This window comes from Sminthopsis crassicaudata, chromosome 1 (genome assembly GCF_048593235.1).
Source record: "Sminthopsis crassicaudata isolate SCR6 chromosome 1, ASM4859323v1, whole genome shotgun sequence".
Classification (NCBI taxonomy): Eukaryota; Metazoa; Chordata; class Mammalia; order Dasyuromorphia; family Dasyuridae; genus Sminthopsis; species Sminthopsis crassicaudata.
In genome coordinates, this window is record NC_133617.1 from 5,692,325 (window position 1) to 5,834,809 (window position 142,485).

The following is a 142,485-nucleotide window of genomic DNA, read 5'->3' on the forward strand; positions in this document are numbered from 1 at the left end:
AAGCCATTTTGTGAATTTAACAGGAAGAAACTATTTCCACATGGGGAGCTTGCTAGTGTCTTTCCATCCTCAGAGGAGGACAGTTTTCCCTTTCCCTTGACTGAATCTCTACAGACGCCCAATTCCCACCCTGTCTTCCCTTCCACCTCTACCTCCCAATAATGTTTTCCTGAGGTGAAGGTCTGGGCCCCCCAAACAGCAAGAGTGCAGTCCTTTCCGTCTTCGTTGTCTGGCAGGTCCCGATGGACCCTCCGGTACTGGACCCTCTTCAGATCTTCAGAAAGGATGAGAAGAGGATTGGCTGACTCAGGATCCAAACTTATGTCCGTCTGAAAAGTTCAGGAGCACTTCTCTCAAGCATGTGATGGAGCAGGTACTTAAGGAAGGTGACACAAGCTCTGGTTCTTCAAGTAAGAGGAGCTGCTCATTCCTTTCCAAAATGCCTTTCATATCCTGGAGCATTTCCAAAGGCGGCTTGTGCAAAGTCTTCTCTATTTCTGACATCATTTGTTGCAGACTCTGGATCTGTTGGGTCACCTCGTCCATGTTTTCGTGTATTTGGAGGATGCCATCTCTGGATTCCTCCTGCAGCTTTTCCAAGTACTCATATTCTTCATCCCACAAGAACTGGTGAATTTTCTCATACTCAAACATCACTGAGTGTTTCAAAGCATATTCATTCTCCTTGCAGGATGCCTTTTTCCTTCTTACTTTGTCCAACATCATTTCAAACTCCTTTTCTGTTTCTCCTAAGGTAGTTTGCATCTCCTGGAGCTCATCCCTGCACTTCTCAGCAACTGTTTTCAAAGGAAGGACTTTGTGAGCCTTGTGCTGTGGGGCTGATTTGCAAGAATCACAAAGCGGTGTCTGGTCCTCCTCACAGAAGAACTTCTGCGGGTTGCCATGTTGATCACAGGTGGTCAGGCCGATGGTGCTGTGCAGCAAGTGAGGTCGGAGTTGTTTGCCAATGATGGAGAGGTTCTGCAGTTGCCTGTTGGGCACCAAGTCCTGGTCTCTGATGACTCCTCTGCACTCTGGGCACCTCAAGATGTCAGTGGCTCTCTCCCTGCACTGGAGAAGACAATGTGAACAAAAACTGTGGCCACATTGGACAGTCACTGGGTCAGTGAAGTAGCCCAGGCAGATGGAGCAAGTAAGATGTCCCTTGATATCTTCAATTAAGTCTCTGGGATCCATATTCTTCCTTCTTGGATGTTTCTCTCAGGAGCAGATGCTGGCTCTGGCTCTGGCTCTTGAGCTTTGGATAGCCAAAATACCAACAGGGAATTCTGTAGGGCTTTTTATATCCCTACCTCTGCTTAGCCCCTCCCTAGCCTCCATTCCCTAGAGGTGAGAACTCCTTTCTTTGGAGAAGGCTTCTAGCTTCAACACTAGGGCTGAGTTCTCACCTTTCTTCTAATTGTAAAAAACATTATTTCCTCTTAACACTTTGGACTCTCCATATTGGGTCATTTAACAAAAGCCCCTCTCATTTGTAAGTCTCAGGACCCTCACATTTTCTATATTCTGATGTTCTGAGAGATGTTCTGTTCAAGGAGAGCCCTAAAGCACAATCTCTGCCATTTACTTTATCCTTTAGAGCTGAGTATTCTTTTCTTTGGGAAGGCTTCTAGCTTCAGTACTATGGCTGAGTTCTCACCTTTCTTCTAATAGTAGAAAACATTATTTCCTCTTAACACTTTGTATTCTCCAAATTGGGTCATTTAACAGAACTCCCTCTCAGGACCCTCACATTTTCTATATTCTGATGTTCTCACAGAGAAACTGGTAAGGAAAGCACCAAAGCACAATCACTGTCATCAAAGTGGCTCTTTCCATAACCAACACATATATTGCACTTTTTCACTTTCTCATTAGTCCACTGATAGAGATATCTTTTTCTTAATATGAATACTTTTTAAAAAGAGAAACTTCTTTCTCATTCCACTCAGGAAAGGATAGGACTAGCTCTTTCCTTAGAAGCCTGTCACAAAGATATGAGAGCTGACTTGGTGGTGTCTAAAGAAGGCCAGAGTTGTGGAGAAATATGTGTGAAACAAGGCGTTAACTCAGTGGAATTGATGAGATGATGATTCTCCAGTTCACAGATATACTTACCATGGTGATGTAATAGTTCTCTAAGTTCACATATAATATGCTGTAATGATGTAGTTACAATAAGCTATGTAAGGGGCAACAAGGACTGGAAGAGAGCTATTCTATCTTTGACCATCCTCTGGTGGCTCTCCTGCCTTCATCACTTCTCTACCTAAAGACCAAGGCCCATCCAAAGGACCTCCAGAAAGCTCGCCCGAACATTATTGTTAAAGGACAGGTCAATTCTTCAAGAGCTTCCACAGCTGTGGATCATAACATCTGAAAGAGTAGCAGGGCAGTTTTTGCTGACCCTGGTGTGACTGGGAATAAGATAAATTGGAGGCAAGTGGAAGAGGGGAGAGGTTAGTCCACAAGATGGCCTCTCAGTCAGAGAAGTCAGAGATTAGCAATGGCCTCTCAGTCTCCCACAAGAGGAGATCCATTGTGGGTTAGATCTCCAGGAGTCACTATCAGGTGGCTCTGGTGCATTCCAACAGATGTCTATTTTTGCACTTTTCCTTTTTATATTTAAATAAAAATTTTACGTATTTTTATTTTATAGTTATAACTTTTTTGGCAGTTCATATGCATGGGCAATTTTTTACAAAAAATTTGGGGGAACCCAGATGAAAATGAGGTCTAGTGTTGGTCCACGCAGTATTCTGTAAAGGAATTTACAGACTTGAAAACCTAGATTGATAAAAGAGGATTATTATGGGGATTGGAGCTTTGGTTAAAGTCTAGTTAAGGAAATAGGTGAGTATAAAGAGAGGAGGACACTGAAAACATTCCAGTGGGCAGAGAGTCCTTGGGCTCCCAGGTGGGATGCCAGGCATGGTGCTGGCATGTTTACACCTTCTGCAAAGAGAGGATTCCAGTTTGGCTCTTTTATAATAGGGGGGTTTGGCTACAAGCTGAAGGGGATCGAGGGTGCAGTCTCAGGTTGGCTCTTGGCTTGGTTTCAGCCAGGTTTAAAATTTGAAGAGAATTCAGTAGATTTTGTGACTGAGTCACCCCAACAAATAACAAAGATGAAATTGTGCTTGGGGTGGAGTGCCCTCACTGAGGCAGAGTCTAAGAAGGTTTTCTCCTTTAAGGATTTTTGGGATTCCCTCTTCATAACCAGGTAGATAAAATCCTTCTGAATTTTGAATTTGATGTGCAGATTTTGCAATTTCAGTCCCCAATGTGATAAAACTTTGGAATGGAAGTGGAGCATTTTTCTTCTAAAAATAAATTAAAATAATAGCATATTTAATAGAAAAATAATGGAGAAGTATAATGATAAATTCCAATTATAAATTTATAAACATGGCAGGATTTGCCAGATCATTTTCTACTCAGCCTAAATAATAAAAAACTTATTTTGGGATAACATTTTTGTACTCCGTACAAAGAAAATTTTATTGTAATTGAATTCTAAAAATAAAATGCATATCTAACAGTTACATTATCTATCTATCTATCTGTCTATCTATCTATCTATCTATCTATCTGTGTATCTATCTACTTATCTATACATATATATATATGTGTGTGTAGAGATAGGTAGATAGATAGACAGAAAGATAGATATAAATTTAGTTATGATTAACAAATGATGCTGAACAGCCTCACATTTACTCTGTCCAGCAATATGCCACTATTCTAACTTAGATCATTATTTCTCTCTAAGCAAGCAATTCAGTACTGAGTAACCCCAGGGAGAATGACACTGATGCAAACATATTCTCATTCCCTTCTGTCTGGATCTTGTCTCATTTATGTGAAGCTACCATAATTATTTGTGTATCCTTCCAAGACATATATATGTATATATATATATATATATGTGTGTGTATATATATATATATATATATATATATATATATATATATATGTATATATATATATACATATATATATATATATATATATATATTTATTTATTTATCATGCCTCATTCCAAAGATCAGAATCTTGTGTAATTTTATACCAAATTCTACCTCCTATTTAATTCAATTGATTTAGCCAGTCCCCTGGTCTACACATACATTCAAACATTGAACTTTTTTTCCAAAAATACATAACTGGGATAATAACATCTTAATATACTCATAAACTAGGATAAACATTTTTTAAAAAATACTGCTACATTTTACAAAAGCCAAATTCACCTTAATATTTAATTGAGTACTTCCTTGCCTTAAGAAGTAACCAGATATCCTAGGAAAATAGAACTAATAAAATCTATACCATGTCCTAACTAATCTCACTATTTCAGCAGTTTTCCAGATTTGGTGACTACAATTTCAGCTATTAGGAAGATCTGATTCTGCCACAGCAACACTGAATTCAATGTACTATACTTTAAAGTTTGAACTGTATTGAAAATAAGTGAAGTTGTACATATTTTTAAAAGCTGGTTGTATTTTCATCTTTTATTTATTTGTGGGACAAATATTCCGCTGAAAGAGCAGTCATGTTTTATTTTTAATTTATTAAGTTTATGATAGGGAAACTAATTTTGATTCCATCAGTTTAATTCTCATTTGAGGCATAAGACTTTCATATGTAAGAAAGAAGTCTTATAGCTCTAATGGATTATAGCTTCTTTTTGGATCCATAGGTATTAAGTTTCAGAGGTGGGTTTGAACATGTTTTCATGCATTCCACCCCCAAGGCAAATGTATAGACATCTAGTCAAGTTTTCTGAGGCTGTCCATCTAAATAGATAAAATTGAATAAGAATTACTTCATATGCCATATTTGTGTTCAGAAGTTAATTTGCACTGTGAAATCTGTGCCTAGAGTGTAGCTGAGATAAAAGAGACATAATTATATTTGTTGTCCACAATGTCAATGTAATACAACAATGTAATAAAGAGTGCTAGAAAGTATAATTTGTCTATGGGTTCAATATAAAAATATAAGTGCAATTACAAAGGTTATTTTCAAGTTGCATTTTTTTTTTTGTAGATCGTTATAATTTGAGCCTCACAACAACCATTGAATGTAGGTTATGAAGGTGAAGATAATGACGATGAAATTTGCAATCTGCTTTATAGATGTCTCATTTTGTCCTTGCAGCCATCCTGGAGACAAGTGCTATTATGTAAAGAAACTGAAGCAAACAAAGGTTAACTGACTTCCCCAGGATCACATAGATAACAAGTGTCTGAAGCTTGATTTCAATTCAGTTCTCCCTGACGCCAAGTCCAGAAGTTTGCCATTATGTTTGTTAGCTGCCTGAATTATAGGAATTATCAGCATCATGTTGATAGATAAAAAAAAAGAAGATCAGAGAAGTGAAGTGATTTGGCCAGAAATCACCCAGCTCTGCAGTGTTTTAAGTGGATTTTAAAGCCAGATTATCCTGCATTATGATACTTTCCACTGTATAAGATTGTCTTTGTGACTACAAAGGGAATCCTTTGAAGTCTTAAAGAGACCTGGAAATTCTCTTACAAAAATATTTTCATAATAGTGTGTGTGTGTGTGTGTGTGTGTGTGTGTGTGTGTGTGTGTGTGTATGTGTAGAGTTTTATCAGGAATAGGGATCACAGTTGTAGGACATACAAGGTCTGAAAGATGCTTTTATTTTGCTATACAAATATAGATTTCTTCTTTTATCACAGAGTAGTTAAAAATCCTCAACTTATTACACTTCTATTAATCAAATATCAATATATCTGCAGCAAGTTTATTTAAAAGTCAAAGGTGATTTGAAACTTGAAAAGTGTGGAAATATTAGAAAATAACAAATATTCCAAAGTCAAGCAATAAGTTTAATAGACTTGGTATTCCCGTGCACAAAGGTTACATGATGTTCTTATATACTTTTTTGTTAACGTGAAGACATATACTTTTTATAAGTGAAAAGAGAGATATTATTCTGAAAAGAGAAATGTAATTATTTAAGCAATATGTGGCTGAGTTTGGAGTCTTTGGAATATTAAAAAGTATCTTGGACATCTAGGAAATAGCATTAAAGAGATGATTTGTGAACATCTTGTAACAAGCTATAAACAAAGAGTTGAAAGGGCTTTATTAAAAGCAAGTATTGCCATAGTCTTCCATTTGAATTTCTAAAAGAATTAGTACAGGGGGGAGGGGGATTTCAATCAGAAAGAGGCCATAGATACTATTTATTTACCTAGTTTACTATTTTGAACATATTCTCCTATTTTTCTTGAGGATAATTTTCAGAGATGATGGCTAGAGAATATCACTCCTTTTTTTTTAACTACTCTTTTTAACACTTTATACTCTCCAATTTGGGTCATTTAATAAAACCTCCCCTCATTTGTAAGTCTCAGGACCCTCACATTTTATATAATCTGATGTTCTGAGAGATGCTCTGGTCAATGAGAGCCCCAAAGCACAATCTCTGCCTTTACTCCATCCTTTAGAGGTGAGAACACTTTTCTTTGAAGAAGGCTTCTAGCTTCAACCCTAGGGCTGAGTTCTCACCTTTCTTCTAATTGTAGCAAACATTATTTCCTGTTAACACTTTGTACTCTCCATATTGAGTCATTTAACAAAACTCCCTTTCAGGACCCTCACATTTTCTATATTTTGATGTTCTGGGAGAAAACTGGTCAAGGAGATCCCCAAAGCATAATCTCTGCCCTAAAAGTGCCTCTTTCCATAACCAACACATATATTGTATTTTTTCACTTTCTCATTAATCCACTGATAGAGATATCTTTTTTTAATGATGTAATTACAATAAGCTATGTAAGAAGTTTGATAAGGAGTAATTTCTTGTAGAAAAGAGAAGGGCTACCTTTTCATAATACAGGAATGAATGATGAAACATTGTGGAAAGATATTTAAATAATATGAGAAGATAGGGAAGAGAGGAGAACAAGGAGTTCTGACTATATTGTCACCAATTTATATAAAATATATGCCTTTCTTCGTCTATAAGTATAACCAGAGCATTTGAGAGACATAAGAAGTGCAGAGATATAGTTGGGAGTTCTGTTGTTCATGAGTCCCCATCAGTGTGTCTCCATATTATTGTGGATATCAAATAGCCAGGAAAATTAACTTTATGGAAAGTGTTTTTGTTCACATAAAAGAATATTAATATTTGGCACATATATCACTCCCTCAAGTGTCTTTGACAAACCTTCTCATCTGTATAAATAGGTTCCAATATAAAGTAGAGCACCCATATCCCAAAAGGTGTAGTAGTGTTTCTACATAATAGAAATACGAAATACAAAAAATTTTCCATTTGAGGACTTTTCTTTAGTTATTCTGTAACTTTTCTTCCTGGGTATTGAAGAGTCTTGATTCTCTCCTTCCTTAGTGCTTCTCAGGGAGTCCTGAGTTCCAATGATTGCTGCCACTTATCATCATTATCACTACTATTCCCAGGATACTTGTAGAATGTGAAAAAAGTCCAAATCTGGTATTATGGCATCCTGTGGCCAAGAGCAAAAGACAGAAATATTATTTAATGATGAAGAGAAAGAGAGAAATGTATCCTATTTTAGAGACATATCCAGAAAATAAGATTTGAAATACTAAAAAAGACCTTGAAAGTCAGCAGAGGAATGGGCAACACCTTAATTACTTCTCTGAGAGGAAAATAGAGAGGGAAAATTAAATAATTAGATAAAAGGGAGAAAATGGAAGTCATAAGCAAAGCTCTAAATCCAGGATGTGTGGGAGGAAGATAGCTGACTCAAATAGATGAAGGAGATTTCTGAAAATAGAAACAAAAAGTAATTTTATCACTATCTCTTGAGAAAGGTTGTCTCCCTTTCAACAAGCAATCAAGCTAGAAGAGGAGAGTTACAGAAGGAAAATACCAAATTTTATACTCCTACCTTGAGGCTCCCCTACCCCATTGGCCTTCAATTACAGTGACTGGGGGTGTGAAGAGACTGGTTCACAATCTAAACTATCTGAGGTACAAAGAATAAGGAACCAGAAACACAATGCAAAATACATAATCATACAATTGTGATTGCTACATACAAAATCATAAAAGCATTCACAACCTTATTTTGTACAACTACTACTGATGATAACAATAGCAGTTAAGAGATGGAGATTTGGAGTTCCCATTTCTAAGTCAGATGATTTTTGGTAAACGAAATTGAGGCCTTGGGTTTGAACTAATTTTTTCAGGTGACACTGAGAAGATTTCCCATCACATTCAAGGATAAGAGCCTACCATTTGCCAAATGTATTGAGGTAGATATTGAAACTGAGGTGAAGAAAACTGGTAACAAATGAAATACATTAAAATAAATGAAAGGAAAATAACTTGAAGATACTTAAGTTTGTATTTATTTTTGAAAATGTTAAAATTCCATTTGGGTAAAAAATAAAACCAATGGAGGAAAATATAAATTAAATCTCAGAATTCTAATTATAGAGGTGATAAAAACTTAAGAAAATAAAAAAGAATTACAAATTGGGTAAATAAACACCCACCCACAAGTTACTTTTTAGAAGAAACATATTAACAATCCCCCCATCTATAAATAGAATAAAAACAAAGGATTGGAAAATTTACTACACATTAAGTGAATCCGAAGGAAGCAGGAACTGTGGTCATGCCTTAAAAATATCAAGAACAAATGTTGATAACATAAAAAGTATTAAATAGCTAAAGTAAATTACCCTAAAAGAAATATTAGTACATCTGTAAGAATTCAGCAGTGATTATAAAGCAAAGACAGGGAATTTTGTTGTCTCTTGTTCTCTCTGTATTGGAAGAATAGTATAAATCTACAGAAATATTGCTAACCCTTGTAAAAATTGAGAAGCAACAAATGAATTATTTGTTGGCAATGAATTGAATTATTTGTTGACCAAAACAATAAAAATGATAAATTTGTTCATAGATAAGGAAAAAGACGCGAACTTATATGAAGTCTCAACAATGCAATCCTAAACAATGAGGGTCAGAGAAGCAATCAAAGAAGTAATAATTACACAAAAGAAGGTGATGAAAAGTCATGCCATATTTATTGAGATACAGCTAAAGAAGTCTGCTTGGGAAAAGTCATGTGTCTTCAAAGATAGCTTAATAAAATAGGAAAGAGAAGGATTAATTAACTTTATTATCATAAAACCTTAAAAACTCAAGATATAAACAAATATCAAATAACCACAAAAGAGGAGAAATAAAAACTAGAGAAGAAACAAATAAAGGGAAACAAACTAATCTATAGGAATGATAATCAAACTGAAAGCTGATTCTTTGAGGAGAATAAAAAGTTGATTAATATTTTTCCTATTCCATTTCCATTCATTTAGTAGTTTAGCTTTGCTATTTACATGTAAAACAATGATAAACATTGATTTTTAGAACCTTGAGTTCCAAATTTTTCCCTTTCCTCCAAGTTCAACTCTGCTTTCCCAAGCCCAATAATCCAATATAGGATACACATGTGTAGTCACACAAAATATTTCCCCAATAATCATATTGTGAAAGGTAAGATAGACCAAAAAGCCCCTCAAGAAAAGCCAATTAAATAAAAATGCACGTATGTTTTATTCTGTCTTCAGACACCAACAATTCTTTCTTTGGGGATGGACAGCAATTTTCATCCTAAGTCCTTCTTCTTTTTGATTTTTTTCTTCTCTTTTCCAATACAGTTCTAGAATTGGTATTTCTACCTCAAAGTATACGTGTGTCTTTGTAGGCCTTTGAGTATAGTTCCAAGTCACTCTACAGAATGGCTAAATCGAGTCACAGTTCTGCCAATAGAGCATTAATGTTTCATTTTTGCTACATGCTCTCCACCACTTGTCATTTTCCTGTTCTGTCCTATTAGTCAATCTGATAAATATGAGCGAGTACCTCATAATTGTTTTAGTTTGCATTTTTTAATAAATAATGACTTAAAGCATCTTTTCATATGATTATCGATAGCTTAGTCTATGTCATCTGTGGCTGTTCATATTTTTTAATCCTCCGTCCATTGAGGAATGGCTCTGAAATGTATAAATTTGACTCAGTTCTTTAAATATTTGAGACATGACGACTTTATCAGGGAAACGTGTTTCAAAATTTTTTTTCACAATTACTTTGGAAAACAGTATTTCCCTCCAATTTGGATCCCATTTTATTCTATTCTCTGTTTTCATTTATCAGGTAATCTGATGAAAGAATCTTTTTGAATCTACCTCCTCCCCAGTCTGCCCTCCTTTCTATCATTCCCTTTTCTTCTCTTATCCCCTTCTCCAATTTCCTGTAGGATAAGATAGAATTTTATACCCAATTGCATATGTATGTTATTCCCTCTTTGAGCCAGTACTGATGATAGTAAAGTCATTCCCGTGTAGCCATTACTTCCCCCACCATTATAAAAGCTTTTTATTTTCTCTTTTATCTAACATTGACCACAAAGCAAGGTGTTCACAATAGTTACAGAAGAAGAAAATAGTAGTAATGATAATACTTATTATTATTATCAGCAACAATGAACAAAAATTAAATATACTGTCTTTCCTGCTGTTTCAGAATTTCAATGTTGTGTCTGCTCAGCCCCCTTTAGACTGATGTACTGGGCTTGCCCAAGTCTATGCCCTAGTGGATATTCTTAATAATTATCATGGCTCCCCCTAAATGGGAATCTGGGACAGGTACATTAGGAAAGATGAAATAAGGATGACGAAAAGGAGAAGATATGGAAGAAGAGCAGAAGTGAAAGATTCCTTCACAAAAAGGTGCCCAAACCCTCAGTCTAAATATAAACTGGCATAGAGCGTGGCTTCTCTAGGAGTTTTTTGGGAGTCAGTTTTCTTCTTATTCAAGGTTCGTGTGTTCAGTTGAGTGTATGTCACTCCCTGAGTTTCTTCAGCCATGGGGACCTGAAGGAGAAATACAAGAGGGAGCAAACAGTGATGACTTTCAAGTTCTTAATTTATTCATGTCATGAAAGTTTTGATGGCTCATCTGGTAAAATCTATAGATGCTTTCCCATTTTCATACTTTTAGATACCTACTTTTTATATTTCATACTTTTAGATAGGAATGTACTTCAAAGAATTGTAAAGGAAATAAATGATAGGGAACTAGAATTATGAAAGTATTATATAAATATTGCTAATAATTGAAGAGATTCTCATTTTAGAGGCATTGTACTGGAGGAGGAAAAGAACTAAGGAAGATGGAATTAACTCACTTGTAGTTCTCTTGGGACGTTCCTCAGCCACTTGTGCATCTGAGATAGAGGGAAGAATCCATTATTCCTAATCTCTCCCAAGACCAATATTCCCTTCTACCATTTCTATTCCCCCCTCATGCTAAGACTGTGCCCTCTTCCTGACCAGATAACTTACATAGGTTTTCCTCTCTGGATGCCTCAGGATGATGAGGCAAGCAGGTACTCCAAGGAAGGCAAGAGCAACAAAAACAGCTACAGTAGGGAGAAGGGAAGAAATAGCATAAGGAGAGGGAGTTCACTCTGGGAGGTTCTGTCAGCTTCCTCTCCTCACCAGAATCTCTTTACAGTTCAGAGAGTTCATGTTACATGGAAAAGAGTAGGAATATGAAGCAATGGGAAGAGGAGCTGAGTTTCCTTACCTCTGAGGACCGTATCCTTGCAAAGGCCCTGGTGAGAGAGACATGGGAAGAAAAGAAGTAAAGTCAGATCCTCAAAGGAAGAAAAAGAGATCTGGTCCTTATCCATTTCTGTTTTTTCTTCTCTTCCCCAAACTCACCCATAGGGATGGATCCATGGTAGAAGAATGCAAGACATAGAAGGCACAAGAGGAGGAGAAAGGAAACACAGCTGAGGATGATGATGAGGTTGGTATTTGGCTCTGGACAGAAGTTAGGGTGGAAAAAAGAATCACCATAAATAGTTTTGCCAAGGAATGCTCACCCTTCCCACGTAGTTATCACTGACTTTTTTCTCTTATCCCCTCTCCAGCCTCCCATCACCACCATCATAAAAGAGTTTGGGACAAACCCTGTTCAGAGAGAGTTTATCTCTTGGAATCAGAGTCAGATAAACAGAAGCCAGAATAAAGATGCGTGTGTGTGTGTGTGTGTGTGCGTGTGTGTGTGTGTGTGTGTGCGCGCGCGCGCCTGCCAGTGTACCCATGAAAAGGAAGTAAGGAAGAATGACTTACGTCTCAGCTCACACCCTGTGTCTACATTGGCCTGGAAATGAGGACAATGTCAAAGTTTCCACAGACCTTACCCTGAATCTCTAGGCCAGAATCAAGGCCATGTTTTCCTTTCTTTGTAGGGCTGAGAAATGGAATGCTTATTGACATCTCCCCGTCATCCTGCTCTCACCTCTTACCAGAAGCTCCAGGGCATCACTAGGCTTCTTCCAGAGACTTTCATTGGTGCCCAGCTGATAGTTGCAGCTGTAATTGCCAGAGTGCTCTGAGGTCACATGAGTCAAGAAGAACTGTGCCAGACCTTCATGTGTTTCTATGTTAGGCAGTATCATTTCAACTCCCTCCTTGTATAGAACAAACTTAGTAGCCCATGAGGGTCCCCAGCAAAGGATAGTCACATTGGTTCCTGAGACCACCTCTTGTCCAGGTGAGGCTGAGAGGGAAGGCTTGTGGAGGTCATCTGGAAACACAAAGAGAGAGCAGAGAGCCTCTATCCCTTTTCCTCTCCCCTCCCCCCCATCATAGTTGTGATGATGGAGGACGGAAGGGGAGGAAGACTATTGAGACCTCTGAATAATTCCCTGACCATAAGCTCTTGCTTCCATTGACTCTGACCATGCCTTGCCCTAAGTCTGTTTCCCTGGACAGGGAGAGAGGTTAAACCTTAGGTGTTCTTTGGGGCTATCCAGGAATAAAAAGTTAATTTCTCCTTCTCATTTTTGTCCCCTGAGAGAGATGGTGTACCTGAGCAAGTCCATTTTTCCTCTTTTGGTCTCTCTGTTTTAATGACACTCAGTTTTTGTCCCATATCTATTTGTCCCCATCTACTTCCTGATGATGATATGAGCCCCAAACATGTCTTCACAAATTTTCTTGGCTGTCTCTCAATCCTACCTCCCTCCCCTCTATGGAAACATGAACAACCTTTACCTGTCACCCAGATCTCTAGGGCATCACTGGGCTCAGACACCTGGTATGGAGCTATCCTCCTATAGTAGACACAGGTGTAGTTGCCAGCATCCTGGGCTCTCACAGAGAGGAGGGGGAAGTCAGCTGAGGTCCCAGCTGGGCTCTGGCTCTGCAGGGGCTGAGGGCTGCCCACCTTCAGCAGAGTGAATGTCGCTCTCCAGAGTGCTGACCGAGGGGGCTGCCTGCACTGGAGAGTCACATGCTTCCCAGGCTCCACCACCTGGCCTGGGAGGGCTGAGAGGGAAGGCTTGGCCAGAGATCCTGTGAGGGGAACAAGGTGGGGTGGGGAAGAGGAGGATAGAGATCAGGACACCGAAGTCAAGTCCCTGCCTCCCAGTCCCCTGTCCGAGTCTCAGTCTGGTTATTCAGTTGTTTTCAATCACGTCCAATTGTTAGGATCCCCTTTAACGTTTTCTTGGCAAAGATATTGGAGTGCTTTCCCATTTCCCTAACTCATGTTACAGACGAGGACACTGAGACCAACAGAGTGAAATGATGTGTTCTAGATCACAATGGCCTGGAGGTCAGATTCCAAAATAGGAAGATGAGTCTTCCAAACTCCAGGCCCATCTTCTGTCCCTGAGCCATCTTTTGTACATGAGATGTATGAGGAGTGGAGCTAGGTGGAGTTAGCCAGGGTTCTGAGGAGACTGTCAACCTGGAGGGAACTCACCCGGCCTGTGATCTCATGCCTCTGATGACTCCTGGGAGGGAAGATCATGGCCCTGCCCTCCTTCTCTGGGCTATCACAGACAGCCCCAGAGCTCAGCCGAAATTCAGACCCCAGATCAGGGGCCAGCTGTGAGAAAGCAAAGACCTGTCCACAGTCTCTGTCCCTCACTACTTTTATGATCTTGGACAGATCCTTTTCTCCCTCAGGATTTCATTTGTCATGGGAGGATTTTTTCCTTAAGAGCCTCTAAGACCCTTTAAGCTCTGGATTTTGTGACTGTTCCCCTAAACCCCAGCTCAGGTCCCATCTTTAGCTTTTCCTGAATACTTTAGTTCACAAGAGGAATATCTCATGTGTTCCAAGAGCCCTGAGTCAGCTTGCCCCAGGGCAGAGCTGCCTGTTTAGGGATCGTGGCTTTGTCCCTATGTCACCCCTGTTTGGGCAGAGAGCAGGAAGATCATGGTCAGAATCATTCTGGGGCCCCCACAAGCCTCACCTGGCACCACCAGCTCCAGGGCATCACTGGGCTCTGATTCTCTCCCAGAGTCTGTCCTGTAAGCACAGCTATAACTCCCAGTGTCCTCAGGGCTCACAGAGGAGAGGGAGAAGTCAGTCCAGAGATCTGCTCTGGGCTGCTGTTGTAAGGGTTCCTGGGTCCCAGACTCCCACAGAGTGAAAGTCACCTCTTTAAGGGAAGATAGTCTGGGCCTTGAGCACCACAGAGTGATGTTGGTCCCTGGGGTCACCACAAGGTCAGCTTGGGTCCACAGAGTGGGCTTGGGGAGTGGTCCTGAGGGTAAGAGAATGCCAAAGGTCAAGGTCAGATGTCATTTCTAGGCCTCCTCCCTGCACCCCTCCCATTGAAGGTGTGGCAGAAATTTTGCCTTGCTTTTCACTTTCTGGTCTGCAGCCTGCTTGAGCTGGGAACACCTCTATTGTCTTAAGGCCCTAAGGTGAGTCCATATAAAATCAGAGAAGCTTCTAGAATCTCCCCTCTCCCAAATCATCCCTTCAATTATCCTTGGACTTTATGCTGCCCCCACAGCCAACCCTCCTGTGTGGGGAACGATTTGGTGTATTGGAGAATTTTCATTTAGTCACCCATCACAGTCAGCTCCAGGGCATGGCTGGGATATGACCCCTTGTGGGGGGGTGTCTTCCTGTAGTAGATACAGCTGTAGCTCCCACTGTCCTCGGTTCTCACAGATGGAAGTGAGAAAACCGCCTTTCTTCCTGTAAGGTTCTGTAGCTGTAAGGGCTCTAGGCTCTTTTCCTCCAGAAGGACAATACTGTAGCTCTGAGAAGTTGACAGTGATGGCAAGTGGCACCAGAAGTTCACTGTTGTCTTTGGAGATACTCTGGAGCCAGGTAAGACTGAAATGCTGGGTCTAGGAAAGAGTTCTGTGAAATGAGGAAGGAAGTTAGAGACCTGAGCTCTCACTGCCAGCCCCTCACATCATTGTCTGATACAGAGCTGAGAACGGGGAGGTTGGGCTGCGGCTTTCTGGCCATGCTTCTGTGTCCAGTTCTGTCGGCCTGTTAATTGCTCAGTAACTTGGCTCCCAGGTCATCAGACAGACTTTCAAGGGGCTCACAGTCTCAGAGATCACAGGGTTTTGAGCTCAAATGACTCTGTTAAAGAATCCTGCCCATGAGCTTCACACCATGGAAGTGGTAGCCCGAGGTGGGCAAAGTCAGGAATCGGGCCCCAGTCAGCCAGCCAGAACTGGGGGGGGCAGGTGGTGAGCCCTCTCTATCAGATTCCCAATATTAGGCACTTTCTTCCTTCAAAAAACTGCCTTCTAATACAGCCAGATGGACAAAAGCCTGGAGTGCTGGGAATGGCCCCAGTGATAGAGTGGGCAGGAGAGAGAACTGAAGGCAGCATACTTGGCCAGGACGTTGCCACGTGATGGCATCAGGGACCGCATCCTGGGACACCCAGAGTCTGACTTGTGCTTTAAGCATGTATAGGAAAGTGAGGGTGAAGGCAGTAATGTTGTCACAGGTAGAGACTATTGTGTTTGCAAAGGCAAAGTGATGGGAAATGATGGGATGTAAGTGAGTATTCTGTCCAGGCTGGTGGGAATGTAGGGAGGATAGAAGGGAACAATGGGAGACAAAACTGGATAGGAAGGCTGTTGGCAGGTTGGGCCATAGAAAAGCTGTGCACACTTCTCTAAAAGGCTGTTGTGTGTCCTCTGAGGGGGGAGCAACACAGCTCTCAGGGCTGCATCACTAGGGGACACTGAGTGAGTAGGGGAAGATCCCTGGTTTTGGAGCTGGGAGACATGGATTTGAATCCTGAATTTGCCAAAACTTCTGAGTCGCTCAAGTCACTTTACCTCCTCTTCAGGCCTCAGTTTCTCTATATCTAAAATAAAAATCATAGTACAGGTGCTCTCTTCCCCACAGGGTGACTGAGGAGAAAGATTTCAAAATCCAAAATGAGAGGTCACAAGCAATGGTTTTGGTAAACCTTGCAAGTTGTGACTGGTAAGGGGAGGAAGGTAGGAAAAACTGAGGGTTTGCCCCATTTATAACTTGTCTCTTTAGAAAGGGAACTGTGTCTCCCCTTTCAGCTCTTACTCCTTATACTCAAGGATGGTTTTAGCCCCCCCCTCACCTGTCATCACCACCAGGCCCAGGGGGTCACTGAACTCTGACCAAAAGGCCCCCTGCCCAGAGCGGCACCTGTAGCTTCTGGCATCATTGAAGTCATGCACAATCCTGAGCACAAAGTCTGCCCGTGACCACGAGTTATTTCTCTCCTCTCTGAGCTCTCCATCCATCCAGAGCTGGAATCTGTCACTCCCCAGTTGGCCCTGGCACCTGAGGGTCACATCTGCTCCTTGGGGGACCACAGGACTTGGGTCAGCCCAAAGCAAGGGTTTGGGAAGAGTGCCTGTGAAGGAAAAAGGTTCCAGATTTTTTTTTGTGATTTCTCTCATCCCATAAATCTTTCTCCTCTGGACTCTGAAGCTTCTACCCTGTGAGTCAATTTCTGAGTTATCTTGGGACAGAACATGACAAAAGAACAGTGAGATATTGGGGGCAGGACTCACCCATTTGTGTCTTGGCTTCCCATTGTAAGCACAGTCCTATAAGAGAAACTCCGGTCACCAATGGTTCCCTCCATCCCACTCTGACTCCATCCCCACCTCCTGTAAAGCCCCTGAAGTTCTAATTCTGCCTTGGTCAGAATATGAATGAGGAGCCATTTGAACAGAAACTGGGTCCTGCTTCACCCCCAGTGCTTCTGGGTCCTCCTTAGAGTTCTTCCCTGTCCGTCAGGTCAACCGCCCGGGGTCTTGTCACAATATCCCTCCCTGCCCAGGTCTGATCCTGAGACTCACCAAGGGAGATCAGGAAAGTCACTGTGGAGTCCATGGTGGGTCTTGGGTTCTGTCCTGGGCCATGTAGCCTGAACTGTGCAGAGCGGAAAAGGCAGGCCAAATGGAGGCTGGCCCAGGATGTGGTGGCAAGCCCTTCTGCCTCACTCCCCCTTAACCCCGGACCCACAGTTTCCGCTTTTATACTGATGAAAGGGGCCATGGTCCTTCAATGCTGAGATCTGAGGGGATCAGGGTGGCTTATGGTAAATGGAGCCTGGCAAGGAAAGTGATGCATATTTAGGGTTAAAGCCAACTGAAAGGGGTCTGGGGCCTCCACAAATGCGTCATTGTTCCATGAAAGGACCAGCATCCCCCTTACATAGCCTCTCCCTGAAATCCCCAAGATTGGCACAATGGTTTAACACCACAGCCCAGAACTGACCTCAGACCCTTGGTTCAGATGGAGGGTGAGCACATGTTCTATGCATGGTATGACTTCTGTCCCAAGTGTCATTTCCTGCTGTTTTGGTGTGAACCTTGCCATCCACAACACAAGCACAACAATAATGCAATAATGATGTATATCATTTCTATAGCACTTTCATTTTGGCAAATGTTTTACAAATATGTTCTCAACATATTTGAGCAGCCTGGAATGCAGAGTCTATATTGTCCCCATTTTACAAATGAGAAAACTGAGGCACAGAGTTAGTTTTTTGGCCTTAGCTCACACAGCTTGTAATGATCTAAGTTAAGTTTTGACTGCAGCCTTTCCTGATTTCCAGTCAGTTAAAATCAAGAATCGGACAAATAATGTAGGAATCTGTTGCCCTTTATTTCCAGGTAGATAAATGGCTCAGTGACTGCATCTCCTATAGGATGCCGCAGTAGACACACTTTTCAGCCAAGAATTGGCCAGCCTTATTCTTGGCTGCTCTGATTATTCTAGGGTCAGCCATTGCTCCTACCCTGACAATAAAGCCTTGACCAGGACATCTCAGGAGTCAGTCAGGACATCACTGACTCTTCTCACCTGCCTTGCCCATCATTATTCAATACTTTTCTGGCTCACAATTCCATTAGACGGGCCGCATCCCACCTAGACAGGACCCAAATAAAACTCAGTGACCAGTTATGGAGCTTCCACTTTATCATCCCTCCTGTGCAGTTGCTGGAAATGCAATGAGAAAGGACATTGCTTATGGAGGTTATACTTTACTGGTGAACACAAAAATATATTTCAGAATGAGCTTCTAGGCTCTATGGTTTTGCACTACTCTCACTTAAACATGTGTTTACGTACATGTTTCAGTACATGTTTCTACAAGGATCCTGCTCCACAAGCAAAATCAGATCAAAAAGGGAACAATAGGAGAAAGAAAATTAGGTACTAGCAAATAGAAAAAAGTGAAAATGCCATGTTGGGATCCACACTTAGTCCCCTCAGTCATCTCTCTAGTTGCAGATGTCTCTCTCCATCTGAAGACCATTGGAACCCTCCTGAATCATCTCGCTCTTGAAGGAAGCCATGTCCATCAGAATTGTCATTGTGTAATCTTGTTGCTGTATATAAAATTCTCTTGGTTCTACTCACTTCACTTAGCATTGGTTCATATAAGTCTCCCCTGGCCTTTCTGAAATTATCCTGCCGATCATTTTTTATAGAACAATAATATCCCATAACATTTATATACCATATTCAAAAATGGTTCCCATTTGTTAATTTTGTAGGAGTAGGTGTTGAGGATGAGGCAAAGGGAACTGGTAAAAAGTGAAGTGAATTAAATAGATGAAGGTAAAATAACTGAAGATACATAATTCTTTATTTATATTTGAAATGCTTAAATTTATGCAAATTCCATTTGCATAAAATAATAAAATAAATGGAGGAAAATAGAAACCTAAAAGTCAGAATTTTACATGGAAAGATAGTAAAAATTTAAGAAAATTTAAAAAAAGAATTACAGACTGGATAAGCAAACACCCACCCACCATTTGTTCTTTAAAATAAACACATTAAAAAACATAGCCACATCTTTTGCTCTTTTGGAATGAATAATATAAAAAAGAACAACAGCAATGACAACAACAATGGCTATCATTTATATGGCATTTTCCATTTGGTACAGTACTTTATACATTTTGGGTAATTGTCACAAAAATATGGAAGTTAAGTTCTATATCATCCCCAGAGGTTAAATTAGTTGCCTAGATTCATAGAGCTAATTAATATCCAAGGTAAAATATGAACTCATGTCTTTCTGACTCTAAATTAGTTGAAGTCATGAATCTGTCACCAAATATTGTAGAATTTGTTGTATTTCACTTCTAGGTGTTTAAAGGCCTCAGTTACAGCATCTCCTGTAAAACACTACAATACAGCACCTTTTAATCTTAGAATGGACAGCCATAGTAGACAGCAACTGACCTCTCTGTTGGCATTTCCATTAGGCATTGTATCAACCTGAATGTTTTCTCTTGACAAAGATCTCTTGAGAGTCCTTCAGGCCAACATATAATTGAGCTGGGATTCCTATATATTATGACTCAACACTTTTCTGCCTAAAGTCCTCCCTAGATAAGACCCAGGTCATAGGTCTTTATGACCATTTATTAATCCAGGTGCTGTGAATGTAAAGACAAGAGAGACAGAATTGTCCTTATGGAGCGTATACTCTCTTGATGAGGGTAAAAATATATTGAAGTATACTTGTCAGTACAACATGTATATGCAAAATGATTTTTGGGTGGAAGACAGAGCTTCCGATTCCCAAAGGCATAAAGTGAGACTTGGGGAATGTGGGCTGGATATAGGAGGGACTGAATTTGCAATAAATGGATATAGTAGGAGAGAGTCTGCTTCTCAGCAAGAAAGCTTTTTCCTGGGTAACCTCTGAGTGGAGGCCCTGGGCAGCAGTAAATAATCAGCCCTTCACTTCTGTAAAAATATGATTGACTTAATTTTCATTCTTCTTGGAAGGAAAAGGGGGTGACACATGATTGGAGTTTCTGATCCTCTCTGGTGCATAATCAGTGATAATCATTTATGAGACATCCAATGTTGACTACATTTTCTGGTAACTCCTTTGGATAGAAAGTCAGAAAGATGCTTAAGGAGCTTCCAGTTTTTCAAGTCAAAACCTGTACATAGGTGGGTTTTTAGGTCAAATAAGTATAAAACAGCATCACTACAAAATAATGAGTTGAAGGGAGTAGCTAGTGTGAAAGGCATACTTAGCCTTAGTGGCTGAGGATGTGGAAATGTTTTATGCGAATATGGTGTGTGAGTAGAGAGAACCTCTGAGGTAAAGGTCAGGGGAAGTGCATTACAGAATTGACACACAGTCCAAACAATCATATATCTCTCTCCAGACATAAATATAATTGTCTACTCAAACATGTATTTTTTTTTTAATTTGATGATTTGGTTATTTTAGGGAATGGAAAGTTTGAGATATAAACAATATGGTGAGACAGCAACGCCATACACACCTGAAATCCCCCCTCCTATCTAGAGAAGTGATGGTGAAGTTACAGGTTCTGAGAACACTGTTGAAAATGCTGTGGCCTCTTAGATATAGGAACTTCAGCAGAGCAACAAAGAGCGATCTGTGCAGGAGCTGCAGTATGAATTGGCCCGCCACACTTTTCACTGCATGCTTTCCATCCTGGAGATGAAGTCTACCTACCTTAAGAGGTTTTAGTGAATTGGTGGATTTCAGCCAGCCAAGGAAGATCTCTTCCAAGTGTTCTGACAACTCCTGCTGCAACTAAGATCAAGAAAAAGACATTTGGACAAATGGAAAAACCTGTTCCTTCTATAGATCATAATTTTATTTTGTTATTTTATTTTTATTATGTTTATATTTTATTTTATTTTATGTTTTATGTTATTTTATTTTTGTCCTCATCATTTTTACTTCTGATAATTCTTCCCTGTCTTTTCACTCTTCCCAGGATACTGAAGAAGCAATAAACACCCATCTTTCTGGCAAGCTCATATTCAGGAACATGAATGTTTTTTTCCCCTACCACTTGCTTTATGTTTCACATTTGAATTAGTTTAATTGTGACAGATGGTATTGGTAACCTTTGTTTTATTGTTTTGATTCTGGTATTTTTTGTTATTCTTAGGAGGACTTGAAGATGGAGGACCTGGTAAGTAATTTCCTTCCTTCATGGGATTTTTCTGGTTGAGGATTTTGTCATATATGACAGGCTGGTTTCTTTTGATTTTGTAACTATTTGTTATATCTATTATTATATGCCTGAATACAATTATTATAACATGTGAATCTAGACTTTCTTGTGGTTGCTTAGTTTCATTATTATCAATTGTACTTTCCTTCCCCACTTACTTTCATGAATACTGGAAAAGAGTCAGTGCTATTATTAAAATGCATGGTGAAACAGGACAGACTTTACATCACTTGAAGTTATTGGACCTCATGGGTATTGGGTATGTCATCAAGGAGAGACCTAACAACTTATGGGATGTGGGAATAATACTCTCCCACAACAAAGATTCAGTAAATCTTGACAGATTTAGCTTTAGTTCAGTATAACTTGTATGGCCGTAATATAAAGATACAAAACTAGCCCTAAGTCCATGATTTTTACTTATCTGGGAAATGATTTCATTTAATTGAAGGTAAAGACTTTCTAGGTAATACAAAAGTACATTGCAATGTCTCTTATTTTGAGTTTGCCTCTAGGAGTGTACTTCTCCCACCTTTTCCTTTATATATATATATATATATATATATATATATATATATGTATATATATATATATCTCCAGACCATTACCCCTGTAACACCTTTGACTATAGTAAAGTATGTGATTGGATCCACAGCATTGCAATCTGTAGTATAACTGAGGGAAATCTCTTCATTTTGTTAGACCTTGTTTCTACAAGAATTATGCAGAACATGAGCACAAGTTTGTTTCCTTAGCAAGCTACCTGTCTTTGACTGGATTAGACATGTCAACATGTCAACAATTTTGCTAGACAAAATTCAATTTCCATTAAACTTACATGGAGTCCAATAGTCCTTGGTCAATTTTTCTTCTATGGAGATAAGGCCTATCTATGTCTTCCTTCCTTTACAATGGTTTAGAATATGTAGGATTGTTTTATTAACCAGTCAGAGGAAATTATGATGATTCTTCACAAAATTCAACTTATTATAATAGAGACACCATTACCTGACCCAAAAGAACGTTGGTAGAATCTCCCCTCTTGTTTTACTTAGTCTCACTGAAATGAGTTATTCCTCAACCTAGGCACATAGGCTGTTCTTGCTTTAGTTATGATTTTTACTTCTGTGCTATGCATTTACTATTGCCCTAAGTTGTGTGAGAAAATGGAGCTACTGGTATTGTTACACAATTCTTATTCTGATTCTTTAGATATGAGAAACCCTATGGATTTTGTTTATAGATAAGTGATTAACTGGAATTAGGCCAGAGTTATATTAATTCCCCTTAATCAAAATTTGGCATTGATGAGATAAAATAAAAAACATGGCCCAAATGGAGTTGATTTGGTATGGAAATCAAGAGAACCAATCAGATTTTATCTAATGAACACTGACTTTGTGTTGTGCTATTATAGGTGTTCTTCTCCAAGTGTTATTCTGTTATTCCACCATGGGAAACTATATTGTATAAACCATGTACATTTTATATATGCTAGTGCATTCAGTTAATCAAGATCTTTCCATTTTATGAATAGATAACCCTAGAACCTTCTTGTACTGTTCCTAAATTGACCAAAATTCATTCTCTCTATTTCTCAACTTGGGAAATCCCTAATCCTTCCTTTAAAAACCAGATGACCTATTTTTCTTCAAAGTAGAAGTAGGCATTATTCTTTATATATTATAAATGGGGATGAAAAATTGATAACATTACTTATCAATGCTAATGGGACGATATCTATTTTCATTCCCCCCCCACAATTTTAAATCAACCTTCAGTTTGCATTCAATCAAACAACATTTTGGCGAAAGAAGTATTTCTTTTCTGTTACATTGACATGAACTACATGAAGGTTCAAAACTTTTTGCTAAAATCAGGATTTCATAATTTACATCAAATTTGACATCTATAAAATAAACAAGGTATTTAAGTTACCACAATCCAGTAGATTACCAAGTTTTATACCCTGTTTTGTAGCCTGGTTAATTGAGTTTTTATCATTATAATTATGTAGGATTCACAGCTCAGTGAATAGACTAAGTATGGATATGAAATGAAGATGTACTAGTTAGGTGGGATTTGTCTAAGTCTGAGATCCAGAGATTATATACTCTTTAAATTAATATAGCATCAACACCAGATGTCTCTAGGTGGCATTGTATACAGCAGCACTGTATACGTTCCAGGGTTAAGGTATAAAGCACACTTGGACATTTCAGTTTGACATTAACCTTAAATAGTTATTAGCAGTAACAATACCAGAGTTGTAAATGGCAGCGAAGAACAGTAACAATGTACCCATCATAACAAAGTTATAAATAATATAGTTCGTGATGTCCTATTATTGTCACATGCATTCTTCACCAAGATTATCTTAAATTTGCCTCGAGCATGTCTGTCATTCATAGTTACAGGAGACAGTGCTTTGAAGTGAGCCCTTATAGAAAGCACATCTCTAGCAATACCTGGATCTGATTCTTCCTGTGCATGAACTTATTCAATACTGGCCTTCTATATTATTATGTTAAATAATATGTTATAATATTGCATCATAATATAATATTATGTTATAACAACATTAAATTTTTATAATTCATTGGTCTTCTTTGGTTACTTGTTTTCTGTATGAAAAATCTGCTTCACTCTGTATTGTCTTTGCATTTAGTGGAGAATCCAGTGATCAACTGTTTCTGACTGCCCAACTATTAAGTTACTTTTGCTCTGATTGCTTTCTCAGTTGTCATTAGTTACTATCCAGAGCTCCCTGATCAAGTAGACAACATTCAAAATACTATATTCAGTGATGAGTGTGTTCCTAAAGGAAGAATGTGGAGAAACTGGAGAAAATCCACTGAGTAGATAAAAATAAATCTATTGCTAGAAAGGAGCTCAGTGATGATCTATTTCAGACCGCTTATTTTGCAGCTCAGGAAATTCTGGCCCAGGGAACTAATTGATATGCTCAATTTAAAATAAGGGAAGACAATTCCACATAAAGATAGGTAAAACTAATTGGTAATATTCAGCCTGGTAAAAACTGTGAATATGGTGAAACTGGTGAAGCAACATTAATATCTTTATTTTTAAAGATATATTTCTATTAATATGTTTTAATTTATATATGTTCAGAATTTCTTCCAGATATCTGAGACATTTCTTAAGGTTTCTCTGAGGAATTTTTGAATTGATTGTGAGACATGGGAAAAAGTGGGTCTCCTAGCATTGTATGTCCACATCAAAGAAGGCTTTGTGATCTATGCAATAATTTATAAAATATCATAAATGCTAAAATTTAGGAACAACTTCACTCTCTAAGTGTTCACATGGGCTATTTGTACCCAGTCTGTGTAGTAGCTTCTGAGTTCATCTTGGTCTGAACAGACATAGTTAGGACAAACTATGCCTTGAGCCCAACATAGTGATGCCATTTTGGTCCTCTTTAAGAATGAAGGACAACAACCAGTCAATAAAATTGATATATATTAATTCTCAGAGAACTGAAAAAAAAAGCAAAAATGCAAAAGCCAAAAATAAAATGACAATAAAATGGTAATTGGTTGATGTTAGGTTCTTATTAAGTGCTAACGAGATAATGAGATATTGGGTTCTTACTAAGTGCTAAGTCAGTACTTAACAATTCTCTGCTTCTGCCCTTTAAGGGGATTTTTACCCCTTTGAACTTCCGGGGAGGAGCTTACGTGTTTAAGAGGAGCAAGTTCATTGGTTGAAGTATTTTTTCCCAGAAACCCCAAAGTCATTCCCATCTGATCATCCTAGAAGTTTGCTATTACTTCAGTGCATTTCACTTTGCTTGAATTTGTGGTTCCAGGTTTTTCTGAAAACATCCCACTCATCATTTTTTTGTAAAGTTCTGTTGTCTGCAGAGACTGCCAATCGCTCTCTGGGAGAAGATGTGCTGTCTCAACTCAATCTCTCCACCAGATTCTTCTTCCTGACCTAGAGTCAAGACTCCCCCTCCTTGCTCAATGTTGCTTCTTTTATCCTCCCAGAGAATGGGCGTGGAATAACTCAGGGGCTTCTTGTATCTCAAACAGAAGACATAAACCAAAATAAAAAATCACATAGTGAAATTCTAAATAATGAATGAGTCAAAGAACAAATAAAAAAACCAATATTTATATGAAAGAAAAATTAATTTTATTATTTTTTTCTTCTGAAATCTTTCTTTTTTATTAATTTTATAATTATAACATTTTTGACAGTACATATGCATAGGTAATTTTTTACAACATTATCCCTTGTACTCCCTTCTGTTCCGAATTTTTCCCTTCCTTCCCTCTACCCCCTCCCCTAGATGGCAGCCATTACCATACATATTAAATATCTTATAGTATATCCTAGGTACAATAGATATGTGCAGAACAGAATTTTGTTGTTGTTGTTGCAAAGGAAGAATTATATTCAGAAGGTAAAAATAATCTGGGAAGAAAAACAAACAAACAAAAAAAGCTTACAGTTTACACTCATTTCCCAGTGTTCCTTTTCTGGGTGTAGCTGATTCTGTCCATCATTGATCAATTGGAATTGGATTAGCTCTTCTCTATGTTGACGATATCCACTTCCATCAGAATACATCTTCATACAGTATCATTGTTGAAGTGTATAATGATCTCCTAGATGATAGTTCAACACTAAGAAAACAAGCAAAATGATTCTTTGAAAAACGAATAGAAAAGTCCAAAATTATATGATTTATCTCAATAGACATGGAAAAAACTTTGGATAGAGTACAGCACTCATGTGTACTAAAAACTCTACAAAGATTAGGAGTTTTTTTTTTAAATATCATGTAATATCATCTGTAATGAAATGCATATATCATTTACAATGAGGAAACTTTCCTATTAAATGTAAAAATTAAAGATGGATATTTATTCTTCCTAGTTTTATTTGATATAGGTGTGGAATTATTACCAATAGAAAGCATGAAAGAGACCAAAATTAAAGGCATATGTTTAGGCAGAGAGATTATAGAATTGTAAAGTCCGAGCTAGCTTCCTGAAGGGCTCAGAATCAGTCAGAGTCAGGATAAGCAAAATTCTTAGCCCCACATTGGGCGCCAAAATGTAATGTTCTGTTTCTCTAAATTGTAATTCATTCTCTGTGGGCAGATCTCTTGGGTAGCTTCTGGAGCCAGCCTTAGTTTTAATTTCAGTTCAATAATCCCAAAATGCAGCCAGGAGTTAAAGTCCAGATCCTATATTGTGTCTTTCAAAGTCTTGAATATTTTCTTGTGGTCTGGCTAGCTTTAATAGCTCTTGTCAGAATGTCTTCAGCCTGCTTCAGTCTCCAGCTCCCTCTGAATCCAAAGCCTCCAGCCAGCACGAAGGTAAGCAAGGGAATGAATAAGACTCTGCCTCCAAGAGTGTGGGATTGTAGGTTTCCCAGAATTCAATACTAGATGTGAATCTAGTCCATGAGTAGGCTTTTCCTTTCGACTTGTGAATCTGATGGACTTGCGAATCCACTGAATCCTAGCTCTGAATCTCCTTGAGCTTCCCGGAAGTTCTCCTCTTGACTCCAATCTAGACTCCTTCCAGACTGGCTTCCCCACTCAATATTGGCTCCTTATATCCTCCCAGAGAATGGGCTTGTGGGTACTCCAGGGGTTTGTGGGAACTCCTTACAGAATCAATGAATGAGCTCCTTTAAAGATGTTAACTCCTTTAAAGGTGTAAGCTCCTTTAAAGATATAAACTCCTTTTAAAGGTGTGAACTAAGTGCTTTACTTTGTCTCAAGTTCTGGCCCATAATATCTGCAAGAATCCTAACATAGAACTATCTACATGTGCTGATAATATAAGGATTTACTTAAATCCTGGGGAACTAAACAAGATAATTTAAGCAATACTTCATGTTAAAAAAAACTCACAAAACGACTACTTTTCTAAGTAATATCAATACTCAAGAAGCAATAAAAATTGTATCTTTTCAAATAACTCCAAAGCACATGAAGTATCTGGGGATAAACTACCAGTTTTTATATAAAAAAATCATTTAAGATAATTTCAATTACAATACTCTCCTTAAAATATAAAAATATAAATATCTGGAAGAATATTCAGTGCTCATGACTAAACAGTATTAATATGTGCCAAAATAGTGACATTATTTTCAAAGTTGATTAATATTTTTCATGTTAAAGACCTTAACAAAAATAATAAAAATTCTCTGAGAAAAATAAAAAAATTAAATGTTCAATGAAATGGTAAAAAGAAGTAAGAGTGAAGGGAGAATAGTACTTCCAGTCTTTAAATTATGTTATACAGCAGTAAATATAGAATAATCTGCTATTGGTTAAAAATAGAGAAGACTAATAAAAGGGAAATCAGTCAGAGAGACAATGAAAATGATACAAATAGACACTCCCACCTTGCTGATTCCAAGAGAATGGAGCCAACAATTGATCGATATTGCACATATTTTCAGACATCTTTGACATTGAACAGCTATGTTGACTGTTCCTCTTCTTATTCTACTTTTTCTTAAAATACTATTTGTTATATGATATTGTTTTATGGAAAGTACATAAGGAGAGATTCTGTCAAAATCATGGTGATACAAAAACACAGTATAAAAATTTATTTTAAAGATAATTTGAAATTAAGTAAACTGATTTATCTCATGGAAAAGTTCAAAAAAATAAAGTCTAAGAAAACCAACTAATTAGAGAAAGACCACAAGGTGGAGACTACTTGCTATATTTGCAGTCCTTTACTAAGTGATCTTCTATAGTCAAGATCTATTTGTGTCTTTGTGGAAGAAGTCCTGAGAATAAAGATCTGATTAAAATGTATAAGAAGTAATGACATTACATAATCAATTGTGCTCAAATGGCGTGAACATATTTTTATTTTTATTTTTTCCAAAAAATAATTTAATCTACCAAAATAAAAGTTGTTAATCATAGATAATCAAAAATACTAATTAAAGTAACTTAAGTTATACCTCCTTTTTTCCCCAGAATATTAAAATCTATAAGTTAAAAATAAAAGAAAGTCATTGAAAGAGGCCATGGGGAAATGGACAAATGACAAAACTTTATTGTTAGCTATAAAATGAGCAGACATTCTGAAAATCATTTGAAATTAAAATCAATAATCTGGCACATCTTTTAAGTAACAGTGAAAGAGAATAAGGAGCCATATGTATAAAACTATTAATAGAATATTTTTTAATTGGCAAAGATCTGGAAACTGAAACATTAATCATTATTTGGAAAATGGCTGATCAAAAATGACATATGAGTGTATTATGATGTTTTTGGACCAAAAGAAATTAAGTTGCTGAGGACAACATCAAAGTCTCTGTAGACCCTCACACTGTGTCTCTTGGCCAGAACCAAGGCCACATATTTTCTTGTAGGGACTGAGGAATGGAGAGGGTATTGGAACCCTTCCATTTTCTTCTCATTTCACCTAGAAGCATCACTAAGCTTCTAGAGACTTCCATTGGTGCCAGACTGGTACCTATACCTGTAATTGCCAGGTTACATGGGGATCACATAAATCAAGAAGAACTAGGCCCAATCTTCATGAGTTTCCATGCTAGGCGGAATTCCTTCAACTCCCTCCTTGTACAGAACCAAACCTAGTAGTCCCTGAGGCTCCCCAGCATAGGATGGTAACATTGGTCTCTGAGACCTCCTCTAGGCCAAGCCAGACTAAGAGGGAAAGTTTGGGGAATGTATCTGGAAATGAAAATGCAAATTATAAATGCTTAAAGCCCCCTGCACAATTGCGATAGGGGTGGGTGGATGGGGAGCAAAACTACAGAGGTTTGTGAAAAACTCCCCTGACCACCAGCCTGTGCTTCCATTGACTCTTTGACTGTTCATTGCCCAGTCTGTGTCCCTGAACAGGGGTAGATTTTAAACCTCAGATTGGCACTATCCAGAAAAGGATGGTTGTTTCTCCTATCATTTTTATCACTTCGGTTTGGTACAGTATTTGAGCAGGTCCATCTTTGTTCTGTATTTTCTATGGGACGCCCAGTTTTAGTCCCAATTTCTACTTCATTATGCTCAAAGGGCCCCGAAAAATAGATCCTCCCAGATAATTGTGAGGTGCCTTTCAATTCTACTTCTCATCCCTCTATTTTATGCCATAGGTTGAACACACAGATATCTAGGAACTCATTGAACTTCAACATGTGGTATGGAGCCATCCTCTTCCAGTAGACACAGCTGTGGTTGCTAGCCTCCTGACCCATCATGCTCATTCCCATAAGCATCTGCTTCATCATTATCATCATCATTTTCTCCATCTTCTTCATCACCATAACCAGTATAACCACTACCAACACCAGCACCAGCACTTCAACTACTATTTTTTTGGGCCACGATTATCTCAACGACCACTATCATTACTATCAAGGCTCAGATTAGCGCTTTTATCATTAAGAAGTTCTAGAACATGACTGATACCTTGAGCTTTGGTTGCATTTTTTGCCTTTTCTTTATTTCCCTGTAAATACTTTGAAAGTCCTCTTGCAAAAACCCAAAAGGCCTGAGTAAAGATTTCGTTCCAGTGCCTGTAGGCAGCCTCATGAAGAGGATATGTATGAGAACAAGGGAGGGACAGGGCTAGAGAGCCTTGGAGAAGGGGTGAAGGCAGAGCACAAAAGGAGAGAGATATCCATGGCACCCAGATGGGCCTAGCCCCAGAGTCCTTCACTCCTTCCTTCATTCATTCATTCATGCTGGAGGGGGGAGAAAAAATACCCTTTTATTACTTCCCTCTATGGATGTCAGAAAAAGACACAACAATAGCATTTTCGAGTCTGGTCTGTTTACCCATGACTCACCATGCTTGTGCTCCCTGAATTCACCTCTCAAAGCATAGGGACCTGACCACATTTTTTCCTTACTCAATAAGCTCCTGTGAGTCTCTTCTATTCCCAGGATCAAAAAAGTCCCTGTTTAGTACATCCCTTGACCATCTATTCTCTTCCTCTTTTTGATCTTTTCTGTTATTCTGCTGCTCTGCCCTCATCCCCTGATTCATCTTCAGTGGGCCAGGGGGATGGTGCTCCCAGATTGTGCTCCAACCCCTGAATCTGTGCATTTCAATGGTTAGAATATCCTTCCCTCTCACTTCCTCTGGTTTTGTTCACAATTTGTGTTAAGATCAATCTCTGGTGGGAGACCATTCCAGTTATACTAGTGCCTCCTCTCTGAAATGATTAGTCATTTACCATATTTATCTCTTGTAGGCAAATGGATTTTTACATATTCTCTTCTCCATAAGTGTGACCTTCTTCAGGGCAGAGATTGCTTTTGCATTTCTTTTTATTTGCAAGGATTATCCCAGTGTAAAATAGTAAGCCTTTAATAAATGCTTTTAATCTGACAAAATTCCAATGAAGAGTGTAGAGGGCTGGAACTCTGGAGAATATACTTGAAACAAGGTGTTAATTCAGTGGAATTGATGAGATGATGGTTCTCTAATTCACATATATTCTTAGTACTTAGTATGGTGATGGTTCTCTAGTTCACACATATATAGTATACTGTAATAATGTAATTACAATAAGGTATATAAGGGCGAAGAAGAACTGGAAATGAGACATTCTATCTTTGACCATCCTGGTGGCTCTCATGTCTCCTCCACTAAGACCAAGGACTCAGACTGGTCCCAAGATCCTCCAGAAAGCTAGCCCGAACATTACAAGAGGGGGTTTATCTCTTGGAGTAAGAGTGAAATAAAAAGAAGCCAGGATAAAATGTGTGGGTGAAAAGGAAGCAAGTGGGAATTCTTCATGTCTCAGCTCACAGACTGGGTCTCCATTGGCTTGGGGCTAAGAACAATGTCAAAGTCTCTGTACAGTCTTACATTGTCTCTCTTGGGCAGAACCAAGGCCATGCTTTCATTTCCTTGTAGGGATGGGGAATGGAGTGGTTATTGGCACCCTTCTGTTGCCTTTCTTTCACTTCTTACTAGAAGCTCCAGGGTATCACTAGGCTGTTTCCAGAGATTTCTATTGGAACCAAATTCATATCTGTAGTTGTAATTGTCCAAGTGCTTCGGGATCACACAAGTCAAGAAGAACTGGACCATATCATTATGGATTTCCAGGTTGATGCAGGATTTTCTCAACTTCTCTCCTTGTTCAGAACAAACCTGTATGTAGCATATGAATTTTCCCAGCACATGAAGGTCATATTGGTCCCTGAGGTTACCTCTAGGCCAGTCCAGGCTGAGAGGAAAGACTTGGGGAGAGCATATGGAAACCCAAATAGGGATCAAGGTTCGCTTAAGTGTTGTGATGGGGGGTGGATGGAGAGCAAGACTGTAGAGGTCTCTGAGGAACTCCCTGACCATCAGTTCCTGCTTCCATTGATTGTGTCCATTTATTGCCTTTGGTGCAGCACCTGAGATGATCTATAATTCTAACTTTTCCCTTTGCTTCCTAAAGGACATCTCAACTTCTAGTTAATGGTGTTCAAACTAGCCTGAAAAATATGTCCTCCCAGATTTTTCTGGCAGTCTTTCTGTTCTAACTCCCTCCCTCTATTGTATGCTTTGAGAACTTGAACACATCCTCATCTGTCACCCAGATCTCTAGGACCATACTGGGTTCAGACACCTGGTATGCAGCCATCTTCCTACAGTGGACACAACTATAGTTGCCAGTATCCTGGCAGCTCACAGTGAGGAGGGAAGAATTAATTGAAGTCCCAGCTGGTCTCTGGCTCTGCAGGGACTGAGGACTACCCACGTTCTGCAGAGTGAATGTCGCTCTCCAGAGTGCTGAACAAGGGAGCTGCCTGCATTGGAGAGTCACATGCTTCCCAGGCCCCATCACTAGGAATGGTAATGCTGAGAGGGATGGCTTGGGGAGAGATAATCTGAGAGGAAGAACATGTGGTGGGAGTGAGGACACCTGGGTCAAATGACAATGGTTTAATCATTTGATCTGTCTGAGTCTAAGTTTGGTTGCTCAGTTGTTTTTCAATCATGTCCAGTTGTTAGGACCTCATTTAGAGTTTTCTTGGGAAAAATTGTAGAGCTTTGCCATTTTCTTCCAGAGTTCCTTTTAGAGATGAAAAAAAAATGAGACCAACTGAGTTAAATAATAAGTTCAGGCTGTACAGGTAGTAATGATACAGAGGCTAGATTTGAATTCAGAAATATGAGTTTTTCAATTTCCAAGCCCTGCTTCTATCCTTTAAGCTTTGAGTTTCATTTAAGTCCTCTCTACATGAGTTCAACTTGAATATCTCTTGAAACTTTCTAGCTGCAGGTAGCCCTAAATCTAAGGAGACTGTCACATTCAGGGGAGACCACTCAACCTATGGTCTCATACATGTGATGACTCAAAAAATAAAAGATCATGGCCCCTCCTTCCTAAACTGGGCTATCATAGATAGCCCAGAGCTTAGCCTAAAACCAGGGCTTAGGTCATAATTCAGGAGTGAGAAGGCTCAAGCTTGTTTCCAGGCTCTGTCCCTCAGTCTTGTTTTCCTCTCAGTTCTTCATTTGCTCATTGGTAATAAGAGGATTTGAGCCTTAAGAATCTCCAAGGTCCCTCTCAACGTCTAAACTCCAACTCAGCTCCACCATAAGTTTTTACCCAATATTCTAGATCACAACAGAAATATCTTATGTCTTCCTATGCCCCTGATTCAGGATAGATCCAGGGCACAACTGCGTGTGTAGACACCATTCCCTTGTCTTTGTGAAGTCCTTTCTGGCAGAGCACAGAGGGGTTATTCTTAGCCCTATACTGTGTCCCTCATATCCATCATCCAGCACCACCAGCTCTAGGGTATCACTGGACTCTGATTCTCCACCGGAGGATGACCTGCCCTTGTAAGTATGGCTGTAGCTCCCACTGTCTCCTCAGATCTCATGGAAGGGAAGGAGAAGATCCTTCCAGAGATCTGCGGCTATAAGGGTTTCTGAGTCCCAGCCTTCCACAGAGTGAAAATCACTTTTTTAAGACAAGATAGTCTGGGTCTTGAGCACCACAGAGTGATATTAGTCTTTGGGGTTATCACAAGGCCAGATTGGGCCCACAAAGTGTCTTTGGGGAGTTGTCCTAAGAAGAAAGGAGTTCTAGAGTTCAAAGTCTGATGTTATTTCTAGCCCCCAAGAAAGAGCTAGCAGAAATTTTCTCATGAGAATGAGCAGTCCCACCACGAGATAAGCTCATGGAGGGCTGAAGAATTAGTAAAGAAACACAACTTTTATAGATTTTGTTACAAGAGATTACATCATAAGTAAGAGTGCCTTGGGTAAGGGGGAGGCATCTAATTGATTGCTGCTATCCGGAGAGATTGGAATAGAAAGTTTCTATTTCCCAGAAATCACCTGATTTCTAGGAAACAGAAAATCAGGCCTTCAGGTTTTAGATAATCAAGCAGACAATGGTTAAGCTAATAGACTAAATATTGATAAATGTCACCAGCTTAGGTTAAATAAATTTAGGCCTGTAACTAACCAAGGCTAAGTAAATACACCTGCACATATTATATTTATTCAGGTTATGATGAAAATAAAGAAAAAGAATTCACACATTTCCGTAAGTTCTTCATCTTTCCATTCCACACACTTGTAAGGCTCTTTAGCTATAAAACCTCCAGGTTCTTTGCCTCCAGGAGGGCAAAACTGTAGGGTTACCATGATGACATTTGGCTCTAGATGGTCATTCTTCTCCCTGGGGATATCATGGAGCCATGAGGTTGAAATGCTAAGTATGGGGAGTGTTGCTGTGAGAGGAGGAAGCTAGAGACCTTACCTCTCACAACCAGTCCCTCACATTATAGCCTGGAACACAGCTGAAAAGGGAGAGGATAGGCTGAGGGTCCTGGCCAGGTGTCTGGATCCAGTCCTGTAGGCCTGTTTGTTGCTCAGTAATTTGACTCCAAGGGTCAGCAAAAAGATTTTCTAGGCCCAGCAAAGCCATGAATGTACAGAGTCATGGGAGGAGAAGGGACATGGATAGAGGTGATCACCCTCCCCCTCCTCACTCACTCTTCTCACCTACTCCAAGGTACCCAACCTTGGCTCTACAGTTGGGCTGCTGGATTAAGGCAGGATCTTTTTATATTATTATTATAGCTTTTCATTTACAAGATATATGCAGGGGTAATTTTTCAGCATTGATAATTGCAAAACCTTTTATTCCAGTTTTCCCCTTCTTTCTCCCTCCCCCTCCTCCAGATGGCAGGACATGTATATATGTCCATACAGTTATTTTGGTAACAAAAAGAATTGGACTTGAAATAGTTCACACATTTAGCCTGTGAAGAAAATCAGAAATGCAGGTGGACAAAAACAGAGGGACTGGGAATTCTATGTAGTGGTTCACACTCATTTCCCAGAGTTCTTTCTCTGGGTGCAGCTGGTTCAGTTCATTACTGCTCTATTGGAACTGATTTGGTTTATCTCATTGTTGGAGAGGGCCACGTCCATCAGAATTGATCAGCATATAGTATTGTTGTTGAAGTGTATAATGATCTCCTGGTCCTTCTCACTTCCCTCAGCATCAGTTCATGTAAGTCTCTCCAGGTAAGGCAGGATCTTAATGCACCATAATCTGACAAATTCAGTCCTTTCTCTTAGCTTCTGGGTTTGGAAAGCCCTTTGTTCTTAATAATTCCATGAGTGGGTGGGGGTTGAGTGTAGTTAGAGAGAAACCCAGTTTCTGAGGAAAGGCCCTACCCATTTCTCACCCTGTTGTATTGTGCCTGGTTCTTGCTCTGCGAAACCACAGCAGAGCTGGCAGAGGTGTGTATGACCCAGGATAGAGATAGCAGACACCAGTACAGGAGGACAGGGGCTCCCTCTGGAAAGATTTATGAGGAATTATACATTCTCTGGTTCACTTGGCCCCACTCATCATCTATGAGCCATTTCCTACTTCATAATGGGGGAGCCCAAAGATTTAGGGGAGACACCATTCTTGCTACCATAAGGGGATTCACATCCTGGGGATCACAGAGGTTGAACTCAAATGATCCCATTAGAGAATTTTGCTCATGAGCTTCATGCTATGGAAAGGGGAGCTGAGGTCCACTGGAGGTCCAGGACTAGCTCATAGTTGCCCATCCATGACTGGGGTAGGACAGGTGTGTGAGCCCCCTCTCTCACGCTCCTAATCTTAGGCTTTTTCCTCCTTCAGCAGGCTGCCATCTAACACAGTTCAGATGGATAGCAGCCTGGGGCTGCTGGGATGGGTCTCAAAACTAGAGTGGGCTCATGAGAGAGGTAAAGGGCCAAGGGCCAGGTTATTGTCACTTGAGTCCATTAGGGACAGCATCCTTGGGCAGCCAGTGTCTAAGCTAAGGTTCATGCATGTGTAGGAAAGTGAAGTTGAAGGTGGGAAAGGCATCACAGGCAGAGAAACTGTGTAAAGGAAGAATGGTGTGATATGATGGAGGTGGAGGAGGCATCTGTGCAGGCTGAGTGTAATATAGGGAAGACAGAAGGGGACCGTGGGAGACAGAAATGGACAGGCAGAATGTTTTCATCATGGGCCATATGGAAGCAAGGAAAAATTCATCCAGATGTCATTTGTTCAGGAAAAGCTATATGTCCATTCTCCCAAAGATTGCTGGGAATCCTCTAAGGGAGTGGTAATCTGGCTGATTCACCAGGGGACACTAAGCAGATTGGGGAAGACACCTGGATTTGGAGCTGGGGAACATTCTACTCCTGACACTAAAGAACCTTTGGACTTGATCAAGTCAGTTTACCTCTTCTCCAGGCCTCAGTTTCCCATCTCTAAAAGAGAAATTATGGTATCTATGCTCTCTAGGTCACAGCGTTATTCAGGAGAAAGACTTCAACACTCAAAATGTCAGGTTAAGAGCAATAAGTTCCCAGAGCCTTGTGAATTGTGACTGGTAAGAGGAAAAAGGTAGTAACACTTGAAAGTCTGCACCATGTATAAATTGAATCTTTAGAGGGGGATCTGGGGGTCTTCTCTTAGGACTTGATCCTTTCCCCAAGGATAGTTTTATACCAGCTCTCTCTTACCTGTCTCCACCACCAGGGCCAAGGGGTCATTGATCTCTGACCACTGGGGTCCCTGCCCCCGAGCGGCACCTGTAGCTTTCAGCATCTCTGAAGTCATCCACGTTCTTGTGCATAAAATCGGCCAATTGCCCCAAATCGTTTCTCTCTTTCAGTCTTGATGGTTCCCTTCCTCAGTGCATTTCTGTGTGTCCTGGACTTAAAATGATTACAGTCATTTAACATCATGATCACTACTATTCCCAGTATACTGGCAAGATGTGAAAAAAAAGTCAAAATCTATTATTATGGGTCATTTGGCCAAGAATAAGAGACAGAAATATTATTCAATGATAAAGAGAATGAGAAAAATTTATCATATTTTAGAGAAATGTCCAGAAAAGATTTGAAATAATGAAAAAAATAAGTTGAAAGTCAGAAGAGGAATGAATCACACCCTAATTTCTTTTCTGAGAGGAAAAGAGAAAGGAAAAATTAAATAATTAGATAAAAGGAAAAAGGGAAACAATAAGCAAAATTTTAAGATCAGAACAAGAGGTACCCATTTTAAAAAAAATTATATTCTTTTTTTAAAATTTAAATCTTTATTTTTAAAACATATGCACATTTAATTTTTAATTTTCACCCTTGCAAAAGGTTATGCTCTAAATTTTTTTTCTCCCTTCCCTCCCCTCACCCCTTCCTCTAGACCACAAGTAATCCAATATATATTGAACATGGGCAATTCTTCAATATATACATATTTCCATTGAATTATCATGCATGTACTTACCTCACAGAAAGGTGATGAATCAAGATGGAGAAGAAGACATACACTTTGGGACACTTCAAAGTTAAAATTTTTGCATAACATATTTTTAGAAGGTCTTTCTTTTATTTTTCCTTTACAAAGAGCTGGGTTTTTGGGAAATGACAGGTGATAAGAATAAGGTAGAAAAAAAAAAAAACAAAGAGAGAGAGAATAGAAAAATATAAATGCTGTCTCTTTCATTAGACTTTTACCTTCTTGAAGACTGAGAATTTCTTTTTATTTGTAACCTCAGAACATAGCATAGTGCCTGGCATAGATGTTTGTTGACAATTTGAAAATTGATGGTGTGTTGTCACCATTGTCATAGTATATAGTTCTAGAGATAGTAGTTAATCAATGACAAGAAAAACGAGTCAATACAAGAAACCTCAAAAGGATTGCTTTTTTTTTTCAGATGATATGACTACTTAAATTAAATGTTTTAATTAAATGTTAAATTTTTAAAAATTAACAAAATGATTTTGTTAAGTTATAAGACATAAAATCAATTCAAGAAATCTGGAGTATTTTTGTATGTTAACAACAAAGCTCACGAGAGATACAAAAGACTTTTGTATTCATAATTCATATAGAATATATAAATTATCTGAGACTTCCTTTACCAAGACACAAAGGGGAACTAATGGATTTCAACTCTAATTAAAGACAAACTTTAATCATTTAAATAGTGACTTTGCCTGTAATTCTACTGGGAGAGGGAACTTCCATGTGAGGAAATTCCATCTATTAATGTGCTAGGCCATCTCCTGTGCAATTTAAAGTCTAAAAAATTTGACAGAGCATTGAGAGGCTAAAGGATGTGCCTAGAACTGGAGAACTAAGATGTGGTGGAGTGAGATCTGAAAGAAGGTATGGTTGGCTTCATGTCTGCCTTCTCTCATCTGCCTCCTACTGCTTATAAACTTCTCATGATTAAGCCTTTCTAACAGAGCAAAAATATAAAACTGATACTAAATATTAAAACCAATGAATTTATATGCTCTTTTCAATATAAAAATTACTAAATATTTCCTCATAGAATGAAGAGCATATATACATAGAAATATATAATTTATATATGTGTGTGTCTATACATTTATATATACATACATAAGTATACACACACATATCCAGGAGTATAAGTTATGCAAAAACAACAGACATTGTAAAGAAAAGCAACTTTGAAAGTCTTAAATACTCTGAAAAATGCAGTTATCCATATCTGCAGAAGATGTCCCAAGAAGCATGAACTCCAAGTCTTTTTCTTTCTTTCTTTCTTTCTTTCTTTCTTTCTTTCTTTCTTTCTTTCTTTCTTTCTTTCTTTCTTTCTTTCTTTCTTTCTTTCTTTCTTTCTTTCTTTCTTTCTTTCTTTCTTTCTTTCTTTCTTTCTTTCTTTCTTTCTTTCTTTCTTTCTTTCTTTCTTTCTTTCTTTCTTTCTTTCTTTCTTTCTTTCTTTCTTTCTTTCTTTCTTTCTTTCTTTCTTTCTTTCTTTCTTTCTTTCTTTCTTTCTTTCTTTCTTTCTTTCTTTCTTTCTTTCTTTCTTTCTTTCTTTCTTTCTTTCTTTCTTTCTTTCTTTCTTTCTTTCTTTCTTTCTTTCTTTCTTTCTTTCTTTCTTTCTTTCTTTCTTTCTTTCTTTCTTTCTTTCTTTCTTTCTTTCTTTCTTTCTTTCTTTCTTTCTTTCTTTCTTTTTTTCATTTCTTTCTTTCTTTCTTTCTTTTTTTTTTTAGGCTGGGCTTAAGTGACTTGCCCAGAGTCACACAGCTAGGACGCATTAAGTGTCTGAGACCAAATTTAAACTCGGGTCCTCCTGAATTCAGGGCTGGTGCTCTATCCACTGCACCACCTAGCTGCCCCATGGACTCCAAATCTTGACTGAGAAGTCCTGGTTACCAGGATTGTGTGTGTGTGTGTGTGTGTGTGTGTGTGTGTGTGTGTGTGCATCCAACAGCATCATAGAACTCCTGCTCAGGATTATCTCTTGGAATCAGAGTGAGACAAGCAGAAAACTGGATAAAGATGTGAGGGTCAAAATGAAAAAAAAAAAGGAATGGCTCATGTCTCAGCTCACATTCTTGGTCTCCATTAGCCTAGAACTGAGGTCAATGTCAAAGTCTCTATAGACCCTTACATTGTATCTCTTGGCCAGACTAAGGCCATGGCTTTATATTGGTACCCTCCCTTTGTCTTCCTCTCACCTCCTATTAGAAGCTCAGGGAATTACTAGGTTGTTCCCAGGGATATGTATTGGTGTCAAGCTGATGAATAGAGATATAATTTCCAGAGTTCTTGACAGTCACATGAATTAGGAAGAACTGGGCCTGACCTCTATGCTTTCCATACAGAGTGATATTCTATCAACTGCCCCCTTGTACAGAACAATCTTAGTAGTCCATGAAGGTCCCCAGAACTGGAGGGTCACATTGGTTCCTGAGGGCACTTCTAGGCTAGGTAAGGCTGTGAAGGGAGGCTTGAGGAATACATCTGGAAAAACAGAGTCCAGAGATCCTCAAGATCACCTCCACAGTTGCTATGAGCATGGGTGGAGGGGGAGCAAGACTGGAGAGGTCCTGACTATCAATGCCTGTTTCCATTGACTCGTTGCCCAAAGTCTGTTTCCCTGAACAGAAGTAGATATTAAACCTCAGGTATTTTTTAGGGTTATCTAGGTATAGGAAGGCTATTTCTCCTTCCATTCTTGTCCCTTGAGCTTGGTGCAGTACCTGAGCTGGTCCATCCTTCCACTTATGCTCTTCACTTCCTAAGGATCACCCAGTTTTTGTCCCAATCTCTACTTTATGATGATTCAATGAGCCTGAAAAATATATTCTCACAGATTTTCTGGGCTACCATTAAATCCTACTTCCCATCCCTCTACTTTATGCCTTGGGTACTTGAACACACTCTCCCTTTTCACCCAAATCTGTGGGACCTTATTGGGCTTAAACCCCTGGCAGAAAGCCATTTTCTTCTAGAGAAACATCTTTTATTGCCACCATCCTGGGCCATAGTCTTCATTACCATCATCTTCCTTATCATTATCACTATCATCATCATCTCCTTTTTCATAATCACCACCACCACCAACACAAAGATCATCCTCATTATTATACAATCTCAACATTAGAGCTTTTATCATGAGGAGCTTCTAGAATATGGCTAATGTCTTGAGCTTGGGCTGCATTTTTACTTCCACTTCATTTCCCTATAGATACTTTGAAAGCCTCTAGTAAAGAAACAAAAAAGAGGGCCTGAATAAAGTTTTAGTCTCATTGAATTTTGGCAGGTACGGGGGTATATAGGGACAGGGGAGAGATGGGTAGTGAGCCTTGGACAAGGGTTGCATCAGAGACTAAAAGAAGAGAGAGTCATGGAATCCAGATGGGACTAGTTGGGTCTAGTCCAGAGCCTTTCACTCCCTTATATATTTATTCATACTGGAGGGAGGAGCAAAAACATCCTCCCATCCCTTCTTTTAATGAAGGTCTGAAAATACTCATCATCTCTTCATTTGCCACCTGATGCTATGCTAGGATTTTCTGCCACCATCATCTTGATCATGCTCAGGTTCAGGTACTCTCTGACACTGTCCTTTCCTCTTCTTCAGTGTCCTCTTGCTTATCATCTTTTCCATTAATTATAAGTCCCTAGAAGACAGAATAGTTTTTCATTTTTCTTAGTTGCCTCATTAGGGCTTATCACTTAGGATCTCAATAATTATTCATTATATCATAGAGTATCATTTATTGATTCATCCATTCGACAAATGCTTATTATATCCACTATGTGCAAAGCATGTTAAAGCTGTTGATGCAAAAATAAAGCTGAAAAAAATCAACCCCTTCTTTCAGAGTGATTATATTATTTCCAAGAGATTGCATTGTAGATATACAGTTACAAGATGTATATAATGAGCAAATACTAAGTTAACAAAAATTACATAGTCATTTCAAGAGAGAGAAGATGCCTGGAACTGAGGGAGAGGGTAGTAGTACCAGTCAGAGTCTGGAAAGGACTTAGCACCGGAGAAGTTTATCAAAGGAAGCGGATGATTCTAGAAACCAAAACAGATGGTAATCCAGACAGGAGGCAGGGGCACATACTTGAGGAGATACCATTTCCACAGAAACTCAAACATTAGGTAGTCTTCCTTCCTTTTTTGCATCTAGGTTCCTGACCCGGCTGTTTAAGCTTTAGGGCCATTTTGGGACCTCTGTCCTTGGTCCTCCTCTAGTTCTTCCATTCCTTACCCAAGATGAACCCTAGGATTATAAGGACTAGTGTGGCCAGGCCAATGTGTATGAGATTCCCCACAGTATAATCCTTTAGAGCGGAATCTGAGGAAGAAAAGGTTAGAGGCAGTCATTGATTCAAGAATGGAACTTTGATTCAGGAAGTCTTTGAAATGTCCCAGATCCTTGCCTGTTCCATCCTTCTCTCCTGTTAGCTGAGAGTTCCCCACAACTCACTTGAATTCAGCCCTAGACAGCTTGGTTTGGGACAGGATCACACTGAACAAAAATTCTGAGATTGATTTTCTTGCTACCAACCTCCACATTCACATTAGGAAAGTTCCTCATCTTTTGTACTTTCCTTCCCTTTCTCTGATCCCGTGTACTGGGGAACCTGGCACATCATATCTCCAATTTTTATTGCTTCTCTAGAGCAAAGGTCATCCCTGAGATTGAGGGGGAGTGGAGTGCAGAAGTATACAATGAGGACATCTGGGACAGGTGGTGAGACAGGGAAAGAAGAGATAGGTCAATACATCAAGAGATTCTGAAAGGTCAATGTAACTGGAGATGGGGCAGGCTTTGAGCTGGCAAGGAATCAACAGGTGGTGAAAGCATGGCCTCAGAGGAGATTTTAAAAAAGTGAGTGGAATGGCTTGTGAAATGAAGGACAAAATCTGTGCGAGTGAAGTTGTTGAGGAAAAGAGGACTGAGTAGTGATGGTTGAAATTGTTGGGAATGTCAGGAGGGTGCATGCTCCTTTGGGCAAGACACTTGGGGCATGGTTGTTAGGTTCTTACTAAGGGCTAATGAGATAATGAGATATTAGGTTCTTACTAAGTGCTAAGTCGGTTCTTGACAATTCTCTAGTTCCCGCCTTTACTGGAAGTTTTACTTCTATGAATTCAAGATTTGTCCCAGCCTTCCCAGAGGTGAGCGCATAGATATTTTCTTTGAGATGAATCTCCCAATACCAGAAAGGCCTTAGCCTTTCTCTGTGGCCCACTCATGGCCCTGTGTTCCAAAGTAATTCAGTAGATGAAGATATTTATAGGGTCAAGGGATTGGAAGTATTAGTTAATGTGAACAGATGATGAATGAGTTGTGTGAAGTTCTGTCTAAGGTGATAGAAGCCATACTGAAATCCAACCAGAAAATAATCCCATCAAAATGGAGACAGAGTTGACAATTGTCAGATGACTCTAGATATTGGAAGAGCTCACCTTGAGAATCAATTCTCTTCATACTGTGTATGTAGGCCATTTGTTTTATGCGGCAACAGCTGTTGCACAGGGTTGAAGGTGAAATATATGTCCTTGTGGAGAGGTTCATGATACCTGCTGACTGTGAATATTGACAGGTTCCTGAGCTAGGAAATAGGTTCTCCCAGCACATCCTCTGTTTACACTTCTTTCAGACTTCCCAAGGGAAACAGATACTAAACTCCTTCATTGCCGATAAAATTCTGGGAATGTTAGTGCAACCTTAATCTTCATTGCTTCCATGTTGTCATCTCTCAAAGGTGCCCACTTGTCTCCTCTGTGACTACCCTGCCCTGATTCAGGCTCTCATCATCTAGTGGCTAATTACAGCAAAAACCATTTTGAATCTGTCCTGTTTACTCCATGACTCCCCATGCTTAGCGCTCGCTTTATTATCCTGCCAAAGCACAGGGCCCTGACTGCATCTTTACCCTACTCAAACTCTTGTGCCTCCCTTCTACTCCCAGGATTGAAAAGTCCCTGTTTAGTATCAACAACCGCTGTTCCTTTCCTCAGTTTGGTCTCTTCTACTATTTTATTGTCCTGCTTGAACTCTCCCATTTATCCTCACTGATCTCTGGGAGGATGCTCCCAGACGATGCTTCAGTTTCTGTAATTGCTTTCAGTTCCTTGTAAGGGCTGATGAATAGAATGGTTCCTGGTACCTTTGTGTTGGGTTCCTCTCACCTCTTACTAGAAGCTCCAGGGTATTACTAGGGTGTTTCCAGAGACTTTCTTTGGTGCCCAGCTGATAGCTGCAGCTGTAATTGCCAGAGTGCTCGGGAGTCACATGGGTCAAGATGAATCTGCCCTGGTCTTCATGGGTTTCCATGCTGTGCAGGATTCCCTCAACCCCCTCCTTGTACAGAGCAAACCGAGGAATCCATGAGGGTCCCCGGCAAAGGAGGGTCACATTGCTCCCCGAGGCTACCTCTAGACCAGGCCAGGCTGAGAGAGAAGGCTTGGGGAGGGCATCTGGAAACACAAAGAAAGACCCGAGATGCTCAAAATCCTCTCTGCAGTTGTGTTGAGGGGGGTATAAGGAGGGGCAAGATCATAGAGTTCTCTGAAGAATTTCCTGACCAACGATTCCATTGATTCTGACCATTCATTGCTCTGAGTTTCTTTCCCTTAACAGGGGTAGATAGTACACTTCAGATGATCTTTGGGGCTATCTAGGAAAATACAGTTGTTTCTCCTTCCATTCTTGTCCCTTGAGCTTGGTGCAGTTCCTGAGCTGGTCCATTGTTCCAACTTTGTTTTCCACTTCCTAATTGATATCCAGTCCTTATCCCGACCTCTCCTTTCTGCTGTTAAAAGGAGCCCACATTTTCTGGGCTACCTTTCAATCTTAACTTCCATCCCTCTATTTTTTCCCTGGAGAACTTGAAGACATTCTTACCTGTCACCCAGATCTCTAGGGCATCACTGGGCTCCGACACCTGGTGTGGAGCCATTCTTTCAGAGTAGACACAAGTGTAGTTGCCAGCATCCTGGGATCTCACAGAGAGGAGGGGGAAGACAGCTGAGGTCCCAGCTGGGCTCTGGCTCTGCAAGGGCTGAGGGCTGCCCACCTTCAGCAGAGCAAATGTGGCTCTCCAGAGTGCTGACCGAGGGGGCTGCCTGCACTGGAGAGTCACATGCTTCCCAGGCTCCACCACCAGGCCTGGGTGGGCTGAGAGAGAAGGCTTGGGCAGAGATCCTGAGAGGGGAAGAATGGGGGGGGTGTGAGAGGACGCCTGGGTCAAGTCCATGTTCTGACTCTCTGTTCCTATGTGACCATCTGAGACTTCTACCTCCTAACTCAGAACTCACTATCAACTTTTACCTAAGATCCCAGATCAAAACGGAAATATCTCATGCCTTTCAAGGTCCCTGACTCAGGACTGGCCCCAGAACAGATCAGGCCATGTAGGCCCCCTGCCCTTGGCTCTGGGGGCCCCTATTTGTGCAGAGGGCAGAGGGGTCACACTCAGCATTATTCTGGGGTCCCCACACCCCTCACCTGTCACCACCAGCTCCAGGGTCTCACTGGGCACTGATTGTCTATCAGAGCCTGTCCTGTCCTGGTAAGTACATCTGTAGCTCCCAGTGTCCTCAGGTCTGACAGAAGGGAGGGAGAAGTCAGTCCAGAGCTGTGCTGAGTTCTGGTTCTGCAAGGGCTGCCTCGTCCCAATCTTCCACAGAATATATGTCACCTCCTCAGGAGAAGCCAGCTTGGGCCTTGAGCACCAGAGAGTGATGTTGGTCCCTGGGGCTACCACAAGGCCTGGCTGGGCCCACAGGGTGGGTCTGGGTAGTTGTCCTGAGGAGAAAGGGATGCCTGAGGTCAATGTCAGATGTCATTTCTAGACCCCCTCTGCTAACCCCCTGAAAGGGGCAGCAGAAATCTTGTTTCTCATCTGATTCTCTCCCTTAGGTCCTGTCTGACTGGAGAACACCCCCATTATCCTAGGGCCTAAAGTGAGATGGCCAAGACCTTTCTTCCAGCCCTATTCCCACCATCCCTTCAGAATACCCATGATCTTATGCTGTCCCCGGAGCTTTGGGGCCTCTATGTGGGGACATGGAATGGGTACTTAGGGATTCCCAGGACTAGTCACCAAGCACAGTCAGCTCCACGGCTTGGCTGAGAAAGGATGCTCTGTGTGGGGGTGTTTTCAGGTAGTAAATACAGCTGTAGCTCCCAGTGTCCTCAGCTCCCACAGATGGAAGTGAAAATTCAGTCCCGGGCCCTGCAGGGATCTGTAGCAGTAAGGGCTCCAGTCTCTTTGCATCCAGCAGGGCAAAAGTGTAGTCCTGAGAGGGGGACCATTGGGGCATTTGGCACCAGATGGTCACTGCTTTCCCTGGAGATATCAAGGGTCCAGGTGAAGCTCCAATGTTGGGTTTGGAGAAGGTTCCTGGTCAAGGAGGAAAGAAGAAAGTTAATGATCTGATCTCCCCATCCCATGCAACCATTCCATGAAAAGAGCCAAGCAGGCAAAAAGCGTGCTTGATCAGGCCCATTTTACAGTCCTGTAGGCCTGGGGTACTTGGTCCATGGGTTCCTTGGTCACCTTGAGAAAGATGTTCTGGGCTTGAGAAGTCTGTGAATCTATAAAACAATGGAGAAGATGGAACAAGGGGCGGAGCAGGTCCCCCTTTCACACCTGTCCCCCTTCTTACTCCCTTCAAGGGGCCCAACTTTGGTCCTACAGCCAGGCCAGCAGGACCAAGAAAGGACTCTAATACAACCGCACAGACAAATTCAGACTTTTCTCTTAGGTTTTAAGGTTTGAAAATCTCTGGCTTCTCTTCCAAATAACCCCATAACTGTGGGATACACAGAATTTCTAGATTCCCAGGCTCCAATTTCCCCACACTGTGGCATGTCCTTGGCCTATCACTCATTGTCAATACTGCAGTGAAACCAGAGCAGGAGCTGCCAGAGGAGAATGGAGACTCCCTCTGAGTCTGCTTTCCCTGCCCTCATTCATCATCAGTCATTTCCTGCTCAATGAAGGGGGAGCCCTAAAGATTTAAGGAAGGGATCATTCTTGCTACCTGAAGACAGTCATTTTCACAAGGATCACAGAGTTTTTAGCTCAAAAAACCCCATTAGACCATCCGGTCCATTAGAACATAAGCTTCATGTCATGAAGAGGGAAACTGATCTCTAGAAGGCCAGGACTTTCCCATAGTCACCCCACCAACATCGAGGGGGACAGGTGTGTGAATGTTATTTCACAGCCATCAAATCAAGCTCCTCCTCCCTTCATCGGGCTATCTTCTGTCATAGGCCAGATGGACAGTAGCTTGGGGTGCAGAGAAGGACCCAGGGCTAGAGTGGACCCATGAGAATGGTAAAGCCGGCATGCTGGGAAGGACCAGGACATTGCCACTTGATGGCAGCTGGGGCAGCATCCTGGGGCCGCCAGCATCTGAGCTGGGCTTGAAGCATGTATAAGAAAGTGATGAAGGCGAGAAGGGCATTACAGGCAGGGAAAACAGTGTGAGCAAAGGCAGAGAGGTGGGACATGATGGAGATTGGGGGAAGCATCTGTCCGTGCTGATGGGAATGTAAGGAGGACAGCAGGGAACACTGGGAGACAGAACGGGGCTGGTGGGATATTGGCAGTGTGAGCCCAAAGAAGAAAGGAAAAGTTCATCTAGGTAAAGTTTCCTCTGTAAAAGCTGGGTGCCCCTGCTCCCAAAGGTGGCTGTGTATGTCTGAGGGAGGAGCATCCTGGCTTGAATGGCTGAGTCACCAAAGGACCCTGAGCAGATGAGGGGAGATCTGTAGATTTGCTGCTAGGAGACATGGCTCACAATCCTGTCCCTGACACTTAAGATCCCGCTGACCTGCTTGAGTCCCCTTACCTTCTCTCCAGGCCTCAGTTTCCCCATCTCTAAAAGAAAAACCATCACACATGAGCTCTCCTCCTGGCAGAATTATTGAGGGGAAAGATTTCTAAACTTTATAATCTTAACCTCTGAGTGGGTGAGGCAGGTGTTCTCGGAGCCTAGGGAGGTGGTTGGTGAGGGGAGACAGTTATTAAAGACCAATAGTTTTCCCTTTTAATCATTGACTTTCTAGAGACGGATCAGGGGCTCCTCTCCCAGGACTTGCCTTTCCCCAAAGGATGGTTTGAGCACACCTCACCTGTCATCACCATCAGGGCCAGGGGGTCACTGAGCTCTGACCACAAGGGCCCCTGCCCAGAGCGGCACCTGTAGCTCCTGGCATCTGTCCAGTCATTCACACTCCTGAGCACAAAGTCTGTCTGTGACCATGAATCATTTCTCTCCTCTATGAGCTCTCCATCCTTCCAGAGCTGGAATTTGTCACTCCCCAGTCGTCCCTGGCACCTGAGGGTCACATCTGCTCCCTTGGGGACCACGGGACTTGGCAGAGCCCAGAGGGTGGGTCTTGGGAGGATTTCTGAAGAGGAAACAAATTTGATTTTTAGGGATTCCTCTGGAGCCCGTGTTTCTCCTCCACATCCTGAAGTCCCTCCTTTCATCACCCCTTCCATTCCTTGCAACGGCACCTGTTTTCCTCCCTGCTTAACCCAGGAGTGGATTTCTGGGTTGATCTGAGACAAAGACTGAAAGGCGAACATTGTGCTTTTGGGGGCAGGACTCACCCATCTGTGCCCTGACCTCCCAGTGCAGACACAGCCCTGTAAGAGAAGACCAGGTTACAGATGGCTCCCCTCCAGCCCACTCTGACTTCTTCCCCAGCCCTTGCCAACGACCCTGATTCTCTAATTCTGCTTTGATCAAAATATGAAGGGGGATCCCTGTGAGCAGAGACTGGGTCCTGCTCTGCCTCAATGATTCTGACTCCTCTTTAAGTTTCCTCCCTGTCCTTCTGACTCAGTCAGCTAAAGGCCTTGGCAAAATAGTCTCTCTTTTGCCAGGGTTAACCTTGAAGACTCACCTGTGGAGAGCAGCAGAGTGAGGGTGGCGTCCATGGTGGGCCTTCAGCTTTGTCCTAACCTCTACTGTGGAGAGTACCGGAGGCTGCAGGACTGGAGGCTAGTCCAGGATGTTGTGGGCAGCCCTTCTACCTCAGGCCTCCTAAACCCTGGCCCCACAGTTTCCGCTCTCATACAGATGAAAGGGACTATGGTCCTCCAAGGCTTATTTCTGAATGAATTAGAGTGACTACAAGTAGATGAAACCTGGAAAGGACTGTGGACTATGATGGATATTTAATGTTAAAGACAACTGAAGGTGATCTGGGGTCTCTATACACGCATCCCTGTTCTGTGAAAGGAGTAGCATCGGCCATACAAACCCTGACCCTGGAATCACCAGGATTCAGCTCCAACTCCTGACCCCACAGCCCGGGAAGAGTGACTTGGGAGATGGATGGGCACATGTTCCATGGCTGGTAGGACTTCTGGGTGAGTGTCATTTGCTGGTGTTTTAGTATGAACATCATCACCAGCAGCCACCACACCCACAGTGACAACAACAGTGGAATCGTTGTAAAGTACTTTCAGCTTGGCAAATATTTTACATAGGTGTTCTCATTTGAGGCACACAACATGTGAGGTAGCTATCACACCTTCCAGATTTTACAGATGAGATCGCCGATGTAGACAGAGTTAAATTCCCTGCCCAGGGTCATAAAACAAATAAGTATCTATGTCAGATTTGAACTTAGCCTTTCCAGGTTTAATTAATTAAATTTATGAATCAAATAGTAGATAATGCAGGCATTTGTTGCCCTTAATCTCCAAGTATATAAATCCCTCAGTAACTCCATCTCCTGTAGGAGACCAAAATGGCCACACCTTCTAACCGAGGACTGTCCAGCATTCGTGTCGGCCGATCTGCTTGCCCTTTGGTCGGCCGTTATGCATTTGCTTACAATAACTGGTTGACTAGGACATATCAAGAGTCAATCAGAACAGTCGCTGACTGTTCTGGGCTGTCTTGCCCAACATCAGTCAATAATCTGTTGGCACAGAGTCCCATGAGACAGGTGGCATCCTAGCTAGAAAGACCCCAGCTCAAACTCAATGACCATTTATCAAGCTTCTGCCACGTTGCCTGACCTGTGCTAGTTGCTGGGAATTCAACTAGAAAACAGAAATAGATCAGTCCTTATGGAGCTTATACTTTCCTGCAAGGGCAAACATAGATTTTAGTATAAGCACTTGTGCATGATGAATTTGCAGGTTTAGAATCAACTCTCATTTAAATGATTGTTAATGATAGTACATATGTTGAGAGAACATAAAAAAATATGGGAAGTAATGAGCTGGGACACAAAAGGAACTGACGTTAAAGTAATTGGGCATGGCAAAAGAGAGTCTGAAATGCAGACTGTTTTGACCTTGGCAGTGCATGGCTCAGCATACCGGTGAAAGCATTGGGTGCTATTCAGGCAGGCTTTCAGTTCATTTAAAAGTAAGATTCATCAATTTTCATCCCTGTGGCTGGAAATTGGGGATGAGCTCACATTTGTGATTGTAGGTCAGATGGTCCCAGGTTCTGTCTGATGCACAATCAATCCCCAAATCTCTTGGGGATTCAAAGAGAGAAATATTCCATTCTCACAGGTTAGATAGCATGTACATGGGCTGTGTTTATACAGAAGAAAGACACGCAATATTAGTATAAAATAAATATATATCTGTGGGTAAATATATATTTGTCAGGGAGGTAAGGCACTAGTGTACATGCTATTAGGAATGATTTCATTTTCATGATGGTATGTGAGCAGATTCTCCAATGAATGGAGGGTCTCAGTGAGCTAGAGGGGTGGGGGAAGGGCATACAGATGTGACAGATGGCTCAAACAAAGATATATCCATATATAGAAACAGATCTATGTATATAAATACACGCCTCATAGCAGAATATAAATATCCGAGTCAATTTTTCATCTAACGATCTGTGGTTTTAGTAAATGAAAAACTTGAGGTGTGACCAATGTGGTGAGATGACAGTCCCACACATTTCTGAGACCCTCACCTTTATTTCAAGAAGTGTTACAAGCTGAGATCGTGATAGTGCTGCTTTGCCTTGTCTTTATCAGGCCACATCCAAAGTACCTTGGAGTGTGATTCTATGGAATCTGGAATAATGAGGGAAAATCCTGGACAGGGTGATATGAATGATCACCAGTCATCGATCTCCTGGCAAATATATATCAAGTTACTCCATGAATTTGGGGGATTTCCAATTTAGAGGCCCTGCTCTGGATGATTAGAAGAAAATATTGGTAAGTGATTAAGGTGTAGTTCAGCTTCGAGCCTAGAGCCTGCTGGGAAAGGTTAAGGTCAAGGATAAAACAGCTTCCTTCAGGGGGAGGACAGGAGGGGTAACTCACCAGTTTTTCCCTTGATCTTTCCTTGGCCCCTTCTGTATCTTAGGAAGAGGGAGGTTTCCAAGACTGAGAATCCCTTCCACAATCCCCTCCCCTTGACTCATTATCATATCCCTTTCTTGCCCTGATAACTTACATAGTAGTTCCTCTTTGGGGCCCTCCAGCTGCATATGGGTACTCCAAGGGAGATAAGGGCAAGAAAGATGACTGTGATATGGAGAGGAGGATATAGAACGAGGGAAAATATTCCATCTGGGAAGCTTTATGAACATCACCATGTCTTTGATTCAATGTAGAGGTTCCAAGATTATATTGGAAGGAAGAAACAGAGGATTATGGGGAAAAGAGATGAATCTACTTATCTCCTAGGGCTCTCTCCTTGCCCACACCCTGGTGATACACAAGGGAAGGGAAGAAGCAAAATCAGGGAAGATCATAATGAAGAAATTGAAAGTCCCAGTCCCAACCTAATTTTATTCCTTAAGACATAAAAATTTAAGGCTGTTTTACCTATAGAGAGGAATCCTTGGCAGAGGAATGCCATCAAGAGAAGGCAAAGGAGGGAGGAAATGGAGCTGAATCTGATAATTAGGGTATTACTAGAACCTAAACCTAGTGTTTTTGAGGGAGCAGAATCTTCATAAATCACTATTGTTAGACCATCCTCACATTGTATCTATATATTCTTTTCTTATTTCCCTCCAGATATACCCATCTTCACCAGCAATCCAAAGATTAAGGGAAATGCTGCTCAGAGGTGGCTTTTCCCTTGAAATTATATTCAGAAAGCTAGAAACTAGGATAGCATTATGGTTCCCAGGGAAGTATGAGAGAAAGTCTCTCATGCCAAGCCACAATCTTTTTTCTACAGACCTGGAATTGAGGAAAGGGTTAAAATATCAGTAGTGTCTGTTCCCATGTTTCTTGGCTAGAGCAAAGGTCTTGGTTTCTTTTCCTCGTAGGGGATGAGTAAAAAGGTGCCATTGGCACCTTCCAGTGAGTATTATGGGCTTCTGCTTCTTACTTCTAACTGCAGGGGTTCATTGCCTTTTTTTCCAGAGATTTCCCTTGGTGAGTGGCAGCCAAAGTCCTTGAGGATCACCTTTGTCAGAATAGCTGTTCTCCATCTTGAGTGATATCCATGTTCGGAAGAATTTTTTCATCTCCTTCCTTTTAGAGAATAAAGCAATTATTTCTTGAGGGTCCCCATCACAGCAGGGTCATATTGGCCCTGAGATCAATTCTGGGCCAAGTTAGGCTGGGAGGAAAAGCTTGGGAAATGTATATGGAAATCCAAATAGAAGTCAGAGATCCTCAAGTTCAGCTTCACAGTCATAATGTGGGTGGGTGGGTGAAGGTAGCAAGAGTTTTGAGATCTCTGAAAGACACCATCACTTCCTTTGTCATTTTGGTCATTTTTTGACCAAAATCTCCAAACAGAAAAGGCATGATTGTTGAACCTCTGATGTTCTATGGGCCTATCTAGAAACAGGGTCCTTCTGTGACCTTTGAGCTTAGAGCAGTACTTGAGCCGGTCCATCCTTCCACCTTTGTTCAAATCTTCCTTAAAAACCCTCAGCCTTATGGACCTACATTTAATACCATACAGCAAGATGAGATCAAAATGGGTCCATGATTTAGGCATAAAGAATGAGATTATGAATAAATTAGAGGAACTCTTAGACTTGTGGAGGAGGAAGGAATTTGTGACCAAAGAAGAACTAGAGATCATTATTGATCACAAAATAGAAAATTTTGATTATATCAAATTAAAAAGCCTTTCTACAAACAAAACTAATGTAAACAAGATTAAAATGGAAGCAATAAAGTGGGAAAACATTTTTATAGTTAAAGGTTCTGATAAAGGCCTCATTTCCAAAATATATAGAGAATTGACTCTAATTCAGAAGAAATCAAGCCATTCTCCAGTTGATAAATGGTCAAAGGATATGAACAGACAATTTTCAGATGATGAAATTGAAACTATTTCTACTCATATAATCACTATTGATCAGAGAAATGCAAATTAGGACAACTCTGAGATAACACTACCCACCTGTCAATTGGCTAAGATGACAGGAACAAATAATAATGAATGTTGGAGGGAATGTGGGAAAACTGGGACACTGATGTATTGTTGGTGGAATTGTGAAAGAATCCAGCCATTCTGGAGAGCAATTTCAAATTTTGCCCCCCAAATTATCAAACTGTGCCCTTTGATCCAGTGGTGTTACTACTGGGCTTATATTTCAAACAGATACTAAAGAAGGGAAAGGGACCTGTATGTGCCAAAATGTTTGTGGCAACCCTTTTTGTAGTGGCTAGAAACTGGAAAATGAATGGATGTCCATCAATTGGAGAGTGGTGGGGTAAATTGTGCTATATGAATGTTATAGAATATTATTGTTCTATAAGAAATGACCAGCAGCAATAATACAGAGAGGCTTGGAGAGATTTGGAGAGACTTACATAAACTGATGCTGAGTGAAATGAGCAGAACCAGGAGATCATTAGACACTTCAACAACAATACTGTATGAGGATATACTCTGATGGAAGTGGAAATCTTTGACAAAGAGAAGATCTAATTCCATTCCAATTGATCAATGATGAACAGGATCAGCTACACCCAGAGAAGGAACACTGGGAAATGACTGTGGACTACTTACATTTTTGCTTTTCTTCCCAGTTTATTTTTACTTTCTGAATCCAATTCTTCTTGTACAATAAGAGAAATATATAGTTCTGCTCACATATAGTGTATCTGGGATATACTATAACATATTTAACATGCATAAGACTGCCTGCCATCTAGGGAAGGGGTGGAGGGAGGGAAGGAAAAAGTCAGAACAGAAGTGAGTGCAAGGGATAATGTTGTAAAAAATTACCCATGCATATGTTCTATCAATATAAAGTTATAATTTAAAAAAATACCCTCAGTCTTGTTCCAATTTTTATCACACATGGTCAGACCAGCCCAGAATAATGTAATATCTCTACCTTCTTAGCCTGACTTTCAAATTTGAAATACAAATTTCTATTTTATTCCTTAAGTACACAGACATACTCACCTATTATCTAGGTGACCTCACTGGGCTCAAATACCTGGTGGAGAGTCATTCTTCTATAATAGAAACAGCTATAGTTGCCATCCTGGACCCTCACAGAGAGCAGTGAGAAGTCAACCGAGGTCTCAACTGGGATCTGGCTCTGCAGGAGCTGAGGGTTGCCCAGCTTCAGCAGAATAAATGTCACTCTCCAGAGTGCTGATTAGAGAACTTTCTGCACTGAAGAGTTACATGCTTTCCAAGTTCCACCAACAGGCCTGGAAGGTCCAAGAAGGAAGGCTTGGGCAGAAAACCTGTTCTGGGCCATACTTCCAACTTTGTTCAAACCTATCTTAGAAATCCTCAGTCTTTTCCCAATTTCTATCTCATAATGATGAAATCAATCTAGAACAATGTATCTTAAAGGCATTCCTGGCCTGCTTCACAAGCTTGATTCCCATATTTGTCATCTAGATCTCTAAGATTTCACTTGTTTCAAAGATTTGAAAGGAATAGCAAGATTTGAACCTTTCTGGAGTCCTACCAGATTCCTTTTATGACACAGATATGGTGGTTGGTAGCTAAATCAGGTAGGATGAAAACAAGAAAGAAAATTATATACCAAATTCCTTAATGAATATTGATGCCAAAATCTTAAAAAATAGTAGCAATAAGATTACATGAAATCATCCCCAGGGTACTGCACTATGAACAAGTAGAATTTATACTAAGAATGCAGGGCTGGTTCAATATCAGGAAAACTATTAGCACAATCAACTATATCAATAACCAAACTAACAAAAATCATATGATTATCTCAATAGATGCAGAAAAAGCTTTTGATGAAATCCAACACCCAGTCCTATTAAAAACATCCCTGAGGTCAGGGTGATCTGAGGTCAAATCTAACCTCAGACACTTAACACTTCCTAGCTGTGTGATCCTGGGCCAGTCACTTAACTCAATTGCTTTAGCAAAAGAAATTATACTCAATAAATAAAAAAGAAGTTTTAGTTTTGGCAATAAGAGAAGATAAAGAGATTAAAGGAATTAGAGTAAATCATGAGGAAATCAAATTATCACTCTTTGCAGATGATATGATGGTATCCTTAGAGAACCCTAGAGATTCAACTAAAAAAAACTACTAGAAACAATTCAGAACTCTAGTCAATTTGCAGAATACAAAATAAATCCATATAAATGATCAGCATTTTTATATATTACCACCAAAGTCCAGCTGCAAGAGATACAAAAAGAAATTGCATTCAAAATATCTGTCAATAATATAAAATATTTGGGAATCCACCTGCCAAGCAAAAGTCAGAAACTATATAAGCACAACTACAAAACCCTTTTCACACAAATGAAGTCAGATCTAATCAGTTGGGAAAATATCAAGTGCTCATGGGTAGGCCGATTGAATATAATAAACACACTACTTAAATTAATCTACTTTTTTAGTGTCATAATGATCAAAATCCCCCAAAAATTATTTTACAGATCTAAATAAAATAGTAATAAAGTTCATCTGGAAGAACAAAGTCAAGAATTTAAAGGGAATTAATGAAAAAAAATGCTAATGAAAATGGCCTAATTGTGCCAGACCTAAAATTATGTTATAAAAGAGCAGTCATCCAAACCATTTGGTACTGGCTAAGAAATAGAGAAGTCGATCAGTAGAATAGGTTAGGATCACAGGATAAAACAGTGAATGACTACAGCAATCTAGTATTTGACAAACCCAAAGAACTCAGATTTTGGGATAAGAATTCACTATTTGACAAAAACTGCTGGGTAAATTGGAAACTAGTATGGAAGAAATTAGAGTTCGATCCACACCTAACACCACATATCAAGATAAGATCTAAATAGGTTCATGATTTAGATATAAAGAGTGATATTATAAGCAAATTAGAAGAACATAACATAGTTTACCTCTCAGATCTGTGCAGAAGGAAAGAATTTGTGTCCAAAGAAGAACTGGAACTCATAATTGAACACCAAATAGATAATTTTGATTATATTAAGTTAAAAAGGTTTTATACAAACAAAATGAATGCAGACAAAATTAGAAAGGAAGCAATAAACTGGGAAATCATTTTTACATTTAAGAGTTCTGATAAAGGCTTCACTTCTAAAATATATAGTGAATTGACTCAGATTTATAAGAATCCAATTCATTCTCCAGTTGATTAATGGTCAAAAGATATGAACAGACAATTTTCAGATGAAGAAATTAAAACTATTTCTAATCATATGAGAAAGTGTTCCACATCACTATTGAGCAGAGAAATGCAAATTAAGACAACTTTGAGATACCACTACACACATCTCAGAATGGTTAAGATGACAGAAAAAATATAATGATGAATGTTGGATGGGATGTGGGAAAACTGGGACACTAATACATTATTGAGGGAACTGGGAACACATCCAATCATGTGGAGAACAGTTTGGAACTATGCTCTAAAAGTTATCAAACTGCATACCCTTTGACCCAGCAGTGTTTCTATTGGGTCTATATCCCAAAGAGATTTTAAAGGAAGGAAAGGGACCCACATGTGCAAAAATGTTTGCGGCAATACTTTTCATAGGATTTTTGGGAGTGGATGACTATCAATCAGAGAATGGCTGAATAAGTTATGGTATATGAATGTTATGGAATATTATTGTTCTATAAGAAATGGTCATGGAGAGATTTACATGAACTGATGGTAAATGAAATGAGTGGAAGCAGGAGATCATTGTACATAGCATCATCAATATTATATGATGATCAGTTCTGATGGATGTGACTCTTTCTAACAATGATTGATGCCCATTCCAATGATCTTGTAATGAAGAGAACCATCTACACCCAGAGAGAGGACTGTAGAAACTAAATGTGGATCACTAATTTCTCTGTCTTTTTGTTGTTGTTTGCTTGCGTTTTTTTTAACTCAATTATTTTCTTCTTTTTTTTTGATCTGATTTTTCTTGTGCAGCAAGAGAATTGTATAAATATGTTTATCTATATTAGATTTAACATATATTTTAACATGTTTAACATATATTGGATTGCTTGCCATCTAGGGGAGGGGGTGGAGGGAAGAAGAAGAAAATCTGAAACACAAGGCTATGAAAGGGTCAATTTTGTCAAAGTATCTGTGCATCTGTTTTGAAAATAAAAAAAAAAACTTTATTAAAAAGATTTGAACCTTTTCTCTCATGGAAATGATTCAAAGTGGGAATATAATTTAGACAGTTATGTAGGTATAGAAATCCATCTTGTCTAACAGGAAAATAATAGGGGAGGAGTGAATGAGAAGAGAGGGCTGATAAAAGGGTAAGCAGCAGTTAGAAACAACAATCTTTTAAAGATGGTGTGAACAGAGAGAGAAGAACAAAAAAAGAGTAAGAGAGGATGGTGGGAAACACAGTAATCATAACTGTAGATTAAGAATGTGATGAAATCACCAATTAAATCAAAGTGTACAACAAAATGCATCAAATATTAGAATCGTATGGTATATTGTTTACAAGGAACACATTAGAATATACAGTAAAATTTATGGGATGAAACCAAGAAGATGCTTTGGGGAAAATTTACATCTCTGACAGCTTTCATTCACAAAATAAAGAGAAAGAAAGGAGATCTATGATTTGAGCCTGAAGCCAAAATTTTAAATAAAAATTATCCAATTAAATATTTAATTGGACTTCCTGAAAAATCAAAGAAAACATTATTAAAATTGAAAGAATAATATTAAATAAGGAATTTGTTTTGTTTTATTTTATTGTATTTAGTATTTTATTTCCCTCTAATTACATGAAAAATAACTTTTAATATTTTTATATCCACTAAATTAATTTTAAAAATCATAAATCATTTCTTTCACAGTAATGTTATATTATGCACACTGCTTTGAATATATGCTAGAAACATATGGAATATTGATACTCTTTCTCTCTTGTTTCGCCCCCTCAAAAATTATAGCCATAGCAAATAAATATGGTAGCAATAGTTACAGGATGAAAAATTCTTCTTCTCCTCCTTCTTTCTTCTTCTTTCTTCTTCTTCTTCTTCTTGTTCTTCTTCTTCTTCTTCTTCTTCTCATTCTTCTTCTTCTTCTTCATTATTATTATTATTATTATTATTATTATTATTATTATCATTATTATTATTATTACTACTACTACCAACAATGAACAAAAATGAAATGCATTCTCTGCTGGTGCTTCATAATTTCAATATTGTTTTTTTTTAAACTTTGAGGTCCAGATTCTCTTCTCCTCCTTCCTCCTAAACCACCTTTAGACTGGTGTACTCTGTCCAAGTTTATATCCCAGTGGATGTTCCTTATAGCTACCATGGCTCAGTGATGGCAATGGGAGAAAGCACATTAGAGAACACATGAAATGAGGATCAGGGAGAGGAGAAGAGATGGAAGAGGAAAAGTAAAGAATTCCTTTGTGAAAAGTGCCCAAATCCTCAGTCTAAAAATACAGTGTCATAGAACATAGGTTCTATGGGTATCTCCTTGGCATCCTTTTTTTTTCTTATTCAAGGTTCTTAAGTTCAACTGAGTGTACGTCACTTCCTGTGGCTCTTCAGCCATGGCGACCTGAAGGAGAAATATAAGAGGGAGGGAACAGTGAGTGACTTCACAGTGGCAGTTCTTAATCTAGTTCTGTTGTGAAAGCTTTGAAGACTCGTTTGGGAAAGCTATAGATACCTTCTCAGTCTCACACTGTACTAAAAAGAATTATGAAGGAAATAAATGATATTGAAGTATAGTTATGGAAATGTTATTTACATATTCTCACTAATTTAAGAGATACTCATTTTAAAGGCATTATACTGGAAGAGAAGAAATAAGAAAGATCTTTTCCAACCAAACCCTGTTAAAAGTTAGGGTCAAGTTTGAAAGTTTTTCGAGGTAGAAGACAGGATGGAATTAACTTACGAATAGTTGTCCTGGTCTGTCTTCGGCAGCTTCTGAATCTGAGGTGGAGGGAAGATTATATCATTCACAAGCTCCAAGAACAAAGATTTCCTTCTACTATTCCTCCCCCATCCCAGGATCCTGCTCTTTTCCTGACCAGATAACTTACATGGGTTTTCCTCTCTGGGTCCATCAGCATGATGAGGCAGGCAGGTACTCCAAGGAAAGCAAGAGCAACAGCTACAGTAGGGAGAAAGGGAAGAAATAACCTAAGGAGATGGAATTCACTCAGGGAGGTTCTGTCAGCTTCTTCTCCTCACCAGAATCTCTTTCCAGTTCAGAGAGTTCAGGTTACATGGAAAAGAAGGAACCAAGGACAATGGGAAGAAGAGTGGAGTCTCCTTACCTCTGAAGGCTGTATCCTCTCAAAGACCCTGGGAGAGAGACATGGGCACAAAGAAATAAAGTCAGGGAAGACTTCAAAAAAGGAAATGGAGGTCTAGTCCTTATTATTTCTGTTTCATCCTCTCTTCCCCAAACTCACCCACAGGGATGGATCCATGGCAGAGGAATGCAAACAGGAGAAGGCAGAGGAGGAGGAGAAGAAAGGAAACACAGCTGAGGATGATGATCAAGTTGTTACTGGGATCTGAACATGGATTGGGGGCAGAGAAGAATCTTCATAAATAACTGTGCAAAGGAACGCTTACCTTTCCTATATAATTATTACTAAGTTTTTCTCTTATTCCCTCTACAACCTCCCATCACCACTAGCATTCAACAGTTTGGTACAAATCCTATTCAGAGAGGGTTTATCTCTTAGAATCAAAGTGAGTAAACAGAAACCAGAATAAAGATGCATGTTTGTATGTGTGTGTGTGTGAGAGTGTGTGTGTGTGTGTGTGTGTGTGTGTGTGTGTGTGTGTGTGTGTGTGTGTGTAAAGGAATAAGGAAGAATGTCTTATGCCTCAGCTCACACACTGGACATCCATTGGCCTGGAAATGAGGACAGTGTCAAAGTCTAGAGACCTTACCCTCTATCTCTTGGCTAGAACCAAGGCCATGCTTTCCTTTCTTTGTAGGGGCTGAGAAATGAAGTACTTATTGTCATTTTCCCATCATCCTGTTCTCACCTCTCACTAGAAGCTCCAGGGCATCACTAGGCTGCTTCCAGAGACTTTCATTGGTGCCCAGCTGATAGCTGCAGGTGTAATTGCCAGAATGCTCGGGGGTCACATGAGTCAAGGAGAACCTGGCCCTGTCTTCATGGACTTCCATGCTGTGCAGGATTTCTTCAACTCCCTCCTTGTATAGAACAAACCTAGGAATCCATGAAGGCCCCCAGCAAAGGAGGGTCACATTGGTTCCTGAGACCACCTCTTGTCCAGGTGAGGCTGAGAGCGAAGGCTTGGGAAGCTCATCTGGAAATACAAAGAGAGAGAAGAGATGCTCAAGCCTCACCCCCATAGTTGTGATGAGGGAGTGTGGATGGGGAGCAAGACTGTAGAGGTCTGAAGAATTCCCTGACCATCAACTCCAGCTTCCATTAACTCTGACCATTCCTTGCTCTAAGTATATTTCTCTTAATGGGGAGAGATGGTAAACCTTAGGTGTTCTTTGGGGTTATCTAGCTAACAACAAGCAGGTTGTTTCTCCTTCTATTCTTGTCCCCTGAGAGTGGTGCAGTGACTGAGCAGGACCTTTTTTCCTGGACTCTGTATTCTGATACCCAGTCTGTTTTGGCCCAACCTCTACTTCATGATAATAAAATGAGCCCAAAACGATGTCCTCACAGATTTTCTGGATTGCCTTTCAATCATACCTCCCATCCCTCTGTTTTATGCCTTGAGAACATGAATACACTCTCACCTGTCACCCGGAACTCCAGGACCTCACTGCACTCAGACACCTGGTATGGAGCCATCTTCCTATAGTAGACACAAGTGTAGTTGCCAGCATCCTGGGCCCTCACAGAGAGGAGGGGGAAGTAAGCTGAGGTCCCAGCTGGGCTCTGGCTCTGCAGGGGCTGAGGGCTGCCCACCTTCAGCAGAGTGAATGTGGCTCTCCAGAGTGCTGACCGAGGGGGCTGCCTGCACTGGAGAGTCACATGCTTCCCAGGCTCCACCACCAGGCCTGGGAGGGCTGAGAGGGAAGGCTTGGGCAGAGATCCTGTGAGGGAATAATGGGGATGAGAGGAGGCTGGAGGTCAGGACACCTAGGTCAAGTCCCTGCCCTGCCTCCATTTGCTGTGTGACTGGGGCTCACTCATTGGGTCTGTGTCAGTCCACTTTGGTTGTCCAGGTGGTTTTTAATCATGTCCAATGGTAAGGACCCCATTTAGAGTTTTCTTGACAAAGATATTGAGATACTTTGTCATTTTCTTGTCTAGCTCATTTTACAGATAAAGGAGATGAGATCAACAGAATTAACTGAAATGTTCGGGATCACGAATGTAGTAATGGTATGGAAGCCAGACTTGAATTCAGGAAGATGAATCTTCCAAATTCCAAACCCAGCTTCCATCCTTGATCCATGAGCTTCCTTTAAGTCTTTTGTACATGAGATGTTTGACTAGATATCTGGCTGGTGCTAGCCAGGGGTGTAAGGACACTGCCCAACTGGAGGGATTTCACCCAGTCTTTGATCTCATACATCTGATGAATCCCCGGGAATGAAGCTCATGTCCTCTTACTCCTTTCCCTTCTAGTCTGAAACAAAGATCTTGGTCTCAGATTAGAGTCCAGGAGTGAAAAAGCTTAGACTTGTGTCTAAGTTTTGCCCCTCACTTGTTAGGCGACCCTGGACAAGTCCTTTTCTCTCAGGGTCTTGTTTGTTCCTTGGTATTAGGAGGGTTTAGCCTCAAGAACCTCCAAAGTCCCTTTCAGGTCTTAGTCTCTGTGCTTCTTCTCCTGTCTCCCAACTCAGGAACGAATAAGATTTTACCCAAGATTCAAGATCCCAAGAGCTGGCTGTGTAGACACCATGCCCTTGTCCCCATGTGGGCAGAGAGGAGAGGGGTGGTTCTTACCACTCTTTTGGGTACCCAACTTGCTCACCTGGCACCACCAGCTCCAGGGCATCACTGGACACTGATTCTTTACCAGAGGTGGTCCTGTCCTTGTAAGTACAGCTGTAGCTCCCAGTGTCCCTGGGTGTTACCGAGAGGAGGGAGAAGTCAGTCCAGAGATCTGCTGAGGGCTTCTGCTGTAAGGGCTCTCGGGTCCCAGCTTTCCATAGAGTGAAAATCACTTCCTTAAGAGAAGACAGCCTGGGTCTTGAGCACCACAGAGTGCTGCTGGTGCCCGGGGCCATCACAAGGTCAGCTTTGGCCCACAGAGTAGGCTTGGGGAATGGTCCTGAGGAGAAAGGGGTGACAGTTGTCAAGATCCCATGTCATCTCTAGGCACCCTCTTTTTACCACCCAATGCCAGGGATAGCAGAAATTTTGCCCCTGTTCCCACTTTTTTGGCTGGGAACGTCCACATTATCTTGAGGCTCAAAGCTGAATCCATATAGAACAGGCTAGAGCACCAAAGTCTCCCTCCCCCAAACCATCCCTCAATAATCTGTGGATTTTATTCTGTCCCCATAGCTCTATGGGCCCCCCTATGTTGGGGCTGGAATTGGACGCTTAGGGTGTGTCCATCTCTAGTCACCAGACACAGTCAGCTCCAGGGCATGGCTGGGATATGACCCCCTGTAGGGGGGTGTCTTCCTGTAGTAAATACATCTGTAGCTCCCAGTGTCCTCAGCCTTCACCGATGGAAGTGAGAAAACAGCTTGGCTCTGTGCAGGACTTTGCAGCTGCAAGGGCTCCAGGCTCTTTGCCTCCAGGAGGGCAAACATGTAGTCGTGAGAGGATGATGGTGATGGCATTTGGCAGGAGATGGTCACTGTTGTTGCTGAAGATACTGGGAAGCCATGTGAAGGTGAAATGTTGGGTCTGGGGAGGTCTACTGTGAAAGGATGAAGGAAATGAGAGCCTGATCTCTTACCACCAGCCCTTCCCAGCACTGCCTGAAATAGCTTAGCAGGGATAGGGAGGGCTGAAGGTCCCTGACCAAACCTCTGTTTCCAGTCCTGTCTGCAATGGGCCAGAACCCTGTACTTAAAACAAGGATTCTTACCAAGTACTAACAGTGGAATTGATGAGACAATGGTTATCTAGTTTAGCATGGTGCTTAATAGTTCTCTAATTGATTTAATTTTACCACAAATAATGGCTCCCTAATGGTATAATGATTGGCTCACACTCAGTAGGATGAATGGATTTAGCTGTGATAGAGGATATGAGCTGGGACAAACTCAGCCAGGGCGGGACCATCTTTTGTGGTGGCTGGAAATGGAGCCCAAGCCCTGGGACTCAGAGCCAGGTTCATTCCTTCATCTCACAGCACCGTGGAGGCTGGCCTCCTGCACTTCCCCCACGGAGACCAAGGCCGGTCTGAAAGGCTCTCCAGAAAGCTGGCCCGGGCCCCAGGCAAGGAAACTAAATTGTGAAGGAGATAATAAAGGATTTGGACTTTAACACCTGACTCTTCTCGAGGTGATTACTGAAGAGAAGGCTGGTTGCAAAACCCCCAGAAAACCAACCAAGAATGCTACACTGTCACCCATTTCACTGGTTAGTAACATGACTCTCAGGATCATCAGAAAAAATTTCTGAGCCCAGGAAGGCTGTGAAAGTGCAGAGCCAGGGGAAGGGCAGAGTCCTGGACAGAGGAGTCACCCTGCCCCAGCTGCCCCCTTCTCACCTCCTTCAAAGAATCAAGCTCTGGCACAAGAGCCTGGGCTTGCTCCATTAACGAGGGATGCTAATGCAACATCACTGGCAAATTCAGACCTTTTCCTCAGCTTCGGGGTTTGGAAAGCTCTTGGTTTCTAACAATCCCAGGACCATGTGGGGTGGAAGGTGCTTAGAGAGAAATTCAACTTCTCAAGAAGGGCTCTGCCATTTTGCAACACTGTTGCACAATGACTGCTCTTTGCCCTGCTTATCCTTGCCCAGCCCTCCCTGAAGCTAGAGAGGATGTGGCAGAGCTTTGTGCGGCCAGTGGTGGGGAAGATGCTGGTATGGGAGAACGGGGGATCCCTCTGGACTGATGTGTAAGGATCCTGCCCTCCCTCGTCATCTACCAGCCATTTCCTGCTCGGTGACTGGGGGAGCCCAAAGGTGTAGAAAAATCACCATCCCTGCTCTCATCAGAGGCCTCCTAGTCCCAGAGGTCACAAGGTTTTGAGTTCAAGTGACCCCATTATATAATCTTTCCTCTTCATGCCATAAGGGGGAGCTGAGATCTTCAGCGACTAGCCCACTGTTACCCAGCCAGAAGCTGGGGATGCAGGTCTCTGAGCCCCCCTCTCTGGCTCCCACTCTTAGGCTCTTTCCCTCTTCAGCAGGCTCCCTTCAAACACTCGCCAGGTGGATGGCAACATGAAATGCTGGGAAGGGGCCCAATCTTAAGAGTGGGCACAAAAGAGAGGTGAAGCTAGCATGCTGGGAGGGCCAAAGAGCAGGACAGTGCCATTTGTTGCCATCAGGGCGAACAGGAAAGTCAGGGTCTGAGCTGGACTTGAACCATGTGCAGGAAAACGAGTGTGAAGGTGGGAAAGGCATCAGAGGGAAACATCTGTTCAGGGTAATGGGAAGGTAGTGAGGACAGAAGGGAGCGGTGGGAGATAAAACTGAACATGTAGGGTGTTGCTGGGTTGGACCTAGGAGAAGAAAGAAAAAGTTCATCTACATTCCATTTGCTCCGGGAAAGCTGTGTCCCTCTTCTCCCAAAGGCTGCTGGGTATCATCTGAGAAAGGAGTAGTCTGGCTCTCCTGACTGCATCACCAAGGGACTGTGAGCAGGTCGGGGAAGATCCCTGGGATTGGAGCCGGGAGACATGGCTTCTAATCCCCTGACACTAAAGAACCTGCTCACCTACTTAAGTCAGCTTACCTCCTCTCCAAGTCTCACTTTCCCCATTTCTAAAAGAGAATCACGTACACATGTACTCCTCCTCTTAGGGCTATTGAGGAAGATTTCAAAACTCAAAATGTGAGCTTAAGGGCGACAGGTTCCCAGAGCACTGTGAGTTGTGAGAAGCTTTAGCAAAGGAGAAAGGAGAGGAAGATAGTACAGCCTGAGGGTTTGCCCCATTTATTTAAGTTGACTTTCTAGGGAGGAATCTGGGATTCCCATTCCAGGATTGGTTCCTTGCCATCTGGGATGGCTTAATACCAGCACTCCTCACCTGTCACTACAAGGGTCAGGGGGTCACTGAGCTCTGACCACAAGGGCCCCTGCCCAGAGCGGCATTTGTAGCTTCTGGCATCTCTCAAGTCATCTACTTTCCTGAGCACAAAGTCCGCCCGTGACCACGAGTCATTTCTCTCCTCTCTGAGCTCTCCATCCTTCCAGAGCTGGAATCTGTCACTCCCCAGTCGGCCCTGGCACCTGAGGGTCACATCTGCTCCCTTGCGGACCACGGGACTTGGGTCAGCCCAAAGGGCCGGCCTGAAAAGGGCATCTGACAAGGAAAAAAGATTCAAGATTTTTCAGGATTTCTCTCACCCTGTGAATCTTTCACCTGTGGACTCTGAAGTTCCTATCCCGGAGTGGATTTCTGAATTGTTTTGGGACCAGGAGTACAAAAAGAACAATGGGATGTTGGAGGGGGCAGCACTCACCCATCTCTGCCGTAGACTCCCAGTGCAGGCACAGTCCTGTAAGAGAAGCTCAGGTCAGAATATGAAGGAAGAACCATTTGAGCAGACATTGGGGTCCTGTTTCACCCCCAGTACTTCTGTGTCCTCCTTAAGTTTCTTCCCCATCGGTCAGGTGAGCCAGCTCAGAATCTTGTCACAATGTCCTTCCCTACCCTGGTGTGACTCTGGAGACTTACCCATGGAGATCAGGAAAGTTACTGTGGAGTCCATGGTGGATCTTGCGTTCTGTCCTGGGTCAGCCAGCCTCAACTGTGCAGAGCGGAAAAAGGCAGGTCAAAAGGAGGCTGGCCCAGGATGTGGTAGCCAGCCCTGCTGCCTCACGCCTCCTTAACCCAGGCCCCACAGTTTCCACTCTTATACTGATGAAAGGGATGGTCCTTCAAGGCTGAGTTCTGAGGAAATCAGCATGGCTCATGGTAAATGGAGCCTGGCAAGGACTGGAGAAACTGATGCCTCTTTAGTGTCAAAGACAACTGAAAGGGGTCTGGGGCCTCCACAAATGCCTCGCTGTTCCAAGAAAGTACCAGCATTCCCCTTACGTAGCCTTTCCCTGAAATCACCAAGATTGGGCACGAAGGCTTAACACCACAGCCTCAGATCCTGACCTCAGACCCTTGGCTCACAGGGAGGGTGAGCACATGTTCCGTGCATGGTACGACTTCTGTCTCAGTGTCATTTCCTGCTGTCTTGGTGTGAACATCATTATCCACATCATAAGCACAAGAACAAAAACAATATTGATGGATATCATTTCTATAGTGCTTTCATCTTGGCAGATATTTTTCACATATATTCTCATTTGATCTTTACAGCAGCCTGAAAAGTAGACTCTCCATTGTCCCCATTTTACAGATGATCAAACTGAGGCAAAGCTAATGTTTTGGCCTTGGCTCACATAGCTTGTAACGATCTAAGTTAAGTTTTGACCACAGCCTTTCCTGATTTCCAGTCAGTTAAAATCATAAATCAGGCAAATAATGTAGGAATCTGTTTCCCTTTATCTCCAGGCATATAAATGGCTCAGTGACTGCATCTCCTGTAGGATACCATAGTGGGCACACTTTTCAGCCAAGGATTGGCCAGCCTTGGTGTTGGCTGCACCGATTGCTCTATGGTCAGCCATTGCACCTACCCTGATAATAGAGCCTTGACCAGGACATCTCAGGAGTCAGTCAGGACACCACTGACTCTTCTGGCCTGAGTAACACATCATTATTCAATGCTTTTCTGACTCAGAGTTCTAGGAGACAGCATCCTATCTAGACAAGACCCAGCTCAAAATTATTATTATTATTATTATTATTATTATTATTATTATTATTATTATTATTATTTTCTTTGAGGCTGGGGTTAAGTGACTTGCCCAGGGTCACACAGGAAGGAAATGTTAAGTGTCTGAGACCAGATTTGAACTCGGGTCCTGATGAATTCAAGTGAATTCTATTCACTGCGCCACCTAGCTGCCCCCCGACCCAGCTCAAACTTAATGACCAGTTATTAGTCTCCACTTTGTGGCCTGCCCTGCCAGGAATACAAAGAGAAAAAAAGAACATTTCTTATGGAGTTTATACTTTACTGATGAGGAAAAAAATACATTTCAGAAAAGCATTTCTGCAAAAAGAACCTTACAGGATCATCTTCTGTTCTCTTGGGCTGAATATCCTAAACAACAACACCAGCAATGATAATAGCACTGGCTATCATTTCTTTAGCACTTTCCCATTTTGTATAGATTGTACAAACATTTTTTCTCATTTAATCCTCACAACATGGAAGATGGCTTCTCTCTTATCCCCAGAGTTTGTTAGTTGCCTGGATTCACAGACTAATAAATGTCCAAGGACAAATTTGATGTCATATTGTTCTGACTTCATGAAGTCATGAATCTGTCACCAAATCGTGTCCTAATTTGTTGTATCTCATTTCTAGGTATTTAAGGGCCTTAGTTACCGCATCCCTTGTGACACCACAATGTAACAATGGCAGCAGCTTTTAGTCCTGGAATAGCCAGCCAGAGTAAGCAGGCGTTGGCTGCTCTGTTGACATATTCATCAGGCACTGTATCTATTCTGAAAGTTTTCTCTGGAGAAAGAGGAAATGAGAGTCCTTCAGGACAACAAATGGTTGTTCTGCGCTTCCTTTATATCATGATTCAATACTTTTCTGCCTACAGTTCTGCCTAGACAAGACTCTGCTCAAACTTAATGACCATTAATTAATCTCCTATTATGTGATCTTCCCTGAGCTAGTTGCTGAGAATGCAAAGACAAGAAAGAGATAGAATTGTCCTCATGGAGCTTATACTCTACTGATAAGGACAAAAATATATTGAAGGATACTTATCAGTACAAGATATTTATGCAAAATAATTTTAGGGTGGAAGGTAGAGCTGCCTTGAATGGAAACTTGTTAAAAATAGAAGTGGGATTCCAGAGGGCAGAAAGGAAAATTGGGGAGAGTGGGCTGGTCACAGGAGGGACTAAATTTGAAACAGATGGAAATAATAGGAGACAGTCTGATTATCAGAAAGATAACTTTTTCCTGGGTAAGATTGGAATCAAAATTCTGAGTGGAGACCCTGGGTAGTAAATTATTAAGCCTTTACTTTGGTGAAAAGTAAGATTGACTTAAGATTCATTTTTTAAAATTAAACCTTTTTATTTAGAAAGCATATGCATGGATAATTTTTCCAACATTGACCCTTGGAAAACCTTATATTCCAAATTTTCCCCTCCTTACCCCCACCCCTACCTTAGCTGACAGGTAGTCCAATCCATGTTAAATACATCGACATACATGTTAGATTCAATATACGTATACATATTTATACCGTTATCTTGCTGCACAAGAAAAATCAGATTAAGAAGGAAGAAAAAGAAAAACTGAGAAAGAAAACAAAATGCAAGTGAATAACAAAAGAGAGAGTGAGAATGCTGGGTTTGTTCCCGTGATTCTCTCTTTGGGTGTAGATGGTTCTCTTTATCACCATACAGGTGGAACTGGTTTGAATTATCTCAAGGTTAAAGAGAGCCATATCAGTTAGAATTGATCATCATATAATATTGTTGTTGAAGTATATACTCATCTCCTGGCTCTGCTCACTTCACTCAGCATCAGTTCCTGTAAGTCTCTCCAGGCCTTCCCGAAATCATCCTGCTGGTCATTTCTTATAGAACAATAGCATTCCATAGTATTCATGTGCCATAACTTATTCATCCATTCTCCATTTCATGGACATCAGTTTCCACTTTCTTTCCACTACAAAAAGTGTTGCCACAAACACTGTTGTTCATGTGGATCCCTTTTCCTTCTTTAAGATCTCTTTGGGATATAAGCCCAGTAGAAACACTGCTGGATCAGAGGGTAAGCACAGTTTGATAATTTTTGGGGTATAGTTCCAAATTGCTCTCCAGAACGGTTGGATACATTCACAATTCCACCAACAATGAATTATTGTCCCAATTTTCCCACATGCCCTCCAAAATTTGTCATTATCTTTTCCAGAAAAAAAAAAAAAGATTTTCCCAGAGCTTTCACTCTCCCAGGTTAGATAGCATGTACACGGGCTATGTTTATGCAGAATAAATACATGTAGGGTCAATGTAAAGGAAATCTATATCTGTGGGGAAATATGTATTTGAGAAATAAGTTACTAGTGCATACATTGTTGGGAAGGATTTTATTTTCATGATAGCATATAAGCAGATTCTTCAATGAATGGAGGGTCCCTGTGAAGCAAAGTTTGGGAGGGGGAGGGCATTATGGATATGATAGATGGCCCAAAGATATATCCCTATATAGATACAGATCTATGTGTAGGCATACACACATATCACAGTATAGTGAAAATTCCAGAGTCAATTTTTCCTCGAACCCCCTGGTGGTTTTAGTGAATGGGAAGCTTGAGGTGAAAACAATGTGGTGAGACAATAGTACCAAACATTGCTGAGATTGTGATCTTTATTTGAAGAAGACATGTTGCAGACTTAGGTTTTCGATCGTGCTGCTGTTGCTGCTTATATCTGGCCACACCCAAAGTACCTTGGGTAGTGGGGAGTGGGAACTATTGGAAGAATGTGGAAAAATATGGGAAACTCTTGAGCAGTGTGATCTATTCAGATCATTTGATCACTGAACAGAGATCTGCCAAAAAGAAGCACAGGGTGATCTATTCCAATTCTCTCATGTTATAGAAGAGGAAACTCTTGTCCAGTAAATTTTAATGACATGTTCTCTATTAGAAAGTGAAAGATCATTCCCTGTGAGGACTGATAAAAGAACTGTGATGTATTTAGCCCTAATTAGTAAAATACTGGGAGAAATCACTGGGACCTTTATTTTTTAAATAGATTTTATTAATCTTTTTGAAATTTTGCATTCTCTTAATTTCTTCCATTATACTTTTAATAGTTCTTCTTCAAAAAACATCTACCTATAAAACTATAGGGTACAGGAACGTAAACAGTTTAACCTTGTGAAGTCCCTCTTGATTTGTTTTTCCTGGTGACTTTTTTTTTTTTACATTTCTTATAATGTATCTGAAAGCCAAAGTTTCTAATTAGCTCTTTTCTTTTCCTCAAGAATATTTGGAAATCCTCTATTTCTCAGATTATTCTTGTGCTACTCAGGGATTGTAATCGTTTTTGTGGGTTTGGTGATCCTTGGTTCTAATCCTATCTCCATTGCTATTCAAAATTTCTTATTCTGGGGCAGCTAGGTGGTACAGGGGATAGAGTACCTGACTCGAAGTCAGGAGTAACTGAGTTCAAATCTGAACTCAGACACTTAAACACTTCCAACTATGTGACTCTGGGCAAGTCACTTAACTCCAATTACCGCAGGAAAAACAAAACAAAGAGATAAAAAAAATCTTATTCTAAGTCCTCCAATCGCTTAATGTAGAAACAGCTGAATCTTCTTTGATTTTGTCTTCATGATTCTTGAATTGTTAATTTCTGGGAAAGATGCATTAAGGAACAAATTTATTAAGGGTGAAGGAAAGACGAGAAGAAAGGAGAGAATTCCTTTGCAAAAAGGGCCCAAACTTTCAGTTTATATCGGCTTAGAGTGTGGCTTCTGTTGGTGTCTTCTTGGTATCAGTTTTCCTCTTATTCAAGGTTCTTATATTCAGCTGAGTGTAGGTCACTTCCTGTGGATCTTCGGCCATGGAAACCTGAAGGAGAAATAGAAGAGGGAGAGAACAGGGAGGAATTGGGAGCAGATGTTCTTAATCTATTTGTGTGTCATGAAATCTTTGAAGACTCATCTGCCAAAAGCAATAGATGCTTTCCCATTCTCATACTTTTAGATACATGAAATATACTTCATAGAATTATGAAGGAGATAAAGGGTATTGAAATATTGTCATTGAAATGTTATAGAAATATTCACAATAATTTAAGATATCCTCATTTTAGAGGCATTGAATGGCATTCCTGGAGACAGAAGACAGAATGGGGTTAACTCACCCATGGTCCTCTTGTTGTCTCTCCAGTCTCTTCTTCATCTGAAGTGAAGAATAGATTTCATCATTCCCAAGCTCCCAAGACCAGGATTCCCTTCTATTATTCCTCTTCACCCTCTCCCCCTGGGGCCAGGATTCTGTCATCTCCTTCAACAGATAACTTACATGGCCTTTCCTCTCTGGGTGCCTCAGCATGATGGGGCTGGCAAGTATTTGAAGGGAGACAGTAGCAACAAAAACAGCTAGAGTAGGAAGAAAGGGAAGACATGGGATAAGCGGCTGGAGCTCACTCTCAGATTTTCTATTAGCATTTTCCTCTCACCAGAATCTCTGCCTGCTTCAGAGAGTCTGGGTTACATGGGAAAAGAAAAAAGGGCACCATGGGAGGAGGAGCTGAGTTTCCTTACCTTGTACGGATGCATCCCTGCAAAGATCCTGGTGAGATACACATGGGACGAGAAAGAAGCAAAGTCAAGGAAGATCTTAGAGAAAGAAAATTTAAGCCTTACCCATCTCTGTTTCATCCTCTTTCCCCCAAACTTACCCAGTAGTACAAGCAAGAGAAGGCAAAGGAATAGGAACAGAAAGCAAACATAGCTGAGGATGATGATGAGGCTGTTACTTGGCTCTGAAACTAGGTGAGGGGAGAGAGAAGAGTCAACATAAATGACTGTGCTAAGCAATGCTCACACTTCCCCTATAATTGCCAGCGCATTTTCTTTTCTTATCCCCATCTTCCCATCACCACGAACATCCAACAGTTTGTACAAATCACACTGAGGGAGGGTTTATCTCTTGGAATAAGAGTGAGGTAGACAGAAAGCCGAATAACGACGTATTTGTCAAGTAAGACGTCAGGAGGAATGCTTTATGTCCCAGCTCACACACTGGGTCCTCATTAGCCAGGAGGTGAGGACTGGGTGAAAGTCTCTATAGATTCTCACACTGTGTTTCTGGGCAGAAGCAAGGCCAGGCTTTCAGTTCCTTGTAGGGGCTGAGGAATGGAGTGGTTACCAGTACCTTCCTGCTGTGTTCCTCTCACCTCTTACTTCTCTTACTTCTCTTACTAGAAGCTCCAGGGCATCACTCGGCTGCTTCCAGAGACTTTCATTGGTGCCCAGCTGATAGCTGCAGCAGTAATTGCCAGAGTGCTCGGGGGTCACATGGGTGAAGATGAATCTGCCCCCATCTTCATGGGCTTCCATGCTGTGCAGGATTCCCTCAACCCCCTCCTTGTACAGAGCAAACCGAGGAATCCATGAGGGTCCCCGGCAAAGGAGGGTCACATTGCTCCCCGAGGCTACCTCTAGACCAGGCCAGGCTGAGAGAGAAGGCTTGGGGAGTGTATCTGGAAACACAAAGAAAGACCTGAGATGCTCAAGATCCCCTCCACAGCTGTGTGAGGGTGAGCAGAAGGGGGGCAAGATCAAAGAGTTCCCTGAAGAATTTCCTGACCAACCATTCCACTGATTGTGACCATTCATTGCTCTGAGTTTGTTTCCCTGAACAGGGGTAGATAGTACACTCCAGATGGTCTTTGGGGTTATCTAGGAAAATACGGTTGTTTCTCCTTCCATTCTTGTCCCTTTGGTGCAGTTCCTGAGCTGGTCCATTGTTCCAACTTTGTTTTCTACCTTCTAATTGATATCCAGTCCTTATCCCAACCTCTCCTTTGTGCTGTTAAGAGGAGACCACATTTTCTGGGCTACCTTTCCTTTCAATCTTAACTTCCATCCCTCTATTTTTTCCCTGGAGAACTTGAAGACATTCTTACCTGTCACCCAGATCTCTAGGGCATCACTGGGCTCTGACACCTGGTATGGAGCCATTCTTTCAGAGTAGACACAGGTGTAGTTGCCAGCATCCTGGGCCCTCACAGAGAGGAGAGGGAAGACAGCTGAGGTGCCAGCTGGGCTCTGGCTCTGCAAGGGCTGAGGGCTGCCCACCTTCAGCAGAGTGAATGTCGCTCTCCAGAGTGCTGACTGAGGGGGCTGCCTGCACTGGAGAGTCACGTGCTTCCCAGGCTCCACCACCAGGCCTGGGTGGGCTGAGAGAGAAGGCTTGGGCAGAGATCCTGAGAGGGGAAGAATGGGGATAGGGTGTCAGGACGCCTGGGTCAAGTCCATGTTCTGAACTCTCAGTTCCTGTGTGACCATGGCTCATTCACTGGGCCTGAGACTCTGTTATCTTTGTAAAGGGGAGATTATTGCTCTCTGTAAAGGAGGGGGTATGAATAAAAGATGCCCACTATCTTTCTATTCACAGCTAGCTAGCAATCTAAGGACACTGTCACACTGCAGGGACCTCGTCTAGTCTATGATCTCATGCCTCTGATGACGGACAGGCAGGGAGATTGTGGTCTCCTTTTTTTCCTCAGGGGCAACACAGTCAGGCTCAGGGATGAGTCAGGGTGCAAGAGAGAGAAGGCTTGTATCCAAGCTCTGTTCCTCACTTTTCGGTGACCCTGGACAAGTCCTTTTCTCTGTCAGGGCATTATGTGATCATTGGTAAAGGGAGGGTTTGGTCCCTCTAAGCTCTGGGTCTTTGTGCTTCTTCTAATGCCTAACTCAGGATGCATCATGAGCTTTTACAAGATCCCAGATCAAAACAGAAATATCTCATGCCTTTCAAGGTCCCTGACTCAGGACTAGCCCCAGAACAGATCAGGCCGTGTAGGCCCCCTGCCCTGGGCTCTGGGGGCCCCTATTTGTGCAGAGGGCAGAGGGGTCACACTCAGCATTATTCTGGGGTCCCCAAACCCCTCACCTGTCACCACCAGCTCCAGGGTCTCACTGGGCACTGATTCTTCACCAGAGACTCTCCTGTCCCTGTAAGTACATCTGTAGCTCCCAGTGTCCTCAGGTCTGACAGAAGGAAGGGAGAAGTCAGTCCAGAGCTGTGCTGAGTTCCGCTTCTGCAAAGGTTGCCTGGTCCCAGTCTTCCACAGAGTGTATTTCACCTCCTCAGGAGAAGCCAGCCTGGGCCTTGAGCACCAGAGAGTGATGTTGGTCCTTGGGGCCACCACAAGGCCTGGCTGGGCCCACAGGGTGGGTCTGGGTAGTTGTCCTGAGGAGAAAGTGGTGCCCGAGGTCAATGTCAGATGTCATTTCAAGATCCCCTCTGCTAACCCCCTGAAAGGGGGAGCAGAAATCTTGTTTCTGGTCTCACTCTCTCCCTTAGGTCCTGTCTGACTGGAGAACACCCCCATTATCCTGGGGTGTTAGGGTCTTACTAAGTGCTAATGAGATATTAGGTTCTTAGTAAGTGCTAAATCGTTACTTAACAATTCTCTAGTTCTGGTCTTTACTAGGAGTTCAACCCCTTTGAATTCCTCAGGAGGAGCTTACAGGCTTAGGAGGAGCAAGTTCATTGGTTGAAGTAATTTTTCCCAGAAGCCCTTGAGTTATCCCATGCCCATTCTCTGGGAGGATAAAAGAGAGCGGCACTCCAGAGATAGTCTCTGCTCTAGACCAGACTTGAGGCAGCTCTCTGCAGGAAGGGAAGTCACTTCTCTGGACGACAGTTAACGGCAACTGTCTGGAGACAACGGCTCTCTACAGGAAGAAGAATCTGTCCAAAAGATTTGAGTTGACACAGCAGATCTCCTCCCAGAGAGCGATCTGCAGCTTCTGGAGACAACAGAACTTTACATATTGGCGCCCAATGTGGGGCGCCAATAATGTAACATGCTGCTGTCTCCAGAAACTGCCTATTGTTCTCTGGTCCAGAGTAGTGACTTCCCTTCCTGAAGAGAGCAGCCTCAAGTCTGGCCTAGAGTAGAGACTATCTCAGGAGTGCCGCCCTCTTTTATCCTCCCAGAGAATGGGTGTGGGATAACGCAAGGGCTTCTGGGAAAAATTACTTCAACCAATGAACTTGCTCCTCCTAAGCATACAAGCTCCTCCCCAGGAATTCAAAGGGGTTGAATTCCTAGTAAAGACCAGAAATAGAGAATTGTTAAGTACCGATTTAGCACTTACTAAGAAACTAATATCTCATTATCTCATTAGAACTTAGTAAGAACCTAACACTGGGGCCTAAAGCAAGATGGCCCAGAGCTTTCTTCCAGCCCTATTCCCACCATCCTTTCAGAATTCCCTGGATCCTATGCTGTCCCCAGAGCTTTGGGGCCTCTATGTGGGGACATAGAATGGGTACTTAGGGATTCCCATGACTAGTCACCAAGCACAGTCAGCTCCACGGCTTGGCTAAGAAAGGATGCTCTTTGTGGGGGTGTCTTCTTGTAGTAAATACAGCTATAGCTGCCAGTGTCCTCCGTCCCCACAAATGGAAGTGAAAAGTCAGCTCTGGGCCCTGCAGGGATCTGTAGCAGTAAGGGCTCCAGGCTCTTTGCATTCAGCAGGGCAAAATTGTAGTCCTGAGTGGGGGACTGTGCAAACATTTGGCACCAGATGGTCACTGTTTTTCCTGGCAATATCAAAGATCCAGGGGAGGCTCCAATGTTGGGTTTGGGAAGCATTCCTGAGAAAGGAGGAAGGAAGAAAGTTAGAGACCTGATCTCTGCCATCCCATTCAATCATTCCATGAAAACATCCAAGCAGAGAAAAAGGGTGGACTAAGCATGCCTGATCAGGCCCATTTGCACAGTCCTGTAGGCCTGGGGTAGTCGGTACGAGGGCTGCTTGGTCACCTTGAGAAAGATGTTCTAGGCCCAAAAAAGGCTGTGAATCTACAGAACAATGGAGGACAAGGAATAAGGCCCATTCAGACCTTTCTCTTACATTTTAAGGTTTGAAAATCTCTGTCTTCTCTTCCAAATAATTCCATAACTGAGGGATAGATAGATCTTGAGATTCCCCGGCCTCAATTTCCCCACACTATAGCAGGTCCTTGTCCATTGTGCTTACTGCAGTGAAACCAGAGCAGGAGCTGCTAGAGGAGAATGGGGGCTCCTTCTGAGCTCTGCTTTTCCTGCACTCCATCATCTATCAGTAACTTCCTGTTCAGTGAAGGAGCCCCAAAGATTTAGGGAAGGGGTCCTTGCTACCTGAAGACAGTAGCAGTCCCAGGGATCACAGGGTTTGAGCTCTAGCATCCCCATTAGACCATCCAGACCATTAGAACATGAGCTTCATGTCATGAAGGGAGGAACTGAGTTCCAGAAGGCCAGGACTTTCACATAGTCACCCCACCAGCATCTAGGGGGACAGGTGTGTGAAGTTATATCACAGTCACCAAATCTGAGGCTCCTCCTCCCTTTACCAGGCTATCTTCTATCACAAGCCAAATGGACAGTAGCTTGGGGTGCTGAGAAGAGCCCAGTGCTAGAGTGGACCCAAGGGAGAAGTAAAGACGGCATGCTGGGAAGGACCAGGACAGAAGGGCTTTACAGGCAGGGGAAACAAGATGAGCAAAGACAGAGAGATGGGACATGATGGGTGTTGGGGGAAGCATCTGCCCAGGATGAAGGGAATATAAGGAGGACAGAAGGGAACACTGGGAGACAGAACGGGGCTGGTGGGATATTGGCAGTGTGAACCCAAAGAAGAAAGGAAAAGTTCATCTAGGTAAAGTTTCCACTGTAAAAGCTGGGTGCCGCTGCTCCCAAAGGCGGCTGTGTATGCCTCAGGGAGGAGCATCCTGGCTTGAATGGCTGAGTCACCAAGGGACCCTGAGCAGATGAGGGGAGATCCCTGGATTTGCTGCTAGGAGACATGGCTCCTCATCCTGTCCCTGGCACGTAAAATCCCGCTGACCTGCTCGAGTCCCCTTATTTTCTCTCCAAGCCTCAGTTTCCCCATCTCTAAAAGAAAAATCATTATGTGAGCTCTCCTCCTGGCAGAATTATTGAGGGGAAATATTTCTAAACTTTATAATCTTAACCTCAGAGTGGGTGAGGCAGGTGTTCTCAGAGCCTAGGGAGGTGGTTGGTGAGGGGAGACAGTTAATAAAGACTGACAGTTTTCCCTTTTACTCATCAACTCTCTAGAGATGGATCAGGGGCTCCTCTCCCCGGATTTGGGTTTCCCCAAAGGAAGGTTTGATAGCAGCACCCCTCACCTGTCATCACCATCAGGGCCAGGGGGTCACTGAGCTCTGACCACAAGGGCCCCTGCCCAGAGCGGCACCTGTAGCTCCTGGCATCTGTCCAGTCATTCACACTCCTGAGCACAAAGTCCGCCTGTGACCATGAATCATTTCTCTCCTCTCTGAGCTCTCCATCCTTCCAGAGCTGGAATTTGTCACTCCCCAGTCGTCCCTGGCACCTGAGGGTCACATCTGCTCCCTTGGGGACAATAGGACTGGGAACAGCCCAGAGGGTGGGTCTTGGGAGGATTTCTGAAGAGGAAACAAATTTGATTTTTAGGGATTCCTCTGGAGCCAGTGTTTCTCCTCCACATCCTGAAGTCCCTCCTTTCATCACCCCTTCCATTCCTTGCCATGGTGCCTGTTTTCCTCCCTGCTTAACCCAGGAGTGGAGTTCTGGGTTGATCTGAGACAAAGACTGAAAGGCGAACATTGCGCTTTTGGGGCAGGACTCACCCATCTGTGCCCTGACCTCCCAGTGCAGACACAGCCCTGTAAGAGAAGACCAGGTTACAGATGGCTCCCCTCCAGCCCATGCTGACTTCTTCCCCAGCCCTTGCCAACGACCCTGATTCTCTAATTCTGCTTTGATCAAAATATGAAGGGGGATCCCTGTGAGCAGAGACTGGGTCCTTCTTTGCCTCCAAAGATTCTGACTCCTCTTTAGGTTTTCTCCCTGTCCTTCTGACTCAGTCAGCCAAGGGTCTTGGCACAATATCCCTCCCTCGCCAGGCTTAACCTTGGAGACTCACCTATGGAGAGCAGCAAAGTGAGTGTGGAGTCCATGGTGGGCCTTCAGCTCTGTCCTAATCTCTACTGTGGAGAGGACCAGAGGCTGCAGGACTGGAGACTGGTCCAGGATGTGGTGGGCAGCCCTTCTACCTCAGGCCTCCTAAACCCTGGCCCCACAGTTTCCGCTGTCATACAGATGAAAGGGACTATGGTCCTCCAAGGCTTATTTCTGAATGAATTAGAGTGACTACAAGTAGATGAAACCTGGAAAGGATTGTGGAATATGATGGATATTTAATGTTAAAGACAAAAGAAGGTGATCTGTGGCCTTCACACCAAGTCTAATTACCAAGATTGAGCACAAACACTTAAGTCCACAGCTCTGGAAGACTGACTTCCTATCCTTCACTTGGGAGATGCATGGGCACATGTTCCATGGCTGGTAGAACTTCTGGGTAAGTGTCATTTGCTGTCTTAGTATGAACATCATCACCAGCAGCCACCACACCCACAGTGACAACAACAGTGGAATCATTGTAAAGTACTTTCAGCTTGGCAAATATTTTACATAGGTGTTCTCATTTGAGCCCCACAACATGTGAGGTAGCTATCACACCTTCCAGATTTTACAGATAAGATCACTGATGTAGACAGAGTTCAATTCCCTCCCCAGATTCTCTGAGTCTGGTTTGAACTCAGCCTTTCCTGATTCTAATCAATTAAAATCATGAATCAAAATGCAGATGATTTGTTGCCCTTAATCTGCAAGTATATAAATGCCTCGGAAATTCCATCTCCTGGAGGAGGCCAAAATGGTCCCGCCTTCCAATGGAGGACTGTCCAGCACTGGTGTTGGCTGCTCTGCTTGCCCTTTGGTCAGACTTTCTGCATACGCTTATGTTAGCTGGTTGACTAGGACATATCAAGGGTCAATCAGAACAGTCACTGACTGTTCTGGGCTGTCTTGCCCATCATCAGTCAATAATCTGTTGGCACAGAGTCCCATGAGACAGTTGGCATGCTACCTAGAAAGACCCCAGCTCAAACTCAATGACCATTTATCAAGCTTCTGCCATGTTGCCTGACCTGTGCTAATTGCTGGGAATTCAAAGAGCAAAAAGAAATAGATCAATCCTTTTGGAGCTTATTCTTTACTGGCAAGGTCAAAAATAGATTTCAGTATAAGCACTTATGCATGATGAATTTGCAGGTTAAGAGTCCACTCTCGTTTAAATGATTGTTAATGGTAGTTATAGACAAGGCAACCAGCACACTGGACATTTCAGTGAGATATTAAATATTAGGAAAGGAAAGATCATTCCCTTTGAGGACAGGCTAAAAGAAGTGAGATCTATTTAGCCTTTTATTAATAGCCTGGGAGACATCACTGGTTTCTTTATTTTTGAAATACATTTTTTATTAATCTTTTTTGATGTTTTGTCTTTTCAGAATTTCTTCCGTCATTCCTTTTGAACTTCTTCACAGAGCATTTTCTCATAAAACGAATGACATTTTACAGGGAAAAAAGAAACAAATGAAGGGGAAAATGATCAAAGTTAGTCAATCACTCATAGAAGCTTGAAAATACCTTTATTGTTTCAAACTCATGAAGTTCCCCTTTGCAGAAGAGTGAGCTAAGAATGTCTTCTCATTTTTTTACCTTAATAATGTTTGACTTGGGTAATTGAGAAAAAGCGGAAAGTGGTAAGGATTTAATAATTAGTAGAGAAAAATAATCATTTTGATTGAGAAATTCTTGGGATATTATGAATCTTAGAGGAGGAGAAGATAATTTTAAAACTGAAGATAAGATAGAAAGGAATATTCCAAGTCTATAAATGTGACCAGAGAATTTGAGGAATGTAACTTGTGCTCTTATTTTTATAAATTTGATGCCGTTCTCTATATGGTTGAGATATAAAAACTTTATCAGAGAAAATTGCTTTGAAATTTTTCTACTATTATATTTGCAAACAGTATTTTTCTCTAACCTGTATCTCCTGTTTATTCTATTCTTTCTCTCCTTTCCTCTATTCTGCCTTAAAATTGTTTTGTGTCTGACTACCTTTTCCCCAATCTGCCATCCTTTCTATCTTTTTCCCTTCTTCTCTTATTCCCTTCTCCCATTTCCTGTGGATATGGTAGATTTCTATACCCAACTGAGTGTGTGTGTTATTCCCTCTCTGAACCAGTTCTAATGAGAATAAGGTCCAGTCACTCTTTCTTCCTTTCCCACTTTTCTCCTCCACTATAAAAGCTTTTTCCTGTCACTTTTACTTAAGATAATTTCTTTCATTCTGCTGTTTTTGTTTCTCCCAGCTTATTCCTTTCTCAGTCCTTAATTTTATTTTCTCTAGATATCATCTCTTCACATTCAACTAATACTCTCAGCATATACATGTATATCTATATCTATCTATCTATCTATCTATATATATGTAATCTATATCAATATATATCAATATATCTATATCTATATATCTATATCTATATCTATATATCTATCTATATCTATCTATATCTATATCTATATCTATATCTATATCTATATCTATATCTATATCTATATCTACATCTATATCTATATCTATATCTATATCTATATCTATATCTATATCTATATCTATATCTATATCTATATACCCCTGAGTTCAAATCTGGCCTCAGACACTTAACATTTCCTAGCTGTGTAACTCTGGGCAAGTCATTTAACTTCAATTACCCAGGAAACACAAAAGAAACGGACAAACATCATATTCTAAGTCCTCCAATCGCTTAATGTAGAAACAGCTGAATAATCTTTGGTTTTGTCTTCATGATTCTTGAATTGTTAATTTCTGGGAAAGATGCATTAAGGAACAAATTTATTAAGGGTGAGGGAGAGGAAAAGAGATAGAAGAAGAGAAGAAGGGAAAAATTTCCTTTGCAAAAAGTGCCCAAATATTCAGCTTATATTGTCGTTGAGTGTGGTTTCTCTTGGTATGTTCTTGGTATCAGTTTTCCTCTTATTCAAGGTTCTTATGTTCAGCTGAGTGTAGGTCACTTCCTGTGGATCTTCGGCCATGGGAACCTGAAGGAGAAATAGAAGAGGGAGAGAACAGGGAGAAATTAGGAGCAGATGTTCTTAATCTATTTGTGTGTCATGAAATCTTTGAAGACTCATCTGCCAAAAGCAATAGATGCCTTCCCATTCTCATACTTTTAGATACATGAAATATACTTCATAGAATTATGAAGGAGATAAAGGACATTGAAGCACTGTCATTGAGGTGTTATAGAAATATTCACAATAATTTAAGATATCCTCATTTTAGAGGCATTGAATGGCATTCCTGGAGACAGAAGACAGAATAGGGTTAACTCACCCATGGTCCCCTTGTTGTCTCTCCAGTCTCTTCTTCATCTGAAGTGAAGAATAGATTTCATCATTCCCAAGCTCCCAAGACCCGGATTCCCTTCTATTATTCCTCTTCACCCTCTCCCCCTGGGGCCAGGATTCTGTCATCTCCTTCAACAGATAACTTACATGGCCTTTCCTCTCTGGGTGCCTCAGCATGATGGGGCTGGCAAGTATTTGAAGGGAGACAGTAGCAACAAAAACAGCTAGAGTAGGAAGAAAGGGAAGACATGGGATAAGCGGCTGGAGTTCACTCTCAGATTTTCTATTAGCATTTTCCCCTCCTCCCAATCTCTTCCTGCTAAAGAGAGTCTGGGTTACATGGGAAAAGAAAAAAAGGGCACCATGGGAGGAGGAGCTGAGTTTCCTTACCTTGTACGGATGCATCCCTGCAAAGATCCTGGTGAGATACACATGAAAAGAGAAAGAAGCAAGGTCAAGGAAGATCTTAGAGGAAGAAAATTTAAGCCTTACCCATCTCTGTTTCATCCTCTTTCCCCCAAACTTACCCAGTAGTACAAGCAAGAGAAGGCAAAGGAATAGGAACAGAAAGCAAACATAGCTGAGGATGATGATGAGGCTGTTACTTGGCTCTGAAACTAGGTGAGGGGAGAGAGAAGAGTCAACATAAATGACTGTGCTAAGCAATGCTCACACTTCCCCTATAATTGCCACCGCATTTTCTTTTCTTATCCCCATCTTCCCATCACCACGAACATCCAACAGTTTGTACAAATCACACTGAGGGAGGGTTTATCTCTTGGAATAAGAGTGAGGTAGACAGAAACCCGAATAACAACGTATTTGTCAAGTAAGACGTAAGGAGGAATGCTTTATGTCCCAGCTCACACACTGGGTCCTCATTAGCCGGGAAGTGAGGACTGGGTGAAAGTCTCTATAGATTCTCACACTGTGTTTCTGGGCAGAAGCAAGGCCAGGCTTTCAGTTCCTTGTAGGGGCTGAGGAATGGAGTGGTTACCAGTACCTTCCTGCTGTGTTCCTCTCACCTCTTACTTCTCTTACTAGAAGCTCCAGGGCATCACTCGGCTGCTTCCAGAGACTTTCATTGGTGCCCAGCTGATAGCTGCAGCAGTAATTGCCAGAGTGCTCGGGGGTCACATGGGTGAAGATGAATCTGCCCCCATCTTCATGGGCTTCCATGCTGTGCAGGATTCCCTCAACCCCCTCCTTGTACAGAGCAAACCGAGGAATCCATGAGGGTCCCCGGCAAAGGAGGGTCACATTGCTCCCCGAGGCTACCTCTAGACCAGGCCAGGCTGAGAGAGAAGCCTTGGGGAGTGTATCTGGAAACACAAAGAAAGACCCGAGATGCTCAATTCCCCTCCACAGCTGTGTGAGGGTGAGCAGAAGGGGGGCAAGATCAAAGAGTTCTCTGAAGAATTTCCTGACCAACCATTCCACTGATTCTGACCATGCATTGCCCTTAGTCTAGTTCCCTTAACAGGGGTAGATAGTACACTCCAGATGGTCTTTGGGGTTATCTAGGAAAATACGGTTGTTTCTCCTTCCATTCTTGTCCCTTTGGTGCAGTTCCTGAGCTGGTCCATTGTTCCAACTTTGTTTTTCACCTTCTAGATGATATCCAGTCCTTATCCCAACCTCTCCTTTGTGCTGTTAAGAGGAGACCACATTTTCTGGGCTACCTTTCCTTTCAATTTCAACTTCCATCCCTCTATTTTTTCCCTGGAGAATTTGAAGACATTCTTACCTGTCACCCAGATCTCTAGGGCATCACTGGGCTCTGACACCTGGTATGGAGCCATTCTTTCAGAGTAGACACAGGTGTAGTTGCCAGCATCCTGGGCTCTCACAGAGAGGAGGGGGAAGTCAGCTGAGGTCCCAGCTGGGCTCTGGCTCTGCAGGGGCTGAGGGCTGCCCACCTTCAGCAGAGTGAATGTCGCTCTCCAGAGTGCTGACTGAGGGGGCTGCCTGCACTGGAGAGTCACGTGCTTCCCAGGCTCCACCACCTGGCCTGGGTGGGCTGAGAGAGAAGGCTTGGGCAGAGATCCTGAGAGGGGAAGAATGGGGATAGGGTGTCAGGACACCTGGGTCAAGTCCATGTTCTGACTCTCAGTTCCTATGTGACAGTTCTTATTCAACTGGAACTGAGATTCAGTTTTCTTCTCTATAAAGGGGAGATTATTGCTCTCTGTAAAGGAGGGGGTATGAATAAAAGATGCCCACTATCTTTCTATTCACAGCTAGCTAGCAATCTAAGGACACTGTCACACTGCAGGGACCTCACCTAGTCTATGATCTCATGCCTCTGATGACGGACAGGCAGGGAGATCATGATCTTCTTCTCATCAGGGGCTACACAGTCAGGCTCAGGGATGAATCAGGGTCCAAGAGAGAGAAGGCTTATCTCCCGGCTCTGTTCCTCACTTTTAGGTGACCCTGGACAAGTTCCCTGGACAATCATGTAGTCATTGGTAAAGGGAGGGTTTGCTCCCTCTCAGCTCTGGGTCTTTGTGCTGCTTCTCACTCCTAACTCAGGGCACATCATCAGCTTTTACAGGATTCCAGATCACAACAGAAATATTTCATGTGTCACAAGATCCCTGACTCAGGACCGGCCTCAGAACAGATCAGGCCGTGTAGGCCCCCTGCCCTGGGCTCTGTGGGGCCCCTGTCTTGGCAGTGAGCAGAGGGTCACACTCAGCATTATTCTGGGGTCCCCACACCCCTCACCTGTCACCACCAGCTCCAGGGGCTCACTGGATTCTGATTCTTCACCAGAGACTGTCCTGTCCTTGTAAATACATCTGTAGCTCCCAGTGTCCTCAGGTCTGACAGAAGGGAGGGAGAAGTCAGTCCAGAGCTGTGCTGAGTTCTGGTTCTGTAAGGGCTTCTTGGTCCCAGTCTTCCACAGAATATATGTCACCTCCTCAGGAGAAGCCAGCCTGGGCCTTGAGCACCAGAGAGTGATGTTGGTCCCTGGGGCCACCACAAGGCCTGGCTGGGCCCACAGGGTGGGTCTGGGTAGTTGTCCTGAGGAGAAAGGGGTGTTTGAGGTCAATGTCAGATGTCATTTCCAGACCCCTCTGTTAACCCCCTGAAAGGGGCAGCAGAAATCTTGTTTCTTGTCTGATTTCCTCACTTAGATCCTGTCTGAATGGAGAACGCCCCCATTATCATGGGGCCTAAAGTGAGATGGCCCAGACCTTTCTTCCAGCCCTATTCCCACCATCCCTTCAGAATTCCCTGGATCTTATGCTGTCCCCGGAGCTTTGGGGCCTCTATGTGGGGACATGGAATGGGGACTTAGGGATTCCCAGGACTAGTCACCAAGTATAGTCAGCTCCATGGCTGGGCTAAGATGGGATGCTCTGTGTGGGGGTGTTTTCAGGTAGTAAATACAGCTATAGCTCCCACTGTCCTCGGCCCCCACAGATGGAAGTGAAAATTCAGTCCCGGGCCCTGCAGGGATCTGTAGCAGTAAGGGCTCCAGGCTCTTTGCATTCAGCAGGGCAAAATTGTAGTCCTGAGTGGGGGACTGTGCAAACATTTGGCACCAGATGGTCACTGTTTTTCCTGGCAATATCAAGGATCCAGGGGAGGCTCCAATGTTGGGTTTGGGAAGCATTCCTGAGAAAGGAGGGAGGAAGAAAGTTAGAGACCTGATCTCTGCCATCCCATTCAATCATTCCATGAAAACATCCAAACAGAGAAAAAGGGTGGACTAAGCATGCCTGATCAGGCTCATTTGCACAGTCCTGTAGGCCTGCGGGGCTCCTTGGTCACTTTCAGAAAGATGTTCTAGGCCCCAAAAGGCTGTAAATCTACAGAACAATGAAGGACAAGGAATAAGGCAGGGAACAGGTCATTGTTTCATATATGGCCCCTTCTTATTCCCTTCCAGGGGCCCAACTCTAACCCCAAGCCAGCAGGACCAAGGATAGACTCTAATGCAACATGGCTGCCACATTCAGACCTTTCTCTTGCATTTTAAGGTTTGAAAATCTCTTTCTTCTCTTCCAAATAATTCCATCACTGAGTGATAGACAGATCTTGAGATTCCCCGGCCTCAATTTCCCCACACTGCGGCAGGTCCTTGTCCTATCACCCATTGTGCTTTCTGCAGTGAAACCAGAGCAGGAGCTGCTAGAGGAGAATGGGGGCTCCCTCTGAGCTCTCCTTTTCCTGCCCTCCATCATCTATCAGTAACTTCCTGTTCAGTGAAGGAGCCCCAAAGATTTAGGGAAGGTGGCACCCTTGCTACCTGACAATAGTCGCAGTCCCAGGGATCACAGGGTTTGAGCTCTAGCATCCCCATTAGACCATCCCAGACCATTAGAACATGATCTTCATGTCATGAAGGGAGGAACTGAGTTCCAGAAGGCCAGGACTTTCCCATAGTCACCCCACCAGCATCTAGGGGGACAGGTGTGTGAAATTATTTCACAGCCACCAAATCTGAGGCTCCTCCTCCCTTTACCAGGCTATCTTCTATCACAAGCCAAATGGACAGTAGCTTGGGGTGCTGAGAAGAGCCCAGTGCTAGAGTGGACCCAAGGGAGAAGTAAAGACGGCATGCTGGGAAGGACCAGGACAGAAGGGCTTTACAGGCTAGGGCATTGAGGTGGGACATGATGGGTGTTGGGAAAGCATCTGCTGGGGCAGATGAGAATATAAGGAGGACAGCAGGGAACACTGGGAGACAGAACGGGGCTTGTGGGATATTGGCAGTGTGAGCCCAAAGAAGAAAGGAAAAGTTCATCTAGGTAAAGTTTCCACTGTAAAAGCTGGGTGCCCCTGCTCCCAAAGGCGGCTGTGTATGCCTGAGGGAGGAGCATCCTGGCTTGAATGGCTGAGTCACCAAGGGACCCTGAGCAGATGAGGGGAGATCCCTGGATTTGCTGCTAGGAGACATGGCTCCTCATCCTGTCCCTGGCACGTAAGATCCCGCTGACCTGCTCGAGTCCCCTTACCTTCTCTCCAGGCCTCAGTTTCCCCATCTCTAAAAGAAAAATCATTATGTGAGCTCTCCTCCTGGCAGAATTATTGAGGGGAAAGATTTCTAAACTTTATAATCTTAACCTCAGAGTGGGTGAGGCAGGTGTTCTCAGAGCCTAGGCAGGTGGTTGGTGAGGGGAGACAGTTAATAAAGACTGACAGTTTTCCCTTTTACTCATCAACTCTCTAGAGATGGATCAGGGGCTCCTCTCCCCGGATTTGGGTTTCCCCAAAGGAAGGTTTGATACCAGCACCCCTCACCTGTCATCACCATCAGGGCCAGGGGGTCACTGAGCTCTGACCACAAGGGCCCCTGCCCAGAGCGGCACCTGTAGCTCCTGGCATCTGTCCAGTCATTCACACTCCTGAGCACAAAGTCTGCCTGTGACCATGAGTCATTTCTCTCCTCTCTGAGCTCTCCATCCATCCAGAGCTGGAATCTGTCACTCCCCAGTCGGGCCTGGCACCTGAGGGTCACATCTGCTCCCTTGGGGACCACGGGACTTGGCAGAGCCCAGAGGGTGGGTCTTGGGAGGATTTCTGAAGAGGAAACAAATTTGATTTTTAGCGATTCCTCTGGAGCCAGTGTTTCTCCTCCACATCCTGAAGTCCCTCCTTTCATCACCCCTTCCATTCTTTGCAATGGTGCCTGTTTTCCTCTCTGCTTAACCCAGGAGTGGATTTCTGGGTTGATCTGAGACAAAGACTGAAAGGCGAACGTTGCGCTTTTGGGGCAGGACTCACCCATCTGTGCCCTGACCTCCCAGTGCAGACACAGCCCTGTAAGAGAAGACCAGGTTACAGATGGCTCCCCTCCAGCCCATGCTGACTTCTTCCCCAGCCCTTGCCAACGACCCTGATTCTCTAATTCTGCTTTGATCAAAATATGAAGGGGGATCCCTGTGAGCACAGACTGGGTCCTGCTCTGCCTCAATGATTCTGCCTCCTCTTTAGGTTTCCTCCCTGTCCTTCTGACTCAGTCAGCCAAGGGTCTTGGCACAGTATCCCTCCCTCGCCAGGCTTAACCTTGGAGACTTACCTATGGAGAGCAGCAAAGTGAGTGTGGAGTCCATGGTGGGCCTTCAGCTCTGTCCTAATCTCTACTGTGGAGTGGACCGGAGGCTGCAGGACTGGAGGCTAGCCCAGGATGTTGTGGGCAGTCCTTCTACCTCAGGCCTCCTAAACCCTGGCCCCACAGTTTCCGCTCTCATACAGATGAAAGGGACTATGGTCCTCCAAGGCTTATTTCTGAATGAATTAGAGTGACTACAAGTAGATGGAACCTGTAAAGGACTGTGGAATATGATGGGCATTTAGTGTCAAAGACAAAAGGTGATCTGTGGCCTCCACAGGTGCATCTCTGTTCTATGAAAGGAACAACATCCATCTCAAAATGCTGACACTCTAATTACCAAGATTGAGCACAAACTCTTAACTCCACAGCCCTGGAAGACTGCCTTCATAGCCTTCACTTGGGAGATGGATGGGCACATGTTCCATGGCTGGTAGAACTTCTGGGTAAGTGTCATTTGCTGTCTTAGTATGAACATCATCACCAGCAGCCACCACACCCGCAGTGACAACAACAGTGGAATCATTGTAAAGTACTTTCAGCTTGGCAAATATTTTACATACGTGTTCTCATTTGAGCCACACAATGTGTGAGGTAGCTATCACACCTTCCATATTTTACAGATAAGATCACTGATGTAGACAGAGTTCAATTCCCTCCCCAGATTCTCTGAGTCTGGTTTGAACTCAGCCTTTCCTGGTTCTAATCGTTAAAAATCATGAATCAAAATGCAGATGATTTGTTTCCTTTAATCTGCAAGTATATAAATGCCTCGGTAATTCCATCTTCTGTAGGAGGCCAAAATGGTCACGCCTTCCAATGGAGGACTGTCCAGCACTGGTGTTGGCTGCTCTGCTTGCCCTTTGGTCAGCCCTTCTGCATAAGCTTATGTTAGCTGGTTGACTAGGACATATCAAGGGTCAATCAGAACAGTCACTGACTGTTCTGGGCTGTCTTGCCCATCATCAGTCAATAACCTGTTGGCACAGAGTCCCATGAGACAGTTGGCATGCTACCTAGAAAGACCCCAGCTCAAACTCAATGACCATTTATCAAGCTTCTGCCATGTTGCCTGACCTGTGCTAATTGCTGGGAATTCAAAGAGCAAAAAGAAACAGATCAGTCCTTTTGTAGCTTGTTCTTTACTGGCAAGGGCAAAAATAGATTTCAGTATAAGCACTTATGCATGATGAATTTGCAGGTTAAGAGTCCACTCTCATTTAAATGATTGTTAATGGTAGTTATAGACAAGGCAACCAGCACACTGGACATTTCAGTGAGATATTAAATATTAGGAAAGGAAAGATCATTCCCTTTGAGGCCAGGCTAAAAGAAGTGAGATCTATTTAGCCTTTTATTAATGGCCTGGGAGACATCACTGGTTTCTTTATTTTTGAAATACATTTTTTATTAATCTTTTTTGATGTTTTGTCTTTTCAGAATTTCTTCCATCATTCCTTTTGAACTTCTTCACAGAGCATTTTCTCATAAAACGAATGACATTTTACAGGGAAAAAAGAAACAAATGAAGGGGAAAATGATCAAAGTTAGTCAATCATTCATAGAAGCTTGAAAATACCTTTATTGTTTCAAACTCATGAAGTTCCCCTTTGCAGAAGAGTGAGCTAAGAATGTCTTCTCATTTTTTTACCTTAATAATGTTTGACTTGGGTAATTGAGAAAAAGCGGAAAGTGGTAAGGATTTAATAATTAGTAGAGAAAAATAATCATTTTGGTTGAGAAATTCTTGGGATATTATGAATCTTAGAGGAGGAGAAGATAATTTTAAAACTGAAGATAAGATGGAAAGGAATATTCCAAGTCTATAAATGTGACCAGAGAATTTGAGGAATGTAACTTGTGCCGTGTAGTTTGGAGGAAGAAGATTCTACTAACTTTTTTATGAGTCCCTTTCAAGTATATGTATATATGTGTGTGTGTGTGTGTGTGTATATATATATATATATACATATATATATATATGTATATATATATATATATATATATATATATATATATATATGCAGGCTTCAATGTAAAGTAATTTAAGATTAGAGAATACATATCCATGCTAGTTACCAGAAAGATATATGTATATATATATATATATGTATGTATATATATTCATACATATATATATGTTTCTATTTGAGAGATTCACATATAATTCCCTTTATGTATTCTATAATTTTACTTCCTGAATCCTTGAAGAGACCTGATGCTCCCCTTCCTCAGTGCATGCTGAGGAGTCATGGGCTAGTAATGATCACATTCACTTATCATCATGATCACTACTATTCCAAGAACTCTGGTAGAAAGTGAATAAAAATGTCCAAATCTGGTATTATGGGGTCCTGTGACAAAGAGTAAGAGACAGAAATATTACAATATTTTCTCTATTTATTTATTTAATATTTCTCCAGTTACATTCAAAAGACAACGTTCTCAAAATTTGTTTTAAAATTTTTCTAATTCTAAGTTCTTTCCCTTATCTCCACCCACAATTAAGAAAGCACACATGAAGTTAAACAAAACATTTGTATAAAAGTCAAATTGTGGAAGAAAACATAAATCTCCTGACCTAGTCAAAACGAAAAGGCTCTAGAAAAATTAAAATTTAAAAAAAAGAGAGGTAGTGAGAGAAAGAGAGATGCTTCAATCTGTATTCAGACATCATCAGTTCCTTCTCTGAGTATGGATAGGATTTTTCATAAGTCTTTCTGAGTAATCATGAATGATTGTAATGCTATGAATAGCAAAGTCAACTATAGGTGGTCTTCAGAACATTATTAGAAATATGATTAATGATAAAAAGATGAGAAATGTTTATCCTATTTTAGAAAAATGTCTAGAAAATAAGATTTAATTTAATGAAAAAAAAGTTGATAGCAGAAGGATGAGTCACACCCTAATTACTTATTTTAGAGGAAAAGAGGGGAGAAATTAAATAATTAGATAAAAGCAAGGAAGAACAAAAAGAAATAAAACTCTAAAACTAGGACAAGATATTCTCATCTGTTCATTGTACCGGGATAGGTGTGGAAGATAAAGCAAAGGGAACTGGTAAAAAAAAAATGGAATGCATTCAAATAGATCAAGATAATAAAATGGAAGATACACAATTTTGTGTTTATTTTTCATAAGGTTAAATTTGCATTTGGGGAAAATGAATGATAGAGTGGATAAGTAAATCTGCCACCCATGCACAATCTATTCCTTCGGAAAAAAAAACATTAAAAAAAAAAAAGAATGACTTCGTGAATCAAAAAAAAACAACAACAACAACAACAACAACAACAAAAAAAAAAAAAATTAGAAGTTTTTGTTTTGCCATAAGACATATCCAGAAGAAATGTTTGTAACAAAAATATTAAATAGATAATCTACAATAAAATGAAAGAAGTTCATAAGCAACAAATCCATATCAATATTAATATATATTATCCAAAATGTCTTAGCACCGAAATTCCTAAATCCTATTGATCTAATGAAAAGAATCTCTCTTCAGTAACAAAGTAACTTAAGGCAATTTCATTTTCTCTTGTTCTGTCTGTTTTGGGAACATGGAAACGAAAATGAAAGAAAAGAGAAAATATCAACCCCAAAACATTGTTGGAGAAGCTACAGCTAAAATACAAACGGTAATTTCAAAGGAAATTTCAAATTGCACATCATGCAAACATTACCTTGTATCAATCCTAGACGTATGGAAAATTTTTGCAAAACTCAGAACCAGTAAAATGTATTCTTTATAGACCATAACAGTAAAATTGTAAATTGGTTCAGGGTTAGAAAAAGACCCAGATTCACATAAAGTTTTCATCAATGAAATCCTAAATTATGAGGAGTCAAGGAATAAACCAGAGGAGTAATAATTTTATAAATGAAGATGATAAAAAGCCATACCAAAATGTATTGAGATATACCTGAAGCAGTCTGCATGAGAAAAGGCATGTACCTTTAAAGACACCTTAACAAAATAGGAAAGAAAAAGATTAATTAAATGAATATTCATTAAAGATTGAAAATATAAAATCAACTTATATGAAAAGCCATAAATGAAAAGACATAAAAGACGGAAGTGGAACACATAAAGTGGAAACAAAAGGAATCCCAAAAATAATTAATGAAATTTAAAGTTCATTCTTTTAAGGGACAAAATAGGATGAATATTTTTTTTCTCCATTTCTCTTATGTTGTATTTTATTTCCTCAAAGTTACACATAGAGACATTTTAAACATTTCTTTTTAAAACATTGTATTACAAATTGTTTCTTTTCCTTTGACCACAACTCCCCTCACACTGAGAAGCCAAGCAATTGAGCATAAGACACACATGTGCAGTCATGTAAATCATTTCCATAATAGTCATGTTCTAAAAGAAAATAGACCAAAAATGCCCCACAGAAAATAAAGTAAGGAAAAAACGTTCTTTGTTGTCTATTCAGAGACCACGACCTCTTTCTCTGGGGATGGATAGCAAGTTTCGTTATAAATCCTTCAGAGTTGTTTTGTATCACCGTATTGTTGAGAATAGTTGTCCTTCACTTCTGCTCATCTCATTGCTGTTACTTGGTACACTGTACATTTCATGTTGCATCAGCTCTTAGAAGTCTCTGGCAGCATCCTATTTGCCATTTTCTAATAGCACAATAGTATTCCATCAAAATCACATACTTCAATTTATTCAGCCATTCCATAGTTAATGGATATCTCCCTCAATTTCTAATTCTTTATTCCCGGAAAAGATCTAATATAAAAAAATTCCTTTTGTTTTTGTTTTCTCTTTTGAGATACAGACCTAGAAGTGTAATTACTAGCTCAGGGGTATGGATGGTTTGGACACAGTTCCAAATGACTCGATAAAATGGTTGAATCAGTTCACAGCTCTGCCAACAAGTCATTAACATCTCATTTTCCCCCCATGCCCTCTACCACTTGTCTTTTTTCTTTTCTGTCCTATCAGTCAATCTAAGAGATAAGAGGGAGTTCATCAGAATTGTTTTAATTTTCATTTCTCCATTCCATAGTGAGATAGAGCAATTTTTCATATGATTAGTTAGCTTTGATTATGTCATTTGAGCTGTTCATATTTTTGATAAGCTAGTAATTGAGGAATCGCTCTTATTTTTATAAATTTGATACTGTTCTCTATATAGTTGAGATATAAAAACTTTATAAGAGAAAATTGCTTTGAAATTTTTTTACTATTATATTTGCAAACAGTATTTTTCTCTAACCTATATCTCCTGTTTATTCTATTCTTTCTCTCCTTTCCTCTATTCCTCCTTAAAATTGTTTTGTGTCTGACTAACTTTTCCCCAGTCTGCCATCCTTTCTATCTCTTTTCCTTCTTCTCTAATTCCCTTCTTCCATTTCCTGTGGATATGGTAGATTTCTATACCCAACTGAGTGTGTGTGTTATTCCTTCTCTGAACCAGTTCTACTGAGAATAAGGTCCAGTCACTTTTTCTTCCTTTCCCACTTTTCTCCTCCACTATAAAAGCTTTTCCTGTCACTTTTACTTAAGATAATTTCCTTCATTCTACTGTTTTTCTTTCTCCCAGCTTATTCCTTTCTCAGTCCTTAATTTTATTTTCTCTAGATATCATCTCTTCACATTCAACTAATACTCTCAGCATATACGTGTGTATATATATATGTACCTGAGTTCAAATCTGGCCTCAGACACTTAACACTTCCTAGCTGTGTAACTCTGGGCAAGTCACTTAATTCCAATTACCCCAGGAAAAACAAAAGAAACGGACAAACATCATATTCTAAGTCCTCCAATCGCTTAATGTAGAAACAGCTAAATAATCTTTGGTTTTGTCTTCATGATTCTTGAATTGTTAATTTCTGGGAAAGATGCATTAAGGAACAAATTTATTAAGGGTGAGGGAGAGGAAAAGAGATAGAAGAAGAGAAGAAGGGAAAAATTTCCTTTGCAAAAAGTGCCCAAACTTTCAGTTTATATCGGCTTAGAGTGTGGCTTCTGTTGGTGTCTTCTTGGTATCAGTTTTCCTCTTATTCAAGGTTTTTATATTCAGCTGAGTGTAGGTCACTTCCTGTGGATCTTCGGCCATGGGAACCTGAAGGAGAAATAGAAGAGGGAGAGAACAGGGAGGAATTAGGAGCAGATGTTCTTAATCTATTTGTGTGTCATGAAATCTTTGAAGACTCATCTGCCAAAAGCAATAGATGCCTTCCCATTCTCATACTTTTAGATACATGAAATATACTTCATAGAATTATGAAGGAGATAAAGGACATTGAAGCACTGTCATTGAGGTGTTATAGAAATATTCACAATAATTTAAGATATCCTCATTTTAGAGGCATTTAATGGCATTCCTGGAGACAGAAGACAGAATGGGGTTAACTCACCCATGGTCCCCTTGTTGTCTCTCCAGTCTCTTCTTCATCTGAAGTGAAGAATAGATTTCATCATTCCCAAGCTCCCAAGACCCGGATTCCCTTCTATTATTCCTCTTCACCCTCTCCCCCTGGGGCCAGGATTCTGTCATCTCCTTCAACAGATAACTTACATGGCCTTTCCTGTCTGGGTGCCTCAGCATGATGGGGCTGGCAAGTATTTGAAGGGAGACAGTAGCAACAAAAACAGCTAGAGTAGGAAGAAAGGGAAGACATGGGATAAACGGCTGGAGTTCACTCTCAGATTTTCTATTAGCATTTTCCCCTCCTCCGAATCTTTTCCTGCTAAAGAGAGTCTGGGTTACACGGGAAAAGAAAAAAGGGCACCATGGGAGGAGGAGCTGAGTTTCCTTACCTTGTACGGATGCATCCCTGCAAAGATCCTGGTGAGATACACATGAAAAGAGAAAGAAGCAAGGTCAAGGAAGATCTTAGAGGAAGAAAATCTAAGCCTTACCCATCTCTGTTTCATCCTCTTTGCCCCAAACTTACCCAGTAGTACAAGCAAGAGAAGGCAAAGGAATAGGAACAGAAAGCAAACATAGCTGAGGATGATGATGAGGCTGTTACTTGGCTCTGAAACTAGGTGAGGGGAGAGAGAAGAGTCAACATAAATGACTGTGCTAAGCAATGCTCACACTTCCCCTATAATTGCCACCGCATTTTCTTTTCTTATCCCCATCTTCCCATCACCACGAACATCCAACAGTTTGTACAAATCACACTGAGGGAGGGTTTATCTCTTGGAATAAGAGTGAGGTAGACAGAAACCCGAATAAGGACGTATTTGTCAAGTAAGACGTCAGGAGGAATGCTTTATGTCCCAGCTCACACACTGGGTCCTCATTAGCCAGGAGGTGAGGACTGGGTGAAAGTCTCTATAGATTCTCACACTGTGTTTCTGGGCAGAAGCAAGGCCAGGCTTTCAGTTCCTTGTAGGGGCTGAGGAATGGAGTGGTTACCAGTACCTTCCTGCTGAGTTCCTCTCACCTCTTACTTCTCTTACTTCTCTTACTAGAAGCTCCAGTGCATCACTCGGCTGCTTCCAGAGACTTTCATTGGTGCCCAGCTGATAGCTGCAGCAGTAATTGCCAGAGTGCTCGGGGGTCACATGGGTGAAGATGAATCTGCCCCCATCTTCATGGACTTCCATGCTGTGCAGGATTCCCTCAACCCCCTCCTTGTACAGAGCAAACCGAGGAATCCATGAGGGTCCCCGGCAAAGGAGGGTCACATTGCTCCCCGAGGCTACCTCTAGACCAGGCCAGGCTGAGAGAGAAGGCTTGGGGAGTGTATCTGGAAACACAAAGAAAGACCCGAGATGCTCAAGATCCCCTCCACAGCTGTGTGAGGGTGAGCAGAAGGGGGGCAAGATCAAAGAGTTCCCTGAAGAATTTCCTGACCAACCATTCCACTGATTCTGACCATTCATTGCTCTGAGTTTATTTCCCTGAACAGGGATAGATAGTACACTCCAGATGGTCTTTGGGGTTATCTAGGAAAATACGGTTGTTTCTCCTTCCATTCTTGTCCCTTTGGTGCAGTTCCTGAGCTGGTCCATTGTTCCAACTTTGTTTTTCACCTTCTAAATAATATCCAGTCCTTATCCCAACCTCTCCTTTGTGCTGTTAAAAGGAGGCCACATTTTCTGGGCTACCTTTCCTTTCAATTTCAACTTCCATCCCTCTATTTTTTCCCTGGAGAACTTGAAGACATTCTTACCTGTCACCCAGATCTCTAGGGCATCACTGGGCTCTGACCCCTGGTGTGGAGCCATTCTTTCAGAGTAGACACAGGTGTAGTTGCCAGCATCCTGGGCCCTCACAGAGAGGAGAGGGAAGTAAGCTGAGGTGCCAGCTGGGCTCTGGCTCTGCAGGGGCTGAGGGCTGCCCACCTTCAGCAGAGTGAATGTTGCTCTCCAGAGTGCTGACCGAGGGGGCTGCCTGCACTGGAGACTCACGTGCTTCCCAGGCTCCACCACCTGGCCTGGGAGGGCTGAGAGGGAAGGCTTGGGCAGAGATCCTGAGAGGGGAAGAATGGGGGGGGGGTGAGAGGACACCTGGGTCAAGTCCATGTTCTGACTCTCAGTTCCTCTGTGACCCTGGCTCATTCACTGGGCCTATCTGAGACTCAGTTGTCTCCTATGTAAAGGGGAGGTTATCACTCTTTGTAAAGGAGGGGGTATGAATAAAAGATGCCCACTATCTTTCTATTCACAGCTAGCTAGCAATCTAAGGACACTGTCACACGGGAGGGACCTCATCTCGATTTCATGCTTCTGATGACGGACAGGCAGGGAGATCATGATCTTCTTCTCATCAGGGGCAACACAGTCAGCCTCAGGGTGAGAGAAGGTCCAGGAGAGAGAAGGATTGTCTCCAAACTCTGTTCCTCACTTTTAGATGACCCTGCACAAGTCCTTTTCTCTGTCAGGGCATTATGTGATCATTGGCAAAGGGAGGGTTTGTTCCCTCTCAGCTCTGGGTCTTTGTTCCTCTTCTAACTCCTAACTCAGAATGTATCATCACCTTTTACAAGATCCCAGATCACAACAGAAATATCTCATGTCTTACAAGGTCCCTGACTCAGGACTAGCCCCAGAACAGATCAGGCCGTGTAGGCCCCCTGCCCTTGGCTCTGGGGGCCCCTATTTGTGCAGAGGGCAGAGGGGTCACACTCAGCATTATTCTGGGGTCCCCACACCCCTCACCTGTCACCACCAGCTCCAGGGTCTCACTGGGCACTGATTCTCTACCAGAGGCTGTCCTGTCCCTGTAAGTACATCTGTAGCTCCCAGTGTCCTTAGGTCTGACAGAAGGGAGGGAGAAGTCAGTCCAGGGCTGTGCTGAGTTCTGGTTCTGTAAGGGCTGCCTCGTCCCAATCTTCCACAGAATATATGTCACCTCCTCAGGAGAAGCCAGCCTGGGCCTTGAACACCAGAGAGAGATGTTGGTCCCTGGGGCCACCACAAAGCCCGGATGGGCCCACAGAGTGGGTCTGGGTAGTTGTCCTGGGGAGAAAGGGGTGTTTGAGGTCAATGTCAGATGTCCTTTCAAGATCCCCTCTGCTAACCCCCTGAGAGGCCATCAGAAATCTTGTTTCTGGTCTCACTCTCTCCCTTAGGTCCTGTCTGAATGGAGAACACCCCCATTATCCTAGGGCCTAAAGTGAGATGGCCCAGAGGTTTCTTCCAGCCCTATTCCCACCATCCCTTCAGAATACCCATGATCTTATGCTGTCCCCGGAGCTTTGGGGCCTCTATGTGGGGACATGGAATGGGGACTTAGGGATTCCCAGGACTAGTCACCAAGCACAGTCAGCTCCACGGCTTGGCTGAGAAAGGATGCTCTGTGTGGGGGTGTCTTCTTGTAGTAAATACAGCTGTAGCTCCCAGTGTCCTCAGCTCCCACAGATGGAAGTGAAAATTCAGCTCTGGGCCCTGCAGGGATCTGTAGCAGTAAGGGCTCCAGTCTCTTTGCATCCAGCAGGGCAAAAGTGTAGTCCTGAGAGGGGGACCATTGGGGCATTTGGCACCAGATGGTCACTGCTTTCCCTGGAGATATCAAGGGTCCAGGCGAAGCTCCAATGTTGGGTTTGGAGAAGGTTCCTGGTCAAGGGGGAAAGAAGAAAGTTAATGATCTGATCTCCCCATCCCATGCAACCATTCCATGAAAAGAGCCAAGCAGGCAAAAAGCGTGCTTGATCAGGCCCATTTTACAGTCCTGTAGGCCTGGGGTACTTGGTCCATGGGCTCCTTGGTCACCTTGAGAAAGATGTTCTGGGCTTGAGAAGGCTGTGAATCTATAAAACAATGGAAAAGATGGAACAAGGTGGGCGGAGGAGGTCACCCTTTCACACCTGTCCCCCTTCTTACTCCCTTCAAGGGGCCTAACTATTCATACTGCAGTGAAATCAGAGCAGGAGCTGCCAGAGGAGAATGGGGGCTCTTTCTGAGCTGTGCTTTTCCTGCCCTTATTCATCATATATCAGTCATTTCGTACTTAGTGAAGGGGGACCCCCAAAGATCTAGGGAAGGGGTTTCTCTTCCTACCTGAAGACAGTCACTCTCCCAAGGATCACAGATTTTTTAGCTCAAAATACCCCATTAGACCACCCAGCCCATTAGAAAATGAGTTTCATGTCATGAAGAGGGAAACTGAGTTCTAGAAGGCCAGGATTTTCCCATAGTCACCCCACCAGCACCTAGGGGGACAGGTGTGTGAATGTTATTTCACAGCCACCAAATCTGAGGCTCCTCCTCCCTTCCTCAGGCTATCTTCTGTCATAGGCCAGATGGACAGTAGCTTGGGGTGCAGAGAAGGACCCAGGGCTAGAGTGGACCCATGAGAATGGTAAAGCCGGCATGCTGGGAAGGACCAGGACATTGCCACTTGATGGCAGCTGGGGCAGCATCCTGGGGCCGCCAGCGTCTGAGCTGGGCTTGAAGCATGTATAAGAAAGTGATGAAGGTGAGAAGGGCATTACAGGTAGGAGAAACAGTGTGAGCAAAGGCAGAGAGGTGGGACATGATCGGTGTTGGGGGAAGCATCTGTCCGTGCTGATGGGAATGTAAGGAGGTCAGCAGGGAACACTGGGAGACAGAACGGGGCTGGTGGGATATTGGCAGTGTGAGCCCAAAGAAGAAAGGAAAATTTCATCTAGGTAAAGTTTCCTCTGTAAAAGCTGGGTGTCCCTGCTCCCAAAGGCGGCTGTGTATGTCTGAGGGAGGAGCATCCTGGCTTGAATAGCTGAGTCACCAAGGGACCCTGAGCAGATGAGGGGAGATCCCTGGGTTTCCTGCTAGGAGACATGGCTCTTAATCTTGTCCCTGACACTTAAGATCCTGCTGACCTGCTTGAGTCCCCTTACCTTCTCCCCAGCCCTCAGTTTCCCCATCTCTAAAAGAAAAATCATCATGTGTGAGCTCTCCTCCTGGCAGAATTACTGAGGGGAAAGATTTCAAAACCTTATTTATAATAAACTCTGAGTGGGTGAGGCAGGTGTTCTCAGAGCCTAGGGAGGTGGTTAGTGAGGGGAGACAGTTAATAAAGACCAACAGTTTTCCCATTACTCATCAACTCTCTAGAGATGGATCTGGAGCTCCTCTCCTAGACCTAGCCTCCCTTCCCTAAAGGAAGGTTTGATAGCAGCACCCCTCACCTGTCATCACCATCAGGGCCAGGGGGTCACTCAGCTCTGACCACAAGGGCCCCTGCCCAGAGTGGCACCTGTAGCTCCTGGCATCTGTCCAGTCATTCACACTCCTGAGCACAAAGTCCGCCTGTGACCACGAGTCATTTCTCTCCTCTCTGAGCTCTCCATCCTTCCAGAGCTGGAATCTGTCACTCCCAGGCCGTCCCTGGCACCTGAGGGTCACATCTGCTCCCTTGGGGACCACGAGACTTGGGAAAGCCCAGAGGGTTGGTCTTGGAAGGATTTCTGAAGAGGAAATATGATTTTTAGGGATTCCTCTGGAGCCAGTGTTTCTCCTCTACATCCTGAAGTCCCTCCTTTCATCACCCTTTCCATTCCTTGCAATGTCTCCTTTTTTCCTCCCTGATTAACCCGGGAGTGGATTTCTGGGTTGATCTGAGACAAACAGTGAAAAGAGAACATTGTGCTTTTGGGAGCAGGACTCACCCAACTGTGTCCTGACCTCCCAGTGCAGACACAGCCCTGTAAGAGAAGACCAGCTTACAGAAGCCTCCCCTCCAGCCCACACTGACTTCTTCCCCAGACCTTACCAAAGCCCCTGATCCTCTAATTCCATTTTGATCAGAATATGAAGGGGGATCCCTGTGAGCAGTCCTTCCTTGCCCCCAAAGATTCTGACTCCTCTTTAGGTTTCCTCCCTGTCCTTCTGACTCAGTCAGCCAAGGGTCTTGGCACAGTATCCCTCCCTCGCCAGGCTTAACCTTGGAGACTCACCTATGGAGAGCAGGAAAGTGAGTGTGGAGTCCATGGTGGGCCTTCAGCTCTGTCCCAGCCTTGACTGTGGAGAGGACCAAAGGTTGCAGGACTGGAGGCTGGCCCAGCATGTGGTGGCCAACCCTGTTACCTTACACCCTGTAAACTCAAGCCCCACAATTTCCTCTCTTATACTGATCAAAGGGACCATGGTTCTCCAAGGCTTATTTCTGAATAAGAGTGACTTAAATATATGGAACCTGGAAAGGACTGTGGAATATGATGGGCATTTACTGTTAAAGACAAAAGAAGGTGATCTGTGGCCTCCACAGGTGCATCTATGTTCTGTGAAAGGAACAGCATCCATCATAAAAAGTCTGACCCTGTAATCACCAAGATTGAGCACAAACTCTTAACTCCACAGCCCTGGAAGACTGACTTCCTATCCTTCACTTTGGGGTCGGTGAACATATATTCTATGCCTGGTAGGACTTCTGGGTAAGTGTCATTTGCTGTCTTAGTATGAACATCATCACCAGCAGCCACCACACCCACAGTGACAACAACAGTGGAATCATTGTAAAGTACTTTCAGCTTGGCAAATATTTTACATAGGTGTTCTTATTTGAGCTTCAGAATATGTGAGGTAGGTATCACACTATGCAGATTTTACAGATGAGATCGCTGATGTAGACAGAGTTAAATACCCTTCCCAGATTCTCTGAGTCAAGTTTTAATTCAGCAGTTCCTGGTTTCCAATCGATTAAAATCATGAATCAAAATGCAGATCATATAGGCATATATTGCCCTTAATCTCCAAGTATATAAATGTCTCAGTAACTCCATCTGCTATAGGAGGCCAAAATGGCCACACCTTCCAACTGAGGACTTCCTAGCACTGTTGTTGGCTGCTCTGTTTGCCCTTTGGTCAGCCCTTCTGCATCTGCTTACAATAACTGGTTGACTAGGACATATTAAGAGTCAATCAGAACAGTAGATGACTGTTCTGGGCTGTCTTGCCCATCATCAGTCAATAATGTGTTGGCACAAAATCCCACGAGACAGGTGGCATCCTAGCTAGAAAGACCCCAGCTCAAACTCAATGACCATTTATCAAGCTTCTGCCATGTAACTGGACCTGTGCTAGATGCTGGGAATTCAAAGAGAAAATAGAAATAGATCAGTTCTTATGGAGCTTATACTTTCCTGCAAAGGCAAGAATATATTTCAGTACAAGAATTTATCATGATGATTTTGCAGGTTAAGAGTCCACTCTCATTTAAATGATTGTTAATGACAGTTATAGATAAGGCAACTGGCACACTGGAAATTTCAGCGAAATATTAAGTGTTATGACAGGAAAGATCATTCCCTTTGAGGCCAGGTTAAAAGAAGTGAGATCTATTTAGACTGTTTATTAATGGACTGGAAGATATCACTGGTTTCTTTATTTTTGAAATACGTTTTTATTAATCTTTTTTGATGTTTTGCCTTCTCAGAATTTCTACCATCATTCCTTTGGAACTTCTTCATGGAGCATTTTCTCAAAAAATGAATGATATTTTACAGGGGAAAAAAAAGAGAAAATGAAGGGGAAAATGATCAAACTTAGTTAATCACTCATAGAAGCTTGAAAGTACATTTAGTGTTTCAAACTCATGAAGTTCCCCTTTGCAGAAGAGTGAACTATGAGTGTCTTCTCATTTTTTACCTTAATAATACTTGACTTTGATAATTGAGAAAAGGTCAGGATTTAACAATTAGTAAAGAAAGAGAATCAGTTTTGGTTGAGAAATTATTTGGAATCTCAGAGGAGGAGGAGATAATTTTATAACTGAAGGAAAGATAGAAAGGAATATTCCAATCTATAAATGTAACCAGAGAATTTGGGGGATGCAACTAGTGCAGTGTAGTTTGGAGGAAGATGATTCTACTCACATTGTTTATGAGTCCCTTTCAAGTGTGTCTCCATTGTATTAGTGGATATAAAATAATCTGGTAAAGATAATGAACTTTGTGGAAAATGTATTTGTTCAGGTGAAATTGTTAACATATGACTCAAAATATCACCACACCCCACATATCTTTGACAAACCCTCTTATCTGTATACACAGAGTACAAGGGAAAGGAGGTTCTAGATTAGAGAACTCCTATCCCAAAAGGTATAATGCAATTCCCCTTTTTCTGAAATATGCTTTTTCTATTTCCATTTTTCCATTTCCATTTCCATTTCCATTTCTCATATAATTCCCTTTAAGTATTATATACATTTTCTTCCTGGATCATTAAAGAATCATGATGCTCTCCTTTTTTATTTAATAGTTTTTATTTACCAGATATATGCATGGGTAATTTTACAACATTGACAATTGCCAAACCTTTTGTTCTAATTTTTCTTCTCTCCCCCCCCAAGATGGCAGGTTGACCAATACATGTTAAATATGTTAAAGTATTAGTTAAATATAATATGTGTATACATGTCCAAACAGTTGTTTTGTTGTACAAAAAAATCAGACTTTGAAATAGTGTACAATTAGCCTGCGAAGAAAATAAAAAATGCATGTGGACAAAAATAGAGGGATTGGGAATTCTATGTAGTGGTTCATAGTCATCTCCCAGAGTTTTTTCACTGGGTGCAGCAGGCTCAGTTCATTACTGTTCTATTGGAACTGATTTGGTTCATCTCATTGTTGAAGTTGGCCTCATCCATCAGAATTGATCATCATACAGTATTGTTGTTGAAGTTTGTAATGATCTCCTGGTTCTGCTCATTTCACTCAGCATCAGACCATGTAAGTCTCTCCAGGCCTTTCTGAAATCATCCTGTCGGTCATTTCTTACAGAACAGTAATATTCCATAATATTCCATAATATTCATATACCACAATTTATTCAGCCATTCTACAACTGATTGGCATACAAATTAGTTTCTAGTTTCTTGCTACTACAAAGAAGGCTGCTACAAACATCCCTGCACATACAGGTCCCTTCCCCTTCTTTACGATCTCTCTGGGATATAAACCCAGCAGTAATACTGCTGGCTCAAAGGGTATGTACAGTTGGATAAATTTTTGGATGCTCTCTTTCTTCATTGAGTCTCAGAGAATTTGAAGAAGTAGTGATCACTATTACCTGTAATCATGATCACTACTATTCCCAAGACATATCAAAATCAGGTATTATGAGGTCATGTGCCTAAGTGTAAGAGACAATAATATGGCTTTTCTGAATTTGTTTAATACATTTCCACAGGTACATCATAACATTTGTTAAAAAAAATCTGTTTTTAAAATTTTTGAGTTCTAGGTTCTCTCCTCTACTGCCATCTACAATTAAGATACTACAAAATATTCATATAAAAGTCAAGTTGTGAAAGAAAATATAAATATTACACCATAATGAAAATAAAAACTCTCAGGAAAAATAATAGTCATGTTCTAAAAGAAATCACAGAATGAAAAATACCTCAAGAAAATAAATCAAGTAAAATATTGTTTATTCTATTCACTATTCTGAGACCACCAGTTCTTTCTGGTTAGCAATTTTCATCATAAATACTTCAGAGTTGTCTTGTATCATTGTATTGTTGAGAATAGTTAAGTCATTCACATCTGATCATCTTATTATTGTTACTTTATACACAGTACATTTCACTTTGCATCAGTTCATGGAAGTCTTTTCAGGTTTTTCTGACAGCATCCTGCTCATCATTTTCTTATATCACAATAATATTCCATCATAATCACATACCACAATTTTTTCAGCCATTCCACAGTTGATGGACATTCCCTCAATTTTTAAATCTTTGCTCCCAGAAAAGTTCCAATATATAAATATTTGTACATATAAATTCTTCTCTCTTTGTTTTTGTTTTTATCTTTTTAGATATAGACCTAGAAGTGCTATTGCTAGCTCAAAGGGTATGAATGGTTTTCTAGCATAGTTCCAAAACACTCAAAAGGATGGTTGAATCAATTAACAGCTCTGCTGGCAGGGCATTTGTCAAGGTCCAAGCTAGCTCCTCTGAAGGGCTCAGAATAAGTCCTTGCCCCACATTGGGCGCCAAAATGTAAAGGTCCTGTCGTCTCTAAGTTATGATCCTTCTCTGGGAGGAGATCTCTTTTCTGTAAATCCTTTTCCCTGTGAGCAGGTTTCTTGGGAAGTTTCTGGAGCCTCCAGCCAGAGCGAAGGTATGAATCCTCTTCTTCCTGAATCCTGGCTCTGAATTCAAGCTTCCCTGAAGTTTTCCCGGGAAGTCTTGTTCTTATCCCAATCTAGACTGTTTCCTTCCAGACTGCTGTCTAAACTCAATCTCCCAGTCTAGACTGCTCCTTCAGATTCAATGTTGTCTTCTTTTATCCTTACAGAGAATGGAATTGTGAGAACTCCCAGGCACTTGTGGGAACTCCTTCAACCAATGAACTTGCTCCTTTTAAAGGTTGTGTAAACTCCTTTTCAGAACTCCTTTTAAAGGTGTAAACTCCTTTAAATGTGTAAAATCCTTTTCAGAAGTCTAAAGGTGTAAACTTCTAAAGGTGTGAACTCTGAGCTAGAGAATTGTTTAGACAACCTGTGTTATCACCTTGTAATCCTAACAGCCATTAAAATCCAGTTTTGCCATACATCCTCCACCATTTGTCATTTTTGTTTTTTTTGTCCTTTTAGTGAATCTAATCGATTCCTGGGAGTATCTCAGAATTGCTATAATTTGCATTTCTCTAATCAATAGTAAGTTAGAGCATTTTATATGACTAGATAGCTTTGATTATGTCATCTGAAAACTATATATATATATACATATATATATACACACACACATATGTTTTGATCATTTATCAATCGAGGATTGCTCTTATTTTTACAAATTTGGCTATATGTTTGAGACATGAGATCTTTATCAGAGAAACTTGTTTCAATTGTTTTTCATAATTATTTTTTCCAAACAGTATTTTTCTCCAACTATATGTCTTACTTATGTTTATACTATTCTCTCTCTCTTTTCACTCTGTCTATCCTCAAAAGTGTTTTGTATCTGACTAATCTTCCTCAAGTCTGCCTTCCTTTCTATCACTTTCCCTTCTTCTCTTATCCTTTTCTTCCATTTCCTATAAGGTATGGTAGATTTCTATACCCAATTGAGTGTGTGGGTTATTCCTTCTTTGAACCAGTTCTGATGAGAGTAAGGTTCCATCAAACCCTCTCATTTCACCACTGTAAAATCTTTTTCTTGTCTTTTTATGTAAGATCATTTCCCTCATTTTACCTATCTCTTTCATTTCCTTCCAGTTTATTCTTCTCTCAGTCCTTAATTTTATTTTCTTTAGATATCATCCTTTCACACTGAATTAACACCCATATCTTCTATTTATACTGCTAACTGCCCTATTATTGAGAAAGTTACAAGATGAGTTACAAGAATCACCTTCCCATTTACGAATGTAAAGAGTTGAATCTCATTGAGTCCTTGTGATTTACTTTTCCCTTTTAACTTTTTATGCTTCTCTTGCATCTTGTACCTAAAAGTCAAATTTTCTAACAAGTTTTTTCTTTTTCTTAAGCATATTTTGGAATTTTCTATTTCATTGAAGATTCATCCCCCTGATGTATTATACTCACTTTTGCTGGGTAGGTAATTCTTGGTTCTAATCCTTCCTCCATTGCTTTTCAGAATATCTTATTCAAAGCCCTCCAGTCCTTTAAAGTTGAAAGTGCTAAATTGTCTGATTTTGTGTCCATGATACTTGAATTGTTTTTTTTTCTGGCTCCTTGAAGTATTTTCTCTTTTACTTAGGAGCTCTGAATTTTGGTTCTAATGTTCCTTGGAGTTTTCATATTTGGATCTATTTAAGAAGTGATTGGTGGATTCTCATACTTTATTTTTTACCTTCTGTTTCTAGAATATGAGAACAGTTTTCTTAATGGTTTCTTAAAAAACCCAATATCTTTTTATTTATAACAAAATGCAAAGATAGTTTTTAACATTCACCTTTGCCAAACCTTGTGTTTCAAATTTTTCTCCTTTCTCCCCACCCCAGATAGCAAGTAATTCAGTAAATTATTTATTTATTTATATTTTATTATTTATTACAAAATATAACCAATTCTTCTTACCATATTCCCACATTTGTCATGCTGCATGAGAAAAATCACGTCAAAATGGAAAATACGAGAAAGAAAAACCAAAGCGAGCAAAGAGCAATGACAACAAAAAGAGAAAATAAGATGTTGTGATCCAGATTCATTCCTTATAGTTCTCACTCTTAATGGAGTCTATTCATCATAAGTCTATGGAATTGGCCTGGATTATTTCATTGTTGGAAAGAACCAAGTCCATCACAGTTGATCATTACACATTAGGAGACTATGGGAAGAAGAGGTGAGTCTACTTATCTCGTAGGGCTTTATTCTTGCCAAGATCCTGGTGAGACACAAGGGAAGGAAAAAAGAAAAGTTAGATAAGGTTACAAAGTAGAAAATGAAAGTCCCAGTCCTAACCTATTTTTATTTTTTAAGACATGAAATGGTTTAAGGCTGTCTCACCTGTAGGGATGGATCCTTAGGGATTCTTAGGGATACCATAGGAATGACATCAAGAGAAGGCAGAGAAGCAAAAGCATAGAGCTGAGTCTGATAATGATGGTGTCACTGGTACCTGAACCTAGTGTGGTTGAGAGAGAAAAATCTTTATAACTCACTCTCCTTAAACAACCCTCACATTGTACCAGCATTTTCTCCTCTTTTCTCCTTCTAAATCCATCCACCACTATGAGCATTCCAAAGTTTGATGAAAATGCTACTCATCTGGGGATTATTCCTTGAAATTACATTCAGAAACCCAAGAAACCAATTTAGGAACATGGATCACAAGGATGTATGACAGAAGGTCTCACATCCCAGGTTGCAGTCTTTTTTCCTATGGGCCTGGAATGGAGGAAAATGTTAAAATCTCAGTTGTTTCTTTTCCCATGTCTTTTGGCTAGAGTCAAGGTCTTGGTTTAATTTCCTTGTAGGGACTGAGCAAGGGAGTGATCATTGGCAACCTTTAGTGGCTCCTGTGAGTTTCTTTCTCTCACTTCTTAGTGTAAGCTGCAAGAGTCTATTGTCTTTTTATTAGAGAATTCTGTTGGTGTCAAGCTGGTAGTGGCAGCCAGAGTCCTTGGAGGTCACATTAGTCAGAAAGAACTGGGCCCCATCTTGAATAATATCCATGCTTGGCAGGATTATTTTCATCTTCCTCAGGGAGAACAAAGAGACTCCTCCTTGAGAGTCCCCAGCAGAGGAGGATCACATTGGCCCCTGAGACCACTTCTGGGCCAGGCTAGACTGAGAGGGAAAGCTGGGATAATATATCAGGAAATCCAAGCAGAGATCTCAAGACTAACTTCACAATTGTAATGTGGATGAGTGGGTCAGGGGAGCAAGTGCCGAGAGGTTTCTGAAAAGTGCCCTGATCACCCGTTCTCACTTCCTTTTTGGTCATTCCTTAGTCAAAATCTTTGTCATGGAAAAAGCATGCTGTTGAGTCTGAGATGTTCTTTGGGCTCACTTAGAAAGAGGGAATTATTTCTTCCTTCTTTGTCCCTTGAATTAATTGGAGTAGTACTTGACTTTGATTTGAACCTTCCAACTTTGCAGGACAACCAGTCCTTATCCCAACCTCCACTTTATGCTGTTCACAGGAGCCCAAAAATATGTTCTCCCACATTTTATGCCTTTCGATAGTAACTCCATTCCTCCAATTTATGCCTTGAGTGCTTGAACAAAGCCTTACCTGTCACCCAGATTTCTAGGGCATCACTGGGCTCCGACACCTGGTATGGAGCCATTCTTTCATAATAGACACAGGTGTAGTTGCCAGCATCCTGGGCCTTCACAGAGAGGAGGGGAAAGTCAGCTGAGGTGCCAGCTGGGCTCTGGCTCTGCAGGGGCTGAGGGCTGCCCACCTTCAGCAGAGTGAATGTCGCTCTCCAAAGTGCTGACTGAGGGGGCTGCCTGCACTGGAGAGTCACGTGCTTCCCAGGCTCCACCATCAGGTCTGGGAGGGCTGAGAGGGAAGGCTTGGGCAGAGATCCTGTGAGGAGAAGAATGGGAGGCTGGGACTTAGGACACCTGGGTCAAGTCCCTGTTCTGCCTCTCAGTTCCTATGTGATGATTGGGTCCATATGAGACTCGGTTACCTCCTCTGTAAAGAAGGGACACGAAATAGAGCTTTTCTATCTTTCTAGCCACACTTAGATAGGCATTTAAGGAGACTGCTCCACTGAAGGGAACTCAGTCAGACTATGGAATCATGCCTCTGATGACTGACAGGATAGAAAATCACGGCCCTTCACTTCTCATGGGGGCCATCACAGACAGGTCCAGGGCTCAGCCTAAATGCATATCTCTATCAGAGTCTAGGAGAGAGAAGGCTTCGGCTTGTCTCCAGACTCTGTCCCTTCCTTGTCGGGGGACCCTAGACAGTCCTTTCCTCTCTCAGGGTCTCATCTGATCATTAGTAATGGAAGGGTTTGGCACTCTCAGCTCTGGGTCTTTGTTTCTCTTCTAACTCCTAACTCAGGATGTATCATCACCTTTTACAAGATCCCAGGTCACAACAGAAATATCTCATGTCTTACAAGATCCCTGACTCAGGACTGACCCCAGAACAGATCAAGCCGTGTAGGCTCCCTATCCTTGGCTCTGTGGGGCCCCTGTCTGGGCAGAGGGCAGAGGAGTTACACTCAGCATTATTCTGGGGTCCCCACACCCCTCACCTGTCACCACCAGCTCTAGAGCTTCACTGGACTCTGGTTCTCTACCAGAGGCTGTCCTGTCTTTGTAAGTACATCTGTAGCTCCCAGTGTCCTTAGGTCTCACAGAAGAGAGGGAGAAGTCAGTCCAGAGAGCTGCTGAGGTCTGGTTCTGTAAGGGCTCCTGGGTCCCAGTCTTCCACAGACTGAAAGTCACATCTTTAGGAGAAGCCAGCCTGGGCCTCAAACACCAGAGAGTGATGTTGGTCCCTGGGGCCACCACAAGGCCCGGCTGGGCCCACAGAGCAGGTCTGGGTAGTTGTCCTGAGGAGAAAGTGGTGCCCGAGGTCAATGTCAGATGTCATTTCAAGATCCCCTCTGCTAACCCCCTGAGAGGGCCATCAGAAATCTTGTTTCTGGTCTCACTCTCTCCCTTAGGTCCTGTCTGAGTGGAGAACACCCCCATTATCCTGGGGCCTAAAGTGAGATGGCCCAGAGGTTCCTTCCAGCCCTGCTCCAACCATCCCTTCAGAATTCCCTGGATCTCATGTTGTCCCCCTAGCTTTGTGGGCCTCTATGTGGGGACATGCAATGGGTACTTAGGGATTCCCGGGACTAGTCACCAAGCACAGTCAGCTCCACGGCTGGGCTAAGATGGGATGCTCTGTGTGGGGGTGTCTTCTTGTAGTAAATACAGCTGTAGCTCCCAGTGTCCTTGGCCCTCACAGATGGAATTAAGAAATCGGCCCTGGGCCCTGCAGAGATCTGTAGCATTAAGGGCTCCAGGCTCTTTGCATCCAGCAGGGCAAAAGTGTATTCCTCAGTGGAGGACCGTTGGGGCATTTGGCACCAGATGGTCACTGTTTTCCCTGGAGATATCAAGGCGTCAGCAGAGATTTCAATGTTGGGTTTGGGGAACACTCCTGAGAAAGGAGGAAGGAAGAAAGTTAGAGACCTGATCTCTCCCATCCCATTCAATCATTCCATGAAACAGAGCCAAGTAGGGGGAGGGTAGGCTGAGGTTGCCTGGCCAGGCCCATTTGCACAGTCCTCTAAGCCTCTTCATGACTGGACTCTGTCTCACCTTGAGAAAGATGTTCTGGGCCTAGGAAGGCTATAAGTGATGGAGGAGAAATAGAGGTCATCCTCTGTCACAAATTCCCCTCTTCTTACTCTGTTACGATTTTTACAGATGTTTTGGGTCAGATTTAACCTCTGTTTACCTTCATTTCCTCAACTTTAAAGTGGGAACACGGTGAAGATCAAATGAGAGATTATTTGTAAAGTACTTTGCATAGTGCCTGTCACACAGTGGCACTTTTTATTCCCCCCTTTTAGGGGCCCAGATGTGGTCCTATAGCCTAGACCTACTGGATCAGGGAGGACCCTAATGCAAATCACTGGAAAATTCAGAACTTTCTCTTAGATTTTGAGGTTTGCAAAGCTGTATCTTCTCTCCCCATAACTCATGACTGCAGGTGAGACAGATCTTCAGATTCCCAGGGCGGGGTCCTACCCATTTCTCCATACTGGGACAGGTCCCTGTCCTGCCACCCCTTGCTCATTTGGCAGTGAAACCAGAGTAGTAGAGGAGGATGGGTACTTCTAGGCTCTGTGATGAGGAATTATGTTTTCTCTTCTTTTCTTGCCCTTGTTCATCATCTGTCAGTTACTCTCTGCTCAGTGAAGAGGGAGTCTCAAAGATTTAGGGAAGATTTTACCCTTGCTCTCCTGAAGGGATCACAGTGCTTTTAGCTCAACAACCCATTAGCCAGCCCTGTCATTTCACAGGCTTTCAATCTGACTCCTGTTTCACCAGGCTGCTTCTAACACAGGGCAGATGGACAGTAGCTCAGGGTGGTGAGAAAGGCCCCCAAATGAGTAGGTGCGTGAGAGTGGTGAAGGCAGCATGATGGGAGGGCCCGTAGCTAGGACACTGCTACTTCATGTCAGCAGGGATAGCATTCTGGGGCAGCCAGGGCATGTGTAGGAAAGCAATGGATGAAGTTGAAGAGGATATCAAAGGCAGAGGTAACTGTGTGAGCAAAGGCAGAGTGGTGGGACATAATGAGGGGTGATGGGAGACTTTGTCCAGGCTGATGGGAATGTAGGGAGGACAGAAGGGAACAATGCGAGACACATTTTCCAGGTGGGATGTGCTGGTGTGGGCATAGAGAAAAAGGAAAAAGTTCATCTAGGTAAAATTTCCTCTGTAAAAGCTATGTGCCCCTTCTCCCAAAAGCTACTATGTATTTTTGAAAGAACAGCCTGAGCTGTGGGAGCAGGTGGGAGAAGATCTCTGGGTTTCTACTCCTGCCCCTGACACTCAAAAACATTCTGACATGCTCAAGTCGGTTTACTTCCTCTGAAGGCCTCAGTTTCTCCATTTGTAAAAGAAAATCATTATACACATTTACCTTGGAGAATTATTAAAGGAAAAGATTTCAAAACCTTATTTATAAGCTTCAATTGTGAGTGGGCGAGGGAGGTGGTCTCAGAACTTAGAAAGGTATGGTTGATGAGGGAAGGTTTTCCCCGCTATTCATTGATTCTCAACAGATGAATCTGGGGCTCCATTCCCAGGACTGGCCTCCTTCCCCCCAAGGATGGCATTATCCCAACCTCCCTCACCTGTCACCACCAGGGCCAGGGGTTCACTGAGCTCTGACCACAAGGGCCCCTTTCCAGAGCGGCACCTGTAGCTTCTGGCATCTGTCCAGTCATTCGCATTTCTGAGCACAAAGTCCGCCTGTGACCACGGGCCATTTCTCTCCTCTCTGAGCTCTCCATCCTTCCAGAGCTGGAATCTGTCACTCCCAGGTCGTCCCTGGCACCTGAGGGTCACATTTGCTCCTTTGGGGACCACGGGACTTGGGAGAGCCCAGAAGGTAGGTCTTGTGAGGGTTTCTGAAGAGGAAAGAAATGTGATTTCCATAAATGTGTCTGGTCCCAGCATTTCCTTCTCCATATTTTGACGTCCCTCCTTTTATCACTCATCCATTCCTCGCAATGTTGTCTGTTAGCCTTCCCACTTCTCCTAGAGGTGGATGCCTCGGTTAATTTGGGACAAGGAACAAAAAGTAGATAGTGTGATGGTGGGGGCAGGACTCACCCATTTGTGCCACAACCGCCAAATGCAGACACAGCCCTGTAAGAGAAGACCAGGTGACAGATGGCTCCCCTCCAGCTCAAGCTGCCTTTGGCCTCAGTTTTTGCAACAGCCACTGAACCTTCCACTTTGATCAGAATATGAAGGGGGATCCCTGTGAGCAGAGTCTGGGTCCTGCTCTGCCTCAATGATTCTGTCTCCTCTTTAGGTTTCCTCCCTGTCCTTCAGATTCAGCCAGCCAAGGACCTTGTCACAATGCCCATCCTCCCCCAGGCTTAACCTTGGAGAATTAACCTTGGAGACTCACCAATGGAGAGCAGCAAAGTGATTGTGGAGTCCATGGTGAATCTTCAGCTCTGTCCCAGCCTCACCTGTGAGTAGGAGAAAAGGTTGCAGGACTGGAGGCTGGCCCAGGATGTGGTGGCCAGCTCTGCTGCCTTACACCTTAAACTCAGGCCCCACAATTTCCGCTCTTAGGCTGATGAAAGGGACCAGATTCCTTCAAGGCTGAGTTCTTAAAATTTCTTAACATAAATGTAGCCTTGAAAGACCTAGGAAATCTGCTGGATATCTGGTATTGAAGAATCCTGAAGGGGGACCAGGAGATTCCACAAATAGCCGGACATGCCTGGAAAAGACTAGTTCCTTTCCACCCCCAGCATGAAAATGCTCATCTCATCCTGAAAGCACCAAGACTGGGCCCAAAGGCCTTTCTATCACAATTGCCCCAGAAGACTGGCCACAGACTCTTGGCTCAGTTGGTAAGTGAGCACATGTTACATGCATGTAATGACGTCTGACCCAGTCTTATCACTTGCTCCATCTGGAAATTAGCAGGAACAAAAAAGCAACAACAGAAATAAATAATGGTTAATTTTGTATAGCACTTCAGTTTTGCAAAATAATTTATCAATAGTATTTCATATCATCCTCTCAAAAATATCAGGGGTAGGTTCTATGTTCTCCCTCTTTTATACATGAGTAAACTGAGGCAGACAGAGGTGGAGTCACCCAGCTTCTCAAAAAGGAATTTGAATTCTAGTCTTCTGAACCGTAAATCTGCTGAAATAGTGAAGTTTGATCCAGGTACTGTAGTAATTCAGTACAGGGGTGCTCATTTTCAGATAATTAAATGTCCTGGTTCTTGAATCTTCATTAGGCTACCCTAATGGCAGCATCTTTCAGTCCAGGGATAGCCAGTCATAATGCCGTCAATTGCCTTTACGATTTCTTCAGGCATTGTATTTATCTTCCTGAGCTGACTTGATGCAGGAGGTCTCAGGAGCTCTATCAGCACAGCTGATCATTTTCTGCACTTTTGCTCAAGATTGCTCAGTAGATAATTAAATATCTTGGTTCCCGAATCTTTGTTGGGCCACCCTAATGGCAGCATCTTTCAGTCCAGGGATAGCCAGTCATAATGCCGTCAATTGCCTTTACAATTTCTTCAGGCATTGTATTTATCTTCCTCAGCTGACTTGATGCAGGATGCTTCAGGAGCGCATAGTTGACCATTTTCTGCTTCTTGCTCAAGGTCACTTGGTAGTTTACTGGCACAGCCCCACAAGTCAGGCATCCTCTGGCCTAGACAAGACCCAGCTCAAATTCAATGACTATTTATTAAGCTCCTGTTATATGACCTGTCCTATGCTGCATTCTGGGAGTACAAAGACAAGAGAGAAACAGGACTGCCCTCATGGAGCTTACATTATATTGGTGAGCACCAAAATGTAACTCAATGTACATGTCAGTACAAACTGCTTATGCACCATATTTGGACTTAGAGGGCACAGCTTTAACTTTTTTTTCTTTTCTTTCTTTTTTTTTTGAAGCAATTGGGGTTAAGTGACTTGCCCAGAGTCACATAGCCAGGAAGTGTTAAGTGTCTGAAGTCATATTTGAACTCAGGCCCTCCTGACTTAGGGCTGGTGCTCTATCTACTGCATCACCTAGCTGCCACACAGCTTTAATTTTTGATGGAAGTTTGTTAACAACAGTTCAGGGCTTCCAAAAGACACAAAGGAAGAATAGTGGGGAGTGGGATGACATGCTGGGAAGATAGAAGAATGAATGAGCTTTGATAGAAGAAAGTCTGAGGATCAGAAAGGCAGATTTGACCTGTGTGCAGTCTAGGGCTCAGAGTCCTGAGGGAATACATTGGATAACTAGTTCTTCACTGTAGGAATCAGTAAGATTAATTTAATTTTTATTCCTTGTGAATGAAAAAAGGGAGATGAATATACATGTGTGGTGTCAGGTCATATGATCATTGCTACCGTTTGCTGTACAATCCATCTTCAAACATGTATTAAGCATCCAATGTAACCAGGCTCTAAGGTAACTGGGGAGATAAAAGTCAGAAAAGTTCTCACAGATCTTCTATGCTTCAGGGGAGACAACATGTGCATAGGCAGATGTTTCTGTAAAATAAATCTAAACATGCCTATATATAATAAAAACCTTCATGTGAGTAGATATATGTTAGTTTGAGAGGGAGACCCCTAGTAATTAGAGATTCAGAAAAAAACTTTATATTGAGATGGTGCATGATGAGTGTCTTGAATGAAGGAAGAGATTTTGGGACAAAGGTCTGTGGGAGAGGGCCTCATAGATAAAGAGAGGGGACATGTAGAGGGCCAGAACTCTGGAGAAGCATACTTGAAACAAGGATACTTACAACAAGATATTAACTCACTGGAATTGATGAGATGATGGTTCTTTAGTACACATGTACTTAGTACTTAGCATGGTGATCTAATAGTTCTCTAGTTCACACATATGCAGTGTGCTGTAGTGATATAATTGTACCAAGGTATTTAAGGGCTGAGAAGGACTGGGAATGAGACATTCCATTTTTGGCCATCCTCCTGGTGGCTCTCCTGCCTTCATTACTTCTCAACATAAAGACCAAGGCCCATCTGAAGGACTTCCAGAAAGGTAGCCTGAACATTACAGGAACATACAAAGATGGAGGTGGTGTGGGGACCAATGGCTCTTTTGGTTTGATATTAGGGCATAAAAAATGGAACAATGCATCATTAGACAGGCAAAGTCCTTGGGGACAGAGCTTAGACCATATCCAGAGTACTGTGTCCAGTGATAAGTGTAATACTAAGGAAAGAATGTTGATTAACTTGGAAAAATTCAGTGCAGGGGGATCTGGTTTTTTTCCATTTTTTTTCTTATTTTTCACTGACTTCCCTCTAATGAGTTTCTTGGAGGACTAGATATCTAAGCATGTCAGTCTCTTTCAGTCCTAAGCAATTCATGGTTCATCAGCATGGGTTTCTGTCTTAGCACTTTTTGAATGGAAAAAACTGACCTTAGTTTAATACTGAATTCTTTACCTCCATCTTAGTGGTATCCAGTGGTACACTATTCTACTCCATGCATACTTACTGGTTCTAGTGTCTTGTCCTGATCCCACTCTTCTTCAGTTCTCTGGCTTAGCAATGTAGCGCTGAAGCTGAAATTTGGTTCTTAAGGATCTGGGGTGGGGAATGAGATGTAGTATTGAGTTCTAATGCAAGCCCAGACAATACTTTCCCTCTCTCTCATAGCTCTCCTGCATAGATATTTTGCAGCACAAAGTGCTACATCTTAGCAAGTTTTCTCCCCTGGGATGTGAATGTAGCATTAACTTTGTAATCCTGACAAGTCTCTGAATCCAGAACATAGTCTTTAGTGGCCTGAGCAAACTTCCATAGATTGCAACCAGGTCTTTCACTGCACTAGGAAGAAGGTTGGAGGACTGAAGTGTAATTTTTTTGTAAACTTTTTTTATTGTTTTATTGTAAATTCTTGTGTCAGGGTCATGAGATAGATGATTGGGTTGGTTAAGTGCAACTTTAGTGACTTAGTAATGCAGATAAGGAAGGGGAATTGAGGAGCTAGTTCAGAATTTGTTCAACATTTTTAAACCTTTTTAATTCCAGATGTCCTAAATCAGTGGTCCTCAAACTTTTTAAATAGGAGGCCAGTTCACTGTCCCTCAGACTGTTGGAGGGCCGGACACTCTGTCTCCACCATCTCAGCCCAGTGCCGGAAGTGTGCATTGCTAACACAAGTTTAGGTCGAACATCACTTCCAATCTGATTTTGCCATAACCTGGTGGGCCGCATGTGGCCCACAGGCCCTAGTTTGAGGATCTCTGTCCTAAATCATGGAAACAGTTGAAACTGCTTTATCATTTACTCATAAATTATGTTTTGACAAGATTTTGAAGGAAAGATTAGAGAAAAATATCTAGTCCTTCATTTTGTTGATCTTTCTATCCACACTTGTATTTTTATTGATTCTGCTCTGTTCTACTAGTGACTAAATTTATGGTTATTACAGCTTTTGTTTAGGTCATTTAGGAAAAGTTTCATGTTTAAGACTGTACATAGTACAGTACTTCATCCTGTACCAACAGGATTTTTTATGCTAGCAAAGAATTGAAAAGGAAGTTAACATCTATTATTTAGGGCATGGCTAAACAAATCACGATATACAAAAGTAATAAAATTTTATTGTGCTATAAGAAAAGATGAAAATGATGAATACAGATCATCATGACAAGATTTACTAGTGTAATAGAAAATAAAGTAATCAAAACCAAGAGAACAATATACAAACTGAGAAAAACTATAGAAGTGGAAAGAATAACCATAAAACTTTTAAAAGTGAATAACCAAAATTATTAAGAGGAAGGATGAGACATCCCAATCCTCATTTCTTTGAAGAGGGTCCTTGGGGCCACAGTACATTGCACACATTTTCAGATATTTTAATGTAATGATTAGTTTTGCTTTTTAAAATTTTTATTATATAACATGACTCTCTGGAAGGGCAAACAGGAAAGATACTGAGAGGAACAATATTGCATAGAAACATAGAATATAAGCTATATAAACCAAGATAAATTGGATGTGGTCACATAGGAGATGAAAAAATCAAACAAATATCTTGTAATAAATACCTTTTAAGAATCCTAACAGGTCTTAGTGAATTTAAGTGAATGAGAATGGATGATTTTAATTTGGGGATTATTGAATCTACTACTGTGGGCAAGAATCCATTAGAAGAAATGAAGTAGCCTTACTAGTCAATAAAATAAAAAAAATTCAGTACCAAGGTACAACCTCAGAAATAATCAATTGGTATATGTTCAAATCCAAGACAAATTATTCAACATCATAGTCATACAGTTATATGCTCCAACCATTAATGAGAATGGATGATTTTAATTTGGGGATTATTGAATCCACTATTGTGGGCAAGAATCCATTAGAAAAAATGAAGTAGCCTTACTAGTCAATAAAATAAAAAAAATCAGTACCAAGGTACAACCTCAGAAATAATCAATTGGTATATGTTCAAATCCAAGACAAATTATTCAACATCATAGTCATACAGTTATATACTCCAACCATTAATGATAAAGAAGCCAAAGTTGATCAACTCTCCAATATCTTATAGAAATAACACCCTCCTCCCTAAAGATCCACAGTTATCACAGGGACTTGGAAAACTAAAGTAGTAAATCAAATGTAGGAATGATAAACTAGGAAATCAAATAGGGAAGTTTGGCCTTGGAGTACAATATAAAACAGGGCTGAACATATATACACCAAGTGTTATCAATACTAAACATGTATGAACAAAGTTCTCAGAGAAGTTGAGTGATTTGCAGGAAAAAAATAAACAGCAAAACTATACTAATGGAGGATCTCAACCCTTCTCTTTCAGAACTAGATAAATGTAACTAAAAATAAACAGAAATGAATTAGTGAATGGAATCTTAGAAAAAATAATGGTCATAGAAAGGAATATTCATTTTTCTCAGTGGTACTTGGCACCTATACAAAAAATTACCATATATTAGGATATTAAAAAAAAACCTTACAACCAAATGCAAAAAGGCAGAAATAATAAATGAAGCCTTTTGAAATCATGATTCATCAAAGATTATGGCTAGTAAAGGGCCATGGAAAAATAGACCAAAATTAATCGAAACATAAATAATATAATCTTAAGAAGTGTTGGGTCAAACAACAAATATTAGAAACAATCAATTATTTCATCCAAGAAAATTCAGTAATGAAACAACATATCAAAGATTGTCGAATAGTCAAAATAGTGAGTAAGGGAAATTTTCTATCTTTAAATTCTAACTTGAACAAAACAGAGAAAAAAGATCAATAAATTGGGCATACAACTAAAAACAGGTAGAAAAACAAATGAAAGTGAACACCTCAATAAGACATCAAGTATCAGTCAAACAAAACCAAAAAAAAAAGAAAAAAAAAATAGAAGAAAATGTAAAATACCTCATTGGAAAAACAACTGACCTGGAAATTAGATCAAGGAGAAATAATCTAAGAATCATTGGATTTCTTGAAAACCATGATAAAAAAGAGCCTAGTCATCGTCTTTCAGGAGATCATCAAGGAAAACTGCCATGATGTCCTAGAACCAGAAGGTATTATAGCCATTGAAAGAATTCACTAATCATCTCCTGAGACCTCAAATTAAAACTCCAAGGAATATTGTAGTTAAATTTCAGAACTATTGGACTATTGGACCAAGGAAAAATTTTTGCAGGCAGGCAGAAAGAAATAATTCAAATACTGAGGAGCCATAATCAGGAGTGCCCAGTGTCTAGCAACTTTTACCTTAAAGAATCAAAGGGCCTAAAGGCAAAGGAACTTGGATTGCAGACAAGAATCAATTATCCAACTAAATTGAACAATATCTTTCAGGGAAGGAGGTGAACATTCAATGATAATTGAACTGGTACAGAACTGGAACTGGAAATTGAGTGGATGCCCAACAGGTGGTATTTGGCTGAATAAGTTATGGTATACTAATTTAATGGAATATTATTGTTTTATAAGAAATGATCAACAGGCTGATTTTAGAAGGTCCTGGTGAGACTCACATAGACTGATGCTAAGTGAAGTGAGTAGAACCAAGAAAACATTGTACACAGCAAGAACAAGATTATATGATAATCAACTGTGAGATATTTGGCTCTTTTCAACAATGAAATGATTCAGGCCCATTCCAATAGACTTGTGATGGAGAGAGCCATCTGCTTCCAGAGAGAACTATTGAGATTTAATGTGTATCACAACATAGTATTTTCACCTTTTTTTGTTATTCACTTGATTTTTTTCTTTCTGGTTTTCCCCATTTTAATCTGTTTTTTTCTTGTGCAGTATGATATATGTGGATATATGTTTAGAAGAATTGTGCATATTTAACAAATATTAGATTCCTTGCTGTTTAGGGGAGGAAAGAGATGGGAAGGGAAAGAGAAAAATTTGGTATAAAAAGTTTTGCAAGGGTGAATGTTGAAAATTATTCTTACATGTATTATGAAAAATAAAAAGCTATTATTATTATTAAAAAAAACTTTGAGAAAATAAACCATTTTGACCAAAATTAACTATAAAGGGAATATGAAAAAAGATGCTTTCTGCATCCAAAGAAAGAATTCATTAACAGACCATATATAAAATAATTTTACACATATGCACACACAAGCACACACACATATCTAATGGTAGCCATTCTAGGATAGAAGGCAGAGGGAAAAAATTGATATAACTTCATTAGATATTTAAAAGGAAAAACAAGTTGTACACAACAGATTTACCATTTCATATGTAATCATATTTTATTATAGTGTTTTATGAAAATGTTTGTTTAATTTTATAAATTAAAAATTAAATAAAACATTAAAAAAGGAAAATAAAGGAAGAACTTGAGATACCAAGGAATCACAGTCTGATTTACAAAAGATAGGACCTTCTACTCTAAGTAAGAGTAGATTTTTGAATAAAATATTCAAAAATTTTCTAACTCTGAAATTCAGAATAATTTACCTTATAAAACTAAATATATGTCTATAAAGTAAAAATGATGAACTTTAATGAAATAGATTTTAGAAAAATAAACAACAAAAACTCCAATAACAACAGTTGAATAACAATTCAAGAATTAAGAGAAATGTACAAATTCACTTAAGAAATTGGAAGGGATTTTATAGTGATGGAGTTTTAATATTCTATGCTCTTCATACTGGAAAAAAAATGCCCACTGTGAGTTTTCTTAGATTTCTGTTTGACATATTTTCTTGGTTATTGTGACAAGATTTTTTTGGGGGGATGGAGAGCTGAGACACAATAGCTAGTTCTCACTCCTATCCTCACTGATATTTAAATGAGGGGAAAGAAGTGCCCCTTCAGAACCTTAATGCATTCAAAGGATAAAGCTAAATAAGAAATTGCAACATGTGGATGTAGACTGTTTTAATACTTTTAAGAAGTGGAAGAGAAGCAAGGGTAGAAGGAATATGCTAATATAGACATGGGGAAGGAGGGAGTAGTCATTTCTCATATATGAGAAAAACATATATAAATATATAGGAAGAAGTAAGGGATTGAGCACCAAATGAATCTCAATTTTTTTATAAACAAATGAGAATTAAATACATGCATAAAAATTGCATGTAAAAACATCAAACTAGTAGGAAATTAAGTAGGGATTGGGGTGGAATGGGTAAGGAAGAGGATAATAGTAATGAGGGAAAATATTCATTAGTAAATCTATCTTCTTAATACTGAAAAGAAGTCTATAAGGGGGGAAAATAAAAGAACAAGAACTTAGATTGTCCATTAGGAAATTGGGGAATAGCTGTACCAAATGAAAATGAAGAAATAATATTGTATCATATAAAACAAATGAGATGATTTCAGAGAATCTTGGGTAATCTGAATTGGTGCAGAGTAAAGGGAACATAATCAGAAGAATAATTTATGCAAGGAAAACATTCAATGACCAACCATGCCTCCAGAAGACCTCTGTATTAAAAAAACATGTTATTTGTTACAAGGTTATTTTTTTCCCTTTAAAAAACAACTGGGATTTGAGCTTGAGTGGCTTCTTGTTTTCCAATCTTTTTGCATATTATTTCCTTTTCACTCTATGAGCCAGTCATGATAGCTGATTTTTTTTTTACCTTTACAAAAATAGTTTCTCAGCTCCAGGGCTTTGTGGTATCCCCCATTCCTGGATTATTGTCTTTCTCCAAATCTGCTTCTTAATTTGCCTTGTTTTCCTTTAAAACTCAGTTCTCATATCATCCAGTCCAAAAACCATTTCCTGGTCTCCACAACTATTAATGATAGGAATTATTACCATCAAATTACCCTATCTATCTTTTATGTTTCTCATCATCATAGACAGATGCTCTTGATACACAACTCTAGGGACTATCCCCAATATGCAGCATAATCTTTCAATGATGGGAATCAGGAAGATGTACTAGTGGACAGGTGAGATGGGGGGAGAAGAAGAGAAGGGAGAGAATTTTCTTTTTGAAAGGCACCCAACCTCTTAGTCTAAGGACAGTGTAGTATAGAGGGTGGCTTCTGTGGTTGTCTCCTTGGAGCCTGTTTGCCTCTCATTCAAGGTTTTTTTGTTCAGATGAGCATAAGTCACATCTTTATCTATAGGCATCTAAAAGAAAAATATAAGGATAAGGGAACAGTGAGTGATATTGAAATAGAAGTTCTTAATTTTTCATATATCATGAAAGTTTTGAAGGCTATTTGATCATTTTCAATCTCATGCCTTTAATTACATGAAGAAAAAAAAAACTACATACGATTATAAAGAAAAGAAATCATATTTGAAGTGCTGTTGTTGAAAAATTTAAAAAATAAATGCCAAAAGTTCAGGGATATTCAATTCATAATCCATGAATTGGGGGAAGAGAAGAATTAATAAGTAAATGATTAAGAAGCCAGAGCTTGTGAGGAAAGATTGGGGTTCGGGGCAAGATAGGTTATTCCTCCAGGTGGAGGGCAGGGCTAACTCACCGAAGATTCCTTTGGTCTCTCTGTGCCCACTTCTGTATCTGAGGTAAAGGAAAGGTTCCATCATTCCCCAAGCTCCCAGGACTAGTCCTTCCTCTCAAATAGTTCTGATATTTCAGAACATAGTACCCTTTCCTTATCCCTTCCCAAACATATAACTTACACAGTGGATCCTCTCTGGGGTCCTCAAGATGATGGGACAGACAGACATCCTGAGGAAGACAAGAGCAGCAGAAGAACCTGGAGAGAGAGAGAGAGAGAGAGAGAGAGAGAGAGAGAGAGAGAGAGAGAGAGAGAGAGAGAGAGAGAGAGAGAAAATAGGAAGAGGACATAATGGGAATTTCCTTGACTATCTTCTCCACATTAAGCACTGTAGCCAGTGCCAAAGGGCCAGAGGTACATAAGAAAAAAGAAACAAGGAACTATCATAGTAGGAGCTGAGTCTTCTTACCTCCTAAAGCTATCTCCAGGGAAACCCGCTGCTGAGAGAAACATAGGAAAGAAAATATCAGAGAAGTTCTCTAAGGAAGCAATGGAGTCCTAGAAGTCTCCCTCTCTGTTCCCCATACTCACCTCGAGGGATATACTGATGACAGAAGCATACCAACAGGAGAAGGCAGAGGAGAAGGAAAGTGACACAACTGAGGGTGATGAGGAGGGTTTTACTGGACTCTGAGGTGGGGGTGGAAGGAGAGAAGAATCCTCATCAATCACCATCCTGATGGGGCTCTCACTTTTTATCTGTAAATGTCCCTGAACTTTCTCTTCATATCACCCACCACCAGCAACATCCTACAGCCTGGCACAAATTCTGCCCAGAGGAGCAGATTTAGGATGAGAAACCCCAAACCCGGAGGGTGACATGAGGATCATGGGGAAGTATGGGGGGAACCTCACGTCCCAGCTCACACTCTGGGTACTTAGTGTCTCAGAATCTGTTGGCTCTTCTCTTCTGTGTTGTGCTTAGAATCAAGTGCTTGGTTTTATTTCCTTGGAGAGGCTGAGGGCTGGAGTGGTCATTGGCACCCCCTGGGGTTCGTGGGCTACTTCTCACCTCTCACTGTAAGCTGCAGGGGGTCGCTGTGTTGTGCCCAGAGACTTCCATTGGTGCCGAGCTGGTAGCTGCAGCTGTAATGGCCAGAGTGCTTGGAAGTCACACGGGTCAAAAAGAACTCGGCCTCATCTTGAGTGATATCCATGCTCCCCTCCTTGTGCAGAACAAACCTGGTAGTCCACGGAGGCCCCTGACACAGGAGGGTCACATTGGTTCCTGAGGCTATCTCAGGGGCAGGCCACACTGAGAGGGAAGGCTTGGGAGGTGCATCTGGAAACCCAAACAAAGCCCAGAAATCTTCAAGGAATTGTCTACAATAGAGTGAGGGAGGCAAGGCACTGGTGGGCCAGAAGAATCCCCTGGGCCTTAGCTCCTACTTTCATTGGCTAGTTCTTCATTCTTTTTGCAAAGTCCCCTTCCCTTGTGAGAAATGTATGGGAAAGCAGGAACAGGGAGAGTTTTTTCCCCTTTAGTCCTTGTTTGGAGTAGCTCCTGAGCTAGTCCTTTCTTCTAATTGTGCCCTCAAATATAGAGGGAATGGACGCCACAATCTCTAGAGACCTCATGATGCAGGAAAAAGGACCAAATAATATGCTTTTGCTAGGCTGTTTCTCAATACAGACTCCCAATTTTCTGCTTCATGCCCTTCATACTCTCACCTGTCACCCAGATTTCTATGTTGTCACTGGGCTCAGACCCCTGGTGGAAAGCCGTCTCTTGGTAGATACAGGTGTAGTTGCCAGCATCCTGGGCTCTCACAGAGAGGAGAGGGAAAACAGCAAAGGTCCCAGCTGGGCTCTGGCTCTGCAGGGGCTGAGGGCTGCCCACCTTCAGCAGAGTGAATGTCGCTCTCCAGAGTGCTGACCAAGAGGGCTGCCTGCACTGGAGAGTCACATGCTTCCCAGGCTCCACCACCTGGCCTGGGAGGGCTGAGAGGGAAGGCTTGGGCAGAGATCCTGAGAGGGGAAGAATGGGAGGCTGGGAGTCAGGACACCTGGGTCAAGTCCCCTCTCTGCCGCTAAGGCTGCTTGTGACTATGGCCCATTCACTGGCCCTGTGTGAGCCTCAGTTATATCTTATATAAATGGGAAGGTTGAAAGAGAAGATTGCTCAGTCCTTTCCTTCTCTAGAATTCCAGGAATCATACTTGAAAAAGCTCGCTCCACATATGTTCCCACCCATCTGATGACTCAGAAGGGAAAATCATGGTTCTTCCCTTATTTGGGCCATTTTCTCCTAAGCCCCAACTCATGTCCCACCATTAGCTTTTTTCCCCACAATTTTAGATCACAACAGAAATATTTCCTGTCTTTCAAGGCCCCTGTTCTCACAAGGCCCCAGGGCAGAGCTGCCTGTATGAACACCATGCCCTTGTCTCTGGGAGGCCCCCATCTGGGCAGAGAGCAGAGGGGTCACACTTAGAATTCTCCTGAGTCTCCCTCCCCAACTCCTTACCTGTCACCACCAGCTCCAGGGAATTACTGTACTCTGATTTTATACCAGAGGCTGTCCTGTCCTTGTAAGTACATCTGTAGCTCCCAGTGTCCTCAGGTCTCACAGAAGGGAGGGAGAAGTCAGTCCAGAGAGCTGCTGAGATCTGGTTCTGTAAGGGCAGATGGGACCTAATCTCCCACAGAGTGAAAGTCACCTCTTCAAGGGAAGACATCTTGGGCCTCAAGCACCAGAGAGTGATGTTGGTCCCTGGAGGCACCACAGGGCCAGGCTGAGCCCTCAGAGTGGGTCTGGGTAGTTTATCTGAGGAGAAAGAGGTGTCAGAATTCAAGGTCAGATGTCATTTCTAGGCCTCCTCCTCTAATCCCATAATGGGAGGGGCAACAGCAATCCTGCCTCTATTCTAATTCCTTGCTTGGATTTTGCTTTGACCTGGGACACCCCTTTCCCCTGCAGCTTAAAACTGAATTCTTGTAGAACTGGAGAAGGTCTCAAGGTCACCTCTGGCCTCCCCCTGAAATAATTTCTTCAGAATTCTCTGGGTTTTATGCTGTCCCCATAGATCTGTGGATTTTTATGTTGGAGATGAAATGGGGAGTTAGGGGGTCTCCATCTCTAATCACCAGACACAATCAGCTCCAGGGTGTGGCTTGGTTGTGATCCTCTGTAGGGGGGTGTCTTCCTGTAGTAAATACAGCTGTAGTTCCCACTGTCTTCGGCTCTCACAAGAGGAAGTGAGAAATAAATTTGCCCCCGTGAAAATTTTTGTAGCTGTAAGACTTGCAGACTTTTTGCCTCGAGCAGGGCAAAATTGTGGTCTGAAGAGGACTGCCAGGATATTTGACACTGGATGGTCCATGTTGTCCTTGGAGATCCTGAGAAGTTAGGTAAGACTAAAATGGAAGGTTTGGGGAAGTCTCCTGGAAAGTGAAGAAGGAAGACAGTTAGGGACCTGATCTCTCACCTTCATGGACTCAAATCATTCCCTGGTAGGCTGAGGGTTCCTGGGTAGGCTTCTTTGCCCAATCCTGTAGGGCTGTTCATAGCTCAGTAACTGGGCTCCTGGGTCACCCTCAGAAGGATGTTCTGGGCCTAGCAAGGCTAAGACCACAAAGTGATGGGAAAAGAAAGACATGCACAGAGGAGATCACCAATCTCCCCACCCTGCACCCTTCTCACCCCTTCCAAGGGAGCCAGCTCTGGTCTCTCATTCTGGGCTTGCTGGTCTAAGGTGGGGACTTAATGCAACATCACTGGAAAATTCAGCTCTTTCTTTTAAGCTTTGAAGTTTGCAAAGCTCTATCTTCCTAACAACTTCCATGACTGAGAAGCCCCAATCTTGGGCCCTCCCTCTTTCCCCACTACTACATGATGAAGGGTCCCTTCTGTGACCCTCAGTGAAGCCAGGGCAGAGCTGCCAGATGTGTGTGGCCCTGAGCGGACAGGCGCTGCACAGGATCATGGGAGCTCCCTTGGGCGGCTCGGGGAGGAATTGATTTTCTTTGGTTCTCCTGCCCTGGATTGTTGCCCAAGGTGATGGTGCTGGTCAAATCTTGGCCATGACAGTAAATGACCATGTGACCTTCTTTCAAGTCATCATACCTCTTCTCTAGGCCTCAGTTTCCTCATCTCTAAAAAGGACACCGTGGTACATAGTCTCTTTAACTCAGAGTGTTATTTAGGGAGAAATTTTGGAACCATATCTATGCCTCCCAAATGTGAGCTGGGGTACCAGGGGTTTCCAGAGTTTGGGGTGACAAGGGGAGGCAGGCAGTACAGTCTAAGGGTTTGTACCATTTGGAATTGACTATCTAGGGAGGGATCTGGACTCATTTCTTGAGACTGGTCTCCTTTCCACCAAGGACAGTTATATACCAGCATCCCTCACCTGTCATCACCACCAGGGCCAGGGGGTCACTGAACTCTGACCACAAGGGCCCCTGCCCAGAGCGGCACCTGTAGCTTCTGGCATCATTGAAGTCATCCACATTCCTGAGCACAAAGTCTGCCAGATGCCAGGATACATTTCTCTCCTCTTGAAGCTCTTCATCTTTCCAGAGCTGGAATCTTTTCCTCCCCCTTTGGCCCTGGCACCTGAGAGTCACATCTGCTCCCTTGGGGACCACAGGACTTGGTTCAGCCCACAGGGTAGGTCTGGAAATGGTGGCTGAGGAGGAAACACAGTCTGGACTTCCAAGATTGCTTTGGTTGTATTTTTTCCCCCAGCTCTGCATCCTGAATCCCACCCGGAGTCACTCCATCCCATTCATCTTGATGTCCTGTTTCCCCCTTCTCCCCCAGTCCCAATTACTGTGGGGATGGCTCTCTTCACTATTAGAACAAAGAGATGGTTATAAAAAAATTACTCATGCATATGTACTGTCAAAAAAAATTTATAATTATAAAATTAATTAAAAAAAAAAGAACAAAGAGATGGAGGAAGGAAATAGAGTGCTGGGGACAACTCACCCAACTGTGCCTCCACCTCCCAGTGCAGACACAGTCCTGTAAGAGAACCTCAGGTTACAGATAGATCCCCTCTAGCTCACTAATTTTATTTCCAGCTCTTGCCAAAGTGACTGAGTCTCTGGTTCTGCTTTGGTCATTTTATGAAGGCAGAGCCTTTTGAGCAGACATTGGCTTCTGTATCCTTAGGCTTCCTTTCTGTCCTTCAGAGTCAGAAAAGCCTGCCACGATGTCCCTCCCTCCCCAGGTCTGCCCCTAGAGACTCACCAATGGAGATCAAGAAAGTGACTGTGGCATCCATAGTGGTTCTTTAGCTCTGTCCTGGGCTGCCCAATTTCAGCTGTGCAGAGGGGGAAAAGAGAGCAGGACTGGTGGATGTGTGGGCAGTCCTGCTGCCTCATGACCATTCCCATTAAGATTCCACAGCTTCCACTCTTATACTGATGAAAAGGGATCATGATCCTTCGAAGCTTAATCCTGAGGGGATCAGGGTGGCTTAAGGTAAATGTGGCCTGGCAAGGATTGAGGAAACTGGTGGATATCTAGTATTGAAGACATCTAAAGGTTACAAGGGTCTAAAATACCAAGACTTCCCTGTTAATGACCAGAGTACAGCATGGAAGCTTTGAAAGGACCAAGACTGGACACCAAGGCCAAAGGTAACCATGATGCCTTGCCTCAGAACTTAGTCCCCGATAAGCATTGTTCCCTGTTCATTGGATGAATCATCCCTTGCCCTCGTTTTTTGACTGATAATAAGAAATAACATAATTATAAATATATAACTATATGCTATATAATTATAGCATTATTTAGTATTTCATTTTTGCCAAGAATTGTATTCATATTAACTCATTTCATCTCAACAACAACCTCAAGGGATAGCTGTTGATATTATCACCACTTTGCAGATGAGAAAACTGAGAGACTGAAGTTAAATGACTTGCACAGGTTCACAAAGGTAGTAAGTGCTTGAGGAGGGATTTGAATTCCTGACTTCAAGTTAGACCATGATGTGAAGCTGGCAGCGTGTACTGTGGGGATTTAGTGGTGACGAGATATACCCAACCTCCCTGTACTTAAATGTCCCAATTATCGCCTCTTCTTTAGGTCATCCCAAGAGCAGCATTGTTCAGTCTGGGAATGGCAAACCATAGTGTTTGTTGGTCTGTTTGCAGTTTGCCCAAACATGGTACCTACCCACAGAGTTAACTCTTGACCTTGGCTGTAGAGAACCAGGAGGTAAGAATCCATTCCAGATCTTGACTCATACAGTAACTTGACTCACCAAAACTCCCTTGAAATAGCAGAGAAATACTTGTTAATATGTGATTAGAAATCAGCAAATTAGAAATCAACAAAATGTAAAACTACTATACAATGGATCAAAGGCTTACTTTTGATCTTTTCTTTTTTCTTTTTCTTTTTCTTTTTAATTCCATAAGTCACATTCATTGAAGTCACATAAATTATATACATTTTAAAGGAGACATATACATAAAATGATAGGATACACTTTTTGCATTAACATTATATTCTGAATCCTATTTTTCCCTCACCAAACACAAGAATGTCCTTTTCCCAGCAAAGCACTTAATGTATATAATCATCCAACAAAAGAATTCTAACCAATATAGCCCTTGACTTTGCTATCAACGACACTGGTTTCTAGTCCTAATTCTCCCACAGATTCACAGTTACCTTGGTTTCTCTGCCTTTGAATAGACATTAATTTTGACATTTTACCATAAAGTCATAGGAATATAGGATTTTGACTTCAAAGGTCATCTAGTCCTCATTTTTTTTTTATTCACCAAACATATTCATGGGTAATTTTTCCACATTGACCTCTGCAAAAACTTCTGTTACAACTTTTCTTCTCCTTCCCATCCCTCCCTGCTCATGGCAGGCCAATACACGTTAAATATGTTAAAATATATGTTCCCTTTGATCTTAGGACAGAAAAAGCAGCTCACAATAGAGACTAAAGGCATTTGGGAGAAAGGTACTTGAGGACATTGAGATGATGCCTTTATTCTGATGTGTATCTCAACTATTTACATCTCTGTCTAAGTGACCAAGATCAGGACTTAATCATTTACTTCTCACTAGATTGTGCTTTTTAGGAAGGGTATTGGGACAGTGTATTTTGTATCAAGCCTATAATCATTGGAAATATATATATTTGTCTCTCTGATCAATACCTTATACCTTTTGCATAATGATTTAGCTAGTCAAATCGGACAAAAAGAATTAAAGCCCGTCTTCCCGAAATTAAGTGAGCTATTGTAGAACAGTTGACCGACCGAACTCGTCTATGTGGCAAAATAGTGAGATGATTTTACAATAGGGGTGAAAAGCCTAATCAAAGTTAATGATAGCTAATTGTCCAAAAAACGAATTTAAGTTTAACTTTAAATTTAATTCAAGTACTACTAAACCTAACTTAAATTTAAATGATAATCAAAAGGGGGACATTTCTTTTGACATGTAAACAAAGTTCTTTAGTGGATAATGAAGAGTTTGAAGAGTTCTTATTGAATTCTTTCTCCTGGCCCCTGCATATCACACCCTTCATTTCACTACAGGAGCTGGACTCCAACACTGGGAAGTGTCTATGTGAGCAGAGCTGACTGCCTGTACTTCCTTGAAGGAGCCCCATGAAGCAAGTAGCTTGAATCGAGTCCCAACTCCAATTCAACCACCATTGACCTGCCCTGTGCTGGGTGCTAGGAGGGAAAAAACAAAACAGATACAGTCTTGGACCTCACAGAGCTTTCACTCCATTGTGGGGGGGGGGAGAATATAGGTCAGATTATGGCCATAGAAAATATGTATGCAGAGATTTCAGGATGGAATTCACAGTTTGGATGTGAAGGACAATTTGTTAACAATAGAACAGGGCTTTCAGAGGGCACAAGGCAGGAAGAGAGGGAGGGACATTGAAGAGAGAGAAGCTGGAATGGATGGATTTGATAGAGGACAGTCTGATGACCAGGAAGGCAAGTTTGGTTAGAGCATCCCACAGCTCAGAATCTTAAGGGAGGCACTGGAGAGGAGGTTGTCAGCCCTTCACTGTGACAAAGCAAGATCATTATGTTTATGAATCCCGGTGGAAGAGGTAGCAAAGAGGGGTGAGTCCCAGGCATGGCAGCAGGATAGAGGGTCTGTGACATATTGGCCAGGTCTAAGCTAACTGCAGGGGAGGCAATCGCTAAGTGCTTCTCAAGGGACTTCCATTCTGTCAGGTGAGACAATACCCACAGGTATGTTTATACAGATGTAAAATTCAGATATATTATGTGAAAATAAAAAGATTCAATACAAAATAAATGCACACATACAGTTGGATACAAACAAGCACGAGAGGGAGCGCACTAGAGAATGGAAGGATCAGGAAAGACTTTTAGTCCCAAGTGGCATGTGAGCAGGAGCCCATAACCCTGAGTTCAAAGTCAAGAGGCAGCACATTACAGCCACAGAAGAGTCTATGTAAAAGCATGGAGATCATATATGGAGATTGGTGTGAGGAAAAGGACTTCTTCAGCCAAACCTTAAAGCACAAGAATAGAACCTATGCATCTCAAGGAAAGAAAGATACGTTGAGACCAAGTTGTGAATGATATTAAATGCCATATTTTGTCCTAAAGGTGAAGTAGGAGTTATTGGTGTTTATTGAGAAGGGGTTGACATGGTCAGTCATGATTTTTTGGAAAATCTCTCTGCCAGTTGTGTGCAAGACAGATTGGTGTGCCAGTGAAAGAACTCTGGGAGATGACTGTGAACCACTACATAGAATTCCTAATCCCTCTATTTTTGTCCGCCTGCATTTTTTGTTTCCTTCACAGGCTAATTGTACACTATTTCAAAGTCCGATTCTTTTTGTACAGCAAAACAACTGTTTGGACATGTATCCATAGATTGTATTTAATTTATACTTTAACATATGTAACATGTACTGGTCAACCTGCTATCTGGGGGAAGGGGTGGAGGGAAGGAGGGAAAAAGTTGGAACAAAAGGTTTTGCAATTGTCAATGCTGAAAAATTACCCATGCATATAGCTTGTAAATAAAAAGCTATAAAAAAGATGGATTGTTGTGGGGGAAAGGCAGAGCTTTTATTGGAGTCCTGGAGCCAGGCTGCTTCTAGAGGAGTGAGACACATTTGAGATACTCACCCAGTTGTATCAGCTCAGCTCTATACTTGGGCTCACTCCCTTTGAGTTGATTATGTACTCCTAAGTGGTTCCTGAACCAGAATCCTGTGCACAGTGAGAGAGAAGGCAGAGCTCTGGTCCTTCCTGATGGTCAGAATATACAGTGGTTTTTCACTATTTTATAGCCTTCCATGACATAGAGGGGCTTCAATACCACTGCCTCCTTCACATTCCCCCCACTTCTCTAACTTGGGGCTTCCCAGAACAAACTTGGTCTTTAAAGCTTCCTCTGACAGCCCCTCTCCCCCTTGAAAATAATCTTCATGTCCCACCCATCCCCAGGGACTTTAGTATAGCCCAACATCCCCAATTCTTTCCACAGATCTGTCTATAAGGAGGATTCACACCAATCCCTTAATCCCACTCCCTGCTTTCCTGGCTTAATCAGGCTTGAGACTCTCACCTGAATCTTCTCCGGTAGATATACCTCCTTGAATGTGGTATTCAGAAGGTCCATGCAGAAAGAACCCCTGAATGACACTAAAGTAGAGGAGCTTTTGGCCAAGGATAGGGGCTGGACTCTCTGGGATTTGGAGAAGTTACAGGACAAGGCAAAATGAAAAAATGGCCCTGATTTCTTAATTTCCTGATGACTAAATGTGGCCTGCAGATTGGCCAAGTTGAACACGTGTTTGTGGGACAGTTGTTCCTTTACCACAACTTTTGTTCAGTCTTAAGGGGGAAGATAAGGGGGAAATGATACCTGAAGAGAAACTGCAACCATAGATAGATCCACCGGTGGACACAGTTATACTTATTACATTAAAAATAACAACAGTGATTCCATTTTGCTGTTATCCACCTCCTTCAATCTTACCAGAAGAAATGGGTCCTGGGCAATCACTTTTATGTTCTGCCCTAGTGGCTTCAAGGACTATACTGGAGATCTGGAGGAAGATCTGAGAAAACGTTTGGAAAGAAGATTTCAGAAGATTTAAAGAGAGTAAAGAATGGAATCTATGTATCTGTTCTCTCTGTGTATCTCTCTCTTTCTCTCTCTCTCTCTCTCTCTCTCTCTCTCTCTCTTTCTCTCTCTGTCTCTCTTTCTCTTTCTCTGTCTCTCTCTTACTCTCTCTGTCTCTTTCTCTCTCTTTCTCTCTGTCTCTCTCTTTCTCTCTCTGTCTCTTTCTCTCTCTCTTTCTCTCTGTCTCTCTCTTTCTCTCTCTCTCTCTCTCTTTCTGCTTCTCTCTGCATGTATCTCTGTCTTTCTTTCTGTGTGTCTCTCTGTGTCTGTCTCTTTTCTGTCTCTATCTTTTTATCACTTTTATTGTCTCTCTCTGTCTCTCTCATCTCTTGATCTCAGAACAAGGCATGCCCATATACACAAATGAGAAGACAATATTGTTTTCTAGGGGGTTATCAGTATGTGGCTGGTCCATAGTACAGAAGGACAAGAAAGAGAAGGATCCATCCTTCTTTTTCAAATTTCCCTTGTTCCCATTAAGCACAAATGTTCTCCCAGTTAAACTCAGGAGATTGAGACTGGAGAAATACAGACTTTTTGAAAGATCAGACCTTGATTTTCTTCCATTGCCATGCCTCTATTCTGATTCAGAAGAGCTCACAGACCTCTTGGAAATCAGATATAAACCTTCATCACCAGATATCCCTGGTAAAATGAATTTTCTGTAGTTAAAAAATAAAAGCCTCAGAAATCTGAGAAACTAATCAACTTGGGGGAAACTACTTCTTCCTCCAGAACGTAGGATCTGATGATGCAGAAATTTGAAAAATCACCATTTGTCAGGCTAGGAAATCCTTATGTGAGAGAGTTGAAGCACATCACTACTGAAGGCCCTTCCATTCAACAATTTGGGTTCAGAGTTCAATGGGATCTGTTTGAGTCAGATAAGGGGGAAATGATACTTGAAGAGAAACTGCAGCCACGGTTAGACCCATAGGTGGATACAGTTATACTTATTACATTAAAAATAACAATAGTGACTCCATTTTCCTTTATCCACTATTTTGTGAAGCTAAATGTCAGCTGCTTGTAAATCATCTGATTTTTGAGAAGTCAAAAGATTACTCATCTTTACAATGGTTATTCAACTTAAGGAATGTCACAGAACTTCTCTTCTTCCTCTTAAATCAATAGCTCCTGATTCTCTCTACCAAGCCTCTCCCTCTTACCTCAATTTCTAGCAATCCTCTCCACCAATGAGAAAATAGGTGTCTCAATCCCCACATCTCATTTTTTTCCTGTTGTTCCTCCATCCAAAATGTATATTAACTAATTAGAGACCAATGGTCAAGATCATTGGCTACTGAGAGCCTTGGGCCTAGGTTGTTTCTGAAATCACATGCATTGCTAAATTAATCCTTATTTGGATATAACTACTCAGTTTCTTTACTCCTCTGTAATAACTTCTTCTTTGGATGTCCAGAAGATTTTAAGGGCATCCTATCCAGAAGATAGAGAACAAATAAGTTTTGATCTAGCATAGATGGATGGAGATCATCAAGACAGGATGGCCAGAGCTGAGGGTCCCAAGTCTCTATCTGTACTCTGAAGAGAGATCCTAACACATGATTAATAGAGTGGGGAGCAGTGGTTTCTTCTCTGTTCAACCCTGTCCCACATCTAAGTCCCATGGTTATGAATGGAAGAGATTCTATTTCCATATCTTGTATCTTCTCTTGATCTTCCCACACATTCCCTCCAAGCTTTACTTAGCCACAAGCTAGTCAAAAGAGAAAATATTTTTTCAAGGTTGGAACTAACTTAGATGTGACATTTATGTTGCTCAAGGAAGAGTATAGGGGAAATATCATCTTTTACTTTTTTTTTCCCCTAAAGATCTGGTTTTAATGGATGGAAAACTTGAGAAATCAACAATATGGTGGGATAGTGGCCCCAAACACAGATGAAGCCTTTCTCTATTGCTCAGAACTGATAGAAAGCCATTCCTGTCATTGCAAATCTTCTGAAACACCTGCCATTGGCACTACTCTTTTGGAAGAGTGAGCTCATTTTTCTACTTAGAACATTTAATGCTCAAGATTTTTTTTCACCTTTCAGAGAGTTGGTAGAGGCCTACTTCTCATGTAGTGTGGAAAAGCATTTCATATCATTTACAATCTTCTGGTAACTGATTATAAAATTAATCCTTTAATAAGATCTGCTGGTTCTATGCATTTGACTTGTTTTTCCTATCCCCCTTTTTGGTGCTTAGTGAGCACAAAATCAGTCATATAAAGGACAATTGAAGCTAAAGGAAGAATATAATGTTAATGGGAGAGTCGGCTAACTTCCTCTTTTGTGTTGCCTCTCCTCCCCCATCAAAAAAGATCCCTTACTTATAAAAATAGGGAAGTAAAGAACTGGGGGAAAAAAACCAACCAACCAAAACAAAAACAAAAACAAAACCTCATTTGAGATTTATGACAAGATTTGGATTCAGTCCACTCCTGTACTTATTTTAGCACCCAATTTCATTTTCACAGAGACAAAAAATAAATTGTTGATTAAAAAGCCATCAACTTATTCAACAAACATTGATTAAGCTCCTGTGATAATATCATGCACATGGACTGACCCTGGAGAAACAAAGATAAAACAAAATTATGTCTCTGACTTCAAAAAATAGATAATCTTTTTAAAAAAGGACATGACAAATTTCTAAATATCTATAATATAGGACACAATGTCATAAAGCTGCAGATGTGGTCTAAATAGAGCAAGGAGTGACATTTAAGAAGGTAGAAATGTCAGTTGGCAAGCATTTATTAAATTTTACTATGTGTTATATCCAATTGATGCAGTGCTAGTGGTGTGAGAATTGGGGTGGGGAATCCCCTCTGGTTGGGGCAGGTTCAATGTGAAAGAATTCACAAACCTGAAATCTGAATGGCAAAAGGGAATTTTATTGGCACCTAGAAGCCAACTTTTCTAGGAAGACAGACTTCTCAGTGGGTAAGGTCCTGTCAAGGAAAATGGCAAAGGTTAACACTGAGAAGAGAACATCTTCACAGTGGGCAAGAGTTCCGACAAGTAGCCCTGCCAAGAAGAGAGTTCCTTGGCAAGGTTAATTCCAGTTTCCAACTTATGCAGAGATTTGGAGTTCAGAATTATCTTTTATTAGCAGTCTGAGGCTGGGGTTTCCATTCAAATTTGAATAAGAATCCCTCAATGTTGTCAATGCCCCAGGCCTAGATTTCCAGTTGAAAAGAGAGTACTTGGACTTTCAAGCCACTCAATAGGAATATCAGGATATAGGAATATCTCCAACTGAATGAGACCACTTAAGACGGCCTTGTCTGGGAGAGGTATGCTTTTCCCAGGAGAGAGCTTGAGACTCCAATCATCCTTCTTTTACAGATTAAAGGGGATACAGATTCAGGGTTCTCCCCCATCACAATGCTAGGCATTAGGTATACAGACAAAAATCAAATCATCTTTCAAGGATCTTGACAGGGACAAGGAGAATGGTGCTAGAATAAGTGTTTATAAAATTAAAGTGGGGAAAGCTATCATCTATTGGAACATGCTTGGATTTGTCCTTCCTGTTTCTAGTTGACCACATAGAAGGTGTTCTGGTTGACCAACTTCCATGATTTTTATTAGCTGTCCTTCTATCTTCTTCTCACCTAAGAACAAAAATGTCTAAAAGAGAATTAGCACCCAAGAATAGCAAAGACATAGCAAAGAGGTCCTGGCCTGAAGTAAGGAAGACTTATCTACCTGATTTCAAATCTTACCTTAGACACTTACTAGCCATGTGACCTTGGGCAAATCACTTACTCCTATTTACCTTAGTTTCCTCATCTGTAAAATGAAGCTGGAAAAAGAAATGGTCAATCACTTCAATGTTTCTGACAAGAAAGTCCCAAATGAGGTCACAAAGAGAAAGAAATGAGTTAAAGAGCTTAGGCTATATCCTCACAGTTACAACTTATTAGCTGGGCCAAATGAAATCCAGAATTTGTTTTTGGGAAGGGAGATCATGCTCTCTGATGCAGAATGAATCCAGAGAAAGATTTCCTCTCCCACATTCCTGCCCTGTGCTGAAGTATATCCAGTAAGACCAGGTCTGCCTTCCCAGAGATGTCATCTCAATATTTCAAGAGCTCTTATTAGCTGAAAAATTTTATTGCTGTTAACCTTAAATTGGCTGCTGTACGTTGTTAACAGTTGATAGTGCTTCTGCTCTCTGAGGTCAAAGAGAACACAGCTAGTCTTATAGCAATATGGGAGTTTTTCAGACCCTGAAAAGATCTTATTATTGCAGGAATTAAATGCTAATTTCCTTTAATTCCTCCTCATGTGGCACTATCCCAAGGCTGTCATTTCACTGTCCCTGCCACTCTCTGCATACTTCCCATTTTGTCAGTGTCCTTACTGATTCAGGTTGTGGTCCCTTTAAGACTAATCCTTTCAGATTAATTTATTCCTTTCTGATTCCCAACCCCTCATAGCTGAAGAAGCTAAGACCTTTGATTCACAAATCCTAGTCAAAAGCACTGTTTTGAATTCCAATAGGAGATATCTGGGCAGGCTCTCACAACCTAAAAATATGTACCAGACACTAAGTTTGGTATGGATAATGCAAAAATAGAGAATGAAATAGTGGGAAAGAAATAGAGAATTGAGTGGGTGGGGTGGATTAAGAAACAGTGGAGGACCCAGTTGAAATGAGAAAAACATATTTGCAGTGGATTCAGTCACCATTTAGCAATGTGTGAGTCGATTGGTTGGTTAGTTCTTGTCCTTCATTCTCCAAAAGGACCAAAATGACATCTCTATGTTAGAGTCAAGTTATAGTGTGTCCAACTGTGGTTGATTCAATCAATAAAAACTCAAAATGTTCTGCTGCAGGTCGGATACAAATAGTCTCTGTGAATATTTGTGAAGGACTCTCTAATTTTGCACGTCTCATTTCTTCTGAGTTAATTCAATTCTGCTTTGTTCACAGAACACAGCACTTTCCCTGATGAGGGTACACCATATTGGAAATCCTGTGCCAGTGTCTTCCAGGTCATATAATCAATTCTAAATTTAAATTCTTAAGAGAGACCTTGAAAATATGATCATATCACTTTTTCTGATCACCTTGTGAGTACTTGCCCTTTGTGAGTTCTCATAAAATAATCTTTTTTGGCAAGAATATATTTAGCTTCTAACAATGTGGCTAGCCTGATGCGGTTGTACTTTCTGTAGTAGAATTGGAATGGTTGGCATTTTAGTTCAAGAAAGAATCTGGGTGTCTGGTATTGAATCCCACAGGTAATGTTCAGAATCTTCCTAAGGCAATTCAAATGGAAGTAATTCAGTTTCCTGGTATGATCTAGATTTCACACACATGCAACAATGAGGTTAGAACAACAGCTCTGTAAACCTTCAGTTTGGTAGATAGTCTAATACTTCTCTTTTTCCACGCTTTCCTTAAGAACTTTACAAACACTAAAATAACTCTGGCAATGTGAGTGTGTCAAACTCATTATCAAAGTGACCATCCCTAGAAAGTATATTTCCAAGGTAAGTGAAGTTATTCACAGCATTCAAAACTTCACCATTTGCTGAAACTGGTAGTTCCACATATGGATGGCTTGGTACTTTCTGAGGGGGTATCTATATTTTCTTGGTATTAATTTTTAGGCCAAAATTAGCAAAAGCAGCAGAGATCCATATTTTGTTGCATCTCAGTTTCTAAGACTTCATTAAGTGCGTAATTATCTATGAACAAAAAAAAAAAAAAATCACGCACCAACTCTCCCTTCACTTTGGTTTTGGCTTGTAGCCTTTCTAAGTTAAGAAATTTACCATTGATGTGGTAGCTGTCTTTGATTCCATGTGTGTCCATATTGAAGGTGTAGCAAAAGAAACAGATTGAGGGAATAATCCAACATGGAGTTTGGCAAGGCAATGTCAGAGATACAAAAGTCAGAGAATAAGGGAAGAGCAGAGAACCATGTATAGCTTAACTGGATCATCAAAGGACTGAGATTGGAGAGAGAGGAGAGAATAGCCAGTATAGACGTGATAGCACAAAAGTAATGAATTTGAACTGGAGGTGATGATAGGGATGAAGAATTAGATTAGGATCATAAGGCATGGAGAATGATTAACAAATTTTGGAATGCATGAATATGAAAATGAATATGTGGTTTGAACAAGTCACAACATTTCTATCAAAGGAATGATCCTTTTCTGCCCATGTCTCAATCAATAAATAATAAGTGTCAGGCATGGTGCTAAGTACTGGGGATATAAAAAGAGACAAAAGAGAGTTCTGGCCTTGAGGAACCCATGATCTAATAGGAGAAACAACCTGCAAATAAATATGTACAAAATAAGCTACATTTAAGATTAATAGGAAATAATTAATTGAGTAAAAGAAATAAAATTATCAAGGTTTAGGGAAAGCTTTGTGTAGATGATATGTTTTCAGTTGTAATTTAAAGGAAGCCAGGGAGTCAATGTCAGAGAAGGAGAGAATTCCAGAGATGATGGATGACCAAGAGTCCAGTGTCACTGGATCAAATCATATGTGCTGGAGATTAAGGTGTAAGATGTAAGTAAAAGAGAAAGATAGGAGCAGGTAGGCTATAAAGGATTTTGAATGTAAAATAATTTTCTATTTAATTCTGATAGTAATAAAAAGCCAATGGAGTTTAATGAGTTGGGGACGGGGGTTTACAAAATCAGATGTATACTTTAGGAAAATCATTTTAGTGACTTAATGAAGAATGGATTGAGTGGGCATAGACTTCTGGCAGTCCCATGCACTCACAGACTATTACAAGAATTCAGATATGAGAAGATGAGGGCCTGCGTTAGAATAGTAGCACAGTCAGAAGAGATGGAGTGTTTGAGAGATGTTGCAAAATCAGGTAGACCTGAATTCAAATCTGGCCTCAGTCATTTAATACTTCCTGTCTGTCATTTTATCCTCACAACCCTAGTGGGTGCCATTATGTCCTTTTATAAATGAATAAACTGAAAAAAGTTTAAATAACTTGTTCCTGGTCATACATCTAGTATGTATTTAAAATAGGATTTGAACTCTGGCCTTCCTGATTCTAGCTCCAGATGTCTAACCATTGTACCCCATAGAACATCAAAAAACATCATATGACAGAAAAAGATAATGACGAAGGTTGGAAGGGATCTGGGAAAACTGAGACATTTGATACATTGTTGGTGGTTGTGAACGGATCCAACCATTCTGGAGAGCAATTTGGAACTCTGCTCAAAAAGTTATCAAACTGTGCATTCCGTTTGACCCAGCAGTATTTCTACAGGGCATATATCCCAAAAAGATATTAAATAAGGGAAAGGGACCCACATGTGCAAAAATGTTTGTAGTACCCCTTTCTTTGTAGTGGCAAGAAACTGGAAAATGAGTGGATGCCCATCAATGGGAGAATGGCTGAGTAAATTATGGTACTTGAATGTTATGGAATATTATTCTTCTGTAAGAAATGACCAGCAAGATGATTTCAGAGAGGCCTGGAGAGACTTACATGAACTGATGCTGAGTGACATAAGAAGGACCAGGAGATCACTGTATATGGCAACAACAAGATTATACGATGATCAGTTCTGATGATTCAAAGCAATTCCAATTGTTCAGTGATGAAGAGAGCCATCTACACCCAGAGTGAGGACCATGGGAACAGAATGTGGAACACAACATAGCATTCTCATAATTTTTGTTGCTGTTTGCTTGCATTTTGTTTTCTTTCCCAAATTTTTTTTCCTTCTTGATCAGATATTTCTTGTGCAGCAAGATAATGGTATAATATGTATACATATATTAGATTTAACATATATTTTAACATGTTTAACATGTATTGCATTACCTACCATCTAGGGGAGAGGGTGGGAGGAAGGAAGGGATAATTTGGAACAAAAGGCTTTGCAAGGGTCAATGTTGAAAAATTACCCATGCGTATGTTTTGTAAATTAAAAAGCTTTAATTAAAAAAAAAGAATATCATAGAGAGGAATGAAGAACAGTTGCTTTGAGCCCCTCCTCAAGATGAAAGTCCCCAGAATTCAATCACCAATAGAAGAGGCTCACATCAAGGAGGGTTGTTCCAAGATGAGAAGGCAGCTGAAATCCAAAGAATTGGAAACAGAAGTTTGGAACAAGTGATTGATTCCACGTAGAAACAATAGATATAGAGATTGCAGCATATGTTACAGTTATTAGAATCCAGTATAATAACCCAACTTTTCTATACCAATACTGTCATCTGGGTTACTTATACTTAAGCCTTCTTCAAGTAGGAGCAGTCTTTGTGAAGCTGCTAATTAGTCATTTTACCTTTTGCTTCATTCCTGGATCTTCCAATGAAGCAACAAAGTGAGATTTTCCAATGGTTTCTCTGTGCTTTGCCAGCTTCTCCCTCGACTCCAGCTCATTTCTACTGCTGCTGTTACAACTCTGACGGACAGTTCCAGTGAATGCCACAGACCTTGCTGAGCCTTCACAAAATCTCTTTACCATCTGAAATCACAAAGAAACCTGTCATTGTCCATATCAAGCGTACTGTTCAGTCCGCTAGATGGAAAGATTGTTTTTGTTCATTCTTTGTTCTCAAAGAGGACCAATAACATCACAAGAATGACGTCTTGAATTGTAAATGAATTGGATTTAAATGAAGCAGAGCTTTGAAAAGTCATCAGCCTCACTTTCTTTCCAAAGCCATCAAAGCCCAGTAGAGATAACACAAAAAAAGACAATGAGTCCAGCCTGCTTAGGCAGGACATGTGCTCACTACTATGTGGGATCATGGGGGGGACATTCTTTCACTTTACTGTTTCAGAGGCAGCTCTGAATAGTCCTCAAGTTTCAAACTCAGAAAAGAAGATAATTCCTGAAGAAGTCTATCTCTGGAGTTCCAGCTTGGGAATCAAAAATAAAATTCTTTCTCATGACATTGTCTAAATCATTGCATCAGCATGGACAGGAGGAAGTCTGGGAGGCGTTGACTGAATTGGGTCAGAGTGGAATACAGAGAGATCCACATATTTAACTGGAATGTCAAATGAGTATTCCCTAAGGGGTCACCATTATGGGGTTCCACTGTAGAAGAAGCTTGAAACGAGTTACTTGTCCAAAGATTGGGAAATAGATAAACACGTAGTTGATATGTGAACATAATGCAATGTTCTTGAGCAGAAGGAATGAAGAATATACAACATCTAGAGGAACAAGGGAAGATTTGTCTGAATTAATAGTAAAATAGAAAAAAAGAAAACAGGTCTATGAACAGTGACCATGAGAATGTAAATGAAAACAGGTCAACTTCAAGTTCTAATCAACAGCTAATGTCAGCTTCAGAGGAATGGTCTTCTGAGAAACTTCCTTCTTCTCTGCTACAAAAAGCCAATTTTAGGAAGAAGATGTCATATACATTGTGAATTACAACCACTCTGTGTTATGGATTTGCATAAGAATTTTTTAAAAAGGGAAGTTGCTATGAGAACAAATTCTTTATTAGAATGTAGTACTTGAGTTAAAGCACAAAGTATTAGCTACAGCTGGTTCTACTTCTGCACCATCTTTATGGCTAAGGCCTCTCCACAGATTTCTAGAGCCTACTTGGTACTGTGTCTCATGCCCTCAACTACTTGAGACTCATCCAGCTCATAGAGACCTCAGTACTTGGTCTATATGTTCTGAGCTTGTTCTGAAAGCTGCCCAAAGCTGGGTGGGTATCACTTTCCTATTGCCAATAGTTTAACGCTTACAAAAATAGCTCCATCATCCTTTCCACTGTCTTGCTGCAGGGGTTATCATAGCAACTGTGGACAAGCCATCTATCTCTGCCAAGGTCAATGTCTTATTGCTATTGAGGTTTCAGGTTCTAGGAGAGGTCACTACTTTCTCCATCATCTTTCAGCTGCAGGTGCAAGCCAAATGTCACTATTCTCATCACTACCTGGGCTTCTAAGAATCAGAGGAGTACCAACGTTTGGAACATAGTCCTCCAAAAATGTTGGCAGAATTATCTAGTTCTTGGACAAAAATGGAAAGGGGTGTGCACCAGGATAGTGGGGACCTGAATAATTCCTCCCTACTCCTCCAACACCAGCTGGAACTATTTTTGGCAAATCACTAATTCTATCCCAAATTATTGCTGTTCCCTGTTGGTTTTTAAGTTCTCCCTCATTATAGTTGACTGACAATCACTTCACTCACCAGTCTCTGTTGTATAGAGATCATATCTTTTTTCTCTTTACTCATTCCAAGCCTGTTCTCTCCCTCCTCTCCTCAACTTTTCCCCTCTTTCTTTTCAGTAAGCTCTCCAGTGCAGCAAATGAAGGTCAAGGAAAACCCCTTCACATTAGAGTCTAGACTGACCTGGAACAGATCCCTGAAGATTTTCCAGCTCTTGTCCTTTACAGTGTGGTCAGAAGACCAGAAAAGTTCCTCTGGGTGTTGCTCACTTCCTTCTGCCTCAGCTCACATAAATATTTCTGGATCTCTCGGAATCCCTCTCATTTGCCATTTCTTTTTATTTAGTTGTGTCCAACTCTTCCTGACCCCATCTGGGGTTTCCCGGCATAGATACTGGAATAATTTGCCATTTCCTTGTTTAGATCATTTTACAGATGAAGACACAGAGAAAACTGGGTGAAGTGACTTGCTGGGGTCCACAATCTAGTTAGTATCTAAGGGTGGATTCAAATTAAGCCCTTCCTGACTCCAATTCTGTTGCTTTACCTGCTGTACCATCTAGCTCCCTAAGCACTTTTTTGGTCATCAATAAATATTTTGAAAGTGGATACTTAGTGCTAGGCTCTGTTCAAAACTTCTGTGGATACTAAGGAAGGAAAAAAACCAGGGCCTGTCCTCAAGAAGCTCACAGCCTGATGGGGTAGAAAACATGTTAGCAGCTGTGTCCATACAAATTTCATAAAGAACAGAAGGGAGATGGTTTGAGAGGGAAGGCTGTAACATTTTAGGAACCATTTTTCAGAAGGTAAGATTTTTACTGAGACTTGAAGGAAGGTGAGGATGGAGGATTTTCCAAGCATGAGAGAAGCCACTGGAAAGACACAGGATCAGGAGATAAAAGGTCCTGGTCAAGGGTCAGCCAGGAGGCCGGTGTCTGTTAGCCTTAGAGGAGACTAAAAGGTGAGAAGACTGGCAGGGGTTTTGGGCCTGATTATACACATCTACTCTGTGACAATGTAGGGGATGTGTTAGACCCTAACTTTGGCCCCTAGGCTAAACTGAAAATTACTAAGGTGCATTTTCTAAAATCACTGATGTTAAGCTAAAACTACAGAAAAAAATGCTTCCCTAGAAACTGTTCCTTGAACACAGGCAACCACATTGATGTTCTGGCTACTTTTGCTTTAAAAAAACCACTGTTTCTAACAATTTCTGCTTTTCAATAGCAATTTTTGTGTTGCTAATTATGGTGTAGAGCCAGA

General features: G+C 41.5%; 8 protein-coding genes across 8 annotated transcripts; all 8 read right to left on the minus strand.

Moving 5' to 3' along the window:
• Positions 1–306: 306 nt before the first annotated feature.
• LOC141541379 (tripartite motif-containing protein 64-like) lies at positions 307–1,197 on the minus strand. The gene has a single exon (XM_074265538.1). It carries the CDS (start codon positions 1,195–1,197, stop codon positions 307–309), a length of 891 nt encoding a protein of 296 aa, XP_074121639.1.
• Positions 1,198–10,906: 9,709 nt separating this feature from the next.
• On the minus strand, positions 10,907–17,311 carry LOC141541488 (immunoglobulin superfamily member 1-like). Its single transcript, XM_074265634.1, has 12 exons — positions 17,182–17,311; positions 16,891–16,926; positions 16,452–16,730; positions 14,927–15,226; positions 14,322–14,615; positions 13,114–13,413; positions 12,356–12,643; positions 11,773–11,874; positions 11,636–11,663; positions 11,392–11,468; positions 11,235–11,273; positions 10,907–10,920 (listed from the first exon to the last, which is right to left on the minus strand). Exons 1-12 carry the CDS (start codon positions 17,213–17,215, stop codon positions 10,907–10,909), a joined length of 1,791 nt encoding a protein of 596 aa, XP_074121735.1. The 5' UTR covers positions 17,216–17,311.
• Positions 17,312–17,321: 10 nt separating this feature from the next.
• On the minus strand, positions 17,322–48,105 carry LOC141541530 (immunoglobulin superfamily member 1-like). The gene is made up of 10 exons (XM_074265765.1): positions 48,072–48,105; positions 47,292–47,570; positions 45,661–45,743; positions 45,250–45,445; positions 44,652–44,951; positions 44,049–44,348; positions 43,334–43,621; positions 39,672–39,772; positions 20,850–20,930; positions 17,322–17,399 (listed from the first exon to the last, which is right to left on the minus strand). The coding sequence occupies exons 1-10, from the start codon at positions 48,103–48,105 to the stop codon at positions 17,322–17,324; spliced, it is 1,740 nt and encodes a 579-aa protein (XP_074121866.1).
• A 9,612-nt stretch (positions 48,106–57,717) lies between these two features.
• Positions 57,718–61,787, minus strand: LOC141551659 (immunoglobulin superfamily member 1-like). The gene is made up of 8 exons (XM_074283545.1): positions 61,502–61,787; positions 60,315–60,614; positions 59,579–59,866; positions 58,990–59,094; positions 58,852–58,879; positions 58,615–58,685; positions 58,467–58,504; positions 57,718–58,124 (listed from the first exon to the last, which is right to left on the minus strand). The coding sequence occupies exons 1-8, from the start codon at positions 61,755–61,757 to the stop codon at positions 58,011–58,013; spliced, it is 1,200 nt and encodes a 399-aa protein (XP_074139646.1). The 5' UTR covers positions 61,758–61,787; the 3' UTR covers positions 57,718–58,010.
• Positions 61,788–69,980: 8,193 nt separating this feature from the next.
• Positions 69,981–72,490, minus strand: LOC141556481 (V-set and transmembrane domain-containing protein 1-like). Its single transcript, XM_074290661.1, has 7 exons — positions 72,402–72,490; positions 71,670–71,975; positions 71,172–71,261; positions 71,035–71,062; positions 70,793–70,869; positions 70,632–70,669; positions 69,981–70,336 (listed from the first exon to the last, which is right to left on the minus strand). Exons 1-7 carry the CDS (start codon positions 72,454–72,456, stop codon positions 70,226–70,228), a joined length of 705 nt encoding a protein of 234 aa, XP_074146762.1. The 5' UTR covers positions 72,457–72,490; the 3' UTR covers positions 69,981–70,225.
• Positions 72,491–74,801: 2,311 nt separating this feature from the next.
• Positions 74,802–77,461, minus strand: LOC141541599 (immunoglobulin superfamily member 1-like). The gene is made up of 3 exons (XM_074265885.1): positions 77,428–77,461; positions 76,649–76,927; positions 74,802–75,109 (listed from the first exon to the last, which is right to left on the minus strand). The coding sequence occupies exons 1-3, from the start codon at positions 77,459–77,461 to the stop codon at positions 74,802–74,804; spliced, it is 621 nt and encodes a 206-aa protein (XP_074121986.1).
• A 4,676-nt stretch (positions 77,462–82,137) lies between these two features.
• Positions 82,138–86,854, minus strand: LOC141541655 (immunoglobulin superfamily member 1-like). Its single transcript, XM_074266010.1, has 6 exons — positions 86,821–86,854; positions 86,043–86,321; positions 84,201–84,413; positions 83,517–83,816; positions 82,534–82,833; positions 82,138–82,154 (listed from the first exon to the last, which is right to left on the minus strand). Exons 1-6 carry the CDS (start codon positions 86,852–86,854, stop codon positions 82,138–82,140), a joined length of 1,143 nt encoding a protein of 380 aa, XP_074122111.1.
• An 18,465-nt stretch (positions 86,855–105,319) lies between these two features.
• On the minus strand, positions 105,320–130,663 carry LOC141541722 (immunoglobulin superfamily member 1-like). The gene is made up of 21 exons (XM_074266135.1): positions 130,496–130,663; positions 130,054–130,176; positions 127,076–127,172; positions 126,143–126,215; positions 125,879–125,914; positions 125,298–125,576; positions 124,033–124,329; positions 123,413–123,712; positions 122,617–122,913; positions 121,958–122,227; positions 121,477–121,575; positions 121,355–121,385; positions 121,067–121,143; positions 120,907–120,944; positions 120,428–120,544; positions 110,560–110,887; positions 108,552–108,851; positions 107,953–108,252; positions 106,968–107,267; positions 105,737–105,854; positions 105,320–105,614 (listed from the first exon to the last, which is right to left on the minus strand). The coding sequence occupies exons 4-20, from the start codon at positions 126,174–126,176 to the stop codon at positions 105,763–105,765; spliced, it is 3,195 nt and encodes a 1,064-aa protein (XP_074122236.1). The 5' UTR covers positions 126,177–126,215; positions 127,076–127,172; positions 130,054–130,176; positions 130,496–130,663; the 3' UTR covers positions 105,320–105,614; positions 105,737–105,762.
• Positions 130,664–142,485: the final 11,822 nt, after the last annotated feature.

Coding starts and splice junctions, on each gene's coding strand:
- LOC141541379 (XM_074265538.1), bottom strand. CDS start 1,197: ATGGATCCCAGAGACTTAATTGAAGATATCAAGGGACATCTTACTTGC.
- LOC141541488 (XM_074265634.1), bottom strand. CDS start 17,215: ATGGACTCCACAGTGACTTTCCTGATCTCCCTTG. Junction 16,927..17,181: donor GACTTTCCTGATCTCCCTTG/GTGAGTCTCAGG, acceptor TTTCTCTTATAG/GACTGTGCTTACAATGGGAA. Junction 14,616..14,926: donor CCTGGAGCTGACTGTGATGG/GTGACTAAATGA, acceptor TCTTACCCTCAG/GACCACTCCCCAAGCCCACT.
- LOC141541530 (XM_074265765.1), bottom strand. CDS start 48,105: ATGGACGCCACCCTCACTCTGCTGCTCTCCACAG. Junction 47,571..48,071: donor CACTCTGCTGCTCTCCACAG/GTGAGTCTTCAA, acceptor TTTCCTCTTCAG/AAATCCTCCCAAGACCCACC. Junction 17,400..20,849: donor ATTCACTAAAACCTCTTAAG/GTAGGTAGACTT, acceptor TGATCCCCTCAG/ATCTCAGCATTGAAGGACCA.
- LOC141551659 (XM_074283545.1), bottom strand. CDS start 61,757: ATGGCCCCGGGCACCAGCAGCACTCTGTGGTGCTCAAGACCCAGGCTG. Junction 58,686..58,851: donor AGAGGATACAGCCTTCAGAG/GTAAGGAGACTC, acceptor TCCCTACTGTAG/CTGTTGCTCTTGCTTTCCTT. Junction 58,505..58,614: donor ACCCAGAGAGGAAAACCCAT/GTAAGTTATCTG, acceptor CCTCCACCTCAG/ATTCAGAAGCTGCCGAAGAC.
- LOC141556481 (XM_074290661.1), bottom strand. CDS start 72,456: ATGGCTCCATACCAGGTGTCAGAGCCCAGTGATGCCCTAGAGATCTGG. Junction 71,976..72,401: donor CCTAGAGATCTGGGTGACAG/GTAAGAATGTCT, acceptor TTGTGTTTCCAG/ATACACTCCCCAAGCCTTCT. Junction 70,670..70,792: donor ACCCAGAGAGGAAAGGCCAT/GTAAGTTATCTG, acceptor TCTTCACTTCAG/ATGAAGAAGAGACTGGAGAG.
- LOC141541599 (XM_074265885.1), bottom strand. CDS start 77,461: ATGGACTCCACACTCACTTTGCTGCTCTCCATAG. Junction 76,928..77,427: donor CACTTTGCTGCTCTCCATAG/GTGAGTCTCCAA, acceptor TTTCCTCTTCAG/AAATCCTCCCAAGACCCACC. Junction 75,110..76,648: donor GGCCCTGATGGTGATGACAG/GTGAGGGGTGCT, acceptor CTCCTTTCTCAG/GAATGCTTCCCAAACCCAAC.
- LOC141541655 (XM_074266010.1), bottom strand. CDS start 86,854: ATGGACTCCACACTCACTTTGCTGCTCTCCATAG. Junction 84,414..86,042: donor GGCCCTGATGGTGATGACAG/GTGAGGGGTGCT, acceptor CTCCTTTCTCAG/GAATGCTTCCCAAACCCAAC. Junction 82,834..83,516: donor CCTGGAGCTGGTGGTGACAG/GTGAGGGGTGTG, acceptor TTCCCCTCTCAG/GATCTCTGCCCAAGCCTTCT.
- LOC141541722 (XM_074266135.1), bottom strand. CDS start 126,176: ATGGATGCCACAGTCACTTTCTTGATCTCCATTG. Junction 108,253..108,551: donor CGTGGAGCTGACTGTGCTTG/GTGACTAGTCCC, acceptor CTTTCTCCTCAG/GACAACTACCCAGACCTGCT. Junction 107,268..107,952: donor TCTAGAGCTGGTGGTGACAG/GTGAGGGGTGTG, acceptor TTCTCCTCACAG/GATCTCTGCCCAAGCCTTCC.